This window comes from Conger conger, chromosome 18 (genome assembly GCF_963514075.1).
Source record: "Conger conger chromosome 18, fConCon1.1, whole genome shotgun sequence".
In the NCBI taxonomy this organism is placed as follows: domain Eukaryota; kingdom Metazoa; phylum Chordata; class Actinopteri; order Anguilliformes; family Congridae; genus Conger; species Conger conger.
Window position 1 is genome coordinate 11,887,773 of NC_083777.1, and position 100,936 is coordinate 11,988,708.

General features: G+C 41.9%; 2 protein-coding genes and 1 long non-coding RNA gene across 3 annotated transcripts; 2 read left to right on the forward strand and 1 right to left on the reverse strand.

The window, feature by feature from the left end:
• The first annotated feature begins 32,786 nt into the window (after positions 1-32,786).
• On the forward strand, positions 32,787-51,706 carry slc2a15a (solute carrier family 2 member 15a). Its single transcript, XM_061228195.1, has 12 exons — positions 32,787-32,831; positions 37,170-37,268; positions 40,694-40,854; positions 41,631-41,755; positions 42,377-42,522; positions 43,308-43,440; positions 43,887-44,074; positions 45,503-45,613; positions 47,552-47,653; positions 48,168-48,243; positions 50,413-50,540; positions 51,452-51,706. Exons 1-12 carry the CDS (start codon positions 32,787-32,789, stop codon positions 51,704-51,706), a joined length of 1,569 nt encoding a protein of 522 aa, XP_061084179.1.
• A 6,232-nt stretch (positions 51,707-57,938) lies between these two features.
• Positions 57,939-60,578, reverse strand: LOC133118315 (uncharacterized). The gene is made up of 3 exons (XR_009706383.1): positions 60,295-60,578; positions 58,307-58,416; positions 57,939-58,040 (listed from the first exon to the last, which is right to left on the reverse strand). It is a non-coding gene; the product is annotated as an uncharacterized LOC133118315 (long non-coding RNA).
• A 27,087-nt stretch (positions 60,579-87,665) lies between these two features.
• Positions 87,666-93,784, forward strand: fgf8a (fibroblast growth factor 8a). The gene is made up of 5 exons (XM_061228385.1): positions 87,666-87,819; positions 87,926-87,962; positions 88,982-89,162; positions 91,221-91,327; positions 93,331-93,784. Exons 1-5 carry the CDS (start codon positions 87,788-87,790, stop codon positions 93,604-93,606), a joined length of 633 nt encoding a protein of 210 aa, XP_061084369.1. The 5' UTR covers positions 87,666-87,787; the 3' UTR covers positions 93,607-93,784.
• Positions 93,785-100,936: the final 7,152 nt, after the last annotated feature.

Consider the following 100,936-nt stretch of genomic DNA (forward strand, 5'->3'; position numbering starts at 1 on the left):
CACTTCTCATATCAACTGCTAGAAATCATGCACTGCATCAGAACCTCAGTTTAAATTATGAAAATAATTTACGTAGGTTGTTTTTTCACACATCTGCCAAAGTGACAACATTATGAATCTCATCTTCTGCATAACCAACCCACCCCTCCCCAAAACAACATGTATGACCAAATGTGTGGAAGTGGGGCAAAATAATAACACATAAGCTATAGAACTCCTTCAAAAGCACTGCATAGTACATTCATAAGCACTACATAAGCATTCATAAGCGCTAATGTCAATAACCGACATAAGGATCTTGTGTCAGTTCACTAGTATGTCATGGTCATGTCACTTGCTGCACCAATATTGACATTATAATGATATATAATGAATGCTTATGAAGTGCTTATGAATGTGCTATGTAATGCTTATGAAGGAGTTATATGCTGTAGCTCTTATTTAAAAGCATTCAAATAAAGTGTTACCGAATATTATTATGTTCACTGGGGAGCAGGAGACAAACACCAATATGATATCCCTCCTGTTACCACTCCAGACCTCAAATGCTACCTCGGTGTTCCATGTCAGCAGCCAGGCCTAGGCTAATCCCCCAACCGCAGGGCTAAATCCCCGGTTCTCCCAGAGTCATATGACTCTGACCCTTCCACTGGAACAGGAGCACACATATACAGCAAGGTACAACCGCCAATGTCAAAACGGGAGAGAACAACTGCAGATGAATAATGCAACACTGGGCAGCGCTACTTAAAACACCACAGAGCATAAAGCCAGGGAACGACCTCGTGACTCAATAGACTGACATGAGTGCATCTGTAACACATTCCTGCAGTCAGCAGGCTTTGAATAGCTATCATGCCCTCACTGCTTCAAGCACAGTTTCTGGAGTTAGTGGGGGCACTGATGAGTAAGGGGAACTTATCAAGCTTACAAGCTTCCTCCTCGGCAGGTAAAAGTGTGTGGCCTCCAGCAGATGTATCAGTTGCAATGCTCTGCTTTCCACCACCACCATACTGTAATGCTATAGCAGGCAATATTGAACACCTGTGCTATTAATGGACCACAGTCGCCTAAATATAAGTTATTAATGTAACACCTCTGAGCAGAGGTCTCCAGCAGCGATGGTCAAAACTGAGCCATAATTCAACAGAAACATTCCCTTCAGGAAATGGAATCTGTGGACTTTTTGGAAAACAGTCACATATTTCACTGAAATGCCATATTAAAAGAAATGTGTTTCAGTATCTGAAATGGCAATTTGTATATGCACACATATCTTGTGAAGGATTCCAGTATTGTTTCCGAATCTAGATAATACATTTCATTTCAATATATTGCAGAATATTCACTTTCCATAAAGGTTTGTTCAGTGGAGATTACTGTCCTCTGGTCATCCATGTTTGCCATATCACAGTCCTGCTCTTGTCTTAAATCCAGTCGAGCAACACTTATATACATACACAATATAGTGTATAAAAGGAAATATTTTATCGGTGAAAAGCAATGTTTATGAGGTCAACATATTCTCTTTCTTTCTCTCTCTTGCTCTTCTCTCTTTGGTGATAAATATTTTCCATTTAAGAATGTATTTCTTTCTCATGAGGGGCTTTTTGTCACAGACAAATAGCGAGAGGTTATCACAGAGGTTGTCACTTTTTTATAGAAAGACCAAAAGAAGTGCAATTTATACACTTTATTTAGAGGTCAATCTTAGCCAGCCTCGCAACCTCAGTCAAGCAGTGAGTTTCTCCCCCTTTTTTATCATAAACAATACAGACGGACACATTCCACTGCCACCACCTAGGACACGACCTTCCAGTGCCTTTTCCTGTCATAAAATGTTTTATTAATACATTTTGGCCAACTTATAGCAAGAACGTGGACCGTTCTGAGTTCAAATAGCATCCCAACATGCCAAAAAATGCAAGTCAAAACACAATTCTTGGCAGTAGCACCCAAAAACAATATAGGGTACATATATTTTTGAAAACACATAATTTAGTTATCGCCATGCTAAAAGACGCACAGACCTCACTGCCCGTGGTAACAGTCATGTGGCAAAGAAATTAAAATAAAATGAAATAAAAGCTTATGTTGCATTTCTGCTACACAACAGGTGCAGGCTTTTAAAGGTCTCCTCCACAGCTCCCGTAAAGGGTAAGGGTGCACGTAATGCTAATTCCCGTGACATCGCCTTCCTCCCCCGTGGGAAGAGTTTCACGTTGGAGAGAGCTGGAAAGCCCCATTATACACCGTGTTTATGGCCTCTTTGTAACGTGTGGCTGCAGTGGGAAATGGATCCTTCCATTCAGACCACCGCTCCACAATCCCCTAAAACTGAGGAAGACCTTTGCCTTTGGGTAAAAATAAAATGTAGTCAAACTGAGAAAGAAGTTTTAATGCTTTAATAATTTCTATTACTTGTGCTTTACTAATCTTTAAAATCATACAGTGCACTGTGAATTAAAACCAACACGGTCAACAATTATTCAGGCCTTTTGACCTTTATGATTGTGTAATTATACTAATTTACACAATGTCAAGTCAAGTGTTAAATCAACACTCACAGAGTACTTCATGGGCCTGGTATGACCGTACGTACGCTGTTGGAGCTTAATTCACTCAGGACATTTTTCTGTGTACTCATTTATAAAGGGTAACACTACCGAAATGTCTGTAGGACATTCTAGAGATCATTTTTACAGCCATGCCCTCCCTAAGAGAGAGGGACCTGTGAGGGTCAAAGGTCAAATGGGGAAGACTTCAGCAATAACAGCGCACTCACAGCACACATTCTGCGTCTGTCATTAGCAGAAAGACAACACAGGGAGGACACGCAAGGCTCAGAATGAGCAGCACGTAAACTGATACATAAACAACGGTGAAAAAATAATGTGTATTTTCGATAAAGCCTTTGATGAGGAATTAGCCTTATTCCATCTGACAGTTGCCTGTCCTTTCAAATGTGCCTAGATTACATTAAAACATTTTAAATAAGCATATTATCATAGGTAAAAGCCATACAGACATCGAGGCTATGAAAAAAAACTCCAAGAATTTGCATTTTATTTAAATTAAATACACCTTAGCAAAACTATTTGTTATTCTGAGGAGATAAACCATGTAATTACTGAAGACATTATCATATAAAACGTCATTATTAGTAATGGTCAAAAGTAGGGATCAGTATACACTGATGTACTTCAAGAAAGTCACCCTTCTTTTCATCTCTGAAAATCTCTTATGAAACCACACATTTTTGCAACTGTTGAGTTAAACAATTGCAACAGTTGCAACTGTTGAGTAAACAATGGCAATCACAAAACGCCGATGTTAAGCCCATTTTTAAAACTTTTGTATAAATGATTGTTGCTGTTCTTCGACACATAGAGAAACAGTAGATCTATCTGTTGGTATTCTTCTATTTGCGACGGCTTTTGAGATGCGTCTTGCCAGTTTGTGGAAAAATCCCAAGTGGCACTCAAATAGATCACCTCTATGAATAAATTCCCTGAAATCCTCACACTTTCACGTCTGCGCGACATGCAGAACGGCACCAGTGGCGAACGCAATAAAGCGCCTTGCTCCCTTTGTTTGTTTGCAAAAGTGTTTGGCGACGTGGCTCCTCGGGCTCTTTGTATTTGTAAAACCCATATTTATATCCTCGCTACCTCTCTTTAGCATATTTATGAGCTAGCCGGATGGGGGGTTTATGCTCTGCCAGAGTTAGCGCATAGCCCCAGACCACAGAAGAAGAAACCGCACTCCTGTAACATAATTGTCTTTGGCAGTTTCCATTCGTTACCCGAGATTTAGCGGCGAAAGCCATCGCCCATCGCCCGGGCGACTGCTTTATCTGAGCCTCCGTATTAACAAATCAGATTGAAGTCTCCATTCCCCCGTTCCTATGGCTTCGCCCCCCCGCCCCCCCAAACAATCCCATCCCCGACACCAGCTCCATATCCAAGGAGAAAAAGGCCTTCACAGTAATGACTCTGTTGAATTATTCAGGCCTAGTTAAGCACAGAGCTCTCCTGCTGCCACAGAGGCAGAAGATCATGAAACTCATCCATCTTTACAGTGAAATATGGCCTCGCCCGTTCCTGCCACTCTAGCAGTCCTCTAACACCCTCTGTCTGACTGAAGGACAAGCCCGCTGATGGCATAATTGGGTTAAGACAGGGACTGACCAGGGAAACCCACCAGTCAAAGGGTTCTGTTGAGAAGAACCCCCTGCCAACTGTAAAGCACAGAGGTGGGTTCATTATGCTTTGGGGTTGTGTGGAAGCTGGGGGCACAGGAAATATTATGTGAGTGGAAGGAAGAATGGATTCCACCAAGGTTGGGTATTCACGCAAGACAATAATCCAAAGCATACCTCAAAATCAACCATGAAGTACCTCCAGAAAAGAGGGATGAAGGTTTTGGAATGGTCACCACGGTCCCCAGACTTGAATATTATTGAAATCTGTGGAGAGATCTCAAACATGCCGTACATACAAGGAGGCCGAAGAATATTTCTGAGCTACAGGTGTTCTGCCAGGAAGAATGGGGAAAAAGCGAGAATTGAAAGACTCTTAGCTGTTATAGTTGCCCAAGGAGAAGTTACAAAGTACTAACTGACAGGGTTCCCAAACTTTTGCACATGGCCTTTTTCCTTTTTAATTATTTTGAAAATGGACATAATTTAAATAAAAAGTAATCTTATTTTAAAATTTGAAGAAATGTGTCATGTTTAACGGTGTACCATTTAGAGATCAGGTTTACTTCTGTGTCTACTTGGATATTAATTATAAAAGGCTTTTTGACCTGGAGTGCCCACATTTTTGCACACTACTGTAAGTCAAAAAAAAAAGTCTAATACCTAATAAAGTGCACACTGAATGTATGTTTTAATACATAATGGGATTGAAATTCTCCTGTGAAATCTGTATTATAATGTTGTAGGACTGAAGAATTAACCTCAGCTGTGAGCCTTTGAATTGTTGTGCATATGAACGAGTATGCATTTTAGCATGAATTTCCCCATGCATTACAGAGTGGCAGCTGTTATCCATATAGCTTTACTGTCAAACAACAGTAGTGACATTCAAAGCTCTCAATTGTCTATTGTACCACAGTAGACGGTTTGTCATGAACATTTTGTGTGTGAGAGAATGTGAGTGAGAGAGAGCGAGTGAGTGAGAGAGAGAGAGAGAGAGAGAGAGAGAGAGAGAGAGAGAGAGTAAGAGTGTGTGTATGTGTGTTTGATTTATTTCCTAAAGCCAACCACACTTTGATATACTGCTATTAAAGACAAATCCATAAAAATCTGATACAGCAAAGGTTATAGCTCCAACTGTGAAAGGGCATAACTGCAGCACACACCCCTCTGGTCTCACACTGAGAAAACTGAGAAATCACACACACACACACACACACACACACACACACACACTGCTCACACACACACACATACACACACACACACACATACACACACACAGGCACACAGGCACACAGGCACACAGGCACACGTTTGTTCACACACACACACACACACACACACACACACACACACACACACACACACTGCTCACACACACACACACACACACGTACAAACACACAGGCACACACAGGCGCACACACATACAGGCACACACACACACAGGCACACACTGCTCACACATACACACACACACACACACACAGGCACACAGGCACACGTTCGTTCACACACACACACACACACACACTGCTCACACATACACACACACGTACAAACACACTCACAAACACACAGGCACACACAGGCGCACACACATACAGGCGCGCGCGCACACACACACACACACACACACACACACAGCTATACACACACACACACACATAGGCACACACAGTAATGAAAACTAATGAAAACAGGAACTAAATAACTGTGCAAAAAAAGTTTGAAAGTATCAGACACTGAGTATCAGACACTGTTGGAAAAAAAACAAAACAGAACGATAGAGCTGCCATTTCATCTGTTTGTGTTGAAACAACAGCGGGGACATCAAACACAGTCAGAGGATGTGAGCTGGACCCCTTGTGAAAAATGTCTTTTCCACTGCTACTGCACACTGCAGTAATTATACCGTAATTTCACCTAATTAACAGGCTCATTTTCATCTTAAGAAAGCTCATCAAGGGGAAGATGGTGAACACAGAGTTTAACAGACTTTTTTTCTTTAATTAATGAACTGAGCTGAGAAAGAATCCACAAACTAAGCATTCTGCCAAAACTGTGAAACTCATTTTGAAGATAAATTTGAGGAGATAAATTTGGGATTAGCAGTCAGTGGACACAAGACGCTGCTTAATTTTCCAAATAATATGTCCACAGCATTGTCGTTCAGTTAATAGCTAGCCACAGCATGCTAAGCACAAAGCCCATCACTTATGAATGATGTATTGATACATTAATATTCATTTTCATTGCAGGGCATATGCCAAAAAAGCACATTGCGATACTATTCATTGATTTTGGATGTTCATAACTCAGTGACCCTTTATGACACACTTATTAATCGTTTATAAACCTGCAAGTGAACATTTGCTATTCATGCATACATGCACACCTCTCATCAGTCGCTATTTGTACTTATTATAAATCTACTCAAGGATTATATTTTGCAGCTTTTTCTATAATAATAATAATAATAATAAAAATAAACAAAGGATAGAAGTGTGTGATACAGGTTATCGTATCTCAACCAAAGCTCATTTACTGGCTAAAGATTACGGCAAATCAACAGGGAAACCCATGTAGATGAAGTGGACAAACTTCACCAATCATATAAAGTGGGAAGGTCGTATGATATAAAACATATCCACAGGTTTTTTATCTTATTTAATTGGTTTTGGGACGTGAGGGTTTCAGTCAGAGCTGGGATGACAGTATCTCATTGAGCGCCAGTGACACTCGCGGGTCAATCAGGTGCCCAAAAGCTTGCCTGTAAGCTGCATGTGAAGTGTCTTCCTCCAACTCACGTCTGTGCGAGTCCCACTTAGGAACTGCAGTGTGATAGTAACAGATATCTGACATCACAAGCTTAAAGGCCAGCTAATAGTTTGCCAGCAGCGATTATCACATTTGGTGGTCGGTCGCTATGACTTTTAGTTTATACTAGAACGATGGACGATCTGATGCCGTCGCTATCATCGTTGTGCCCATCGCAGAGTTAAATTGTATTGAACTTTGACCCTATCGCTGGCTCAATTGTCAGGACAACCTTATTGTAGTACATTCTCATCCGTAATCTTCTTTAGCCAAGTGTCATCAACTAGCTACCATGTCTCGAGATTGCAATTACAACGCTTAGTTTATACTTTTTACGAGCAACAGCTTACAAAAATAACGGAATGTTGGTGACAATGTAGCGATATCAATCATCCAATCATACATCGGCTAACTATAAACTGGCCTTCAGAGGGGAGCCCGAACTTGCCTGCACTACGAAGAGCAGTGGAGGCTGTGATGAGCACAGCAGCACGGGTGTGAACGACCATTCAAAATGGAGGAGAAAGAGGGGGTTAAGGGTTTTAAAAAAGAATAAAGAACAGCCACAGATACAAGCAGGGTTCAGGGAGACTCGTACAGTCTGCGGAGCTGCAGTGATATAAAATGAATAATCGATGAAACGTCTCTGACAGGGGCCGGGTGAAATGGTCAAGCAGGCATTACTGGCCTCATTATCAGCATAATGAGCCACTACACAGAATGATGGGCCCTAACTCTGTCGCTTTTCATCGTTCCTCCTCTTTTCTTTCCTCCCTTCCCTCTTTCTCTCTCTCTCCCTCTGTCTCTGCAGATGTATACCATAGCTCATTCATGTTTTTTCTCTCCATTTCGTGGTCATGAGTAAAGAAGGTGTGGAATGAATGTCGGGGTGCTACGCTATGGTCTATTTGCTTTCTGGATGGAGGCAGAGGCAATCTATGATGCTTTTGTTAAAACAGATAAATAAAAATATCAATGTCACACTACTTTGGTAGGAATACAGTCATCAAACACTGACACAGATCAGCCGCACATTGTAATATTGGTGTGGTTAGTTTAGCGGATCAATGCAAACTCGATGACCGTAATATAAATGAGCCCAGTCTCCATTTCACTTCCAGAATCCAATCGCTGGAAATGACCCAGCTTCACAGAGAGACACAAATCATAACACTCTAATTAATGAAACACTGACCGTCAGTAGCCAGAGAGCTCAAACTCTCCAGTCTGCGCAAATAACCCCAGTACTGTGCGAAAACGGCCATTGACAGAGGCTCTTCCAGTGAACTAAGAGTGAACTACGCCGTCTCCTCATAAATACAGCTTTGGAGCCAATCAGCGGTGTGGCTTGGGGGCATCATCTCGGAGAGCTGGCTTTCACATTACGATAATGCGAACCTCCCCCGGTCCCATAATACTGGCAAGCAGGAATAAAATACTGTCCTTCCTCCACAGCCCGGCCTTTACTGGCACACAGTGAGAGTGCGCTGGGTTCGAGAGCCTGTCCGACAGCAGGTGATCTGCCTATAAGCCGATAAAAGAGGTCCCGGTCTCTGGAAATAGGGGAGCTTTTGGGTGCCGGAAGACCCTCTAGGTCTAAAACAAATAGCAGAGGGGTCTGTCCAAATAGGACCACACTCCACTTTTATATTTTTGATTTAAAATCCATCTAGCTTAAGCATTTTTCCAGGCCTACTTTCAGTACACAATGAAATGATCATTTTACATAAGCTATTTAAACTACACGCTCAGCTCAAGGTAAAAAAAAAAAAAAAACCCAACTGATATTACAATCTTCAGGCTTCCATTTCATCATGATAACTACTATGACTCATTGGCGTAATGTATTGGGGTAGATGAGAAACTGTGCGCGATCATTCAAAAGGACATTAGTCTGAGAACAGGAGCGTCATAAAGTAACAGCCGAGTGTAGAGTTACGCTCGTGGTCTGAAGTTTCTCGCTAGTGTTGTGGAGCTCTGCTTGAAGTGACCATTAAACTCCCCCTGTGCACCTCGGCTGCAGCAGGAGCACAAGGTGTTTGCTCTTTCTCTGCAAATTACCACTTTCAAAATGGAGGGGTGAAAAAAAAAAAAAAAACAACCGTTGCTGGACACTGTTCGCCATTTCTAATTTGTAGACACGTTAGACAAGTTTTTTTTCCCCCCACAGTATCGCAGCGTGATTCATATTAAAAGTCAATTGACCTTCAAATTCCTTCGGCCTCCCAAAGTCTGGGCCGGAAAGCAATGACTGTTAATGGAACGCCAGTGCCGCAATAAAAAATGTGAAATTGAATCTGACCACACAACAAAATGGCCCAGTAATGGAACCTGTACAAGTGACCATTAGGATGATGGTGTTCTTCGTGTCCTACAGCTCTAGAAAAGCGCTCTCGTGATTGCAGCGCTGAGTCGGGGCCCCACTCTTCCGGAGTATTTAAACATCCGGATGGCAAACGCTCATCTGTACGTCCCTGCCTTAATTTCTCGCCTGTCTGCTTGCGTTCCGAGTGATTGTGTTACTAGATAGGGGTTATAAGGTAAAAGGGCTTTAAAATTCTCCCGCTGCGTATAGTAGATTAACTTTAAACTGGTGATAATTACAAAACAAATCAGTCAAACCAACTATGCTGCTCCAGATAGTGGAAATATAATCATGTGCACCAAGCATTTGAAACAGTATGAGCCCCCCATTATATATACACTGTGTCTATCCCCCTGTATAAGACAAAGCCATGTGTATAAAACAATGGTTTGAAAATGCTTTTTTCACTATTTTCCACTGCAGAATTAGTCAATCATATAAAATACTGAAAGCATGTCTGTCCGAGGGTATCGATGTTCCATAAAAATAGGTTTATACATCTTTCTTGAAAAATATTTTTTGCTAATATTTCTAAAAATATATATGTTTTAGAATAAATTAACCTGAAACATGTAGCAAGGCATGTAATAGGACAGTGTCTCTGCAGCATATTAAAGTCCTTCAGAGCACTGAAATGACACTGTCTGCAGCATGCTCACAATGCCACCTTCAGGCTGGAACAGCTGAACCCAACAACACAGAAATTCACAGTGTATATATGAACACATAAATGTGTGTGTGTGTGTGTGTGCGTGTGCGCATGCATCACAACATTTGCTGGATTTATAATGCAGATTGTTTTGGGAAATAATAGTTACAGCGACCCTTTGTCAGTTGATGAGTGCAGCTGACAAGCACCAGCCTCCCCTGGTGTGGCCTGTGTCCTCATCCCTCTGTCAAAGACCAGTGCTCTAGCCGGACGAGCCACTCACAAAACCAGGAATGGATGGAATGGACCATCACTAAAATCTGTTTGAGAGCTGTAATACCAAATTAAATAAAACTGAGTATTTTCACCACGCTAGCACTTGAAAACTTAAGTCACAGTAAAAAGTGACACATTATGGCTGAAAAAGTGTGATATTCTAAGATAAGAGAGCCATTTGGGTAGGTCTGCATTTCAGGCTCAGGATTGCACACGACAGGGAAGAAGACTGGCACGTGGTCTACAACCTTTGTCTCGTAGATGCTGTCCACTGCACTGTCAACTAATAATGGGGTTATTGGAGTGTTCAATCACATAGTCCCGTATATAAATCACAATGTGCTACACCTATATTACTTGCAGTAGATTAAGCCAAGCTGTCCCATCAATAAAAGCAGGGCTTTGTCATTATGTGAATTAACACTAGCATCATGGTCTTGCTTAAACTGAAGAGCTGACTGTGCTTAAATTCCACCTATCGATTCAGTCTCTGTCAGGATACTGTACCTGTGCTATGAAGATAAGTCACAGGCCATGTTCATACATTAGATATTCCATATGCAGATACAGTGATATCACTTACATACATGGCTCCGAGTTTGATCCACTGAACTGTTTCTCTCTTTCTCTCACCCTTGTCTTTCTTTCCGTCTCTCACTTTCTCACTCCCTCCCTCTCCCCATCCCTCCCTCTCTCTCTCCCCTCCTTCTCTCTGTCCCTCTCTCTCTGTATATTTTGCTCCCCCTCTCCCCTCCATCCATCTCTCTTTCTCTCCCTATCCCTCCATCTCCCTCTCTCTCCCCCCTCCCTCCCTCCATCCCTCCCTCTCCCTCTGACAGATGCCTTCAGGCCGCAGGCAGCAGTTAAGATGATGTGATGCAGATATTCTTTGTTAACATTCCCTACATGATATAAATTAGATGGGCTTTTAAATCTGTCCGATTGTGGCAATATGTCAGCGCAATGACGGGTGATTGGGCGCCCCGTGGAATCCCCGCTGTGCGTTTTATTGTCATTATTATATGGTCCGAATTAGAGTGATTTTTTGTCAGGGGGGTAGTAACATGTATTCACAAAATGAATGGAAGTGTGTGTTCTACCATTACATTAGTCAGCTTCCAATCATGAATAAATGTAACTTTTTATTTTATATTGTCCAGGTATAATGTGAGATCTGGCCATAAGAGCTTAAGCTTTGATAAAAGTAAGCATGGCTGCTCAAATATGGTCTCATTTCTCTGTCAGCTGAGGGACATTTACCACAATCCTCATAAATGATCTTTTAATCTGGGTTCAATGGGTTTAATTTTCACCGAGCTGAAAACAGACTTTTGGAGAACTTGGACCCAGGCTTTGGTAAGTTATAATACAAACAAGAAACAAATCAAATTGAGGCAGATTTATTTATAAGTTGGATTTTTAGTTGGAATATATGCAACTGCTGGAGACAGACAAATGTCTGCAACCCAAGATATCTTTGTAGAGAGCAGGTATGAAAGTATTACACTATAGGACAAAGGTGAGTGGGTAACATTGCCCCCAAACCCTCTACCAGTTTATGGTCCCAATTCATAATGATCGTTAGTGTGCATTCCCCCCCCACATCTTAATATTGTCAAACCTATCCAGACAGTAACGGTATTGCAGTGCTACTCTCTTTCCTCAGAACTCCCTTCATGTCAGAAATCAATCAGTATTTGACCAGAACTTCAGATGTATATAATAATAAATGCAAGGGTTAGATTTTTAACTTCAGGCTATTTTAGCCAACTTCATTTTCGTGATCACTGAACTCTCCACACTGTTTGTGAAGAAAAGAATGAACAATTTAATTCACTTGTGAGTTAAAGTTACAGTAAGGGCACGTGTGGAATGGATCCTGGCTTTTCTCTGTAATACAAAGCCCTTAATGACACGAGAATGATTGACTGGTCGCTTTTCATTCCAAAGTAAGATTGCAGACAGTGGTAATGAAGACCGTTGTCATGTGTCTCATGGCTAGCGCAGTCTGTTCATTATTCATCTTATCACCACCATCTTTCCACTCCATTTCAAAGCACTGCCGTGAGTTTTATGACTAATTTGGTGGTAATGAACCCCAGCATCTTATAGTGGTTGATGAATACGGTGATAAATAGCGCGCACATTTAATTCAGACAAGCCGCATTTTATCTCATTAGAAACCAAAAATTAGAATCGCCCTCATCTGTAAACCAGGCACGTGAATGGATTAACCCTGCGTAGCTAGCGCTGTTTCGAGTCGCCTTTCAAACCGCGGCGCTTCGGACGAGACGGTAAAAACTCGATATCCGCTCGCCACCACCGCGTTTCTAATTGAAAGCGCGGGGAGAGCGATAGTCTGGCGGTGGAGGCGCTCCGTTTGTTTGACGTGACGGAGCAGAGCTCGCATCGTCCCGTCCGGCAGCCACTCTGGGACAAATGTCAGACCGGTGACTGAAATGACAGCCTGGGGGTCCGGGGGAAAAGATCCTGTTCTCCCAGATGAAAACACAAATTGGATCTGAGCTTTGAATGTGAACCAAAATGTTAAGTTCCCATTTTTACACCACAATGGCCAGGAAATGTTCAATATAGCCATTAAAGAAGAATAAGGAGAGAAAGCACTGCTGACCGTGTGCTTAGCTCCATTCGGAGGGAATGACCTCTATCCATTACATCAACATCAACAACTCTCTTTTACAATTTCGCCAAAGATGGACTTCTGCTGCCTGTCTCTTAGCTGGATAATACCTGGCCTGAGCGATATCTCCCAAGCCTAACAGTTCCGCTCATAACAAAGTTTCAAGCCCAGTAAATTAGCCATGGCGAAAACAGGTTTGAGCAACTCGTCAAAGCAAGACAGTACGATTGCACACTATTTCTTTTTGCATTGTATTGACAGCCTTGTATTTTGAACGGGTAATTATCTCCCAAAAAAAAGAAGAAAAAAAAGAAGAAGTTAACTCAGGATGCACCAGATGTTCCAACATTTGATAAAATGTATTTAAAATGTGCCTAAACAATAGAAAATACCCTTCTTGCCCTGCTTCAACTTTTGAAGTGTTAGCGCTGGTTTTTGGAGCGAGGTGGCGGTGACGGAGACGATGTCTCCGGTTCCTTTGTTTTTACGAGGAGAGGAGACTCGCTCCTCAGTCCCACTGACGCGCTGCCAGCCCTCCAACCGTGGCCGATCCCTGGAGCATGGCTCCACACACTCAAGCTGTTTCCCCAGCCTGCCAGCTAATGGCATTTGGGAAGGGTACATTAAGTTTGTATGGGTCTAAGAGAGAGCCTCTAGACTTGCACCGGTTTGCCATGCAGTAACACAGCAGTGCGATGCCCTTGTACTGAACATGTCAAACAAAGCCCAGCCATTTTAAACTGTATTTGGGCAGGTTGACACTTTCACACGTTTCGCATCATGATGCATTCCCATCTTATGCAGTCTTGGTTGATATGGTGGTAGTGATATGAGTGTGGTTTTTTACTTGGACCTTCTCTTTATATCAAAACCCCAAGATTACACCTTTGACTTATCAACATTAGTCACACAATTACAAGTGTCTTCTATGTCTGTAAAGGGGGAAAACTCTAGTTATTTAACTACAAGTCGAGGTTAAATACAAATGTAGTCTAAATCTAAGCCAGTCTGTCTCTCTGTCCCCTACTACAGGAGAAAACACTGCTTGGCTTAAATACGGGGAACAAAGAGCATCTGAACTAGTAGCTTTAGTGTGTATTTACGTATAAGAGAACAGCAAGCAAAGCTAAATTGTTCAATCAAGACAGTCATTCTTCATAACAGGTCTTTGGGTAATAAGGTGGAACAAAGACCTCCTGGACAGAAGCCCAGTCCAGTCTGGAGAATGCTCCTGCCATCTCATTTTAATAACTGCGTCTCAATCTGCACTCTGACCGGCAGCTGAATTTGTGAAAGGCCCGTCCCCATTCCCCGTCGTGTAAATGTGAAATGGGTAATAACGTTGAGTGATGCCGCGGGTGGTGAATAATCTGTGCCCGTAATCACTGTAATAATTGATAAACCAGATAAGATTTAAACTGGCTTCCTCGAGCTGAGAGACCGGGAAAGCCTCCTGCCCAGAGACACGCGCACGGTCTATCAGGAGACGCGGCGGGGCTTGGATGGCGCACCTTTGTTTGGGTTAATGACAGGAGAGGTGTTAAGACTGGAGTGTTTAATTAACCCTACCCTGGGCGGCCTGTCACGCACACCCATCCTCCGCTGATCGACACCGCTCCGAGTCTTCGGAGGAAGCAGGAACCAAAAGAGATAACGCGGAGCCACAGCGCAAGATTGCTTTTTTATTCCATTTTATGGGTCACTGCTTTGAATTCATTACCGACTGCAGAGATATTCAGCTGTAAGAGTAATGCTTCTCTTCCAGAAGAGAGTTGTGGGTGCCCGCTGAAGGGAATTAATATGCCACATCTTTATCTGGTCTTAATTTCAGGCGTAAATATAGCGCGCTTTATTTGCAGATCTGCAGTGGAGAGATTTTATCTTCGCATTGCTCATTTTGGAATGCAGCTAAAAGACCACCGGAAACCTTGGATGTCATTTAATAGATTTTCTTTTTTGTCTGTTAGTCAAGATTACTTTTAAATGCATTGAAATAATATAACTCTTATATGGTCTAAATCAAATCAAAGTAATGCAGGCATAAAAAAAATATTTTAAAAACCCTTAAAAATGTACGAGTTCATGATTTGTGAATAGCTTGACAAGAAGTGGATTACCGCTGGAAGAAGTTGAAGCAGAAATGGGTTTGTCAGGCCTGAATCTAACCCCCATTTGTCTGGCATATCGATAGCCGCGAACGCTTCGTGTGTGGATAATGCATTCCCGGGCCTGGAATTCTATCAAAGTCCTTGGCTTGGCCGGTTTAATCGATAGGCTCCCTACGACGGCCGATCAACGGTGGCGTTCGCCCCAGCACCGCGGTGGAAATTTGTTTGAAGCCCGCACCAATTAACTTCAGGATGATGTATGAGGGGGCGGGGGGAGAGGGGGCTGGCCTCTTTGTGTGTGGGGAAAGCTCAGCTGTCGGAGCGAGGCAGGGGTGTGTGTGTGTGTGTGTGTGTGTGTGTGTGTTGAGTTTGGGGCCCACCCACCTCTAATGATTATGTCAATCTGGGCAAGCGCTCACACATTGGAGCTGTCAGGGCGTAATCACTCACCGAGAGGTTTGGCAAAGGCCTCTGCCGAGATTAACGAGCCCGGCACAAAAAAAAGAGAAAAGAGGAAAAAAACATCGGCCGATTTGCATAAGAAATTGCCCTAATCTTTGAAATCTGATAGCGGTGGAGGTCGAGCTGCTTTGATATCGCTACTCCCTCCCCCTTAAGGAGTCATGTGCAAAGACTGTGCGACTGCTCTTCCCTAACTGGGTTTCTCTTAAAACGTTCTGACCTTTAAAATCGGTTGGGTAGAATCTCTAAGTGATAAACAGAAATTAACTTTAGCTGTTTTTTTTGCACTGCCTAAACAACAGAGACATAAAGGTGAAATAATTCAGTCAACAACAATTAATGTTCCTGGAACAACAAACAACAAACACATGTTTTCATTGTGTTTCATGTTAACATAAGATTATGTATTTTATAATACAATACACCCAACAGAAGTTTTCCACACTCTGTAACTTTACTTGACATTGTACATCATTCACATATCCAACATGCCATCGGGAGGATAAAGCAGAAAAACAGACACACGAGTCACCATAAAAGGTGTCAAGTCAGTGTACGTATACGTATGCAAAACTTAATCCACATTGTGTGGTAATTCTCCCGGATAATCCAGATAATCTCGATGTGCTTTCCAGTGAAGCTCGCCTCAGCCATCACGAGCTTGCCGGCAGCAGGGCGAGTCCATGTTCTGACCAAAGGCCAGCAGCAGACATCTGGCATTTCGACAAGCATATAACGGAAAGAATATGAAGGTATTTCCAGCTCCGCGACATGAAAACAACTTTAACTCCCCCCGATATCCCCTGGGCCGGCCCATGAAACGGCACGTTAAACCTCGCCGCTTCCACTCGATAACTTTGGCGAGGGTTTTTATGAGCCGAACACCACTCTGGGCGCCGCTCCGAGCTCCGTCCTCACGTCCGCCTCGGTTTCCGCACCTCCGTTTGAGAGCAGCCGCGGAGAGGCCGCACTCGGCCGGGCAGCGCTCCAGCCCGGGCGCCCAACGCTGCCGCGTCTGAGGGACCCGCGGCTAGCCCCGCGGCCCAGAGGGCGCACACCTGCGGTGGAGCGGCTGGAGGGCCGCAGGGCCGAGCCAGGGCCCCGCCACGCTCTGGCCGAGGGAGGGCGAGGAGACTGCGGAAAATGATTTAGAGGTACTGCTGAAAGACAAAACCCCGGCTTGAAGGAGAGTGGCTATCTGGCAAAGGCAGAGTTTCTGTTGGTTGACCCTGACCTTTAAGGTTTATCTGCCAGGCCTATCTGCGGGTTTGTGGGTACCATACTCAAGGCTTAATCAGGAGAACTAGTAAGTACTAACATATAGGTACATAATCAGGTATTAACAAGAGTGGGGAGTTTGTCTCATCAGTTCCCTATCTGTTAGTGCCTCATTTTTACCAGTCTAACTTCATATTCTACGGTTCTGATAATACAATTATTGTAGTCAAATCACTACATACTCAATTCCAATTTGTACAGGTTACAACTGTTAAATGTTTCACTGTTTCTGTTTCTGAAATGTTTCTGTGATAATATTTGTATTAAATACAATATTGTTTTAACTATTAAGCTATACATACTTGCTAAATAGTAGCCTATGCAACAAACACAAGCAGATACATAAATCATTGCATGAAAAAAAGATGTGTCATGAACATCACTGCTGACAACATCAGCATCCCTAAAAACATAATAATAATATCAATTTTCTGTAACATACTGTATGAACAGTGGCCATGGTGTAATATATACTGTAATTCACGTTATCAAAGTCTGATAATTGATAACTATTCTACGGGGAATAGCCTAATCCCATTTCAACACAGCAATGAGCCCCTCACTCTGAAGCTCGACACTGACACTCCACAACATCCTGCGTTCTGAAAGCCAGCCTGCCCCTGTTGTTCTCCACCAAATGAGTCAGTGATAAATAAAGTCCTTTCTCCCCTTTATGAAGTCTGTAAGTATCTCTCCTCAGTTCATAGCCCCTTTGCCTCCGCCACGTCCCATTGTTGAAAAGGGGCAGGGTTGAGCATTAACACGCTCCTCAGTCAGCCCCATACAGCACTGGGGCCATCTGCCTTTCAACAACATTGTTCTCTCCCTCCTCGCGTCCACAATGAGGGGTCGCGTCACCTGCGGAGAGGGGGTCAAACTATTTAAACTCGTCCCCCCTTAAGCGTGTGAAGGTACCGATCCACAGGGATGCTGAGAACACCGCGGCGCAACGTCGGGGGTGTCCCCCCGACTCAATGGAGGAACAGCTGCCAGCTTTAAAATGGCCGCTTCCTGATTTTACGCTGCGCACAGCGAGAGGTTTCTTTAAATTGATCACATTTGGTAAAAATAAGGCCGCACAGCAGTTTGAGGCCTTGAAAGCAGGCTGTGAAACGTATTGTTTCCCCGCCGTCAATGGCGGGGTTCTCAAACCCAGCCCTGGGCTGGTGTTTATGGCTGACAGTCTCCGGAGAAACTGGGGGGGGGTTTTGCGAATGTGTGTTCAGGTTCTTCCGCAGAGCACCATCACGGAAAATGAAAACGGCGGTTGGTCTGGCTGATTAAAAGTTCTCGGATGGGAAAATGGGACAATTGCTCATCGCGGAATACACGGAGTAGCCATTTCTGACATAATGCCTATTAAAGGGGAAGGCTTCGCTCAATAGACACGAAGCTTAAGGACAATTAACACATTCCAGAGCTGCCACTGCAGCTGGATCCTAAAGCAGCATGCATAGGGGCCCAGAACCAGGTCTGAGAAACCCAGGGGGTTCTGTATTACTTTGCCCAGATAGGAGACAAATAGAATACTTTTCCATGTTGACTCATAACACAAAATATATACATATGTTTTAAAATGTAACTTTATAATAAAAAATCAACTTAGAAAACAAGACAATTTATAGCCTCTCTACATTATTATTTTTTTACATTGCAGTTATTTAGCTGATACTTTTATCCAAGGTGACTTAGAGTTGATTAGACTAAGCAGGTGACAATCCCCGTTGGAGCAATGTGGGGTTAAGGGGCCTTGCTCGAAGGCCCAACAGCTACACTGATCTTATTGTGGCTACACTGGGGCTTTAACCACCAACCCTGCTGGGTCCCAGTCAAACACCTGAACCAATATGCTATCGCCCTAGCCTCTCGTCAGGCTTCCATTTTTGTTTGTGTCCAGAATAGCACTTTTGAGGATAAACCCATGCAAACTGCAGGGAGTCCAGTTGATCCTGAATGACACTTGGGGGTGACCAATTCAGAACTCGCACATCAGTTGTCAGTGTCCGACCCAGAACATTGTCGCAGTGAACACTGATTGGAGGTTTGAGCTGCACTAACATGGCTCCACACTGATTGGTTGATTGAGCTGCACTAATGCAGCTGCATAACTGTGCTTTAGCTTAATGTTTCTCATTCAAGCAAGTGGGGATGCTTAGGCAATCACGGACCAGGAAACCGGTGCAAAAGCAGTAGCATCAAAAATAATTTTCGCACTGTCACTCTGTCACACACCTGCAAACAAGTTCTTTCCTAACAAATCAGCATTTGTGCTGGAACCAGATGAGTCAGATAGGATAACCCCCCCCCCCACACACACACACACACACACACACACACACACATACACACATACACACACATACATACACACACACACACACACACACACACACACATACACACACACACACACACACACAAACACACACACACACACATACGCACACACACACACACACACACACACACACTTGGATTTAGTGATGCGACTCCTCACAGTAGCAGCAGGATTCATTTTTAAGGTGTACAGAAACATCCTATCGACTCATTTAAAACCAAAAGCCTCAAAACTCATTGGACAGTGCTTCACCTTGTCCCAGGACAATGAGCACAAACACACTACAGAAGCAACCAAGGAGTTCTTCAGGACTGGCCAAGTCACCTGACCCAAATCCAGTTGAATACATTTCACTGGCTGATGACGAGACTGAAGGCAAAGATCCCCAGAAACACACAAGAGCTGAAGAGGGCTGCAGTACAGGCCTGGCAGAGCATCACCAGAGATGATACTCAGCACCTGGTGATGTCTGGGACTTCTTCAGGCAGTCATGAAACATAAATGATTTGCAACCAAATATGAAATATGATGACTTTATTTAAGATTATTTTAATTTCTCCAATTACTATTCAGTCCCCAATAACTATGTATAAAAAGGGCTGTAATTAACCTTAAATTAAAGCTGGCAGACTGCACTTTCACCTTGTATTCATCATTTAATTTCCTAATACTTAGAAACTGGACAGAATATGTATGGTATATACCAGTAATTCAGCAGGCCTATGGCATTAAACATTTACTCATTAAATTGGTTTTAATTTAGCTTATTAATTCAATCCAAGCATACAAGCTGTGAGAACATGGAAATTAGATCTCTAGAAAAGTATAAGAATTTGTCAAGTATATTATACTGCAATAAAGCACATCTTGAGAGCTATGTATTTATTTATTCATCTATTTTTATGAGACTAAATAAACAAACTGTGCATGTCAAACATTTAATCTTTTATAATATTTCCACTGTAATGGCAGCAAAATATTTTAGTTCCTGTAATTTACATATAAATATTGTGTTTATCATCCTCCAGAAAGTGCTATTATGCCGTTATTAATCAGGCCAATATCCACAGGAAGATGCAGGCTCGTAATTCATTTTCCTTTACTTTCTTTTCTCCTGCTAGGCAATATTGCTTTTGCATTTAAATACTGATTTTTCTGCAAGGATATATTCACTGCTCCCTAACAAGCTTTACACCCACGGTAGGTATGGACTTTTTCATAACAAAAAACTTACCCAATCAATCTGTTCGAGGGTGTTATATGTTTTACCTGACAACTCGAGTCCCCCTATTGATTCAGCGTTCATTTTTCAGATAATCCCCCTGTCATTTAACCATTTCAATAATTAACCCCTTTTCAAAACCCACCCCCCAAGCAGTGCAGTCGATCTCGGATTGCTTTCGTGAAAGAGTATGGATTTTGGCTGATCATATTAGCTCCATATATTACACTGCACATTTCCTACTGCTGCATAATTACGCCGCTGGGAAAGGGTAGCGGCTAAATGGTATTGTAGCGCATTGCCATTCATCTGCAATGAGACCTGCCATATTTCATGTTATGATTACTATTTGTTCTTTGATTTGTTAAAAAATAAATAAACAAATAAATAAAGTTTGATCCGAGTAAACTTTGATTACTGCATAAGGCATGTGTGGTAAAGTAATGTCATTTGACACCGTTTACTGTGTGTTTCGGAACAATGGCATATCGTAGTATTAGCCTAAATTCTAAATGTACGTTAAACGTACATTCTGTCCTGGATTTTCTGCCCGAGTTAAGTACATGATGACAGCCGACCTGAAAATCGAGCCTCTGATTGTTAGTTACGCTCTAATTAGATTGTACCTCTGAGGTAACACTGTAATTAGGTGCGTAACACACCATTTCACCGATGAAGACAATATTCTGAAGCCAAATTGCTTGTTTGTCACTAAAAATGTTGAACGTGGGTCTTTTTTTAAAATATAGTTACGTAGGTATAGCATGGCTGAATGTCTTCCACAGTAAGGTTACAAATAAAGGATCCCATACATAAGCAGCCCTGAGCCCAGACCTATGGTGACACCGATGGTTTCAAATAAAGTAACTTCCTACTGCAATAATTTTAGAAACATAAGAAAATATGAAGAATTTCTGTTCAAAAACATTTAAACATACACAGGTCCCGGTGTCCTCAATCTTATATCCTCCACAGAAAGTCGTCATCCTCCAGAAAATGTGTATTTCTATGTACTGAAAAAAAAGGGTTTTCTAATTTGACAAATTTTATGGCGCCATTGGATAGTGTCTATTGGGTTTTGGTGGGATATACAATTCTACTCTATTCCTCTCTCGTCATGCTTTAAGTTAAGAACAATTGAACTAAAAAGTCTTTATAGTTCAAAATCTTAAACAGCCATTTTGCGTTCTTTACCCAAACATCCACTAGGTGCTGATAAAAGGGGCGAGGCTGGGGTCCTATGATTGGCTCCCCACGATCAGGGTGAGCCGCCAGCCCGCAGCATAGGAGAAGACCGGGGGCTGCCATGGTTTCGAGGGCTGTGTGTGTTTTTTTTTTGGGGGGGGGTTAGGGGTACGGTACAGTAGCACACACACATGGCCCTGTAATTGCATCATCAGGGGGGGAGCACAAACTCACCTGCTTTCTTCCCCCCTCTTTTCCTCTTCAGCAGACATCTGGCAAGGAGACGGCGTGAAGCCGGCGTTGTTAGGAGAGGGAGGCCGAGGCACGACAAATAAAATTACCGCTCCGCTTTTTATTTATTTATATATTTACTTACTTACTTTCCCAGCGAGCAGCGGGAAGCCCTGCCTGCCTAATCTCACCAAAGGGAGCGAGCGGCTGTTGTAATCCAATTATAGGAGCATAAGCAATTTGTTAGACACTTCACATAATGTAGCCATTTCCCAATAAAGTCTGACTTGTAATAACAGTGCTGAGTGTATGCATAAATCTGCGGAAGTGGTAGGCAGGGCTGGAGCATGCAGCTGAGGGCATGTAATTGGCACCGTCAGCAGATTCCCGAGTTTGCTCTGGCGTTGTTTTCCAGCAGCAGTTTTAATTAGCCTTAACACACTCTAGCACTCCCTTTAAAAACGCGGTGAAAAATGCACTCGCGGCGCACGCCTGTCAAGCTCGCCGGTCCTGTCGCGTGTTTTTTCCCCCTCTCTTTCTCTCTCTCCCCCTCTGTAAAGGGAACGGCTATATTTATCGCTGCTAATGTCAGCATCAATCAGATTCACTCAGCAATGCTGTCGGTAATTTCTTTGCATATTTTATCGCAACACCTTACATCGTCTACAGTAATCGTGGACAACACACAAGCAATTGTATTTCTTTAAATGCATTGAAAACCATAAACACTAGCTGCAATCAGAGCTTCTGACTATAATGGTCCAAGCATGTTATGGAGACCATTAATGTTTTAATATAAACAAAATGACTGTGCTACTAACATGCAGGCTAAATAATAATTGCTTTAAACAGTAGCAATTTTATGTTTCTTGAATTACTTCAACGACTGGATTAGGCTATAAGGTTTCTAACAAACGGTCTCCAGCTGATATACAGTACTGTATATCAATATCCTCAAGCTGTTTCTTCTGCATGAGCACCGATGTAAATATGGAGCCCAATTTCTGCGCGTTCAAAACGACGCATTCACGTCTAGCACTGGAACACAACAGAACACAAACCCTGCGCAAAAGCAAAGGGCTCTCAGAACGGCAGAACCCATGCTTACTGTGAATATTTTAACCGGGGGGGAAATAAATAAATAAATATTTCGAAAATCTCATTTCCCTGTGATTGAAAGCAAGCAGTCAAGGTCCGAGGGAAGCAGGATGGGGTTAATGAAAAGGCGGCAGCGGGAGTGGAAGTGAGAACACCGGGGGCTGTTTACAGCCCGCCCCCTGCAGGGCTGAAGGTCACATTCAGTCCTGCTGGGGCAATATGGACTGGAACTGCTCCACATACCCGAGAGGGCATCAGACACACGGAGCAAGAGCAGGCACAAAAGACCTTCCACGCCCAGGAACGTCTGACACAGGGGGGGAGGGGCGCATACGCCAGCACACGGGCACGGTGCTTCAGACTCCCAAAATACAGAGAGAACCCTTTTATGTGAGGGTTACACACTAACTTCAGATGCTTATTGGAAAAGTAGAGTTTTGGTCTGTCTGCTAATATCAAGAGCTACAGGCCTAGTCACAAAGCAAGTTATTTTTTTTTTGTCTTATCTCAACTTACATTCTTTACTGTCCACAGACAGAAGTGAATCAAGCATGTTTCCCAAAAGTGCACAGGAACAAGCCAACACTGGATTTGAACATGCAACCTCTTACAAGTTACATGCTGTGATCCCTAAGCACTATGCACCCCCGCAAAGTGGTGATATAGACTCACATGTTTTCTTTTGACCAGTGGTGTAAAAAGTAGCTAAATGTTTAAGTTAACGTACAGATACGTCTTTGAAAACGACTCCAGTGACAGAAAATGGCCCCTTGTTTACAAACTACAAGTAATACTGTGCCTCTGAAAAAAGGCATACAAATACACTACACAATTTCAGTGGAGTAAAAGTGGACAAAATGTTCAGAAGTGGTTTCAGGGAGTATTAATACATCTTTACTTCATCGCCCTTCGTGAACATTTTTTTCTGTTGAAAGCTATTCGAGGCCATACATCTACCCTCCATTTTCCACAGAAGTGCACAGAATGTAATGTGTCCATACCTTCCTCCATGACACTCTCCAGCACTCCTATGTGTATAGGTCATTACTGTTCATCAACAATATGGTACACAGGCCCAGCCATGAAAGCTGGTTGAAAACATTTGTCTTTAGCGGCTATCGTATAAAGAATGAGCGCCTGCCTAGCTCCAATCCAGGCCGTGCTGACCTTGCTAAAACACTACAACCTGCAGGAGCCCCCAGGAGCACTCGTAAAATATAAGCAGTGTGTTGCTGAATTGATTAAGCAGCCATTCTCGGTGCACTTGTTCATAAGAAGGGCACCTCTGACAGTGATGGGTGTCTTGCCCTGTGGTTAGGGCTGGGTAATTGTTACCCCTGTCCGCTCGTTCTGTTGACTTGTGTCCGTCTCCTGCTATCAGGGAAACTCGGGAGTGAGTTTGGAATTGTGCGGAATAAGCAGGATAATGTACAGCGTTCGGTGGGAGGCCGTGTTTATCTCACTCGCGAGAGGGACTTTTATGATTTGGATTACGATCTGAGCAGAAGGGGGCTCCAGGTCCCCCAAGACATATAATGAAATATTAACCACTTGTTTGTGTTGTTGTTAATAATGGTTATCACCATAGACGGTTGGGGTATTTCTAAAAATAAATAAATAAATAAAGTTAGAATCTCCCAGGTGTCTCAGTAGGAAAAGGTGCTCTCACTGACTACTGGATGGGCCTAACTGTACAGTCTGTTTAGGCAACTTCACATCCGGTGACAGGGCAAAGTGGGCCTCAATCTCTTGGGGGTAGCATGGCTATAAACCAGCCAGAGTAGCTTGGATGCTAGCTCTCCTGTAGTACTTTGTGGTCATTACCATGTAGCATAGCCATTTGTCTGAGGATTTTGAAGCAATTTGAAAATGGACAAGGCACTGCAACATACACTATCATAACGTCCTGCAATATATACGTGAGCTAACTAACATCATTGAATTCCCCTCCAAGTATATACTCCACATATAACTCCATATACAGTATACTCCACATTGGATGTTGCATTTGAACAGTAAAATATAGCTATCAAACAAACACACAAATCTCTGTCACTAATACATCACCTATCACTTGAAAGTTGCCAGGATGGTCCTGTTTTTTCCAGTGAGCATGCAAGTGTGGGAAACATGATTGTAATTTCAGCACAAGATAACTGCCTGATGGGTTAAATATTTACTGCTGGGTGTCTCGGTGGCGCAGCCTGTAGAGCACTGACCGCATGCTCATTGCGAGCCGCGACGTCGACGGTTTGAATCCGACCGTTCGACATTTGTCGCATGTCTTCCCCTCTCTCTCGCTCCCATTCTTCCTGTCTCTCTATATTATATACTGTCCAATAAAGCTGAAAAACGCCTAAAAAATATCTTTAAAAAAATATATATTTACTGCTGATTGAAGTGAAACCCGGCGACGCTATGGGTTAATTGCAGGGTGCTTAGCTGGAGTAGAAACCTACAGGTACAAACCAGTATTATATCAGAAACAGTTATACAAATCTGTGGTTTAATGCTGTTCTGTGATTGAGGTGTTTAAACCCGAGATTTAAACTTCAGCTAAGCACACTGCAATTGACCCTTTGATTCTCTGGATCTAGGGCTTTAGATCCCAACTGATTTAAACAGCCCCTCGGTCCACACCACCGCAGTGCTTTACGATGACAGTTTCACAGCGCTAGTCATCAGTGTCACCACTCTGATTCAGGACAGATGTATGGAGACAAAAGGTGCCAATCCTGTGTGATTGAAAATAATATTCCTGCGAGTTATATTTTTAACACAGAATTCTAAAATGATTAAATGTAAGCTAAAAAGACACAGGAAGACAACAAAAAACATTTTGAATATTGACAATTCCAGAAAAGCCATTTGTTATTACAGTTCTCAAACAGAACTGTAATATCTTAACAATATTCAGTCAGGGAGAGACTTCCTTGTGGAAAAGGCATGTCACAATGACTTGTACTGGGGCCTGCATCCAACTTATTTTGCTGGGATATACCATGACATCTCAAGCACTGAAAAAGTAACCACTTTTGAAATATGTGATTTCACTGTTCAGGTCAATTTGACCACAAGGGGGCATAAATGTTCCAGTGAGAATTAACGTGGTGAGGTAACAACACTATTCAACATGCACACAATCCACACTTATCTGAACTGTGAAGAAACTGTCAGTAAGTTCTCTTCACCACAGAAACATTTCATTCACAAACTCATTCAATCTTCAAGAGGCATTCTTCAAAATCTAATAAATTCGTCTTTAACAACTTAACATTTTCGTTGTGACAACACCTGTTATCCGTCTCCTTCCCTCCCCGATGATTGGCCTTTTTATGAAAAGAGGCACTAGTTCACTTCGAATGCTTATTAACCTGACAAGTTCTGTTGTAGGACACTCAATTAATGGCATCCCTCTTTTTTTTTATCAGTGTTGCAGACTCTTTCATTGTACAAGAGGGACCCTTTCGCTACTGTCAGCACTTTACATTAAGAGTCTCTAATTATATTTGCTTTAGATTTTGCCATGGGGTGAAGATATTAGGTTTCCCCACCATCCATCGATCAAACCCGGCGCTTAACGCGATCAAGTCTCCAACACGCGCTCCGCAAACACTGGGAGACGACCAGCTCTTTCAGTAATTAACTAAATGAGGAATTTGAATTTGGCTCTGGAGGTTTGAAAGATGAGGCGAGGTGTGCGGGGAAAGCATCAGCGCCTCAGCGGAAAGTAATCATTCTGCACCTCCCCGCGACGTCTCGTCTGTCATCCCTTTCACGTGTGCGCAAAGTGACGCAATTAGCACTACAGTTATAGGGTTTTACTGTGGATTTTGAATTCTTGTGAAATCATATCCTTCTATTTTTTTCAATACCCACCCACCCCCCCAAACAAACATGCACACATATATGCATACGCGGGTGCACACACACACACACACACACACACACACACACACACACATCCTCTCTGTGTTTTTCTCGGTCTCTTTCTCTCTCTCACACACACACACACACACACACACACACACACACACACACACACACACTAATTCAAATCAGACAAGAAAGATTATTATATTAGGGAATTCAAATAAAGCATCTCCATTCTTGAAACCGGGTTTGGGAAAATATGCCTAGATGACCACTGATACAATTATCCTCAAATTAATTCCTTTTCTTACAGTCACTTAATTTACAATGACAGAAAATTTGATCACATTTGAAATTGCATCGACATTGCTGAAAGGTGCATTCCATGGGGCAAAATGTCCAGTGTTAACTCAAGTGTAACAGAGTACATATGAATCCAACAAGGAGCATATACAGTTTGTGCTGGAAGAGCTCATTTATCACTGAACATTTTACGATCTGGGGACACATAAAACTACAGACCGGTTCAACTTGAATCCCCTTGAATTTAACAAACTATAGAGTTCAAATTATTCCTTTAAAAGCAAAGTATGCTAAGAGATCAACATGGCCTTCACAGGGGGATCGGCAGCTGTCCTGTATTTGCAACAAAGTGCTTTGACTTGAAACAGGCTTATAAGATTGAATATTTGGACTTGCAAAAAGCATTTGACAAAAACTTGTATTCAATATAAGTCTGGTGTGAAGACCTGCGTGCGGGAAATATAAAATGAAGACAGTTATTTTATTGGAGGGAAATGAGTTTGAAAAAGACTTGGGAGCAGTGGCTATCAGTTCAAAGAATATTGACCATTGGTAATCAACAAATTGGAATTCTATCAGGATCCAGGGAGGGGTTGTTGTGACAGTAAAAAAAAAAAAAGAAGTTCAGTCTGTACATTCTGTCCACAGTACTTTAATGACAATTAAGCCTCAACTGTTTGAATAGCCTGTTTGCATAATAACATATGAACTCTAAAAAACCATAGACCTGGGGTGATATGTGTGGTCATAATGTCATCTTGAATATGTACTTACATGCCTCAAGTTGCACATGGCAGAAAACAAAATAAGAGCATCTTCTATCATGGTTGGTACCACCTGACCTCTGGAAAGTCATGGGAAGAAAATTAAAAATTCAGTTAGAGAGTCCAGTTTTTTGTATTTGTCATGTCTTCAGAATTCAAAAATTTCTGATTCAATATTTCTTAGGGTTTTTGTTTTTTTCATTTCCACTGGAAGTAACAGTAAGGCACAATTATCCTCACAAAATGTTCATCTGCGCAACTATTGTTACCTTTTCACTGCAAAGAGAGAACATAGTTGTGGTTTGTTTTTGAAAATCGAGCAGAAGAATATGCATTTAGCGTTACAAATACGTGTGTAAATGGATACATTTAAAATGATGCTAACTTAACTCCAGTACATGTCAAACACAGGGAGCTCATGGGTGTGGGCAAGCATTTTAAATATTCTCCTCAGGCAAAGCAATTCATTTCTGTCACACATTCTACTACACTGAAACCTGCAGGTGACATTCCGTAAAATGATTTACATAAATAATTTTCACTGATGTTTTTTTTTCCAACAAATCATCCAAGATTCCATTCCATGTCAATATGTCATCCAAGAAATTGGTATACATGTCAAATATTTACAAAAAATAAAAAATAATAATAATTACATTTTATGTAAATACTTTTTTCTGTTTGGTCTCATGAAACATCTTCACTTCACTATTTTCGTTGTCTGAAGATTGCAATGTTTTAAGTCTTCCTTATGGATGGAGTTGTGTTTATTTCAGATATCCCATGTGGATGTGGTTGTGGCTGTGGCTGCCAGGATTGCTCTTGTATCCCAAGGCACAGGCTCACTGAACCCCTCCCTCACCAGGCACATGAAATGACGGGGATGGTGACGCTGGTCACACACACAGGAGTGCCTTTGTCTCTTGTCTCCTCATTCACTTTCATGATGAGCTTCATTTCCATGGCCATGTGTACATGTTTAATACCAGCCTTCTGATTGCTTGTGTAAACAAAACTTGTTAATGAGTGATGAAGGAATTCAATTCGGATCTACATGTCACAGTTCTTGCTAATGGCCCGCACGCACACACGCATGCACTCACACACAATTTCCTTGTGACTCCTTGAAAAACCTATGTGTCTGGTGGTTCTTTCTGGAGCTAACCTCAGGGCAAACTCTTTGGATGAACTTACAACTTGGCATTCTCCTCTACGGCCATATGCCCTGTGGAACAGAGTTTTGGGGTTTCTTGAATGGGCCCTTTCTTTCTCGCGCAGCTAAGTAAAGTTTATACTGTTCCTTCCCTCTCCCAAGGATCAGCGACCCTGGTCTTGGAGAGCAGCAGAAGGTGTGCTGATTTTTGTTAAAAACCTTAAAACCTTAAAATCAGCAACCAATTCAGACCCAAGTGCTGAGTAACAACGAAAGCCAACAAACCCTGCGGCTCTCCAGGACCCTACACAAGCCCTAGAGCAGAACTTCTGTAATGCCAAAGGTAGCCACAGGGAGCAATGCTCACAAGGATCCACATCCTTATTGGCATAGAAAAATTCTCACACACTGTTCTAGAGTTTGTGGGCCATCATGTCAATACTGTTTCAATGGCTGAACAGGACTCAACTTTGTGTGTCTGTAGTGGAGTGGAGTCAGAACTGAAGACTTATTTAACTATGTCCACTAATGATTAGCATATGTTTCCACAGAGAATGTTATTGGGATTTATTCAGTTACTATGTACGGATAAATCAAAAAGAAAATAAATAAACTTGAATTTGTGGGACAGGTAGCCCATGATATGGGGTCAAACAGTGGGAAAAATAGGACAACAAGTCCATACAAGATAACTTGGATTGGCAAGGACACTTGTCAAAGCCACCTAATTATCCCCTATATCGGATTGGCTACACAATCTCTTGCAGTAACTGTGCGCATTGTCATAAATTAAAGTTCTCAGTTGATCTACCTGGCAGGGTCGTAGTCGAGTCACCATCAAGACAACACTCTTGAAAAGTCCAAGTCTGAACTCCAAGTGTCACAGTAGCAAAAAACATATCTGACCATTTTCAGGATTTATCAGCAATAATGAAGAAATATCCCTAATTGTTTTAGTTTTCTTCTAAATAAACCATAACCTTTCACAAATGCATTAACAAACGTAAAAACTCTCTGTTCTGTTCATTTTCCTATTGGCTGGTGTAGGAAAAAAATGACGAAATGACTTTGCGGTCTGTTTGCATAAAATTATACTGAATTCATACACCCACAGACTCGGTATCTCAGTCACCAACTGTGAGGGGGAGAGATTCACATTCCTCTTTCATAGCAGATAAAAAATAAAAAGAACTAGGCTATGAACCTGGACAGAAAGTCTCCGTCTACTCTAATGGCAATAAAAAGTGACTTTACAAAAACCTTGGACGTTGATGAAGTGGTGAATGAATGTGAAGATAAAAGGCAAGACAAAAGTAAGGTAAGATTAATAAACCAAATTATTATTACTTAAAAAATATATATATTTCTGCTCTTCGGTTTATTTTGTAGTCCTTCCTGCTGCGGTATGATCAGTGTATTATTTGACTAAACTGATTTTTACAAAGCAGAATGGCTCATAGATATCTCCAGTAGGCCTTCCTGCAGTAAACACATGCCTGAGAGCGGGAGAATGCGGCTTTATTATTTCTCAGATGATACAGTAATGCTGGCAGAAGCACTTTCATAACAAGCAGCCCAGGCCACCTCTGATTTTTAATCACTTTTTGTAAAGCGAAACAGAACATTTCCACTGCGCGTCTGCCATAAATGAGCGGGTGGTTGGCATGTATCCCAAACATGTCCAGGATCTGAGTTTGCAGGTTTGTCAAATTGCAAGCAAAGTTTCAGGTCAATTGTTTTGACATAGTTTATTATTGTTATTGTTGATATTGATTATTGTTCTCATTATCATAGTGGGTCTGTTGTGTGTGCATCCACACACAGTTCTGTTTCTATATTACCATACTCCATACTCGTGCTTGTTTTTATTTTTGCTAAAAATATGGCATCTTTGGGTTGGGAAAAGCGCTATATAAATAAAATGTATTAGTACTGTTACAAGGACAAAGATAAATTGGATGTGAAATCAAGGAATAAAGGTAAAAATAGTGGTTTTGGGGCTTAGTGCTCATCCTTTCCATGCAGTACCACAAAGCAATGCCAGGACAGGTGCCCCTGCAGGGTGCATTCAGGGCTGGACGTGGAGCAGGGGCAGTAAGACTGGCTCACAGAAATCACACTGCACAGCAGTGAAAAACCAGGGGCATGGGGGACTTGGGGACATAGCTTTCTCCACCCTCCACATGGGATATTATATTATTATGATTATTAATAATAATAATAATAATAATAATAATAATAATAATAATAATAATAATAATAATAATTATTATTATTATATTATTGGCATTTGGCAGACGCTCTTATCCAGAGCGACTTACAGTTGATTAGACTAAGCAGGAGACAATCCTCCCCTGGAGCAATGCAGGGTTAAGGGCCTTGCTCAAGGGCCCAACGGCTATGCGGATCCTATGGTGGCAACACCAGGATCAGATCCACCGAGCTTGCGTGTCCCAGTCATTTTACCTTAACCACTACGCTACAGGCCAGCCCCATGGATGCATTCAAATTGAAGTTGTCTTTCTTGACTGTCTTGTAGGCTTTCCTGAATAATAATAATAATAATAATAATAATAATAATAATAATAATTAAAAAACAGATTAGGCTAGCCTTTGAAACAGCTGGTACCTGGTTGACCAGTTAAACCAGCTCCATTCTCAACATGGTTTGACCAGCTCAAGCTATGTTTCGAAATAGCTGATGGCTATTTCTTAGGATCACACTATCATACACACCTCTTCACACATTCATTGTAGGGAGACCAGAGATGGTGGTCAGATATTTTACTCACTTGTGACTCACTCAATTTCAGCACGTCATATAAGAGTAATTTCAATATTAGTGCAACCGTTTATGTCTCAGGTAATAGTATGTGTACCTTTATCGTCTTGCAATAATATAAGAAAAAGTTAGAAACTCACAAAGACAATCTGTCACACGAGATAAATATTGTAGTCACTAAATAAGTTTTACATTTTTAGAAATGTGAAATATGTATTACATCAGAAAAGTGTATTTAGAACTCATTGGCTGTTTAAATTAAATTATGCCCGGATATGTGTTTTTCTTCCAGGTTTTTCACCAACTTTTCACAGCAACATTTTCTCAACGAGGTAAGGTACTGCTTAGGATGAGTTGAAATTTTAACATTTTAAAAACATTAAACCCCCCCTCACTTCAATGATGTGTGGCTTATTGATGAAATTACCATTTGGGTGAACTCTGGCCCCAAAACTGAACATTTTCATACCTATGTCTTTGAACAGCGCCTTCTAGGGAGCGAGATATAAGCAGTGTGACAACAGCGTGACAACTCCGGTCTGCCCTAGCCTAGTTTTAGAACGTAACCGGTAGCTACATTTGAACTACCATGTCGATGCGAGAAAACTAGCATTAATGAAAAAAACGCGCACGTTTCCTTATATTTTTTAAAAGCTCGCTCATATCTTAGGTCATGACTTCTATGTCTTGTTTTAGAAGTCGCACATAACGGTAGTAAAGCTTTGTAAATTCACTTATCAGCTAATTGATTCCAGTCCCTTCCTTCAGAATCACGCTGCCTACCGTCATGTGATTACACTAGTCTTGCCTGTGGACTGTGGATCTATTTCGCGGAAACTACAGTGAAAGTGAACGACTCCAATGCCGCGGGTCGTCACTCCCCGTCAAGTTAGCCAGTGTGTCCAAAATCCAATGGCCACGCCTGGCCTCTGAAAATATTGGGAACCAGAATGTACTAAAAAAAGATTAATCGAGAAGATATATTCCTCTTTTTTATTTGATATACTGTACATGGTCATCTCTCAATTCCTTCAATGGCTGAAGAAGTGTTAATAACGGCTCCAGGGAAAATTACATCGGTAAGTATTATATTATGTATTGTCTGGCTAAACCAGTAGGTATACACTTCTGAGGAGGAGAAAGGAAAAGTAATGATTGACAGTTTCAAAAGAAACTGGTCCTATATGAGCAATATAGGCTACACTTATTTAACTGTCGCTGATTTTTTTATTTGTTTACAGTTACAACCAAGCATTGCTTTCACAGATGTACTTCTGTCTCTTATAATAGCCACTCCTGCATATCACCGCTTTTTCTATATGATTCTCATTCTGCATGAGATGCATTGCTGAATCTATAAATATGTGAATCTGATAGCTTGTTAGCTTGCTTGTTTTAATTGTGACGCTGACACAGTATGATTAATCGATCACAAATTCTGAGTACACTTTAATAATATATTGTATACTAGCCTACATAATATATCAGGGCTATGACCTTTCCAAATGAGGACACAAGAGATGTCAATGCTCCAAATTGTGTTGTTAGATGCAAATCAGCATGTTTCTTTGGTCTCGCGACTGGTTTGGAAGGCATTTGCCAGCTTAGTTTAAAAATACCTGAAATGTAACACCATTCCAAGATTGTAAAAAATACAATTATTTGCATATAGGAAGAGCCATTTAACCAGGGCATTAACTACTGCATTAACTTATAGTAAGTAATTTATACAACTCTGAATGCTGTAACACAGGGGTCAGAAGTCTGGAACTATCACTGAATTACATTTTATCAACACACAGGCTTTCTGGCAATGTTATTCCCTCAGGACCTATTACCAATCAGACTTAACATTGGGCAATGTTGCAACAAAATTGTGAAAACTGGGAAAACTGAACTGACATTTTATGAAATTGTGGGGTGCTTGCTGTTACTTTTTGGTGACATTTTCCACCACAAGCAAAGCCGGGAGCTTGACCAGTTGCCTGTGAGTTTTACCCATGGCAGCCATCTTCTAAAGATGCCATTTACATTGAGTGGATGTCACAAGACCACATTTTCCTAACGTCCGCACTCACATGCACATGAGTGAATAAGTAGCTGTATCTTACCATTTACTGGCTAAATTGAGTTTTCAGTTCCTGAGACTGTGTGCTCTCATTGTCTCCCAGTGCAGCCTTGCTGTGCTGTCCTCTTTGGAACGAAAGGTTAACTTTCATTTATACTTGGACAATGTAGACCCTAAAAAAGAGCTTAGGCCTACATATTATTTAAAGAGTCTGCACATCAAACATCAGACACTTTCTTTCTAGACCAGAGGTATCCAACCTTTTGTGAAAAGATCCGGTGTGGATCCAAGTCTTTGTCATAAAACACCTGATTCTACTTAACTCTCTCAACTTGATTGAAGACCATGATTAGTTCATTAGTTGAATCAGGTGTCATAGTGCTGGGCTCAAACAAAAACCTGCACCCACACCAGCTATTTTTCAGAAATGATTGGGTACCCCTCCTCTAAACAGTCAGTTCATTTGAACATTATTGCAGTTTTCTGATAAACTCAGTTACCACTTTATTAGGTAGATCTGTACACCAGCTTGTTAATGCAAATGTTTAATCAACCAATCATGTGGCAGTAACTAAATGAATAAAAGCATGCATACGTGGTCAAGAGGCATTGGCCATGGAATGATTGTTGGTGCCAGACAGGATAGTTTGAATAGCCCAGAAATTGCTGATCTCCTGGGATTTTCATCCACAACAGTCTCTCGAGTCTCACAAATCTCTAAGTGGATAGGCTACTGTAGCAGAATACTCAAGTCTAAAAAATAAGTCTAATAAATAGGGCTGCAACGATTAGAAGGCGGTGTTGACCATGTAATTTTGTCGATTCGGATATTCATAACTGACGCGTCGTATTGTTTTGAATATGATGGTGGCAAACCCAGCCGAGAGTGCGGGAGAGAGTCCATTCAAAAAACCTTATCATGGCTACACCGGGGCTTGAATCACCAATGTCCCAGTCATGTACCTTAGCCACTAGGCTACAGGCTGCCCCACTAACATAACCCTCTAACTCTAACAGTCTGTACAGTGCTGGCTCAAACAGGGCCCACATAAGAGCAGTATTTAGGTTGTGTGTATGCTTGTGCATATCTCATTGAGATTAATAATGACTGCAGACAGCTTCCGCTTACTGGTTCCATGGATTCCAGTGGGAGCTGCTCAATGGCACATGAAGCCAGTTCATGGAGGCTGCCATGTTTGACTATGGGGCTTTTTGGCACATGCACACTGGATACCTTAATGTGTTAATACCTTAATAGGAATTTAAGAAATCTTATTACTGCAATGGCTCTGCCTAAAAAAGCTTAGGGCTGCATACAGTATTACTCCAAGAGGAAAAAAAGCAGCATTAGTCCTCTTCAATATTAGAATAAGCAAATAACAACAACAGCATCTCAACTAATATTGCTTGAGTAGAATTGAATAGTGTCCTCTGTATGCAGCCCACAGTATTGTGAATGATGAATAAGTAATATTTTAGCTGTTTGGTTATCATTCTTTTAAAGTTTAAACTCTTAATGGGCACTATGCCATTTTTTAAATTAGCTGTCATGTTTTTCGATGTAGTCATTAACTGAAAATAATTTAGGGGATTTTTGTAAACAGACCTGAAGCCTGCAGGGTGTTCTATTTTTAGCACCATGAAGGCACTGAATTGATTGTGTGAACTATGCAGCTGTGTAAATGGACTGTAGATAAAAAGACTAATCTGTGTAAGTTATTCTGGATAACAGTGTCTTATACAGTTGTGTTCAAACAAATAGCAGTGTGTTAAAAAAAGTGAATAAAGTGCAACTATTTTTTAATAGCTTTTAGTTCCATATTTCAAATGTAGTGGAAACATCACACATTCAATTCCTAATCAAAACATTAGCAAATATCAAGTGTGCATTATTCTTTTACAGGAAGAAAAGGAATTTTAATCTGTTCAAAAGAATGGCAGTGTCAACATTTTTCTCTTCAAATTCAAACATTACTGTATAAACTGAATTTTTCAAGATTTAACTTCACTTTAAATTACTGAACTAATATTTAGTTGCATAACCATTGTTTTTGATAACTGCTGCGCATCTGTGTTGCATGGAGTCAACCAACTTCTGGCACCTAGAAACAGGCATTTCAGCCAGGATGTATGAACTACATTCCACAGTTCCTTTGAATTTTTGGGTTTTGCTTCAGAAACTGCATTTCTGTCACCCCACAATTTTTCAATGGGGTTCAGGTTGGGGGATTGAGCTGGCCACTCCATTACCTCAATCCTTTTTGTCTGGAACCAAGATGTTCCTCGTGTGTTTGGGGTGATTGACATGTCCTCGGCAACATAATCATGTATGGCAACATAATCTCTTCAAGTATTTTGATGTATTCAAACTGATCCATGATCCCTGGTATACGAACCCAACACCGTAGTATGGAAAACATCCCCATACCATGCTTCGCTGTCTTCACAGTGTACTGTGTCTTGAATTCAGTACCCAGGGGTCGTCTGACATACTGTCGACGAGCACTAGACCCAAAAAGAACAATTTTACTCTCATCAGTCCAGAGAATGTTACGTCATTTCTCTTTGGGCCAATCGATGTGTTCCTTGGCAAATTTAACCGATTCTGCACATGCTTTGCGGGGGGCTTCTTGCTGATAGCTTAGCTTCGATCAAACGTCTTCTGACTGTAACAGCACTTACAGGTAATTGTAGATCATCTTTGAACTTTCTGGAGCTGATGAATGACTGAATCTTTGCGATTCTGACTATTCTTCAATCTATTTTAACAGTAGTTGCTAGTTTTCTTCCATGTGTTTTGGGTTTTTGTTGCCATTTTAAAGCATTTGAGATCATTTTAGCTGAGCATCCTATAATTTAATGCACTTCTTTATACGTTTTCCCCTCTCCAAGTTTTTAATAAAATGACGTTGTTCCTCTGAACAATGTTTGGAATGGCCCATTTTACTTAGCAATTCAGAAGGAAATATATTTAATAACAATGTGTGAAACATTTGCTTCCCTTCTTGCTTAATAAAGGACAATTAATGACACCTGTTTTTTCACAGAATTTATGAATTCTCTAATTAAACTCCACACTGCTATTACTTTGAACATGCCCCTTTCAATGAATGAGTTAATTATTCAGAACAAGCAGTGTGCATGTCATGACAGTTGGGTCTGTTGTTTTTCTATTACACTACTACATCTACAAGTAATGTATTTGCCATGCAGAAATATCACTACTACTAATAACAGTGGTTCATCAGAAGTCAGGGTCAGATAGATATCTTGCACCTCAGTATGTTTAGGGGAAGTCACTGAGAGAGTTTGTTCTTTCTCTCTTTCTCTCTTTCCTTCTCTCTTTCAGCACCTGACTTCCTCCTTACTGGCTGTGGCCTTCCTCACCTCGTTTGGCAGCTCCATGCTCTATGGCTTCAATCTGGCTGTGGTCAACTCTCCTGCAGGCGTAAGTCTACCTGCCCGAATCCAACTCATCATACCAACATACGACACGCCTGCTCAAACTGCATTAGGACAATGTCAATAACTAATTTTTTTTGGTTTCGTTTTTGGATAGCTGTCCCAATCGAGGGAATGTATTTCCAAGGTTCACTCTGGTTTCTGAATGAGCCCTGTCAGCCTGTTGTTTCTCTTAGCTGGACTTGTGCTTCTTCACCTTCACCTAGCTAGCTACTACTATAGATAATTACTATGCAAGATAACATTTTCAAGGTAAAAATCCTGCATAGTATACCTTTGAGTACAAGCTTATTGTATCCTTTTAGACTGTGTCACATATGCATTTCTGTCAGACAGTTAAAAAAAAAGTGTCCTTAACAAGATGCCCTTTCCATCCAGTGCTCTTCCAGCCTGGGTCAGCTGGGGTCAATCCACAGACTCACAGTAGCCCGACCAAGGAGGTCGCGACATCAATTCAACCCTGTGCCGTTTAGTTCATCAGGCGTGAAAGGTTGAAGCTGAAGCAATATGTTTTGGTGACCTTTGTTCACGGCATGTTAAAGGAGACTTGATTAGTTATGGGTGCTCAGTTATGGAAGTACATTTGAGTATACTTATTCTGTGTGGAGGATTCATTTGGCATCATTGTCTCTAATTATAATCTTTCGGCAGGGTTACAGAATGATTTACAGAAAGAATTCAAACATAATCATTGATTTGAAAGGAGAACTGTGAACATTTTCGACTGCAGACTACGCATAGCCTGTCTTTAAATGTCCTTTGCCATCATCTATGCTATATCTGATATTTCCGTGATATGACAAATGGAAATTTTGTGGTCATCCCATTTTTTGACATGGATAGTGATATAGAGTAGCAGTCTGTGGAAGTCTCTGTTGCTTTCTGTAAGTGTTTACAGATGTAGCGCTTATGAATGTGTTATGCAGGGATCATGGAGTATTTCTTTCAGCGATAAATCAATTCTGACAGGAGAGATTTATCTCTAATTGATCTATTTAATTGAGTACATTTGATCCCATTGTAGTTCAGTGCTTTATACATACTCATAAAATTTAAAAAGCCAGATTTGTTTTGATTTTATTTATTTCTTAGTCAAACATAGGGTTTGACTCGAAATGAGCTGTCGAAACTGAAGTTCTTAATGTAGAGAAATCTGCCAAAACAATTCTTCTTCAATTCTTTTTGCAAGATTATTGGTTTGTTTTTGCCAATTTTGGGGTTAATTCAGCCTGCATATTTTGTGAGTGTGGTGGGGCATGCATTGCTCCTGTGGATGATCTATTCTTTGGGTTTGTTCATCTGATACAGGTTCAATTTGTACAAATATTTTGTGAAAGACATTGTTCTTTTCTTCAATAATGGCTTTTTGTGGTCATTTCTCTTGCTTGAGTGTTAACCATTGTGGGCATAGTTTGGGTGCTGAGTGCTCGGTTAAAAATGTATGTAATGGGTGAAGTTTATTTTAGGAAATCTTAGATTATTTTCAGAACTTTTGTTAAAACAAATTTATTCTGAGTTTGACAAAATCGAATAGAGTTAGGTATCTGTAATGTCATATTCTAGTTGTGACTACTTCGCTGCAGGTAATTGGCTTCCTTGCATGTTTACAGTTTACTTAAGTTGACTCATTAGCTTGGTGGTTGTGTGCAATATGTTGTGGTTATTATTCCCTGAATTCATTTGAGTGCATTATGGGTTTTCAATAGTTTTCTATGTTGCTCTTAACATCTTTCCCTGGTCATAAAACAGGTCAGAGGCTTGTCCTGCCACCACGTGTGAATTGGAATGCTGGGAGTTGATTAAGTGACATTTTTAGCATCTTGTGGAAGAAGAAGAAGAAGAATGGCTCACTGTAACAGAGTCTCAGATGATACTCACCAACAGAAAAACGTTAATTGACAGCATACCACCACCACTGCCCCCATTTCATCCTAAAGTGATTAGAACAAAAAGAGGACGACGGAAACGGAATTTGATTTGCCTGTGACCTGAAAATGCCGGGCTGGCAGACAGCAGGGCTAGCGTCAGTCACGGGAGAGAGGGAGAGAGACACAGAGAGAGAGAAATATATATAATTATTATTTTTATATTCAATCATATTACCGTGTTATTTTCCTTTGTTTAACAGGGATTCCTTGGCATGCTTTGGCAATACAAATGCTAATTTTGTCATGCCAATAAAGCAATTTGAATTTGAATTTGAGACAGACAGAGAGAGGGAGCAAGAGAGAGAGAGAAAAAGAGAGAAAAAGAGAGAAAAAGAGAGAGAAAGAGTGAGAAAGACAGTCCCGTCTCCAATTTGCTGCTGCATTCCCTCTCCATTCCAGAGTGAAGAGACACGCTCTGTCTCTTCAGTGGGATTCTGGGAATGCAGTGACAGTTCCTCTGGGTTCAGCAGGGTGTAGACTAGTGCACAGAAACTATGAGATACTTCAAGTTACTGACTCACCTGCTGAGTAACTGCACTGAGCTAATGCACACAGGGATGTCCTCAACCCTCTACACAATGTTTCACAATGACTCTTCTCACTAGTCAGTAGAACAGCCAGCACAGTTAATCGGCAGATTCCGTTTGTTGTACAGTCTGTCATTGCGTTACAGAAAGCATTTGAGTTTGGCGTTTTGGTGGAAAATAATGTCATTATTCTAATATGTTAGATGTGGTGGTGGTGATCATGGGAGTGCTTCTGCATTCCACAGTAAAGAGACTCTGACTGTACAGTCAACGATTCACTGACTCTGCAGTGGGGTATGTGAGACGCGTTTGAGATGAGATGCCCTCAATAATGGATGGAGATGCTATGAGCTGTCAATCAGTGACGTTTCTGAACAATTTCGAGCTGTTCCTCTCCACAGTACAATGCAGTGATTGGTTCAGATGACTGAGTCACTAACAGCATATGCTGACTCAGTTTTGCCTTAAATTTTGGAGACCTCATGCTTGTCTCACTAGTTTTAGCTCAGATTTTTCTGTTTTTGTAACAGCAAAACTACAAATGAATCATTTTAAATAGTTTAGATGAAGGGTCATAAATGCAGTAACACCGGTGATTACACCGGGCTGGTCAAATGGACTGCCAGTCAATAGCCAGGGATTTCCAAGATTTTCGCCCTGAAATGTTCTCTTTTTGTGGGTTCAAGCCTGCTTTTTTGGCAAATTTTCTTTTGTACTCCCATTATAAAGCATCTTTGTGACAGCGACTGCAAAATGCGCTCCACAAATATAATTGAAATTGAAATAAAAAAATTTCGTCAGGTGATTCAACCACCGTAATCCCACGATATGTCGAGCATTTATAAAGATCATGTCGATCACTCTTATGTGAAACATCATAACCCTGTAGGCACGCGTACCTCTTTTAAGCTATCACGAACACGTTTTGATCTTTCGTTTCGATCTCGCTGCTCCAGTACATCAAAGACTTCTACAACCGCACCATCGTGAGCCGCAACGGCACGGGGCTGAACCAGGAGGCGCTCACGCTCATGTACTCGCTCACCGTGTCCGTCTTCGCCGTCGGAGGGCTGGTGGGGTCCCTCATGGTGGGCATTCTGGTCACCAGATTTGGAAGGTAAGTCGGGACACGGCCTCCCCTCTCAGTGCACGCTGTGGGTTTACATCAGGGGTGCAGAGTGAAAGGCCTTCCTTTTTTTGGGTTCTATGCCAAATTTGTAATTAGCCTTTTATGCTGTCTATTGTAATTATCACACTTGTGCAGACTTGTTTTATTAATCCTCGTGTTTTTGCCAAAACTGTTTTATTGCTGCCTTGCGGTTGGTTTTTCTCAGCAGAATAATCTACCGGGTGTGACTTTTTATCGATGTGGTCACATCCTGCACTTCCCTCTGGGGTTCTCAGAGCATGTGTGCCTGGTTGTGGTTATGCACTTTGTTGTATGTAGCTGTATCTATTGTTCTAATTATTTATGTCAGAAGTATTCTTATATTTCGTCCAGCCCTAAAGCTCCCACTGCATTTATAATAAGCAATATAAAGCAAACCTGCCCGTTTTTCAGTCATTCTTGATTATGCACATTAAATGCAAACCAAAGATTAATGATGTGCTCTCATGTCTGTTGCAATAATCAGTGTTAACACGACCAGTTATTAACACAGGTATGGAGTGCTTATGATGTCGAACAGGTCATACCTGACTGTAAATCTAAACAAGGCTTTGCTGTCGGACAGAGAGCGGTTTGTGAAGTCTTTGGTTTCACACCGTAGTTTTGTCATGGAAGATGAGTCCTGTTTTTCTGTGTTAATCGCCTCCCTTTCTGGACATAATTATGTGCGGTTAATAGACAGTGACGGGCGACTTAACACGGGCGGCCATGTTCTCTCTTCGCAGGAAGGGCACCGTTTTAAACTCCACCGTGCTGGTCTTCATCGCAGGCTCCCTGATGGGCTTCAGCCGGATATGTAACTCCCCAGAAATGGTTATCTTCGGCCGCTTTATCACTGGAATACACTCGGGTATAGTTTTCTCAGACACGCAGTCACCATTGGCCACTTCGTCACTTTGCTTACGCTACATACACTGTCAGCATGCAGTACTGTTACATTTCACGCTGTTTTTCACCAGTAGATGTTTACATACACACTGTTAGCATACAGTACTGTTATAGTTGGTCCAGTTCTTCATTGCTAGATGTACAAATATTGGCATGCTTTATTGTACTGGTCGGCCATTTATTCACCGCGCAGTATCACCTCACACTGTGTACCAATTGAAGAGTGAGAAAAAAACTGAAACTTAACACTACTGTGATTAGGAATAATGAATATAATTATTAATCATGAATAGATTCCAATATCTATCAAATCTGCTGCAATCACATACAGGAATGTGGTGAATTGAATTTCACCTCAGTCACTTCAATGAATTAACTTACATTTAATTCATGATTTTAATGTCGTTTTTAATAATTAATCAAATCAAGTGAATTTCATTTAATTTCCTGAATCGCATGGTTTGAAATGGAACAGCCAGTCCTGATCAGGTGTTGGTGTACTCTGGAGTATGTGTAAGGATATGGGGGCTGGTTGAAGGCACAGAGTGGCAGGTTCTCTGAGCCCCTCTGCTGGGTCCCACAGGGATCGCCCTCAGCGTGGTGCCCATGTACCTGGGCGAGATCGCTCCCAAAAACCTGAGGGGCTTCCTGGGCCTCATGCCCAGCATCTTCATCTGCGTGGGGGTCTTCACCGCCCAGATCCTGGGGCTCCACGAGCTGCTGGGGAAGGTACGGAGCCTGGGTGGACACTGCCTGTGTGACGTGAGGAGCTCTGGGGAGGCCTGCAAGCTTACTGACTTTTAGGCAGCTATGACAGGGCAGCTGTGTGAAACCCAGGGAAGGTTTTTATTGGCCGTTCCCTTGTAAAGGCTGTTTACTCGATGTGTGCTTGGCAGGTGAAGCTTAATATCCTACACTAAGGTACAGTGGGTACCTAAAGGGTACCACCTCGGCGACAAGCTTTTTCTGTCTACTGCCTTTCCTCAGAAGCTTTTATTCTAATATTAATATTAATGTATTCATTTATTATTGTTTTTTTTAATAAATGGTAAATGTCTGCATTCATATAGCGCCCTTTATCCAAAGCACTGTACAATTGATGCTTCTCATTCACCCATTCACACACACACTTACACACCACCGGCAATAGGCTGCCATGCAAGGCACCAACCAGCTCGTCAGGAGCAATCGGGGGGTTAGGTGTCTTGCTCAGGTATACTTTCACACACACAGGGCGGGATCGAACTGGCAACCTTCCGACTGCCAGACGACTGCTCTTACCACCTGAGCCAATGTAGCCAATGTCGCCAATGAGGCTGCTGTTAAAGAATCCACTATAACAGCAGCCTCAATCAGCCAGTGATGTGGTCATGATTATAGCATCTTGCATCTGTACAGTACTATGTAATACAGTGAATGGGAGAGACTCAGCCACTGCCATCATGCAGAACTCCTCAGGCCAGCTCTGTTGTCATGGTGACCGCTGTATACAGGTGTGTGGTCTTGTGTCACAGGAGGACTACTGGCCTCTGTTTCTGGCTCTGGTGGTCATACCCACATTCATCCAGCTCATGCTGTTGCCATGGTTCCCAGAAAGCCCCCGCTACCTGCTGATAGAGAAGCACAATGTCCATGCCACCATAACAGGTGAGTACCCACAGAACTACAAATCCCACAATTCCCAAGTAACGCTTAATTAAAAGGTGTAATTAACTTAGTGCATATAAAATATTGTTCGCATTTATTCATCCTGTTAGCGCAGATTTGCTTGCATTGTCTATTATTTACTTTAAGGCATTGTTTTGCTGGGTCTGTCATGAAGTGCATATTATGCATCCATTATGTATGAGTGTTCATGTCGATGAGTCATTGGCAAGACTTTCAATGAGCTTTCATTCACAGTGCCAAATTGGAAGACCATTTATTCCAAGCATGCTAGAAATGTAAAAACCTAGATTTAAAGCTTATTAAAGTCAGTCAAGCTACATTTAGTGTGCATGACTGCCACAACAAACAAAACGTGTTTAAAAAGGGTGGGATTTCCTTGAGTGAGACGGGTGATTGTTAAGGGGTGCGATGTGCGCCCTCTGCAGCCCTGAAGTGGTACCGCGCCAAGTGCAACATCCAGGCGGAGATCGAGGAGATGCAGGAGGAGCAGCGCTCGCTCTCCTCCGTGAGGACCGTGTCGGTGTGGCACCTCCTGCTCGACTCCTCCGTGCGCTGGCAGGTCCTCTCCGTCGTCGTCATCAACATCGGCATGCAGCTGTCCGGCATCGACGCGGTGAGGCCACGCCGCGACCGACTAGTCTGTTAGACACCGGCTAACAACACAAAGGGGAAAAAGTCAATTTTACAGATACAATGCATTTAAATGTATAAAACGGAGTACAAATATGGGCTTATCTATTGTTCTTTTTTTTATGTAAACAATATACAGCACAGAGTTACTTTCAGGGCTGTTTTGGTGTGAGATTAAATGCTCCCCTCCTAAATATATCACGTTTTTAGCGTGAGGTGCTTTGTACAAAATCCCAACGTGACGGCAACTCTGCAATGTTACTTGTCGACATTCACTAAGCAATGTGTTTCATGAATTAGCCCAAAGGTAGTGTCTATGTTTGGGTACTCGGTGGGCCCCCATGGCTGCTAATGTGGGTGCGCCGTTAATTAGCGTCCTCGCTAATTCCACTTCTGGGTCAAGCCCTACCCCACTGCCCCATCCATTCAGAGCAGTCAGGAGATGGGACTTTTATTGTGTTATGGTTTAGGTCACAGGCTGTTTGTTGGCACAGGGTTTTCAAGAAAATGTCACAGAGAACTAAAAAAGCGTAATAGTGCTGTACCTAAATTGATTATATTGACCAAATGTTTTGCCACAGGCCCGGTTGAGAAATGTAACAGAAATAGGCTATAACTTAAAATCATCCCTTGATTATAGCAATCAAGAAGTACTCATTTTGTGGCATTACAACAATAACAAAAAAAAAATTGTTCCAGTGTTGCCTGCTTCAGGACTCTGGGTAATGTAGTGCACGAGATGAATTGATAATTTAGTTATACAAATTATTCATTGATTATGTCTCAAATGTAGCTACCAGTGGTAGCTGGTGGCTTATACATATGAAAGACACTGAAATATAACTATTATGACAACTTAAAATGCTTAAAATGACACAGTGTCTGAACATCGGCATTCACAAGTCACTGAACCACAAACACAGAACTTTATTTATGTCCTGTTGATGGGTCCATTTCTAGATATTGATTCATAAGGCTATAAAATGGAATTCCATTAGTCATATTGCTTCATCTTACTTTGCCTTTCAGGTCTTAGCTTCATTCTCTTTATGAAAGCACACAGAAAAGGAACTGTGTGATACATTTCATGCAATACGTAGTTTACGTTTTTGTCTTGTTCCTCAGATGCATGCAAATGGGAACTTCATGTAAACCATTTTTAATTCAAGTCGTTGACAGTTGTTATGTTTCTGTATAGATTTGTCTGCACACATGATCCTTACCTAAAGGATTTAATTCCTAACTGTATTTATTTTTTATATACTGGTCAACAGAGCGGTTACAATGGACAGCAAAAATAAATAATGTAGTAATTTAAATGTATAAAATTGTATTTGAAAAAGGTCCATAATGACACTAATGCCACTGACATGCCTTGCTAATGGTGAAAACGATTGACTGTGTCACTCAGATCTGGTTCTACACCAATGACATCTTTGAGAACGCAGGAATCCCGCACCCTCAGATCCAGTACACCACGGTGGGGACAGGAGCCATCGAGGTGGTGGCAGGCCTCATCGGCGTGAGTTCCCAAAAGGCCTCCCTGCTGACCACTGTGCCAAACGAAAAACAGAACTGTAAAAAGAAGCATACAGTTATGATATATGGCCCTGAGCAGATATTCAATGGCACAGGATGCTAGTGTTGACCCAGTAACTGTAAGTCTATACAGTGAGTCTTGAAGTAGCCCTTTGAACTACAGAAGAGAGGAGCTATAAGGCACTCTTCTCAGAGGAAGGCTATATTTAAAAAGACTCCATAAATCCACATGGAATTTTAAATCAAGAATACAGGGCTCTTATTCAGGTATAACCTGAGGCAAGCTGTATACTACTCACACAAAGCAGCAGAACAGCCATCTCTGTGGGGAGCCTTTGGCCCCAGCTCAGCTAAATCTGCTATCAGGTCCTGTAGCTTAATGGTCTTCCTGACCTGACCAGAAACACATGGACAGGTGATGCAATCAGTTTATCAGTTAAGTGTGGGATACATTCAACAGCAGATTAGCAGATGAAACAGACTGACATAACCCATATTAGCTTGTCACAGTCAAAAAACAACTCCTGAATTTGATGAGGTCATCTAGATAGCAATTTGAACTGTACCTGCACACTGGTTTCACCCATGTTGTTTCTGATTTATTTTTTAAACACGCCGCTGCATCATATGTGCTAATGGCAACCGTGGCTATAAATGCGAGCTAACATGGCTGACCGCCTAAAACAAGACCTCATTAGGGCAGCAAACGCAGGAAGTGACACGTGAAAACAGTGAACTGATGTGCACCAGTATTTCCTCAGAACAATTTCACAGTTTTTAAATCTGAAAAGGTCAACCGTGGTTTGCTTCTCTCTTTGTATTCACGCGAATTACATGCAGGCGTTTAGCAGATGCTCTTATCCATAGCAGCCTAACACAGCTCACATTTTCCCACATACCATCCACTTATACAGCAGTGTATTTACTGAAGCAGTTCAGGTTAAGTACCTTACACAAGAGTGCAATGACAGGACCCTTCCTGGGCATTGAGCCTACATGGTCTAAATTACAATCCCATTCCCAAACCTTGATGTCACACTGCCAGCCATGTTCTGTAATGAAGTTTATTTGGTACATACGTATGTGCTTGTGTATGACTTGTATTCTGTAATACAATGTTTTGTATTCAGTAGTATAGAATCTTTTTTATTATTGACTACAGTATGCCTTCTATTCTGTAGTCCAGCATGTTTTGTATTCTGTAGTACAGTTTGTTTTGTATTCTGTAGTACAGTTTGTTTTGTATTCTGCAGTACAGTATGCCTTGTATTCTGTAGTATGGTATGTTTTGTATTCTGTTTTAGAGCATGTTTGGTATTCTGTAGTGCTGCTTGCCAGGCTGACATACGGTGGTATGAACCCCAATGGTAGATGAGGAAATTATAAGAAAGACTAATGCACCTCGCCCCCCACTCTCCTGCCTCTGCACATTTCTCACAGATAATGGAGGACGAGTGGAGTTTCTTAGCCAGGATTTAGCATTGCAGTCTCAGCGTATGAAGAAGTGGGCCCTCCTGTTAGTCATAAGAACTCATTGCTGTCAGTGTCCACTGGCCCACACAGGGGAGGCAAGCGGCGCGCTAAGGAAGTGTGGAGATTGGTTATAAAATTACAGCGATTCATTCTGCTGTCATCTCTCCCCTTCCTTTAAGTCATCACATTGTTTTAATGCCATTTAGAAAACAAGCACTCCCCCCTCCAGTTTCCCCCCTCTTTTTCATTGGCTTTTTTTCTGAATTACATAAAAACGGACTCTAGTGACACAAAGGGGTAAAGAGACTAAAGCTGTTTGATTTGTGATTTGCATCAAATGGACATACTGTAGCATGACAGAATATACACTCACATGATCACATGGTCACTCCTTTTGTGTGCGCCATTAGTGGACATGATATTTAATTTCATCGGTGTGTTTCCTCAGTGTTTCACCATTGAACATCTGGGGAGGAGGCCGTTGATAATTGGTGGCTTTGGATTCATGGGGGTTTGCTGTGCAGGGATCACGCTCTCGCTTGTTTTACAGGTATTGTATGTTCTGCCTTTATATACACGGGACATATGATCCCACAGAAGGCGCGCATGTTAAAGAGCATGACAATGATGGCAAACTCTGTGTATGTACACAATATTAGTATTAGTATTAAATAGCAAGTCTCTCAACCTATTGTTGGAAACATTTATGAACAGTGTTAAATACGTCATCCCATTCTCTCTGCAACTTTATTTAAACAGGTACTATAAATGTACTATACAGCAGCTTGTTTTTAGTGTACTACATGTCAGGATGATTAGGTTGCTCTCAGTTTAATTGCACATTAAATATCAATTTTGACATTTTTTCAAATCTTTGAACACACAGTAAATACACAGACTTGACTAAATAGAGAACCATGCCTAAATTATTTGACCTTCTTAAATTATTACCTATTTGCTAACATCTCACATTTCTTATGAGCATTTATCCAAATATATCTGTGTTTAGCAATGTGCATATTCCCTTGAAATAAAGTGTAACCTTGTTTGTTTTTCATCTTTAGGCCCACGTGTCCATCATGCGATATGTCAGCGTGGCCTGTGTGGTTGGGATCATCGCTGGCTTCTGTATCGGACCAGGTGCGTTCCTCGTGACCACTGCCTTCTGCGTGTGACCGAAATTCAGATTAACTGCGTGCGATTGTCCGTTTCACACAATCTATTTTGCCCAACAGCTCTTTCACATTTTCTTCTCCTTGAATGTCACAATAACTCCCACTTGGTTAGCACTACATACGAACATACTGTATGTCAGTGGGGTTTTACTGCAGCTTAGTCCTGGTGAAAGGCTGTCTGTGAAGCAGGGAAATGGTGACCCCTGCAGGTGAACTGTGGAATATTTGAAAAATTGATAAATATCACGACTCTTTTCGAAGCTACACTGCGCAGTGGATTTTTTAGAATGATGAAAGCAGGCAGTTAACATTAGACATACAAAAGATCAGTTCTGAGTAAACCTATTCCGTTTCTCCAAAACATTACTCACGTTGCCCTCTGGATAACTGAGTCATTTCATTAAAAGGTCATTACCGTCATTAAATATTTTGCGTTTGATAATTCATTCATTAGAACAATGTCATTCACGCATGTAAGAGTGTGATACACTGGCTAATATCTGGAATGACAGTAAGCATGTGCTACGTCTGCCACTGGAGCATGACTGTGACGTATCCACATCGCCTGCATATCTGCCTGGTGTGACCTTTTGAGAGTGAATTGTGGTTTAGCACAATGGTATGTAGCTTACCCATGCTTCATATAGACCTGGTGCTGTCCAGTAGTAGTTTACACTCTTTGCCTGTGGCTGCCTACAAACTATAACTGTCCTTAATAATGAATATAATCCATATCATTACCCATTTACACTCAAAGTATTACTATTTATGTTCTGCCATGTTGTAGTTTTGTATTCTACTGAAATTTTACTATTTCTGTGGAAGAGTGTATCTGCCTTGCGTTTACTTGGAAACACGCAACAGGCCAATTACAGTAAACTACTTTAAGGAGCCTATTAGACAAACAGGAGCATTGGAAACATACATTTCCCTAAAAAGAAAAGTTGTTGTTGTTTTTTTCCGCTTTGAAGCAATAACAGCTTTGAATAATATCCCCTGTTCAGCAAAAAGTTGTATATTACCCAGCCACAGAAGTGCAACACAGTGTGCAGATAACAGATGAGAACTGGAGACGTTTACGAAATTGATGGATCATCAGGCCCTCCAACAAATCTATAATTCATTCTCAGCCGACAATTTCTTCTGCTGTAATTACGTCTTTAATTAGGGCTTTTATGGCTCATTGTTCATAAACAATGATGAATATGGCTTTTTATGACAAAGCCGTGCATGAACAATGAGTGGAGGATGGAGTTCCTTATCAGTTTGACTGCGTTAAGCCTCCCCTCGCAATTATCATGCGCAAATAATGAAGTTGCCCGTTTGCTTGTACGCAGAATTCATTAGATTTGAAGAAACACCTTGAGCTGCGGCATTTTTCACTCGTAACCAAAAGGGAGCTAAGCACTGGAACATCCATATTTCTGCATATGGAGATAATGAAGATCACATTCATCCATTCTAATGTTCTGTTGCCCGACACTGCAATATTGTGCATTTCCAATTTCATAATAGTTCATATAGATGTTTGTTTTTTTTACATAAATTTCAAGTATATACACAATTATCACCTGAATAGGGCAATACAGTTGTATCCCTGGGTACATTTAAGTACATTGTGAACAAAATCCAAGATGAGTCTGAATTACTGAATCATGGTAACTGTCCATTGTCTTTATCGAATAGTATATTCAGTTGCAATTTTATTAGGATATTAAATTACATAACAGGGAAGCTGAAAGCTTGGGCTATCATAACACAGAATGAACTGTCTGAGAATGGAATGCACACACACACACACACACACACACACACAGGGTTGCCGCCAGGGCAGGACAATTGGGTACACTGTCCCCGGTCCTGGAGTGGGAGGGGAAGGGCAATAACGGTCTGTGAACTTGGGGGCAAATATTATTGAAAAAATTTGCTATTTCACCCGGCAACCCTACACACACAGATATAAAAATCCACAGTAATTACATTACATTTTCACTTTGTTTAATTGTAGTCATGGCCTTATACGTGAGGTTCCTGCGTTCTTAATCAGACACGTGGTTGTTGCGTGACCTCTGTAATCCACTGATGAAATATGAAATGATCCAGAGTAGAGTGAGAGTGTGGTGTCTTGCTGCAGCGGGCGTTCCCTTCCTGGTCACGGCGGAGCTCTTTAAGCAGTCTCACCGCCCGGCCGCCTACACCGTGGGAGGGGCTCTCAACTGGATGTCCAACTTCACCGTGGGCTTCGTCTTCCCCTTCCTGCAGGTCGGTTCTGCCCCAATCCCCACCACCCCAATCCCCCTCTCCTCACTGCCCCAATCCCCACCACCCCAATCCCCCTCTCCTGTCTGCCCCAATACCCCTCTCTTGGCTGCCCCAATCCCCCTATCCTGGCCGTTCATTCTCATTTCAGCCTGCACTGTCATGTTCCAATGAAGCTTCATCCTTTAACCCAGGGGTCACCGACCCTGTTCCATGGAGATTAACCGTCCTGAAGGTTTTTCCTTTAACCCTAATTTGGCACACCTGATTCTACTCATTAGCAGCTCAATGAGATCTGAGGCTGTTGAATGAGGTGTGCTTTGTTATGGTTGGAGTGAAATGACCACTGCTTTAACCCATATTTGGGTTTCAAATTTCTCTTCAGTGTAGAAAGAAACCCTTTGTGGCTAATGACTAAAACATAGTATGTTAAGAAGCCTTGTGTATTGGCTGATTTGAAAAATGTCAACAGATGTGTGACCAGCTCAACTAGCTTGACAAGTATACCAAAGGAATTGCCACATTTCCACTATGAAATTAATGGGTTAATGCAGGGCTGCCCAAACCTGTTCCTGGAGATCTACCATCCGTACCTGATTCTACTAATTAGCTGCGCAACCAGATCTCTAGCTATTGAATGAGGTGTGCTTTCTTATGGTTGGAGTGAGAACCTACAGGATGATAGATCTCCATGAACAGGGTTGGGCAGCTCTGCTCTTGCTGTTGAATCAGGTCTGCTTTATTTGGGTTTGAGTTGGGCAGCCCTGATTGAAGGTATTTTTATTCAGACATATAAACAACAGAAATATTAAAACCTGTAATCTGTTACAGTATGCAGACTCTGAGGGGTTTGTGTCTGAGGGGTTTGTGTCCGTAAATAAGCTGCGGTCTGATTGTGGTGTTCCCCGGTGTAGATGTCAGCTGGGGCCTACTGCTACCTGGTGTTCGCCGCGGTGTGTTTGGCAGTGGCGACCTACGTGTTCTTCATCATTCCCGAGACCAAGAACAAGACCTTCATGGAGATCAGCCAGATGTTCGCCTCCAAAGAGGCCATCATGGAGAGCCAAGGCGTGGGCATCTCCGACCAGCTCCGACTCCGGAAGATGAACGGATACGGGACGCTGGAGAACGGGTCTGTGGAGTACGACAGCTCCATGTCCTGCCCCTGAACTGAGAAAGAGAGAGAGAGAGAGAGAGACAGAGAGAGTGTGTGAGAGAGAGACAGAGAAACTGAGAGAGAGAGAGATATCGCCATAGTGCAATGTAGAATGGAAGAGTAAAACATTTTCTGCAAAGCAATGCAGAAGTTTCATGAGACATCACCACTTTACAAGTGGCCATAAAAGTGTATATTACAAATATAAAATAAAAGATTAAAAAAGAAGTTTAGCCCCAATATTGATGTAATATGCTGGTATTCCATGCTAAATATGTACTTGTATAACGTCATGGCGAATATCAGTGAATGAAAGGGCCATTGTACATACTGTAGTTCTTTTCACATGTTTGTGACTGGTGCCAATGAAAAACAGATCAATGGGTTAGCCACGGTTTGTTCAAGCACACATTTTTTCAAATGATAGTGCTATTATTATTATTTACAAAAGCATTTCATCCAAGGAGATCGCAGGATTTGAGAGCCATCGCAACCTCTGGGAACCTGCTTTTACACATGTGTTGCTTTTGTGATCGAGTTCTAGAAGTAATTTATATTAATGGAGTTTGAAGATTTTCAGTAGAGCTGCTGTTGCTCCATAGCGTCTCTTCAGCGCTCCAAACATACTGTATGTTGAACAGTGTGTGTGTCAGTCCGAAATTGAAATTGATTTTTGTACAGTACACACATACATTCTAATGCGTTCAGTACTGTATATATTGTGTATGGCACTGCTTATGATCTTTCTATTAACAGTAGAAGCTTTTGGAGTGCTTCAAAGTTTACAAAGGTCACAGTATTCCAGTTGCTTGTGTGACCAGTTTTTAATTATTTCAATGTAAGTTTGATTTTCGTCTTTTTGCAGTTTGCATTACAAATGTGAGAATGATGTATTGACCTTACTCGTATGTGCCTTTGAACATTTGATGAACATTTTATTTGACTACTGGAACAAAACTCTGGTCAGCCATTTCATTCTGTATTGCTTGAATGTGTGAATAATGTTTAACCACCAGCAGCATGTCTGAAGAGCCCTCATAGTATATGTGTGTCTCGTTCAGTTGTATTCATATTAAGCTTATCCCTTGTAGGATACTTTTTCTTTATTTTTATTTACCTGCATATCTTTTCTGGTCTATTAAAATCGTCCATAAAATATTTAATACCATGTTGTAAGACTCACGTGATGAGAATATGTGGTCTATGAGGTGCCTCATAGCTTCTGCATCCATTCAGAGTGTAAGTGTTTGGAGTTTGATGGAAAGTTTGGTTTTGGGCAGCCATTTTAAGGAAGAGTAGTATGTTGTTATTTCCACGTGATCCCGGGTTAGTGTCTGAGTCGGTCATTGCTCCGTTCTTTTGATTGGCTGAGCCAGTCGATAACACTGCTAATGTCAGTCTGTAGCCATGACAGGAGACTGGAGATACCAGCCAGACATGTACATAATAGGACACAGTATGTGTTTCATGCATTCTATATTGTTTTGAAAGATGTTCATTAAAAAAAGAAATGCTATATATACAGTACTGTGCAAAAGTCTTAGGCACCTGTATAACACTCTGTACAGATAATTTTACATTCCATTTTAGTAATTTGGCAGAATAGTTAAAAACTGAATCAAATCAATATTTTTTGTGATAACCCTTCGGCGTTAACGGTATCACTTCTAGATGGCCAACGCTGTCCTGCAGTTCTATAAGACAATCAGCAGGGAGGTTGTTCCAAGCATGTTGGAGAACTTGCCACAGTTCTTCTGCAGACTTTGGTTGGCTTCTTGCTTCTGATCTCAGACAGCCTTGATCAAGTTTTTATGTAAAATGTAGTCAATTGCTTACAGTAATATGTTACTTCTTAAAATTAAATACAAAAATGTCTCTGTAAAATTAAATCTTTTGGCTTAAGGCTATTTGGAAATCTCAAATGTGATATGTAATAAAGTCTAGGGTGCCTAAGACTTCTGCACAGTAATGTATAAATGCAGCATTTATTATACTATATATGCAAATGCATATACATTTGTACTGGATCGTATATTTTAAAATACTTCATTATGAGGCTATTCAAAACTTGATGTAAATGAGCAATAAAAACATATGTAGTGTTATTTATTGATGCTTTTCATTCCCGCTTTCCACCTTACATATCACAAGAGAAACTGAAAAAAACAGTGAAAATATTTGCAATATTTATTAGAAATACCATATTTGTTGAATGTCCATTGTTGTGTAGATTCCAGCATAGTAGAATGTGTGGTTCTTGAGAATAAGAGCAGAGACTCATGCCCCCTACAGGGGAGAAAAGTTGACGGCCAGATTCAGTAGTATTTTCCCCATACATAACCACACTTCTACTGCGATTAACTGAACATGAAGGCATTAACAAAGTATTGAAATTCTACTTCACAGACGTCACTGAACTTTAAGGGCAGAGTGCTGTAGCGTTTAGGCTGGAGTCCCCCTCAGTGTTTACCCCTCTGTCAGGACCAGGCTGAGGGGTACAGATGTGAGAGACCAGAGCCAGGGAAACCCTTCCACACGAGAGATGGGCCTCATTAACTCACAAAAGAGACAGGTTCGGCGCTTAATTAATGAAATGGGCTGTGTCCTCCCTCTGGATGGCTGATCAAACCTCATTACCCGCCAGATTCAGTGAGAGGCCGCGCGCCCGTCCCAACCCGCCGTCCGCCAGCGCCTTTCCCGCCAGCGGGGCAGGGGCGCGACGGGCACCATCCACGGCGCTCCGACTGTCCGGCTGTTTTATTGTAAATGGGAATGCAGATTGGATTGTACGTTTGCTCTCGGAGCGTTTAGCCCATCAGCAGGCGCCCGGGGCCGAGCTCTGGCCGAACCCCTGCTTACCGGCTGACAGCGGCGTCCATCTTGTCTTCGCTTCAATTCAATTAACAGTTTAAATAAGTAATACTCCAGTCTGCAGCGAGGAGGGTGTTCATTAGAGTGTGTGTCGCCCTTTAGAATGGGGGGGTCCCTTTTCTGCCTCCCCTCTGTAGCTGGGTTCTTGCTAGGGTGGTTTATTTTCTCATCACTGTTTGACCAGTCACCATTTGTGTTTTCTTAGAATTTAATCATTTGTTATTTAGCAGACGCCTCTATACAAAAAAACACTGACGCTTTTATCCCTCCTGGAGCAATGTGGGGTTAAGGGCCTAGCTCAAAGGCTGTATGGATCTTATTGTTTCTACACCGGGGGTTTGAACCACCAACCTTCCGGGTTCCAGTCATGCACCTACAGGCTACCCAGTGGGGAGTTGTCTTTATTGCTGGTGGTTTTTGGGTGGTTCAGTCTTTTTTTTTTTTTTTTTTCAATTTTCCTGTTGTCCTGTAAAGAAATCAGACAGTGGGGGAAAATTAAATGATGGGTTCTGGCTGGTCTTCTCAAGACATAAAACTCATGTCATATAATGACAGGAACTGAACTTTTACTTTTTAAGTGTGCACACTATATTATTGTATGCACAACTCAACATCTACTGGCTTCAACAAATAATAATGTGAAAATGTAAAACAGCATTTTTAAACATAATATTGGGATAAATATATGTATACATATTATATAGAGCTCCTTAATATTTGGGACAAATTCATATAATCCTTAAGATTTGGACTCCACAATTCCAAATTTGTAATCAAACAATTCACATGTGGTTATAGTGCACATTCTTCACTTTTATGGGTCTTTTTATACACTTTGGTTTCACCGTGTACTACTTTTTACACGCTGCCTTAAGTTTTCTCCTCAGCGTATGAAACACGGGTTTGTTTGGCCTCAGATGGTCGACGGACTTGGCACGCAGCCAGCAGAGGATGCTGCCGCTCATTTTTCACCACTTATTTCCTTAATCTGATCAGTCTCTGTAACGTATCAGTAGCGTTCTCACGTAAGACTGATAACGGTATTATAAAGGTAATTAGACAGAATTCATCCTCATTCCTATGCAATATAAAGAAAATGAAGGAAGGAGAACGAAATATCACGTTTTACACACTTCTAAAGATAAAGGAATTTTGAGGTGTGATTGCTTCTTCCAAGACAAGCACTTCTCAATTCTGCCACTAGAGGGAGAATTAGATTTTAAGACAATTTGTTCACGTGACAATTAGCAGTGAGTATGAGAAACATGGGCAAGTGAAAAGATGTTTCTGCGAGAAACATCTCAGATCTTAGTCTTTCATGGTTATCTGACAAATTCTGTTTTGATTTGGTACCCAATTTTAGTTTTTCACCCAACAAATAAGCAGCAAAAAAGAACTGATATTGGAAAATGTACATTTTCAAATGTCAGATAGCCACATGAGTTTGTAATATTCAATTCCAGTTCAGTTCATATTCTCTGGGTCTAACCTGTGTCGACACGCAGATCAAATTTCTTTGCATGAATGTGAGTCATAAATCAGTCTCCCCGAATGTCTTAGTCCAGCATTTCAGAGTGCAATATGCAAAGACACAGAGCCACAATCAAGTCAGACAAAACTGGATACGATATTGGCCAAATACATGATCATTACAATGGTCTATGTGACTAAGCTAATATGAACTGTATCTTTTCATATGAAAAGATATTTAAATTGAAGCATCTATTCGCTTGCCATATTCTGGATGTTTGCTGAGAAATAAATGAGGCTCTCTTCTTGCTGAGTGTGCACTACTTTCAATTATATAAAATAGCCCATAAGGCGTCTCTTGTCCAAGATTCAAGCAAACAAAACTGAACATGTTATTGATTACCTATGGACTGATTTATTCTTTGGGGCAATCTACATTTTGGGTGTTTAGTTTTTTCTCATAAATGCTTGAGTGGGAAATTTAACTCATTCTGATTGTCAGGTAGTCTGACAGCTCCATCATAATGCTGTCAATCATGCAAGCCAGATCAATTTTCTTGCTTTAATTTTTAATTAAGATTTAATCACAAAATTAATGAAATACACTGACTAGCTCTGTTCAACTGATGCACATTGATCTGAATCTTTGTTTGGCTTTATTAATATTGGAGTTTTTTGACAAATTTGTGCTTTTTTGTGTGTGTATTCCTGGCCAATACTGTGTGCCTGGGTATTTCTTACACACTTGGAGCTTTTAGCCTCTATTGAGGGCAAAGATACATGCATTATTGTTGTCAAGATGCATAACTTGGCACATATCCAATAGCTTCTCTCAGTGATGGAATGAACTTCATACATTCTGACTGTATACACAATACATTTTCTTCCTCAGTTACCATAGTTGATTTCCATGTTGTGTTGACTGGTTTGGGAGTGATAGGCAGATTTTACACTGGCTCATGTAGGTCAGGTGCATTAATGAAAACGTTCCCTTTGTGTACCATAGAAATTATATTAATGTGATGTTATATTAATATAACGTACATGTGTGGCATATGGCGAGAGGTGGATCCACAAGTAGGTCATTCATACTTCCCCAAAAAAACATTTTGCAAAGGATGCGCTCATGTTTCCAAAAGATTGGGAGTTCCTACAACGAACATTTAATGGGTTGGAATGTCCTTAAAGATGGTAGACCCCGGTCGATTTTCCAGGTCAGGAGCAAGGAGAAGAATAAATAGCTAAAAAATAAGCGATTGGAAGGAGTTCCAGGTCTTATCGCTCATATTACGTCCACATGTCACAGTAACACGGGGAACACACTGGACAGCAAGACACTGAATGCCTCCAGCCAGAAAAGGAGTCAACATCGATAAACAATAACAAAGATAACATTACAAACAAGACAAAAAACAAACACATTACAATACAGTGCCCTCCATAATGTTTGTGACAAACACCCATCATTTATGAATTCCGCAAAAAGTAGCTGACCATTCTACAATGTATGCAAATTCTACCAAAGGGAGACACAAATTGCTCAACCCATCTTGTACTGCAGTCCTCAATCTTTTATTGACCTGGGTGCGCCTCATCAGCAACCAGGCAATCAAGTTCTCAAGCATCTACACCACACCCAAAGCAAGGAAAACGAACACTCTCCAGTGACCCCTGCTGGTCAACCGAGCGACTGCAGTCTGCTTAACAGAGCTGCGCGTGAAAGGTCTTCCTCTGTCCCATGTCTCTGACGCTCAACTGAAATTTGGTGTGAAAAGAAGGAGCATGTTTCATGTTTTGGAGGTGAGCATGCAGTCCTCTGTGTCGTCATGAACTGATAGGAGGCCTTGGAGCAATAAGAAAAGGGAGGAAACATGTTTAAAAATGTACACAAAGTGCTCTTTAATCTCCTTATAACCTTGAATATCTGTTGTTAACACCATTTTTCAGGCAAATGCGGCCTTCCACGTAGGCATAGTTGTGTATTTCCAGTGGATCTTAACTTTGCTCTGTGGAGTATGGAGTTAAATTAGTGGCAAAACTTGCAAGCCAACAGGACACGTTTTACAAATACAAAACATACCCTTCAAACACATACAGAACTATTTTCCAATGCAGGACGCTTGTATTGCAAGTACAAAAAATACAAAACATGTTTTACAAGTGCGAAATGTTTTACAAGTACAAGTACGTTTTTCATGAATCTTCACCGTGAAATAGTCTCAATAGTCACATGATTCGCAAATGTTAAAAACATTTTTCCACACATATTCACCTTCCACAACAGCAGGTGGCGCTATGGGTCCATTTAAAAAACCCAATAGCAGGGCTGATCAAATCAGTCTTGGAGGTCCAAGAACTGCAGGTTTTCCACCCTCCCTTTACCTGGGAGTCAGGTGTGGAGACAGTCAAAGAGAAAATAAATCCAGGGCCGGATCATCCAGATTTGAGTACTGCCAAAGAGTATCTTTATAGCAGTGTTCTCCAACCCTGGTCCTGGAAAGCGACAGGGTCTGCTGGTTTTCGCTGTTAGTGTTACTCTGCACTTAATTAATCAATTATAGCAGTTAATTACACTGTTAACTGACCTCACCTAGTTATCTGATTCTCAACAGGGTGCTGATTTTAAGGTGAATACAAAAACCAGCAGACCCAGTAGCTCTCCAGGACCAGGGTTGGAGATGACTGCCTTATCAGTTGCTGCAACGGTAGCTAAAAATGATTCACTTCATAATGATGTCTATATGTGAAAAGAAAACAAGTCACATCAAGTCATTAATTTCACATTTTTAAAAATGTGAGCTACAGTTTTGACAGAAACTTCTTCCTCTCTCATCATAGTTTACATGCGTGTTCTTCACATGTGGTTTTTGAACACGCGATTATATTTGATGTTGCTCATTGTCAACCTTACGAGAAATGCTTGTTCCGAAGTTTTAGCTTAAGATACGTTTATTTTTCCATCAGCCGCCTTACTGTTCAAGTCGCGGAGGGATATTAACTACACCATATAGGCCTATCGTATATATGCAGATTTACAGGTGCTTTCTCTCAGACTGGTGGTCCGAGGTGCACCTGGCACACAGTCTACAAACCCCTGCATTGTAGTGACGTTGATCGATTTGGACATTATTTATTTTATTATTATTTATTCTATGCAATTACCAGCTTTCATTTTGATTTTGCTCATGCTAATCGGGTTTCCGTGGGTGATGTATGGCGCACAATATATGGTACACATGCTCAAGAGTGCACTTAACTTTTGCGACTCAAAACCCGAAACACGGAGAACATTACACCCCCACCGAGCAAAAACATACCAACAAACACAGCGATCTGCCACAAAACAATCCCGCCGCACACGCTAACATCTTAATTAATGACAGCAGATTCTCCGCTCATAAGTGTTTTAATGTGCGCTTATTGCTGTAGCGGTCCCCTTGGCTGTGGAAATATTATGTTGACGGATGTGCTCTGTCGCTGGCACTCCCTCGATGGAACCAGCTGTCAGGCCCGAGATGATAGCATTAACACAGAGGGAAAGTGATGACAAATGCCCGTTATCAGCGAACGAGGCTGGTGACAAATCGAATCTTGGCTCCCATGCAGCCCCATTACACTGTAATAAAAAAAGATTGATGGCCCTTCCTGTCAGACCTCGGTTAATGCGATTTCGACTGGTCTCTCTGGCTCCCAATTAAGGCGGGGAGGGGGAGAGGGAGTCAAGGCGCTTGGCAGCAGCCACGCAGGCTGCACTAATTGTCGGCTAAAGGCATTCCCTGGCTTTTTCATGCACGTGTTGTTATTACACAGTTTAAGGATTGATGGAGGGTAGACATTGATGAACACCGCTCATCCCTCACGCCAAGGGACAAATAAACAGATTCACAGACGGAAAGAAAAAAAAATCCGCGCACAATGAACTGCCCTGACGGATAGACAGACAGATGCAGAGACCGACAATGATGACACCATAAAATAGCCTGGGCATCGGCTGCATTCATTTGGAATTTGTCTCCCTCGTTTGCCATTTCCCCCCTTTCCGGTTCAGATGACATAGGCCGATCCCTCGTCAGAGAACGTATATAGTCTTAGGTCGTGTTTAATAATGTGAATTTCAAAGGTGTAGAATTATTAACTAAAACAGTATTATTCCCAATATTTTCAAAATTTTTCATGGAATTTTTTTCATGTCGCCTATAGCTGGCAGAAAACCTCGTGCTATGCTGACTCATATATGGACGGGCAATTTTGTCCTGTTACCTCGCTGCAGACGTTCCGCCCCGTGGAAGGAACTGGCTTTTGATGGTCCTTTTGGGGAACGCGGCTAAGCCGCGGAACACAAACGCGTGCCTCCTTGTTATTAAAGTTAACTTATTTTGCTTCATCAAAACGGGAGCCAAAACCCACTTGTCATTTTCCTCCCAGATCCGCTTCTCACGCGTCACCGTACCGCGAGGTCCTCTGGGAGGAAAGGGCTGACTGCCGGATGATGTAGTGATCCCTCCAGATCACAGGGCCTGCTTTTTTACAGCCGGCCCCCGCCAGGCAAGCCCCCGAGTGTGATTTTGTGTTTTAGAGGATCGGCTGAAGGATATTGAGAGATTCCTCTGTGGCTGGGATGCTGTATCTGTCTTAGCAATTTAACCTAGGGGCCACGTTCTGTCACTAGGGTAGTGCTTTAAAATCCAGTCATTATAAAGACTGGAGCTCGAGACCACCCAGCTCCATAATTCTCTGCCCATTATATGTCTGAAAGAGCGAGAGATCAAATCAAACTTTTGTTTTGTTTGTGCGAAACAAGAATGAGCTCTGGTAAATTAGACAGTAAATTCAATCTTGTACAGTATAGAACTGGGCCAGAATGCCACCGCTCGTTACTGTAGGAGTTATATTTTTATTCATATAAAATATGAATAAAAACCAAAAGATTCAAGCAAACCTGAAATGTTATTTCAAACATAAATTGGCTACAATGCCCTCCATAATGTTTGGGATAAAGACCCATCATTTATTTATTTTCCTCTTTACTCGACAATTTGAGATTTGTAATAAAGAACATCTCACTTGGTTAAAGTGCACATTGTCAGTTTTGAATAAAGGGTATTTTTATACATTTTGGTTTCACCATAGAAATGACAGCAGTGTTTATACCTAATCCATTTCAGGGCACCATAATGTTTGGGACACAGCAATGTTATGAGAATGACAGAAGTCATTTTGTTGTTAGTATTTGGTTGCATATCCTTTGCATGCCATGACTTCCTGATGTCTGTGGCTATCTGTGGATATCTTATTTTGAGGTTGTGCTACAAGCGATACTAAAACTTTTTACATTTGAATGGATCTGGAATGGAATTGGGGTGTGGGACTAGATTCAGCTGTAAATTTTGCTGATACAGTATGGAACACATTTGTTGGCTAAGCAGCTTTAAGTCAAGTTATCACGTTATCGCACAAAAATATGTCCCATGTTGGATGTTCATATGTGGTTTTTGGACACGTGCTTTTTGAACTTGGGATGTTTTTTTTCGAACGGAATTTCCTCAGTACTGTGCATTGCCCAAAGAATGAGAGGTCAAAGGTCACAAACGAATGAACCATTATTATTGTGTCTCAGCAAACTTCGAACAAAAACAGTAGGTTACCGCTTTAAAATAAAAAATGCTGCCTGCACAGTGCTGAGCCTATAACAACCTCCAGGTCACAAACCACATCATTAAATTGTCAATCTGATGGAGGGTTCCAGAATGACCTGACTTCCTTGTAAAACTTTGAATGATGGTGGAATTGCAGCGTATGGATCTACGAGGATCGATTCATGGACAATTTAATTATCACTGGAGCTGAATATGAGTGCCACCCTCTCTCCGGGCAAACATGGGCCGGAAGATCACGGAGGACTGACCGGACACACACGGATCATTTATGTGATCCAAGGGTCCTGTGCATGTAATGTCCAGCCAGGAAACCTAATATGATGTGATGTTTAAATACAGTGGGAAATCCTGCTCCCTTACTGTGTACCGTATTTTACAATGAGCTTATTAGCCATTACATATGTTTCCATGTGTTTACATAGGTCAAATTAGCAGACTGCTTCCTTTCAGTCTTCATTTGTGACGATATGGATACAGACACGCACACACACACACACACGCGCACATACACACACAGACACACACACACAGACACACACACAGTACAGAGGGAGAGAGCATGCTGTGTGATGGATGCGGAGATCCTGGGTCATGTTCCTGACAGCGACAGAGAGGCAGAAGAGGAAGATCAATTTCTGAACACAGGGAGAAATTAGGCATGAAATTAAAACTAGCATCAGTGACCGCCATCTGATCCCAGAGTATTTATTCTTTTAAGAGTTCTCTGCCTTAACCCAAAATGATGTCCATTTGGTGTGTTTGTGTGTGTGCAGTGTGCATATGTGTGTGTCTGTGTGTGTACGTGTGTGTGTGTGGCATGCATGTGTGTGTGCAGCATGAATGTGTGTGTGTGTGTGTGAGGCATGCATGTGTGTGCGTGCCTGTGTGTGTGCGGCATGTGTGTGTGTGTGTGTGTGTGGCATGCATGTGTGTGTGCAGGATGAATGTGTGTGTGTGAGGCATGCGTGGGTGTGCGTGCCTGTGTGTGTGCGGCGTGTGTGTGTGTGTGACACCAGCTTCACAGGCAGAAAATGCAACAGCTGCCCCTCCCTGAGATTACCCACAGTGCTGCTGACCCTCCGTTATTTATACTGCTGGAGAGCAAGTGCAAGGTGAGAGCAAACCGGCCCAGCGATAAATCAACTCACTACTGCTGAGGCCAAGGTTACTGCCACTGACCGCCTTCACTGAGGAGCACGTATTCATACATTACAGTGAATAAATAAATAAACCAATAAACAGCTCACACAAAGCCAAGGTGTGTATTTCTTGAAATATGAACTGTTAAATTTCAGATTTATTCAGATTTTTTATGATAGTGAATTATGGGGCCTCCATGCTCAGTTTGTGCCGTGTGCAGGATTAAATGCAGTAATACCCACTGGGGGCGGGTGAAGTGCACACAAATTTTTATAATATTTGCATACATTCTGCATTCAAGAAAGGCTTTCTGTTTTTCATTCAAAACAAAGCTGAAGAATAATATGGTTCGGGTTATTCCTGTGTTCAGTTAAATGGTGTTATCTAATGGTATAACCATAGCATTTAACATGCTTTCCCTTTGATGTCAAATTTGGAACAGTTAAAAATAATAATAATAAAAAGACAATAGAGATATATTTTCCAGAAATAATTCTAAATAGTAATAACAACAGAAAATGATATACAGTACGCTAAGGTCAAAACGTCATGTTATGTAGCCTATCATGAATATAAGGATGTTTCCAGTTCCAGTTAGTCTCACAAGCTTAAAACAGGTCATAAAGCCACGGAAATAGTAATATTTAATGTAGAATTCAAACTGAAGACTATGAGTATGTACAGTACGCAGCCATACCGAGATCCCATCTGGACCGGTTGCGTTATGCCTGTCTTCTAGACGAGTGGCTAAAGCTAGCCCCTGATTCAGTGCGGTCATTAAAGATCCCACGGCACTTATCGCACTGTGGTGTTACTCCACTACTCTGGGCAAATTCCCCACGCGGCTCTATCGACCTGGCCATCTAATCAACCCCCGGTGTAATTGGCTACATAAATCTGTGGCTCTCCGTTGCTGCAGAGAGCCCTGCTGCAGACCGGCAGTGCATCACCCAGGTGGGGGAGCCATGTTTGTAGTTGCTGAGGTGAGAACTCCTTCACGATAAAGCACTCTGAGATACGGCGTGTGGATGGGCATGGGCGTGAATCACGACCGTTGCTCTGTTGCGCTGTCAGTCTTGTCTGTTAGTCTCGTCAAGGCTTTTAATGACGTGAATATGGACCATTTTGAAAGTAAAACTGTGACACGTACTACTCAATAGGGGAAAAGGCATTAATACATTTGACCTGGTTTTCTTTCTGTACACACACACACACACACACACACACAGACAGAGAGAGCGAGAGAGAGAGAGTCTGTTGTGCAATGCAGAAAAACTTAAGTGTATTTGCCTACAACCGATTGCAAGTTGTAATTTAAAAGACAATGAGATACAACAATATGGACTTTCCATGTTATGTGATCATGCAAAAACAAAAGCCTGTCTTACACATGCCTAATAAAAACATATACAGTTCACAGTTCAATGGCTTATTCAATGTGTTCTGTTACCTACAGATGTGTACCTGTAAATACATCTGTATGTATCTGAACAAAAATGGAAGTTAGTCACTTTTATTGTTACCCTGTTACTTTCTCTTTTCCCTTGGCAACAGCTTTTTTGCTCTTGAAAAACAGGCAACCCCACAACGCATTTCATCCCTCCACATCCTATGATAATGTTCATCAAATTCAGTTATTTGATGAACAAAGCGGTGTTATCCAAAGCGGTATAACTGCACAATGTACAGTAATGAAGTGAAGTCACTCATTAACTCCTCCAACAGTGAGACTGTGTTATAGACACAGAGGTCCAGATATACGTGTTGCGTGTTCATGCATTCATTCCTTTTCAGTGTTTGACGACAACTTCAGTCCATGCTAGTCCAAAGATGCATCAGTGGAGAGAGGGGAGATGCTATCATATTTTGCCAATCATATTTCAGTCCTAGCGGCACGGATGGTGCAGTGGGTAGCACTGCCGCCTCACAGCAAAGAGGTCCTGGGTTCAAATCCCCGTCGGCCGGGGCCTCTCTGTGCGGAGTTTGCATGTTCTCCCCGTGTTCGCTTGGGTTTCCTCCGGGTACTCCGGTTTCCTCCCACAGTCCAAAGACATGCATGTTAGGCTGATTGGAGAGTCTAAATTGTCTGTAGGAATGAGTGTGTTAGTGAATGGTGTGTGTGCCCTGCGATGGACTGGCGACCTGTCCAGGGGGTATTCCTGCCTTTTGCCCAATGTATGCTGGGATAGGCTCCAGCCCCCCTGCGACCCTGTTCAGGATAAGCGGGTTAAGATAATGGATGGATGGATGGATGGATGGATATTTCAGTCCTGAGATTCTATGACCGCTTTTATGTTTGGGGGGGAATATTTTGACACTTTTGTTGTCATCTTCTTATTGTTTCCATAATGACTAGCCTTTTATCCATAAATATGTAAAATCTGTGGTACAGCAAGTGAATGTTTGGCACCTGAATGAGAAAGTGCCACCAAAAGAATCTGAGATAAAAAAAAACTCTTACATTTTATACAGTTACAGAGGATCAAAAGAACCCCACACATTTGTATGCAAAATTGGTAGCAGTATGTTTATTGGATGTTTACCTTTTAATACCACCAAATTGACCCCAAACATAATAGGAGAGTACTTACTGAAGAAACACCAGCAAGGCATCATCATGACCATATCAGTCTTCAGGGATATCAAGCTGGGACTGACACACGTCTGTTTATTTGTACATACTTATTGGCATCATGTGATTAAGTGACACTGTGTATCATACAGGTGTGAATGGCGTGAGTCCCTCAAGAGGGGGAAGTTCCCCTCCTCATGGGGCATCATTATTGTCAATTGAATGGGAACATCCATAGAGAATATTATATTCAATCAATTACATTTTATTTGTATAGTGCTTTTTACCAAAAACTGTCACAAAGACGCTTTACAGAGTAGCAGAATGGCAAATGTCAGGCCTAGCCAATCCATTTTTTATTCATCCTGTTACTTTATTGCATGTGTCTGCGCACTTCTGTTCTGAGAACATTTTGGAGCAGTCCCAGAAATGACGTTAGAGAGTTAGTTTTGCAGACGGGTAGCTCCCCTGGGCAGCCTGTAGACTAATGGACCTGGTGGTGGAAGGCTGGTGGAAGGCCGGTGAAGTCACAATAAGACCAGTGCAGCCGTTGGGCCCTTGAGCAAGGCCCTTAACTCCACATTGCACCAGGGAGGACTGTCCCCTGCTAAGTCTAATGAACTGTAAATCGCTTGGGATAAAAGCGTCGGCTAAATAATTGTAATGTAATGTGTCTCCCCTGGAAGAACGCAGTGCTATTTCCAGATACTGATAAGAAGGCAGCGTCGCCATCCTCACCCCTGACTGACCCACCAACACCTTCCCTGCTTCTCTCCCCACCTGGTCATCAGCCTGGTCATCACCTGGCCTCCTTCACACCAACCGTCAGGCACACACCGTCTTCGCAATTACTCGTTACCCCACAGCTGAATTCTCCAGGCCCTTACCTCCTCCGCCCAAAACACCGTCAATCCCATTTATAATGAGGCTTTCATTGGTTCTGTCAACCGAACCTCGCAAAGAGTAAATAGCCCCCCAAGAGAGCTTGGTTTGAAAAGGTTGCTCAGCTGGGTGCATCTGTGAGCATGGGAACTGGAACCAGCACAATGGAATACGAATGAAACGGCGTGCCTGACCTGGAACCTGCAACGCCCGCACTTCATCTCTCTGTTCTCTCAACTGCCACCGTCGCAATGTCGCTCCTATTTGTAAACATGGCAGCAAGTATCTGTCGAATGTTGCACTTCTTCGTTACTTTGGTTTGTGACAGGTCTTGCTCCCTGTCCTCTGGCCGGGACAGTTTGGGGGCAGACAGAGAGACGGGGTGGGGCAATTGGGGTGGGTGGTGGGGGAGTAGGTACAGTAACCAGGAATGTTCTTTGTCATGGGCCTTCTCGGTATAATGCGGCTATTCTTGTTCTTTGATGCGCTCCTGTTTGATACGATGTGACGCTGACAACATTCCTTTTTTCCTCAATATGCATCTGTGTCTGATTGCTCCTCCAGTTCAGAGACAGGGCATGGTTTAAACCAGCATAGCAAGCCAGCTTCTCCCATGACGTGAAACCTCCCGGTTTCTTTTTAAAAAAAAATTCTATGGAAAGGTTAATATTTTGGCATTCAAATTTACTAATGTTAGTCTTGCTATTGGTGCTGGTAGTTGTAGTAGTAGTATTAGTTAAATTAGTACTAGTAGTAAGAATAGTAGTAACAGCAATAGTAGTAGTAGCAGCAGTAGTAAAAGTAGTTTAATTAATACTAGTAGTATTACTGGTAGTAGAAGCAGTAGTAGTAGTATGTAGTAATAGTAGTAGTTTAATTAGTTCAAGTAGTATTAGCAGCAGTAATAGTAGTAGCATAAAAGCCATGGCAAAATAGATTTAGTCACACCACGGCTGCAAGCTGGTGTCACACTCCTCTGTCTCATTCAATTTTAATGAAAAAAGAAGTGGAGAGACAGTGCAGTATACACCCTACAAAGCCTTGTCTACTTCTGTCTCACAAGTCCTCCATCACGGCACTAGAGGGCGCCCAAGGCCTACACACAGGACAACAGTCAGAAAATATTTCCCGTACCAAGTTCTGATTTTCAACACTTCATTAAGATTAGAGATGGTTGTTTAGGCATTCAGATACTCATAATTAAATATTATTTAATAAAAAATTTTGATTGTGATTCTAGTTCACTTCAGTACTTTAAGTTTCTACATATACATTATTTGTACAGGTATGTATTTTATACATAGTCACATTTTTAATGGTCTGATATGTGCAAATATTTTATTTTGTATCTGAAAATATCTATGATGTGATGCTGTGGATTTGCTTTTTTATAATAGGCCAAGACATCACATTTAGCATAGGTTTTATTATATTTTTGTATCATGTCATAGCTTTAGATCCATTAATTATCATTTTATCACCAACGATGATCCATTATACAATTTCTGGAAGAATATTGACCGACGAAAAGTAAAACTATAAATCCCTAACTCTATTTAGATATCTTTAATAAACCTCTGTTTCAGTCGTGTTCCTTTTTGCTCGTGTAATTGTTGGTTTTCTTCTATTCTCATCAGCCAAGGTTGAATTGCTGCACTTATTGTTTTATCTCATTCCATCCATAGGAAAGCAATTATTAAACATTTAGGTATGTTGACTGATTCATTTTTCAGTGAATTGATCATTTTGTGAACAAATCAGAATCTCTTGTTAAGTCATAATTTAAAAAGTAATTATTTGTAAATCCAATCCAGCCAAGAGAAGTTAGTATGCTATTTCCCATTAAACCAGGAGAAATGGTCACAACAGTCAGTCTCATCTGAATCCAATAGAAGCATGTATATGTCCATACAAGCATTGAGACTATGCATGTAAAATATAATAACAATATAAAATAATACATATTTGTAAATAAGCGCAATCCATTTGGAATTAAATCGATACAACTGGACACTAATAGAAGCTTTCAAGCCTACGGTGTCATGCCACAATGTAGAAATCGTTTTGCAGTGACACAGAATGCAGTACTCAACAGTAATCTAAACAGAAGTGTCAGCTCTAGTTATCTCAGAGGAACAGTGGCATTAGTGGTCACACTATACACAATCATTCTAAAACAGGGCTATCTTTTTCAGTTGTCATTCACCTTGATATGTCTTAGCAGTTAGTTGCTTCTGTGAATCAGGATTAAGGAGTGTGTTTATTTGGAGTGCTTGTCTCAAACAGTGCAGTAGCTCATTAACTTGTTTCAAAATGCAAAATGCACAGGCGAAATCATTGAAGGCCGTCTAAAGAACACAGATGTATTAGGACACGTTCATTTAAATTTCCGGGAGACGTTTCAGTTTGTTAAATTTGGGTGGAAAAAGAAAAAAGACAACAACAAAAAAGCCAATACACAGCAAGAATACACAAGATACCTGCGTCTGTATCTCGTCTTTTCTTTTATTGGGGTCTGAAGGGAGTTTACCTAAAAGGCTTATTTGAAGTCATTGTTACTCCATTCTTTTTGTGTACTGGGCCTAAATTTCAACAAATGGTGACAGTTCACAACTACCTGTAATCCGGGAGTCCGCCCGGTGAAAAGAATTGAATGTCTGCCCTCTTTGAATGACAATAAACGCTGTTTCCCAGTTTGCATTGTGGTCTATAGCCAGCGAGTGTGACCGGTCTTTCTTCTTTATTTCTCAGCCAATGAATTTCTTTGACTCTCTGAGTGGCAGTTTACAACTCTTTAAAGTGAAAACAAAGCCCTTGCATCAATATGTAGAATTTATTAAGAGTGTTGCAGGGTATCGGCTAGTTTTTTATTTTTTTATTTTTAGTATTTTGGGTCGCCAGCATGAGTACAAGTTGTTTGAAATGTTTTATAAATCTTTTACCATTTTGAATATTGAGACAAACATTTTCTACCATTCTTTAGGGGAACAGTTGCGTGAGCATTTTCGTTCAAAGTTGGAGAATTTCCCGCCTAGAAAGGCTGTAGCTGATTTCTGGATCCCAGGATGTCGCCTGTTGCCGACGGCGGTTCTCCAGATGTCTGGGGGGCGTAGCGGCTTGGTTCTGCGACGTCTGCTTTCGCTCACCCGGCCCACGTCTGCTCTCGCTGCGGCAGGGGCAGCAGGAGGAAGGTGGGGTGGAGAACACATCAGCCCCACGGCTACACGTGTGTCTGGACCAGGACTGAAAGACACCCGCAGCCCTGGATGCACACAACCACGCCAGGCCATGTGGTCTGAAGGAGAAGCCCCCCTCATCTCATTTCCACTTTACTCTCTTTTTTTCTCTTTCCCTCCCTCCCTCTGTGTGTGTGTGTGTGTGCGTATATAAAAAGAATACCAGGTCAACTGTACTTATGAGTGATTCCACAATTGGGGTGCCATTTGTGTCCCGCTGATATTATATTAAATGTGAAAATGTATTAAGTTTCAGATAAACAGCTTAAAACATTAATCAAACCTATCTACAGTGCAATACTCGCTTTCTCTCTCTCTCCCTCTCTCCCTTACTCCTTCACCCTCTCTCTGCCTCTCTCTCCTTCTCTCCATCTCTCCCTCTCTTTCCCCCGCACGCCCGTTCTTTCATCCCTCTCTCGCTGGCAGGTGCTAATCACCTTCCAGGTGGGGGGCCAGCTAACGCTGCACACCTGTGATGAATCAGCTCACCACACACTCCCTCTGCACCACTCCACATCTTCTTTATGCACATTCTACACATTTACTGAGCGTTTTACAACTCATGAAGAAGACTAAATATGTCAACTGACATTAAAAAAATCAATAGAAACTCCAGGCAAAAGCTTTTTGTTTCTTCAACCAAACCCCCACGAGGAGTAACCTGGAGTAGCTGCTCTAAAAAGCACAATAATGATTAGAGATGTTATTATTTGATAAATTTGATAAACACAGACTTTTCCCCACTCGGTTAGTGGTCTTAGAAAGATTTGTCCGTAACAAATCCATAACTTTGAAAGGATCAAACTTTGCTGACAAAAGAAGCAGTGTAATAACTACTGTCGAAAACTGTGAAAAACACGATCCCAAAATGGCTGGTTCCCCATCTCCCCTATCCTTGAATAACTATCATTCCTTTTTCTCCATGACACACCAGTAACTTTTGCAAAAACACAAACTCTGAGCAAGCTGGGTCACAATTGGAATGCAAATCACACCTCTCCTCCTTTCACTGGGGAGAAGAGGACGCACAGATCTCAACACGGGAAGGTTGACTGTTTCATAGCTAGAGAATCCACAAACCCACCCTGGCCCCGTCATCAGGCCCAGAGAGAAAATATCTCATCCAACAACTCAGCATGAAAACTCATACACGTGCTTCCAAAGAAAAGCAGCGTTTTATTTAAAAATGTGACAGTTGACATTTTGACCCATAGACCGTTTGATAGAGCATTTCATATACAGTACTTTCAGTTAAATTTGAAAACAAATGTTTACAGTTTTGATCCATTGCTCAATTTGTTGATGGAGACTCTCATTTCCCTTCTTGATTAGAGCTCTCTTTTGTGTCCCTTGAAAGCTGCCTCTTCCTCTGTAAGTACACAGTCACATTGTAATTCCCTCTCATCACTTTTTCCTTAAACTGAGGCTAATAACATTGCTTTACTCTCTCCGGGAGTCCTTTCATGTGGTATTTATGAGGTAGATTCACTTTACATATTCATTCTTCCACTGCTAAACTACTGCCCGCTGGTTGCCCTCTGTGAGCCACCAACCACCTACCACACAGAGTGAGCACTGAAACTGTAAAGTCGCTTTTACTCCCTGAGAGGTTGGGAGAGGCCGACTTCAAAATGGCCGCCTTCATGAATGGCTTATGAGAAGCTGGCTGATGAAATGTGCCACAGGGGTTAAGGCGCCTTGATATGAAAACAGTGAGGCTCATCGCTCATCCCAGCGTACTGCACAAGGTTAAGAGGAAGTAGTTTGCTTTCCGTGCCTGCGACTTGGCCTGGATTTGAGATTCACACTTCGAGCCGAGCCAGATAAGTTCTCTGCGCTTCCTCCTGTGCAAGGCCACTTGGGATACCTTTTCTCCTTCAGCATGTTTCTCATCCATCTCGCTCTCTCTGTCCCTCTCTTTCTCTTTCTTTTTCCCTCTCTGTCCCTCTCTTTCTCTCTCCCTCCCTCAGTATGGTTCAGTCATCCCATTCACATGCACATGCATACACATACACATGCACACGCACACATTCTCACACACACACACACACACACATATGCACACACACATGCATACATTCTCATGCACACACACACATACGCATGCATGCACACACATACGCACACACACACGCACACGCACACATTCTCATGCACGCACACACAAACACACTCATACGCATGCACACACACACACACTCCAGTGACACTTTGGACCAGTCGCTTCAGTTCTCACTGGCTCTCTAACCGGGTGAAAGCATCCTGAACCAAAACTGCTCGCTTACAAGTCACTTCACTTTTAGCTCGATCCAAGCGCTGTCTGAGATGGCCACTCCAGATACTGACAGAGGCGGGGGGGGGACAACCCCTTGGATTCGGGAGGCAGGAAGGAGAACTTTAATCCCCCAATGGTATGCTTTCCAACGCAACAGCAACAAACACTGTGAGCTCTCTCTCCTCACTGTCGGCGTTAAAAAACAGTGACGTGACATCAGAGTGACATGTAATAACAACCCTGGCATTGGGGAGGGGGGCGGTGTGATGTGTGTGTGTGTGTGTGTGTGTGTGTGTGTGCATGGCCACCAGGCCCAGCGGCCAGCAGAGATACTGTACTCTCTGCTTTCACACACTTCAGGGCTGTCGCAATCCAAACAGCTCTTCCCCGGACTCTGACAGACAGCTGGGCTGATAGGGGCTGTGTGATTGATAAGCATCTCCTGCTATTCCACTGACAGCTCTTGTCGAGCATCCCGGAGGTCATGTATGAAATGTATCAACTGGTCCCCAAAGGAGTCGCCATTTCAGCCAACTGTCAAACGGAACTATGACTGAGCTCATATCCGAGCAGTGTGGAGGCACGCTACACACATACACACACACACACATGCACGCTCACACACGCACACACTCAAACAAAAAAGAAAACACATCCACAAACAAACAAACACGCACACCCTCTGTTTTCTTCAGCTGTTCCACACACTGTTCACATTCCTTTCATAACTACGCCACAGGACATTACGATAGTTTATTGTTCTATTAAATTAAGTTGTCATTTAATACAGAGAATGTGATAATTAATAAATATTTGCATGAATATACTGTAACAGGTACCTTTTTATGAATGACTTAAAATGTACTTGTGAAAATGATGTCATGCTTTTGATTTGATCTCCCTTATAATCGACACATTGTTGTAATTTTTCCCCAGAATGTTTTTTTGTCATACAGAAATATAGATGTAATTTTTGTTTAAGAACAGCCACATGTGACTGTGAAATAAATGTATACATGTTCACAAGGTTTGTTATCACACACCAAACCGGCTGGCAAATATAGTGAATAACGCACAGAAAAAAGCACACACATCACTCGCGTTTGTATTGAAAAACAGACGGCGGTTCCTCTGGTCCTCATTGGACGGCGTGGCTATTTTGGGGGTGGGCTTGATAAAGGAGGGGTGTACAGTTTTGACACGGGGGGGAGCGGGGGCGTTTAAAACACAGTGGAAGTGGAGAAAGGTAAGCTGAACAGCGGTGGCCGGGCAGAGAGGTTATCAGGAGATAAAAATATCTCTGCCCCTCTGTCAGCGGTGAGGGGTGATTAGCGCGCTGGCGGCTACGAGCGGGAAGGCCGGGAGAGGGCGGGGTGAGAGAGGGGAGATAGCGGTGTGATTGACGTCTGAAGGGTGAGGAAAACGGCGGAGGAATGCGCCGGTATCCCTGTCTCGCATTCCCTCGTCCAGCCCGGCATTCCTAAAAGCATTCCCGGAGCTCCGGCCAGTCCCGAACGCAACCTCGTTTACCAAATTAGGAATAACGGTCAAAGAAATCTCATCAACGTGGTCAAATTCAGTAACGTGAATCAAAGAATCCACTGGGTGGTTTCCTGTAATTCAAGACACAGCGGTTGGTTTGTTACACAAACAGCATGAAACTCACATTGATTGATTTCTTTTCTTGGCTACTTGGCGTTGGGCCTTGGGTCAAACTGGATGCGCTATTTATTTGACAGAAACAGATCTGATTTTAACTCAAACCGGGGCTCAAATTCAGACAGGGTCGTGGCAAACTATTTATTATGCATGAAAGACAAAACAATGCTGGTACTTAAACCATGAGAAATAGACATTGCTGCAAAAGTCCCTGACGGTCAGACATACATCTTCTCAGAATGATTAAGAGAAAAGGGCTGGGGATTGCATCTTCTGCAAAAAACTATATTCATCAACCAAACCCAGTTTCCATTAATATTCCATCTGGTAGACAAGCATACACTGAACCCACAAAGGCCCTTACCAAAATGGAAAATAAGGAATAACTCCATACAATATATTTGCAATATATCATAATACATGTAGCAGCATGACAGTGCAATATCCGCAAATGTTTTTATATTTCGTTTATATTGCAGTGTCGCAATATTTCGACATTATATTTTATTTGCCAATATACATACTGTATATCTAGCGATTTCCATCTACACACGGGGTTCAGCTGCCGTCACACTGTGCTCAGAGCTCTTTATCATTCTTAATAGAAAGAGCCTCATTTCCCACTTAATTGAACACAGTGGCGGTGTTGAGATAAGGGCCCCGATCTGAATATACTAACTATTCAGGCCCTCTTATCTCTGGAAGGAGAAGGCCGTAAGCACATTCGCATGCTAAAGAAGGCAGCTCGCCTATCAGTGCCGGGGGTGTCAGGTCCCCGGTCCGCCCGGGCCACCCCCCCAGGCACGGAGCGTGCTTCCGCAAGGTCACTTCCCTCATCGGAGGTTAAGCCCGGCTACGCCAGACTGCCCCGGCTCGCCTCGTCTTTTTTAATTGGTTCCCCAGCTTGCGCGGACGGCGGGCACATCTTGTTTCCGTGATGCTACGCTGCGTTTTTTTACGGCCGGGCCGAGGCTGACGCGGGCCGGGGTCAGCACAGGTCCCAGGCCACACCGAGACGCAGGCCGCCCTGACGCGGGCCGGGGTCAGCGCAGGTCCCAGGTCACACCGAGACGCAGGTCACACCGAGACACAGGCCGCCCTGACGCGGGCCGGGGTCAGAGCAGGTCCCAGGTCACACCGAGACACAGACCACCAGCCGCTCGATTGCAAACAAAGCTGTGGTCGGCCGCGACGCTTTGACGGCCGTTGAAAATCGTGTAAGTGATTTTCTTTGTGACTCTGTATTCAGATATCAGGGGGACAAGATGGCGGGTATGTTGTCTTTGTAGAACAGTAAGGTATTCGGTGTTAGTTCAACTCGAATGGAGTTCATATGAATCCAACACACGCTCAGAAATAGATACAGTTTTGTTCTTCAAGAATCTCATTTCCTTGATATTATTTTCTTTTTGGGCACAAATGAGCATGTTTTCCAAGCAAATTAATTATATATTGCTGGCTAGGGGTACAATTTTATGCACCGACCTGAATAAGGTACTGCCCCAGTGACAAGCATTTGTACCCTTTTAGGCACTTTTTGTACCCTTATTCCTGACAGTGTAAGGATCAAACAGCCTGTTAGAGTTGATTTAACACTGAACATTTTACAGCATGTGACCTTTGGCACAGGGGTTATATACATATTCATTTATGTGTCTGAGCGTATTTTAGCGCAGATATTCAGATTGAATATGCCATCAGCATTCAGACTGTAAAGATAGCCATCACAGTTACTTTTTCAAAGATTTTCATCAGTTCCCTACTGCAAACATTGCATATTCGAATCATTAATTCCAGTATCATTTTATATGTTCTCTATTTAAAGACTCCCAGGATGATTTGCAGATTCAGTTTAATAGCTGCGTCGATTCATGGCTTGCTGGTGGAATGCCAGTTCTTGATCTTAAGGGGAGTGCAGTCTACTTTGTACTTCAAATTGTTGAAATGCCAGGCCTTCATTTCACCTCTTCATGCCACAGTTCATCCTGGCTGGCTCACCTTTAGCCACATGTGGCCAGCCCCCAGCATGCATTGCATCGCACAGCGTTACTGTCACCGTATTTACTAGCCGGCATATCAACCTTCATTTTTAAGTAACTGTTTCGAAAAGGTGTGGTAAATAAATCAGAAAATTAATTTGAAGAATATTCATAACTGGGACATTTGTGTCTGTTTAAAGTCCCTGAGAAGCTCCCCTGTAGCCCCTTTTCAGTCCTCCCCCTCCTGTTTTACGACTGCATTCCTTTACTGTTGTTTTTCTGTTAAATAAGGATTCCTCGGGATGTGATTCATTCTGTTCCACCGTGAACTTTATATGTAATGATACTGAGGAGTCACTGTGGGCAGGAGAGACCTCGGAATAAGCAGATGACCTACGATGAACATTTTCAAATGAACACATTGAAAGTCTCCGGCTATAAGGTGGGGATTGCAGGGGGTTAAGTGGACAGAATGGCAGGACAGCACTATAAACCTGCAGTCCATGCTGCTTCACAGGGTATGGAAAAATAATTAAGCGGCTCTTTGAAGGGGACTACATAAACACAACAGCTCTCAACACGCTCTCCTTCTCCTTTCAACTCTCCCTTTCCTCACAATTCCAGCTAGACCTGTGCCCTCTCTGCTTTTTCACTTTGTTGCATGTCTCACTCCCTCACTCATTTTTATCTCTCTCTCACTCTCTCGCTCACTCACTCTCTCGCTCACTCACTCACTCACTCACTCCCCCTCTCACTCACTCACTCCCTCTCTCACTCACTCCCTCTCACTCCCTCCCTCTCCTGCTCACTCACTCCCCCTCTCTGTCTCTCGTTCCCGCTCTCTCGCCCTGACACTCCCTCTCTCTCACTCCCTCACTTTTAGCTCTCTGTCCGTCTCTTCAAACCTCTCTTCTCCCTCTTCGCTCTCTTGCAGATGTTCATGTGCGTCTGTGTGTTCATGCATGTAAATATGAGTGTGCGTGCACATGGATGTGTGTGTGTGTGTGTGTGTGTGTGTGTGTGTGTGTTGGGCGGGCGGGGTATTGGAGCTGTAACATCATGCTAAATTAAATGAGATTGGCCTGGGGAGGACTGTTGTGGTGCAAACATTCATGCATTTTAATACATTAGTTACATGATATTTTTACTTGTGCATATTTTGAAGATTTCTCATGAACTCCCTGCAGGCCCATACTGTACATTAGTTGCACACGTTTGCATCATGCCGGGCAGCTCCTGACGGACAGACGGTGAGCAGAGACCATGGCCTTTCTCCGCTGGTGGAAGTGCTACATATGCTCTGAGACATATGCTATTCCAATTAGCTCCACTTTCTCTACCTCAGAGCCTTTATGAGCACATTTTACATCAGATTTACCCTCTCTTTTTCAACATTTACATTTAAATATAATTATTATTATAACAGTAGTAGTAGCAGAATAAGTAGTTTAACAGAAACATGTGAATTTGTTTCATTTTTACACCGCAAAACACATTCACCTATTCACATAAACTCAGTCACTCATTCACTTATTCCTTTACATTCTGAGCTACTTGGCAAGGAAACCTTATAGTTTCACTGTCACATGAATCAGCAAATAAAAAAAGTACTTCCATTCACGCACTCCCAGGGTCACACATTTCATACATAGGCCTACACTGCTTTCAGCAAGTATCCATTGCATTCAAAATGTTTACTGCCGTGAACTTTCACCTTTGGATGCTTCGGTAGTCACAGAAACACAAAAGACACATTAGCCACCTTCCCATTTTAGCCACAACAAACAATAAGTCCTGCTATTTTTAAGGCTCAACTTGTCCTAGCCTCCAGGGTTCTTTTCCATCCAGCGCGACTCCCGGGATTAAGGCCAGGGGTGAAAGTTTAAAGCCGAAAGACCGTCGGTCCGTTTTATTTTTTCGAAAAGCGTAGCAGAGAAAGTGTGACTTCTTGTTTAATTGACCCTTGATTTAATTTTCCTGGGACTCCTGTGTGGTGAGGCCGGGGGCGGCAGTGCGGTGTAGTGCAGATGCCATGGAGGTGACCCCTGGCTGAAATACGATCTGTGTAAAGAAGAGGTGGAGAGGTATCCCCCCTCTCCCTCCCTCCCCTCCGCCGCTGGAGATAGAGAGGAGCGGGCCTCCCTGCGGGCCGTTGAACATCCTTTCTTCTCTTCCCTCTCTCCCCTCGTCCTCCTCCTCCCCAGGTCTGCACAGCTGTTCTGGGGAAGAGGACAGCGAAGGGGGGCGCTTCGCTGTGTCTTGTGAGGCCAAGATTAAAAAGAGCAGATTTTTACAGACCGGGGGGAAAGGGCTGCAAAACGCATTGGCGGGTGCGTGCGTACGCGTGTGTGTTTGTGTGTGTGTGTGTGTGTGTGTGTGTGTGTGTGTGTGTGTGTTATGAGGCACGAGAAAATGGACAGAGGCAGAATTATAAGGGGGAAGCACACATCCTTCAAATGCCAGCCAGGGTTTGCGCTTTTATTGACTTTGTTACAGTGTTTTCACTGGTGCCTCCTATGTGTTTACAAGTCTGTAAATCACTCCACAGGCAGGAGGCAAGTGGTGTAACATGCTACAAATGGACACATGCATATGTAGGACAGCAGGGTACCGACTGCGTTCTGGGTTTATGTGATACAGAACACATAAGCCATGCGTCTGTGTGTGTGTGCCTGTGAGTTTTCTTTGTACAGTGGACTAAAAATAGGTACTAGAATGCATGTTTGTGTGATTTTAAGTGAAACATAATTCGCCTAATTTATCAGGTTGTTTTGAAAATGAACAAGCAACAGCAAGCAGGAAACAAATGCAAATCTGAACTCCACCCTTCCCTGTGCAGTCCAATGAGATCTATACTGTATGAAACTGGTGACGCATCAGCAGAACTTTTACATTTATACCCCCATGTACTGTATTTTCAGATGTATTAACTCTTAGGTCTGAATGACATAAAACCCTGACTAGTTCTAGAGCTGCAAAAGATACAATGCCTGTCAATCAACTTAAGAAAGCTTGTTACTCAATACCTGTCAATCAAGTCAGTCTGCTGTACATCCAAGTGTTTGCCCATTCAAGCCATTGTTAACATAATACAGGCTGCCGGCCTCGCACACATTCAGTCACCCAGCTGCTCACTCACTGACACCATCTATCTATCTGTCCATCTACCCACTGTATGTCAATCTGTCTGCCTGTCACACTGCAAAGAAAATTAACAGCATTGTTCTTTCGAAGGGACTGTAAATAATGATTAATTAATTACATTGATCACAATCAATACATCTGTTGTACAGTACAAGCTGGGTGAATTTCACACCCTAAGTTTATGACATGATCTGACTGCAGTAAAACTTCCACGGTGTAAGTACTGTACCTGAGACTCACTCCAAGCTTTTTGAGACACACTTCTATAGTAATATGTGTTTTGTTTTATGTCTGGCGTTAGCCCGGGGAGTAATACTCCTGTAAATTGAGTCAGTTCTTAGCTGTTTCAGACATTCAGTCACTCCTCTTCTAAGGCTAAGCAGCGCTAGCTTGCCAAGGTTTTTATAGCCTGCACCAATGCTGTCTTTGTCAATGTCGCTATCGCGTTCTGTATTAAGCGCAGTCAAATGTGAAAAGCAGCCCGGCCTGCTGGGGCCCACGGTCGCTCTCATCCAGAACAGGGCAGCGCCTGGACCCGGTCCAACCCCAGAGTTCCACAAGCGGTCGCCAGGTCCCCGACATTAAGCACACAAAAAATATGGAACCCAGCAACGATCCCTGAGGCACCCGCGTTGGGCTCGGTCATAGTTCTAGAAATATCATCCCACCCCAGGGTTGGTACATTGCTTTTCCTGCCCCTTCGCAGAACGTTCCCACACAATGTTGTTCAGAGAGGCGGGTAAACCTGAATCAGGGGGTGGCGGGGTTTCCCCCCTCTGGTACCAATAAAGAGGCACATTTTCACTCCATAAATTCCCAGCAATGCCCCAGGAGACTGGCGGGCATCGGAACATATTCTTCTCATCGATCGCCTGCGTCCGACTCTTTGTCTGGTTGTCAGATTTGACAAGCGCCTCCCATGATGATGGCACCACTACTAACAAAGATTTCCAAAGATGTCCTGCAGAGATAGTTCCAGCCTGGTGTAAAATCCAGCTGTTTCAAAACATAGCTTGAGCTGGCCAAACCATGTTGACTATGGAGCTGGTCTGAAATGGTTGACCAGCTGACCATCTGTTTCAAAACCTAGCTTAAGCTGTTTTTGTTCACCAGGTCACACATCAACATTATTGGTCATGGCGAGGTGCCCTTGATATTGGGTAGAATACCCTCAGGTAAGCGTGCATACGTAGCAGCAGGGCTCTTGGTCCCATAACACAGGCTTTTTGGGGATTTCTTTTCAGGTGGTTTGTAGAGATCAGAGGTGCTGCAGTACCTCTGGAAGCGCAGCCTCCCCTGTGAGGTCAGAGGTCGGAGGGGGGAGGAGGGGCTCCTCGGGGGTGGTGTAATTGGGAGAGTGTGTCAGGTGGCTGCTCTGCCTCGTTCTCCCTGCCTGGTTAACGGCGGTCTTGGGCCCCTGACAGTGTGACAGGCACGTGATTGCCACCCAAGAGCACACACACTGACCGCAGCGAGAGCCTGCTCTTCACGGCTGAGCTCACGTTCCAGCCGCGTGGGCGTCTCGCTCCGAACGCACACCCCACACACCGTTATCGCAGGGGCTGCCAAAATATAACTACGCCCGTTTGTGCGCGAATCACAACGGTAATCCCATTCCCGTTTTTGATTAATAGGGCAGAACTGACCGTCATGGAAGACATTTCTTGTAGATATGTGCATGTAGTGGAGTACAGTCGATTCGCTGACCAAGCCATTCCATGTTAAAGCTGTCGAAGAACCAGCCGTTTCCACAGCAACCTGGAATTCCGCAACCAAAATATACATTAACCTAAACGCAATGTGGCTGAGGTGTTTCCTTCTTCGCCAAATGGCCAGAAAGCCCACTAAAACAGCGCAAGGCATAGAGTCAGGCTGTGAGCGAGCGAGCAACCGAGAGAGAGAGGGCAATTCTGACAATTCTGAACAATGGCAGACCGCTAGATGCTAAAACCATATTGTGTTACATGTTCATATGGAATACCTATTACCTACATGTTCAATGAAAAAAAGATTATATCTGGGTGAACCCTACGGAGCTATGAAAGTACCACTGGCTTAATGCATGGGAATAAGTTAATGTATCTACAGCTAGAAGCCAGGGAAGACTTTTTTTCCATATGGATAAACCTTTTAAAAATATATGTACATAATGAGCTGAATGTGTGTGAAAGGGTTACTTTCCTTTCGCCGGACCACAGCAGGAAGACCTGTGGGGAGGGGGCCATGAGCATTAAAGCGTATGCTTGTTAAATCACTGAATTACACTAAACTAAATGAAAATAAAAACACAAACATTTGACACAAAATGGAGTCGTTCTAAATCCACCGACGGGACCCTGCTCCACTCGGGGCTCCGCTGCAGGCGAAGCAGCGCGCGTTCACCCCGCCGTTGGTTCCTGCGCTGGGTCTGGTTTCTGGATGAGGGCCCTTCAGCAGATGGCTGGGATATAAAGGTGAGCGTGAGCACTGGTCAAACAGAATGACCTCGCTCGGAGAGAGGCCACGCTCCACATTTGGAAAAGCATTTGCGTACGCTGGCTCAACGTTATTGAAACCTGGACACATTACACAGCTTGACCATAATGGCCAAAAGTCACTCGTTCACTGGCAAAGAACACATTCCAAACTGAACTGTGGTTCCTTCATTGACTACATGCTGCTGTGTCCTTGCTTTTGTCATGAATATTCTAACTTAAGAGGTACATACATAGCACTATACATTGTTTATTGCACAAATTAAACCCCATATTTTCATATTGCTTTTGAATTGAACATAATCAAATATAACAAATATACGTTCTCAGAACATCAGTGAAGTGAATTATTTGCCCTTTGCCTTCATGTTTGTTCAACAGTGTCTCTAAGAGAAATGTCATGTTATATACTGTACGCCTTTAAAATATATGACAGTGGTTTGCCACAATTGATAAGCTAATATGTTTTAATCTTTGAGTGGCATAGTGATACTTTTAAGTTGTCCAAGGGGACACAGCTGACGCAAAAAACATCATGATGAAATAATTTTGCTAATTAATTTTTTATAGTAATGCAATGGGAAAATATCATTAAAAAATGCAATGAATATATACATTGCGATTCCCTTTCACACTGCATCCCGTCATTACAGCCCAACACCATCTCCCCATCCTTAACTGATACACGACACTCCTGTCAAGTTCCTTATCATGTGTTTGTTTGTCTGCTTATTTCTGACCCTCCCTCCAATTAACATGTCCCTCACTGCGTGCTGCTCATGCTGTTTGCGTGCATTCGCGTGACACCTGTCAGTCAACCCCGGCCGCTGTGAAAAGAAACCCTCGGGTCGGGAAACAATGGCTCCCTCGCATTGTTCAGCTGCATTGGTACTTAAATGAGTTTTCCCCCGGGTCTAGCCTTGCCCGGTGGCACAGAACTACAACTCCTGCTTCGAAGCGGCCTGGTGGATATGATGGTAATTAGCGCGTGGCTAGTCCCCGCTAACTGGCCGGTGTGACGCCGTTGTTTTTCCCTCGGCGTCGTTAGTGACACGCTGAGGCCCGGATTGACAGGCTGGGCCCTGCCTGCCGCAGCCCGAACTGGTCTGGGGACTGCAAGCCGTGTCCGTGTGGAAGACCGGGCCCTTCTGGAAGAGTAATCAGGCCCCGGAGTGGAGCGGCAGGTAGCCGGCTCCCTGCGGCCGGGCACAGGGCCTGCCCTGCCCTCCTCTTAACCCCTGGTGCACCAACATCCATCATGGCCACTGTGGGGGTCCCAATCAGCCCTCCCCCACTTTACCCCCCCCCCCTCCTGGTCTCTTGCTCTCCTTCTCTCTCTCCCTCTCTCTCTCTCTCTTGCTCTCCCTCTCTCTTGCTCTCTCCCTCTCTCTCTCTCTCTCTCTCTCTCTCTCCAAGCCTGGTATAAACCCCTTCAGTACACAACAAATGCAACTTAACATGTTTGGCAAAGACAAGTATCACAGGTCTTGAACAAACAGAGAGTGAAAGATGCTCAATGAAAAAATATGAAGATAAAAACGGTTAATTTGCAATTAAACATAATACTTCTCACCTTGGCATAATCACGTGAGCTGAGAATTATAAGGTTCTATTTGTGTTCGGAGTGGTATTGAGTTATTGAGCTTCAAAGATTAAAAGTGAATGAGCTTCAAGCAGATATGACTTTTACATTTTAAATGTTTTCATACTTTGAAACAGTATTTTTGTATAAACCTTCAATCATATTTAGGGTCCTATAAACAACATCTTTATGACAAACAAATTTTTATCAAAAATTTCAGTTAGAAACATTTCATTTTCAGCTCGCAAAGCTCTAGTTTCTTTATTGATTTGCATAAACGGTGCATGTTTACAGACTGTGGATGCATACTCTCAATTTTATTCTCTAAAGCTGTTTATGATCATGTTATGGCCTTGTTTTATATTCCTGTCACAGATATTGGGAGAAAGGTGTTTTATCCATGTTACTAACACACTGGCACACATGGTTGGTTAACTAACCATGATAATGCTTGGCAGCCATCGAAAACCATCCAACACAGGGCACTTCTATCCTCAGAGCTATGAAAAGAGATCGCACTGAACTACCCTGCGAATGAGCCTTAGTCTACCACTTAAAATGGGTAAAGTTAATCATTTAAAATATATTCCCTTAATTGTTGGATAAAGATATTTGTTATTAAAACATAATGGCAGTCACAGAGAAGTGCCACTCTGACAATCCTGTGTTACCGTTTTCTTCATGGGTAAAGATTGTGTGCTGCAGCTGTATTAAAATGAAATCAACAAGAAGACACTCAAGGTGTAGCCTCACTGTGAAAGTCCCTCTGCTAAATGACTGTTTGATGCAGACACACACATATCCCAGAGTCCTTCACTCCCGACCGGAATGCCTTCAGTGCTGTGGGTTGAAAAGAAATCCCGATTCCCATGTTAGTCATCCCGGACAGGTTAGACACGGAGGGACAGGGAAGGGCTTTTCGGGGTTAATGGGGAGCCCAGCTCAGCCCAGGGCTATGCAGAAGTGCTCAGCCATGGAGCATGACTGTTGACTTTTCAATGGGCCATTAATACGGGACTACTTCAACACAAAACAAAACCCACAGATCAAAAAAGGCGAGGAGGTGGAATGGAAAAAAAGCTTGCTTCAAAAGAATGCAATTCTGTAAGGAGAGGAAGAGCTAGCATTATGTGTGGGCCCATCGCTGTGTTTATTTTTGAGATAGCTAGAAGAAGAACATCCCAAGAAACCAGAAAAAAATATACTTGTATTATCCCCCCACACCCCTCTCACCTCTCATCCCTTCGTTAGTTACAGCTGTCATAAAACCCAAAGAACAAATGCCATTATGTGCTTCCATTTCATTTAACAATAATTTTCAAGAGTGTCATATGCAGTAATGTTGCAGCCAACCAAAATAAACATGCTCGATAGTCGGTCCTGTATCATGCATGAAGTGTATATTCTGATAACAGCTTTATAAGTGCAACTGAGAATTATAAACTATGTTACTTGGTGGCTTTTATTCCCATGTGTTAAACAGTAAGATTAGATGGGGTTTAGAAGGTACACACATTTAATGTTATTGTGTATTATACATTGCATCTTGCATCTTAAAATTACCCATCTGTGTAAAGTAAGCATGCAGGCAACCGGCCATGTTCAATTTTGTTACTTTAGAATCACCTTCCTTATTTTTTCGCAATTTATGGGATAAATCTATAAATGCAAGTGTTAAGACTGTTTGCAAGTAGTAAGACAATGTAACCCAAAGGGAATTCTTACCAGTGCAACACTAACAGAATTTGGCGGGTTTAAAACGTCACCATGAGGGCTGGCTGTTCTGTCTTCTGGCGCTATTTTCAAATGTATGCTTTTTACCACGCTTAGATATACTTCTCGAAGACTTAACAAATTGAATACGTTAGTTATGAAGAGTGCCCCCTCGCGGATACGTTTTACTATTGCCTAAAATGTCTGGGTAACCGATTACACAATAAATGTTCACCGAATATACTAGTTGTTGTCATGATGCATTGAGTCAATGCGGCAACATTTAACGATTTTAAACGCAACTTTACAATATCAGGAGGGTTGGTAAGTATTGAGAAACGATGGTATGAATTTTAAAAATCCGGGAAAATATTGTTCCTTAATATCTGCACTGAGTAAACGCAAAACAATTGAACAATTAAAGGAATACGATTAAATTAAAACGCGCGCGGAAGCCCGCACACACATACTCGCAATATAATGCATAGGATACTTTTAAATATTTCTCAATTTCGAAACACCGGTCTCCGGGTGTACTATATATTAATAATAAATATTGGATACATTTGGTCTACCGATAGGATTTTTTCAGAATATGTATTTTTCATTATATTTAAAGAAATTGCCAATACCAGGCATCATGTGGATATGGCAGAAGTGTGATGGAGCGAACAGAATTCGATTGAAGCGTGAAGTGCAGCGTGTGTCCGTAAAATGTGTATCTGTGTCGTTGAACCGTGTTTGATTGACCCAGGCAAGACGTTCTGAAAACAGTATTCTGTCACGTATATAACTGATGCTGGGGCGTTGACCAAAAAATAATTCAGCCGGTTGAGATGAATACCTGAAAAAAGGTCGATTCATGTCGAGACCTTCAACTAATTAATGGGGAGCAATCAACAGAAAATGCATTCTTCTGTGACTATTGAAAGCGTTGAATGTGGCGACAAGGGCGTGGGGTTTCAATATGATTCATTTTTCTAGCTATAGATACTGGTTGATTAATAGAAAGAAGTTGTTAAATTAATAAAGGTTTTTGTTTTTTTCCATTGGGGGGAAGGGCAGAATCTAGGCCTCTATGGTGGTAGTATTCTGACTGTACCAGGGACTATTCACTTTGCATTTGGATAAATTCAGGTACATTGTGGAATAAAATCAATGGGATTTTCATGATCAATTTAGATTTTCAGAATAAAAAAGACAAATGTTTTGTTATTACATGGCTGTATAAATCGGTGCACCTGCAGAAGGCATATTATAATAATGGAAAAAAAAGGTAAAAAAAAAAAAAAGGTCTATTGACATTGAATATGTATGTACTGAAGAGTAACATATCTATGCGTTTGATACGAATGACAAGACGTTTAAAATGATAGTTTAAGTCAATTTAAAAGTTCACTAAGCAACTCCATGTATTTATCATCGCTTTGGATTGTTGCAACATGACTTTCATTCTTAAAAAATGATCAAGGTCCATATAAGATGAGTTAATTTTATGTTTCAGTTGAGAGGACTGCGCCGCCATGTGGCCGGTACATTAAGTTCCTGAATTTCGATATTACCTGGCATTATGGTTCCTGTACCAGAGGCCTAACTAAATAAAAAAATAAAAGAAAAAAATAACTGAGCAGCACCGTGTCATTGCATAGTGTCAAAACAAGCATGGATTTTTCTGATATTGTTCTGGAAACATGCATGAAATGTTCTTTCTTGCATCCTTATATTAATTAGAATGTAATCCGCTTCTACGTGAACGTGCCTCTTGTACAAATAACATAGGCCTACTTTTTAAGCAAGTTTTACTGTATTTTGGTGGAACGCGTGTCGCTGACTATAAGTCTACTTGTTGCAAATACAAAAGCCTTATTTGCCAATGTACATTCTCAAATTCAACAGAGGTGACCAAGATTATAGACAATCATTAAAGAGAAGCGAACGAGGCGAGAAGAGGCCAATTTAAGCAGAGGCGAGTCTGTCATTCTTGGGTGGGCAACGACAAGAGGGAGTTGTTTTAAAGTCGCTAATCGTCTGTAATCCTTTTAATATGTCTGACACTTTTCGTTACCAATACACAAATCAGATATTTCCCTGGTGCGCAGATCATTTTCAGGCCCGCGAACCTGTAAACGAATTGGTAACACAATAATACACTAATAATACAATTCACTTTTTACATGCTTTTGCAAAAATACTACGAGAGAGAAATTAGAACGTATAACTCGAAATGCTGTTCAGATGGGTGGCCAACACAATTTATTGATATCTTGTATCAAATTGCGTCCCGACTGCATAGACATTTTTGAGAAGCTGAACAGCTAGGCAAGATTTCCCCCACTTTGACTCACAGAGCTAGTTATATAACAAAATGTGTAATGACAGATAGTAGTAGCCTAATATCTGTGCATTAGTCTTTGCTCTGTGATCACACATACCGTACAGGCTCCTCTTACTTCGTTTTATAAAGAAGCGTCAATGCGTTTCGGATTAGCCCCTCCTGCTTTCCCGCTAGTGTTTACTTTTTTTCCCCAGGTGGAGGTATATATCAAATGGGGAGGGGGGGGGTGTCTTTTGTTCTGAAGAAAAGGGGGCTTGTTCCTTGAGGAACATCCTACCATTTTAACCAGGGGTACAAGCGTGAACGGGGGGTTGACATTGGAGACGGGCAAGGCGAGTACAGGACGGACAGGGGAAAGAAGTCAGTCTCGCGCCACAGCTCACCGAAGCAACATCACCCCTTGGCTATTACCGCACGGGATGCACAACTCTACGCCTTCTGACCGACTTTAAGGGGATCCACTGAGTCCAGACTAATTTATCATTAGAAGCCCAGAAGTCAGCTTCAAGGGATGCTTCTCTCCTGGGAACCATATATTTCGGCATACAAATACATGCATTAATATAGATGTATTTACAGTAATCTGTCTGCAACTATCACTGTGGATGTGAAAGGATTTCTGTTTCTTTGCCGTCTTAGTCGAATTTTTCTTGAACAAAAATACAATAGTCGAGGTTTAAAATGCGCACCTCGTTGTTGCCCCCGGTCCGCTTCAATGTATTTGATTCAGAAGCAGCCGATTATTGAGGGAAGCTGAACTGACACTTGCTATCAAGAACAATAGTTGCATTTTTATGTCATCGCTCCATACGCCCGGCCGGTCGAGAGGACTTATAACATCGAGTGACCCTCGTCATACGACGGACTTGCTTGTGCTTATATTCATTTTAATGAATTATATGGGCGCATCAGCATTGACATCTTTCGGTTTTAATTCTGACTTTTCATTTGGGATTTAAAATATAATTTCTTTCTGAAGTAAGAAGGGACGATGAATCAAATGAGTTGACCATCTCCACTTTCCCACAACTGATTTTCAAAGAATACCCTGCATTGGTACAGTAGGGTTGCTCAAACTGACAGAAGGACAATTACCACGATCAAAATGAGACTGATTCCATCAAGACTGAGCTATCTGTAAGTACATTTCCCGGCGACTTCAACCTTACGATATACCATACGAATTTAAGTATGTCTAAGTTTATATTTTAAAATAATAACTGAATGTCGTTTTCTTTTTCAGGTTCCTTCACTTCTTTGCGTTTTGCTACTATGCTCAGGTATGTCATTTTGCATGATTTAAAATGCTTTCTGTCAAGTTGCAAATTCCAGTATGTGTAAAGCCTATGTAAATGGTTTTATAATAGTTAACGTCTGATCAATATGGATACACAAATTGTCATATACGCAATGAAGTGATGATAGGACAGCATCAACAAATAACTGCACAGACCAATTTCCCCGACACCCTTCACAGATTAATAACTGGCTTGATCGAAAACTATATAAAATATGGAAATTGCTTACGGCTGAAACACGAAAAATAATCACAGTACAACCTATTGGGACGATGTAGTAGCCTATAGAGTAACGTCAGCACATAGCATCTCATCAGATGGACATCACACTGGGTAAGGACAGCGGTCATGCCATATGCAGCATTCGCCAGAAACTGGCAGGTATATTTTGAACATATTGCCCCATGCCGAAGCTGCAAGCAGAGAGAAGTGTGCCATCGACAAGTCTGAAGAATACGATGGGAGAATTAATTTGAAGTGAAGTTTCAGATTGATCCCTAATCTGTTTCAAACAAGGCCTCCGAAATGTCATGGGAATTTATACTTTGATGCAAAGTCTGAATTGTATTTCATTTCGGTGCAGTGATTGGCCTCTTAAAATAATTAACACGCATCTTTAAACGCTGAATACTGCACCGCATTTCAACACTCGATTAAATTGCTTATTCTTAGAAAATATTCTATTTTGATTATTATTGCTCCTGTCGATATTAAAGTGGTGCTATATTGATTGTAGTTACATTCATATTGCAAAAAGGACTGTAAAGAACGGATCGAAATATGTTTTGTAGCCTACTCATTCTATAAAATCGATCTAGCAAAGATGCTGGGCCTCTTCATCCAATGGTATAATATTCAATGTGTTATATGTTGTAATATCCAAAGTTTTATTGTTGGAATTATCCACGCACCGTTGTATTTTGTGTTTATTCTATAAACTACCATCAAATAATGAGTCAATTATTGCATTTATTGATTGTGTCATATTTAATTTCTGACAGGTAACCATTCAGTCCCCGCCTAATTTTACACAGCATGTGAGCGAGCAGAGTAGAGTGACGGACCGCGTGAGCCGCAGGTTAATACGAACCTACCAGCTTTACAGCAGAACGAGCGGCAAGCACGTGCAAGTTCTTGGAAACAAGAAAATCAATGCCATGGCCGACGACGGAGATGCGCATGGTAAGATTAGTGTATTTTCACGATTTCTCTCGCTCTTTAATTTAAGTGTAGGTATACTGTAGGCTACAATAAAATTGGGCTGTGATTTTTAAGAATCTAAGATATCTGAAAGTACTGAATAAACAATTTTGCGATGTGTTATTGACCTACTCTAAATAGCCATTGATGTGTTAATTATGAATTCTAGCAAAATAATGCATCGTTTAGAGCTTAGAGTTAGTATTTTTCCAGTTCGTTATTGTACCCTGTTGTCATTTGGCAGATCTGACAAATAAATAGGCTATGCTTATATTAGATTATTATCAAGGCCATAAGTAGAGTAGTTGTGATAGTCGTGACATGTAAGTAACATGAACATAGTTGATTGTTTTTCATTATAATTATTATAAAAAGCGTCCATTGAATTTAGGGGAAAAGCCTATGGATGACGTGTCCGTATCTGTGCATACAGTGTGTATATACCCTGTACACTTGTGTTTGGTGTGTGTCTGTGCGTGCGTGCGTGCATGCGGTTAGGGGGGGAGGGAGGGTTGTCAGCTGGTAAAGTTGAGAAGAGACTGCCGAGTGCAAAAAATGCAAAATGGATTCTAGATTGTTCTGAATGCGATTCTCCAGAGAGAGCCGCGTGTCTGGAAGAATCATTAGAACTCATCTTATACTTCAACCTCCTGAACATTTCCTGAATAGCTTTCCCTCCTCCTCTGACCAGCGCGAGGACAAAAATATGTCGAACCAGTAGTCCCACATTTTAGGTACATCTCTTCTTTTGTCGTGTTATTTTGCCACTGGATAAAAAAATACATATTTTAAACCATAAAATGGCTTAATGACTAAGCCAATTTTCCAGTTTTCTGTGATCTTTAGGGCAAGTTAATATTATTTTTTTCCTGCATATGTTCTCAATAAATCGTGTATTACTTTTAGAATATTTTTGACATCAGTTTCAATTACTAGGTGACATGTATTGGTTGCCTACATTTCATATGACCTAACTGAATCGGGACATCTATGATCGCAAATGTGTATCCCAAGCCCTGATGGTCTCAGAGGCCAGGCTATGTCCAGAGAAGGATATGATGTCACCGGAATCACCTCAAACAGCTTCCGGTCTGTTCTGCTTTTCTAATTCATTTTTATTTGGAGCCCAGTCTTATGGATAATATACACGGGATTCATAATATTCAGCGTATTCCGAGCACGGGTGAAGTTAGCACACGTCAGGACGCGGGGGAATCGCGGTTCTGTTACGTTCGCACCGCCGGAAGGACTGCCGCTGACATTGGGCCAAAAACGCAAGCCAGGACTCAGCTGTCACTCAGCGTCTGCGGCCAGGCTCCTCACCAGTGCGTTACCCGACCACCCCCTTCCGTCTGAGCCGCGACTCTTTCCCAAACGCAGCAAGCGAGGGGGCGGAATCGGCATGAGTTTTTTTCTGCCAGAACCCAAAAATACAATATCAGAGGCAGTGGCTTATTAATTTGATAATGTACAATATGTCATTCTGAAGGCTGCTCGTGTCTTCAAATGCCAACAGTGGTTTAATGTCGAATGTTTGCTGATATATCGTTTTCAAACTGTTCTTCATCAACAGTAAGGTTTTGTGAAATTATGGGATATTTAAATTGTTTAGTGTTTAGGTGTAATTGAGCAATTCCTCATTTACTTTTATTTAATGGCTATGGTGATATCACCACCGAAAGAGGAGTAAAATGGAGGAATGTTCATTGAAATTATATACTTTGAAAACAAACGTTATATTAGTTTTACATCTGATCTTTGATGAGGTTGTTTGCCATTTTTTGTATGTGAATTCAGAATTATGAAAAGACCCATCTTCCAGGTTGGCTTTGACATTTATTTTAATTTTTTTCAAAGATTGGATGAGATACATAGAGAAATAGTCCCCACAGGTTTCATGTTTGTGTGTGTGTGTGCGCGTGTGCCCATTCTTTTGTGGAAATATTCACAAGATAGTCAGAATCAATAATTATACCATTGAAACATGTCCATGGGAAATTTATCCCAGTTGTTTAAAATGCTGTTCTTATTTCTCCCCAGCCAAACTGATAGTGGAAACGGATACATTTGGAAGCCGCGTGCGGATTAAGGGTGCAGAGACCGGATACTACATCTGCATGAACAAGAGAGGAAAACTGATTGGCAAGGTAAATATTGATTGTTTTTAAGTAATAACTGCAACTTGAGCAATCATTGAAAGCGGTGCGGGAAATAAACACCGGAGCACAGATAGAAGGACCAGGTGGAAAAACACCTAAAACAAAGCTACTGTCACAACCATGAGATGTCAGAACATCAATGGTTATTATTATTATTAATATTAATAAAAAATACAATGATTGTAGTAATAGTAGAGTTTCATTTCTTGCTAATGTCTGCTTAATCTGAGAAATTCAGCAATTGTATTAATACCAAGAGGAAACAAGCTGAAATAAATGGAAAAACACATTTCTAAAATAGCCATGGACGAATGACCCCATTTCTCGCGTCTTTTGAGGAGCGTTATTAGACTGAGATGAACGAGAGAACAATTCCAAAGAGCGCAGCAATAGCAATATCTTAACATCCCATCGCACCAATATGTGCATAGATCCACGTTTACCCGTCTCAGTGAGCTGTGTTTCAACATCTCCGGGGCGTTCTCTCGTACCAAGGCCCTGGTGGGGCGGCTCTGAAGGGGGAAGGCGTGTCAGGAATTGGATCCCTTGGTGCTTTTCGCTGGGCATTCTTGTTCCGAGGGTAGCTTTGCGCTTCCTTCTCGCTGTGCTGGGTAATAAAGCGAGAAGCACATCCCAGCCCATCCTCCCTGCACCCCGCCAGGTAGACCATCTGCCCTGGAGCCTGATCTTATTCTATCTGACATTCTGCCTGCCCACAACAGCCTGTTTGGGATTTGATCGGTTTTGGTTGTTATTTTTAAACCGCCCGTTTTGTTCTTAAGTGGTCAGGGATACGTTCACACTGTTCAGGTTTTGCTTTGTTTGCGGCGAGTGACGCAAGATTTGGCAGCCGGGAGAATCCGCGTTCTTTTTTTTGGGTGCCGCGACCAGACCGCGGCCTGGCTTTGCTCCTGCTAAAATGGTCGCCCTTCTGAACCCACACGATTGAAATCGCACCCCATCTGTAATACTATCCGCTGAGTCAAAACCACCATGCGTAAAAGATGGGTATCCCTTAACATGAAGCTCACAGTGCTTGCAAACCATTGCATATAAAAACATGGTGGTTTCCGGATTTGACACAGACATGTATCTGTTGCTATAGCTGGTATTGCCTTGTGAGGATGGGCTGGTGGCTGCACAATACAAGTGCCAAAATATTTGTATATTGAGCTCAGGCATTTTTGGGGAATATGTGTGGAGAATATATTTATGGAAAAAAGTCCCTGTCCCTTCGGCAATTGTATCTTTCAACAGTCTTCCGTTACTCGGAAAGCCAGTCCTGGGGTCTGAATGATTTAATCTTTTTTTTTCCGCTACCTACATTGTTACTACATACATTACTGCAGGTAAACAAATTCAGGCATCAAAAAATGTATTCTTCATTACTTCCGAGATTGTTGACCCAGCACAGTTCCATGTTGCATGAAAAGATTTATCTTTTGAGGATGGATTTGCATTTTGTGTTTACTAAAGGGAAAAAATGCACTGGCTACTGCAGTCATTTCCCCCAGCCTTGATCTCTGAACATAATGTGTTCAGCACATGCTCCCAGCGTTCAGGCAGGAGTGCTTTCACTAAACCATGCCTGGGGGTTTGCAGGGCTCCTTGTGTTAAATGTGAGATTTTTCCATCAATAGCTTTTAACCTCATAGATCAGGACTGGGCAAGGAAGCCTGTATGCATTTCTGGATTTAGTTTGCTCTTAATTATTTACTTTGCCCAATCATTTACGTGATTTGTAATTTTACCTTAATTTACTGATGAGCCAACAAATCACAACTGATAACTGTTCTTGCATCCATACATAAAATGTTTACAGTGATCTAATCTATAAGTGAATTGACATTGGCCTGTATAGATAATTAGCCAGTTGGGCTAATTGGTGGAAGCCAAAGCCAGCACCCACACACCGGCCCTCCGGGAAGGAATGGAATTTCCCACCCCCATTTTGAGACTAACGCTTGACACCCCCTCTCTCTCCCTCGCAGAGAAACGGTCAGGGGAAGGACTGCATCTTCACCGAGATCGTCCTGGAGAACAACTACACGGCCCTGCAGAACGCCCGGTACGAAGGCTGGTACATGGCCTTCACGCGGAAGGGGCGCCCCCGAAAGGGCTCCAAGACCCGGCAGCACCAGAGGGAGGTGCACTTCATGAAGCGGCTGCCCAAAGGACACCACATCGCCGAGCACCGGCCCTTCGACTTCATCAACTACCCTTTCAACCGGAGGACTAAACGCACTCGCTACTCTGGGGAGCGCTAAGCCCTGGTGGGGGAATGGACCACAACCAACAACAACAACCACCACCACACCGAGCGCTAATGCTGGACTCGCCACGTTTTGTAACGAACAATAATATACCTAATATTTAGTTGTTTATAATTTTTCAGAAAGCAAAAAAAAAAAAAAAAAAAAAATGAAATAAACAAGAAATCTATTTTTGTACTCGAGGCTAAAAGTGCTGACTTGTATAAAATGTTTTAGAAAGAGATGCACATGATTTCCTGGGACCTGTGAGCTGAAGTTTGGTAGTGCGTGGGCTTTTTCGTCTCTTGTTTCTTCGTTTGTTTGTAGAGTATTTGCTACACCTCACATGCTGCTCGCGGAGACTTGAAGGGCCTCGGAGATCGCACTGATGACAGATAGCGCTGTGTAAATTCACAAAGGGTACCTTTGCCATAGCAACAAGAAGCTAAAAGTGTAGCCTCTGTGGTTTTCGGTTAAGTCGTCTCAACAGACGAGATCGAAGCGAACACGCGAACACAGCTTTAAGTACATGTTATTATGGCAGCTACTTTTTGATAATCACAGGTTTCCTGCTGTTGATTTAACTGTAAATTTGAGGTGTAAATGCATTCTTTAACCTATAGGAAGCCCTTGGTTTTTGTTGCTTTTTGTTTGTTTTTTATACATATATAAATATATTTTTATTCGAGGATATGTAAAATAATTTTAATGATGGAGATATTTATTTAAAAATGTGTAATAAATTTACATTAGGAGACTGAGACTTGTTTTACTCATTTATTTACAATTTAATTGGCCTCATCATCTGGCAATGCTATTTCTTTAACATACAAAACATTTGGTTTCCAAAAATTTTTTGGAAGAAAGTGTAAATTCTGGAGAAAATGTAGAAATAATGGATTTTGGATTTTCCCTTTATTCCAGCAATGGACCAATATTTTTTCCAGGAAATTGAATGGTTCCAAATATTTTAAAATGAGGAATGTGTTTCAAAGCTGCTCAGAGGTTTCCGATTTTAGTTCAATTTCCACAAATAGCCAATTTGGTTGTGAATTGACAGTTAAGAGAAACTTAAACTTAAGCATAAAAAACATTTTAATAACAAAAACGTCTTACAAAAGACAAGAAAACATGCATTGCATACCATAAAAATAATAGTATTGACAACATTCAGAAAAAATTACTGCAGTTTTTCAACGATCCCTCACTCCAGAAATCACCCAGCACATGATGAGTGGGACATATGAAAATGTGCTCTCTGTAACTCTACAGGGTCCATGGTCCTGTATAAATATGCAAGCAGTATGTGAAGGAACTTCATAAAGTTTTAACAATGGAGTAAATTCTTGGAGCAGTCAATCAAAGGCCGTTCAAGGCAGAATATAACTGCAGAGAGAGAGAGAGGGAGGAGCAGCCACTAATCCTGGGAGAGGAGGTGGAGCATTGATACTGGAGACTCCTCTCAGTCTCTACACTGGGACTCACTGGCTGCCATTCAATCAACATTTATCCTTAACTAACTAACTAACTAACAATTACAAACATTACCCCCCCCCCCCCCCACAAACACAGGATTGAGAGTTCAATTATCACTAAAACGAACAAGAGTTAGAGAGGGAAAAGTGTGTTGCTTGTATTTAATCAAATTATGGACATAATTGATTGAAACTGGGCATCCAAACTGCAGCAGTGAACAGCAAAACTAGCATGACTGTGTGTGCTCTGAGAATCTGTCTGAATGCATATACTGCTAACACATATCAGTCATTGATCATTGATACCTTTACAATAGATTTCATCAGAAAATAATAATAATTAAAATGAAATAAATACGACAATGAAAAAACCCCACATTTTTTCCTCTTGCCTAACTCTGAGATGTGAGCACGGTACATGCGGGAGGTGCTCTGTTAAACGGTGGTGCTCTGTTAAACGGTGGTGCTTTCTGAAATGGTGGTGCTCTGTTAAATGGTAGTATTTGAGAAGCAGTCTCAGGCCCGGGGCCCAGTGGGATCTCCCCTAGGGGAGGGGGGCAGTGATGTTTGGTTTATTCTTTAGCTAAAAATGCTGCAACTGTTTCTCAGCGGTCCTTCGTGTGCAAAGGCAGGCAGGTGTTTTTCTTTAATCTCAAACCTTTAACACCCTGTAGCTTAATCTGATTGGAAAGGCTTTGTTGTTCCAAGGAGGGTAATGTGTTTGTGGACAGGTTCTGGGTGAATTGTGGAGGCCAGTGTGAAGAGAACGGATTCAGGTCACTGGGGGTGTCTGGGGTCAGGACTCGGACTTGTTCCGTCGAGATTCGGATTCAGACAAATTATGAATCATTTTCACAAGACACCTCGTACAATGAAATAGTGCTCCTGTTAGCATAGCACACAAATAGTGCTTTTATCTGGAACAGTGCAGGCTTCAATCCCAGGTGTGAATATGGTGTGAATTGTACATTGAAAGTTACCAAAGATGAATGTCATCAGTGATATTTACAACTGCATCAATTAATGATGCTCAAATAACTTTAAACAAGAAATTACAGTATGACTATCAAAGGGGTTAACTGTCAAAGTTTAATATAATATAATAAATACAGCATCCATTCGTGCATCCAGCTTCTCAGTTATCCAACTCTTTATCACTGCTTCCCACTGTTATGGACATACATTATAGCGTTATGCACACAGTCAGTACTAGCATTGGGCAGTGGGCATCTGAATTGAAATGGCAGCTATAATAATGTGTGATAATGTGGCAATGTTTGTCAAAATAATATACAATGAACAATGTAATGAACCATGCAAGGTCCATCAATGCACAGATAATATTTTATATTTCCTGTATTAGTTCAGAATAGAAGGAAAATGACAATGGGTTTTGGATATGAGGCACATATTTCATATGTTCTACTACATACTGTATTTCGTAAGGCTTGTGATACATTTTTTCACTGTCCACCATGTGGGCAGTCTCGTGATGTGCTGGTAGTCGACCCAGGGTCAGTCTTTGGGAAAAGATGGCTGCCCAGCAGGGCTTTGTGGTGGTATCTCTGTGTGGCAACCTGGCACACACCGCTTCCACGGTTTGGCAGCTATCTCTTATATCATCCGATTCATTAAATCTGAGAGAGCTTTAACTCCTTCCTTGCCTCTGTCATGCAGTTTAATCAGCCATTTAATGCATCATGCCCTCAGTGCCTTGCTTTTTCATTCAGATCATTTGGACTAACTGTGGATCTTCTGCTCATCTGCTTACGGAATATCATTGGTTCAGCAGGCATTGAAATTAATGGAAAACGTTACGTTTGCATTGTCAAAGTTAAAAGATGGTTTCATCCTTTTTCTTTTTTGATAAAAAACTAAGTAGTTTGTCCTATTTCAACCCCCAGTTTTAGAATTTCTCTATATTACATAATTGACCGGTTCTTATGGAATTTGTCAGTCTGGTTGTTCATAAAAGCTTATCCCCAGGTGAGTTTTTGTGTTCTCCCAAATTAACCCGATTACCCATTATCAATCTTTTATTAGTTTCCTGTGTTGCATCTTTTTTTTCGTTTTGTTTTCATTGTGGGGGTGGGGGGCTTTTACAAAGGAACATATTAACATTTTTTACAACATTCCAGGGTTTCCTTAACACTCTGAGGTAAAGACAGTAAGGCTAGTTTTTCCGCTACTTGATAGCTCAGCATTGGACGATATAACTTCACAAACAGCTTTGTTTGCGAACAACTCCAAAATCTCTATTTACAAGCCATCTAAAGCTATCCATGGGCTTTCCTTAAAGGGAGAGCAGAGCGATCTGGGAGACCTGAGCTGGTTGTGGGAAAAGTCACACCTTCGCAGCCTGTGATGCCATGCAAATGCAGAGCAATTCCAGCAAAAGGACACAGGCCCACCATCGCTTTCATCCATTTTATTGAGCCTGTACCCTCATCCTTAACCTCCGATAAACAAACAGAGATACCTTCTCAATTTGGTTAGGGTGCCATTTAGGATTGTACAAGACCCCCTGCTGAAGCCAATGACTGGAGGCAGGAGGTTCAACCCTGGGTCCATAGGGAAGATGTCCTAAGTTCCTCAGAACTGAGGACACTACGTATATATTCAAACTTGGATTGATTAAATGGAATCCTACACCACAGAGTTAGAACTACTTTAGCACTACAGAGCCAGTGTGTCATGGCCCATGGCCTCACATTACCATTCTAGTTTACTATGCAGGTCTATATACTAATACGGAAAAACACATCTCAGTTTTGTTCAAACTCAGTGGTGATACAATCTAAAAAATAATACATTTTGACCAGCAACAACAATTGAAAAAAACGTTGATATTTGGTGCAGTAATTGAGATTCAAAACCCCTGATAATTAGTAGTCTTCCTGGCTTTTATATTATTCCTCTTCAGTAATATGGTGGGTGTGTGTGTGTGTGTGTGTGTGTACATTTATATTAGTAAATTTTAGATAATAATAAACCTGACGGGGGACAGGCCTTGCTATCAACCATATTAATTACATATATAAAATAAATGTAAAAAGCATTACACCATTACCGCATGCCACTTTAGCTGTATACAAGTGACTCAATCAATCATCCAACACTTTGTTTGGCTTCTGCCTTACAAGAAACATGGTAAGACCCAAGCACATCGACACACAGCCTGAAAGAAAACACGTGTTGGTGGGGGAGAGAGAAGGCTGCAATCCCCTCAGCTGGATGGCAACTAACCGGGCTTCAGTGAGGCTTAACTAAATCTGACATTATAATCACATCAAAAAACCTCTGGGATGTGCTAAAGCAAATAATTAGCTAAACTTAAGCCAGCAACGTCATGTTTTACACGCATCTATTTATTGACACGTTGGATTCATTTGGCACTTGTCTTCAGGAGTTGGCTTTTTTTCATGACATTTTTAATAATGCTTCGTTTAAAGAAATCATTCTAAAATATTGCCGAGATTGTCATGACAAAAAGCAAAAAACAAAACAAATGCTTGCAAGGGATGTAGAGATGTAAAACCAGCAGCCAAACTGAAAGGAATAATTGAAACGCAAACACGGATCAAAGAGGGGATCAGAACCGACAGTTTAATTGTTTATATATGGGTCTTATAGGGGGACCTGTTGACTTTTCCAATTGGAGCTGTAAACTTGTGTTTGTCCATGCATTTCTAAGACTGATTGTCAGAATGATCTGAACAATTACTGCCTAAATGTGTTTGCCAGCTCCCAGTCGACCAGCTCACTCCCCTAAAAAGATCAAAGTGGAAGATCCCCCTCCTTTCATTTCCTTTCAGTGCTGTCAATTCAGCTGGAAAGCTGACCGTAAATGATTTTCCACAAAGTCCCAACACTGGGGACATGGACACCAAGAGAGAACAACTTTCATCTGAAACCTACAAAAAATGCATTTCAATCATTCAGTCACGCTCAGCCAATCAAAGATGAATTTGTTCAATGCAGAGAGAGAAGGGTACCTTATGTATGTAACATTAGGTGAGATAAAACAACGAAACATAATATTAAGAAAACACAAAAAGGGTCATTGACTGCTCTTTAAAACTTTAAACAGCGATGCCTTCTAAATCGAGGTGTTCTTGCAGATTAACGCTTTTCTGTGTGAATTGCAATGGCATGCGTGCCATGCTTGCTTCAAAATATGCCTTGACAAGAATAGTGACGTTTTGCATGGCGTATGCACTCAGCATACCAATTTAGCCCGTTAAATGACACAAATGACATGTTCTTTGAAGATGACACACACACAAAAGAATGCATCTCGTGCCATTGTGTAGCTCAGACTATCTTCAAAAACTTTTACAAGGGCTAAAAACCACAGTAAAAGAAGATGTAAAGAAAGCTCTGTATGTGTAACTGTTTGCACCTCTTGATCTTTTCTGAGTTAAACCTTCTTGAGCAAATAATAGGATTGTATCACTTTATCGCTGTTCGCATTGTAGAACTTTTCCCCCAGACCTTAGTCTACATTCCACCTTGGAATAACATCCGACAGACGAAACAACCATACTTTCCTCCTTAAGATGGCAATTCAGAAATTTTCACTTCCATCACTGAACACCAAAATCTTTGCATCACTAACAATTACATTAACGAAATCGGTTTAATTTCCACAATAAATCACAAGAATAACTCATTACGGCTCATCCTATCACATAGCTGGCTGGTGATTTTCACTATTTTTGTCTGCTCTGCTGACTGCATGAAGCCCAGGAGAAAGGTGTAGCCTTAGCATGGATGCTAAGTACAGACAGACCAAGAGAAAGAGCAAATGGGCAACGAGAGGAGGAGCCTCAGGCCTCTCCATACACACGCCTGTAGGCCCGCAGCCTGACTCACACCCTTCTCCAAGTGCAACAGTCGTACCACAACTCAGCAACTGCCTTGGGTGACAGTATATTACCAAGAAACATGGTAAGACCCAAGCCCATCGACATTTGTCATCAAGGGCAGTTAATGAGTTAAAGTTGCCATCAAAATGTATTCGCCCAAAAACCAGGCAAACGAGGAGGAGCTGCAGCCCAGGGTTTGTGCGGTAATATCTGTGACAGGCGGCTGAATGGGGAACGCTCGGAGACCAGGAGGAGGGAGCGAGGCTCTGCTCTGAATAACTCGGCCTCCGCATTGAAAGAGATGAGGTCAGGCCACCACTTTGGGCCAAACAAAGGCCACCACCAAGTAGTTGCATTTCTTACAATCACATACCATAACCCCCTGATCAAACGGGCTCTTTGTGGCACTAAAAAAACGGGAGAAAAACATGTTATACAATGATGGCTTTGAATAATTACACAAGAAGGGGTCAGCCACCAATAGCTGGCGAGGGCCTATTTGTAGAAAGAAGAGAGAAAAGACCAGAGGGCTCATGTGTGCAGAACATGCGAAAGACTGGAGGAGGGGGTGAGAAATTAAAATGGCATGGGTGGCAAAAATAAAGGGATGAACTGAGCACAACTTTAAGAAAAGGTGTCAACACATACCGAACAAAAGCAAGCCAGCTTTCTATGTCACACAAGTGCCAACTGTATCAAAGGGAATGCCTGAATCAAATTGTTTCTTTCACTGGATTCTGCTCTGCCAGCTGTTCTGTGGCAAAAACCCAGGTTGAGGTCAATTCCATTTTCAATATAGTCAATTTCGAAAAAGTAACTGAAATTCAATTGACGAACTGAAAAAAATACAGCTTGCCATTTTTCAATTTGTGAACTGAATTTTCAATTCGCTTCATGAACTGGTGGAACTGAAAACGGATCAGGCCCCACAGCCCTGGTGAAAACTTAAGAGTCACACGTCAGTGTGCCTGTGAATTCTGCAGGGCACTGCCACTGATTGCA

Bases quoted from the DNA above. Each gene is read 5' to 3' on its own strand.
- fgf8a (XM_061228385.1), top strand. From the start codon at position 87,788: ATGAGACTGATTCCATCAAGACTGAGCTATCT. The intron at 87,963-88,981 runs GTATGTCATTTT...AATTTCTGACAG, and splicing joins CGTTTTGCTACTATGCTCAG to GTAACCATTCAGTCCCCGCC. The intron at 89,163-91,220 runs GTAAGATTAGTG...ATTTCTCCCCAG, and splicing joins CGACGACGGAGATGCGCATG to CCAAACTGATAGTGGAAACG.
- slc2a15a (XM_061228195.1), top strand. From the start codon at position 32,787: ATGGCTGAAGAAGTGTTAATAACGGCTCCAGGGAAAATTACATCG. The intron at 42,523-43,307 runs GTACGGAGCCTG...CTTGTGTCACAG, and splicing joins TCCACGAGCTGCTGGGGAAG to GAGGACTACTGGCCTCTGTT. The intron at 44,075-45,502 runs GTGAGGCCACGC...TGTGTCACTCAG, and splicing joins AGCTGTCCGGCATCGACGCG to ATCTGGTTCTACACCAATGA.